Source organism: Phodopus roborovskii, unplaced genomic scaffold (assembly GCF_943737965.1).
Source record: "Phodopus roborovskii unplaced genomic scaffold, PHOROB, whole genome shotgun sequence".
NCBI lineage: Eukaryota > Metazoa > Chordata > Mammalia > Rodentia > Cricetidae > Phodopus > Phodopus roborovskii.
This window is the reverse complement of record NW_026125540.1, coordinates 5,019,701-5,163,879: the sequence shown is the minus strand read 5'-3', so window position 1 is coordinate 5,163,879 and position 144,179 is coordinate 5,019,701. Positions and strand designations below refer to the sequence as shown.

Below are 144,179 nucleotides of genomic sequence, written 5' to 3'. Positions count from 1 at the left end.
TATTCTTCAGCAAGACACTTTAATTTTCTGGCTCACCAACAAACACTGTAGTAAACCTCTGACGAGCGCTCTGGAAGTGAACAAATTGCTTTCCGGCTCCGAACCTCTGCACCCGTTGTTTTACAGACAGACCGGGACCTAGGAAACCTTGTCCTGAAGGTAGGACTCTGGCCCATTCGTGAATTCCGCTTCTGCTGCCAGGGGGCGCTGTGCTCCACGCCACCTGCCGGAGATGCGCGCGCAGGGAGGAGGAGGTGCCCGCCGGACAAGATGCTCACGTCGAGCAGGGGCGGAGTCTGTGGGGCAAGATGGCGCTGTCCTCTGTTCTGCGTCCGTTTTCGCGGCTCTTGGTCCCCGCCCGAATCCCGAGCTGCTGTGAGTGTCTCTTCAGGCCCATTCGGCCCTCGGCCTACTCCCACCCAGCAGGAACCATCCTGGAACCTCCGTAGGAGAAGGAGGCCGCGGCGCAGGTCCTGCAATGACCTTCAACCGGCCGCGGTGCGGGTTCTCCATTCCTCATCATCGGCCGACAGCCCTCCCCAAACTGCCACTTGGCCTCTGAGGTGGATCTGGGGTCTTTCTGTCCCCGGCGCTTCGAATATGCCCAGGAGACAGCAAACAGGGAGGTCCTTCCAGGGGCTGCCTCTCATCCTCCCACTCCGGCGACATCTTCACGAGGCTTTAAAGGCGCCCTGAGTCCCGAGGACGGCCCTGTGGCTCTGCTTGTGGCCCGGGATGAATTACTTCAGTTCTCTGAACTATGTTTCCTTGACTGTTTAGATTGGGGGGTGGGCAGATAGAGTATAAATGACAGTGTAAAGCCAGGGAAAGTGGGGCTCTCCTGGATTCCCAGCTCTGGGGAGGCAAAGACAGGCGATCAAAAATTCAAGACCAACATGGGCTGGGCTACAAGAAGCCTTATCTCAGAAGAGTGAATTTCATGCAATAGTATGTATACTAATAAATGTCAGTAAGATACATATTCTCTCTCCTTTTTCAGCTCCAACACGGTCAAAGTTCTATGTACGAGAGCCAGCCAATGCCAAACCTAACTGGCTGGAAGTTGGGCTGACCTTGGGCACCACAGTTTTCCTGTGGGTTTATGTGAGTATCCTACCCATTCCATCCCCTGGAGCTGGAATTACAAGTATAGTGTATCAGATGGTGGTTTCAAGAACATAGCTGTTCTCTGATTTCTAATTAGCACACAGAAAAGTGAGGGATGGGGTTGATCATTCACAGTGTCAGACTTATAAGATTGGAATATATATAACATACACAGTAGGATAAAATAGACCAATGTCCTCTATGTAAGCATGTACAGGCAAGCACACACACAGGTACACAAAAGTGTAGCAACCAACCTGGGACACATTTGACATAGAGTGACATGTTTCACAATTCTTCTGTCAAAGAATTGTATCATTCTCAAATTTAATGTTAGGTTGTGGTCAACAATGTACTCCACTAATGTCTCTGGAATTTCCTAGCCTCTTATTTCTAGTAAAATAGTAATTATTTTAACCTACCCTATTTCTCTTATGAAACATAAGGATCTTTACTTGGTTTCCTCCTCTTTAAGCTGCCAGGAAGATTACATTTCTGGTTTTACTATTCACTTGTAGCTCATCAAACATCATAATGAAGATGTTTTGGAGTATAAAAGAAGAAATGGATTGGAATAAACTTTGGAGATATTAATATAGTAAGTATGTTTATAGGGTATATAGATTATGGAAATTAATTTATCTGTTTGTTTGTGGCTGTGACAGGGTCTCACCTGTCACTGGGCATAGTAGCATATGCTTTTTTTTTAGTGCCAGCATTAGGGAGGCAGAGAGGTTGGCAGATTTCTATGAGAACAACCTGATCTTCACAGTGAGTTCCAGGACAGCTAGGGCTAAGTGAGAGACCTTGTCTCAAAAAAGAGAGAGAGATGGGGTATGTCCTTGAGTTCTCTGTATAGACCAGGATCCACTTGCCCCTATCTCTGCCTCTTAAGTGCTGGGATTTAAGGAGTAAGCCAGCACTCCTGGCCTGCAGAATAACTTCAGTACTGGAAGAGGTCATACCTACCTATAATACTAATGCTGCAGAGACTATGGCAAGGAGATGATTGCCCGAGGCTAGCTTGATCTGCACAGCAAGACCTGGTCCCAAACAATGAAAGAAGGAAAAATAACAGTAAAAACAAAATCACCTTAAATCGTATCTCCTTTTTCTAGTATTTTACACATAGTATTCATAGCACTTAGAATAATTTGTGTGTGTTTGCCATGTCTTATACTTAAGTGTGGATTCTGTAACAGCAGAACTCTCGTGTATTTAATTGTTTGGTTCTTAACACTGCACTCAATACCCACCCAGCCATTCTAGGAGTTTAATGTTTGTAGAACCAATGAATGTATAAAGGCAATGTATTCTGACGTTTTTTCTGCTTGACCATTTTATTATGATTGTCACTATAACTAGCATCCAGTTGAGGAGTTCTGGTAAAACCTAATATTAATGAGATATTTTATATTCTCTAACTTCCATAATCTATATACCCTAACAGAAAGAAGATGTGTGAGTATGTGTATGCATGTGTCACACACATACATGCATATAATATGTATATTACACAAATATATATAATATATATGCTTTATTTCTGAAAATTATTTGAAAGAAATCCGTTACCCTTAAAGTGAAAAATCCCTCATTAAAAAAACAAACAAACAAAAACCTTAGCTTATGGGATGAGGAAATAGCTCAGTAGTTAAAGCAGCTGCCACACAGCATGAGGGGCAGAGCTCAGGTCCCCCATAACCCTTTAAAGGCTGGTTTGGCAGCCACTTGTAATTCCAAAACTCTGAAGGTGAACAGAGGATCCCCAGAATAAGATGACTTATTAGCCACTGGTAAGCTCAGGAGTCAGTTGAGAAACCCTACCTTGATGAATAAGGTGGAAAGCCATTGACAAAAACTTAACATCAGCCTTGGGCACAGGACACACAAAATATCTCAGTTTCCATGGATTAAATCTGCTGGATAATAAATATAATAATCTTAAGTACTGATTATACTTAATAGATATATTTTCTATGTTTGTTTTTCTTTGTTTTTTTTCCTGATGCTCTAAGGTGAATTATTCAGAGAAGTCCGGTTTTGTTTTGTTTTTGGGTTTTTTAGTTTTTCAAGACAGGGTTTCCCTGTGTAGCTTTTGAGCCTGGCCTGGAACTAGCTCTTGTAGACCAGGTTGGTCTCAAACTCACAGAGATCCGCCTGCCTCTGCCTCCCAAGGGCTGGGATTAACCAGAGACTCCAGTTTCACCATTATTTGATTTTTTTTTTTTTTCCTTGTCTTTGTAGGTATGCTTCACATGATGATCATGGCCATGCCTCTGGATTCACCCATCTGTCAGTTGTGGATATGAGAAGAAAGTTACATGTGAATATGTATCAGTCAAGTTCACATGTGCATTTTACATTGTTAAACAAATAAAAATACTTAGTTCTTCACATGTAGAGATGGATTCAGTAATCACTGCTGATGGCTTCTTTTCAACCTTTAACTGTTTTATTTTTATGTATTTATTTATTTATTTTGTGTTTGCATATATGTATGTGTACCATGTACATGCAGTGCCCATAGAAGCCTAAGCTGGAGCTATGGGTGGTTGACAAGGATATTGGGAACCAAACTCTAGTCCTCCACAAAAGCACCAAGTGTTTCCAACTGCTGAATCCCTCTTGTCAACTTTCTTTCTTTTTGAGACAATGTCTCACTTGTAGCTCTGGCTGTTCTAGAACTCACTGTGTTGTCCAAATTGGCCTTGAACTCTCCTAGACCCACCTGCCTCCCTCCTGAGAGCACAACTGTGGCTAGCCCTCCTCAGCTCTTTTATCAAAACATTTAGATGCCTAAGAGACTTTATTATACAAAATACAAAAGAGCCCAAGTAATATCTTGTTGATAAAGAGGTGATAAGTCAGACAGTAAAGATAAACCCTATTATCAGAGTTGCCTCTGTCTCCATTTACTTGAATTTGAATCATTTTGTAGACATGACTGGGCGTTTGTCTGTGGGTGTCAGTGAGGAGTGCTTGCCTACGTGTGTGCACATCATGTGCAGTCTTGATGCCCTGGAAGGTCAGAAGAGGGCATCTGATTTACAGAGGTTACAGAGGTTTGTGAGCCTGCGTGTGGGTGCTAGGAACCAAACCCTAGTCCTCCACAAGAATAACTCCTAACTTCCAAAGCCATCTAGCCCCATAGTGACTTTCTGCTCACTTTTTTTTTTTTTTTAAGATTTATTTATTTATTCTGCATACATGTATCTCTGCAAGCCAGAAGAGGGCACCAGATCTCATTACAGATGGTTGTGAGCCACTGTGTGGTTGCTGGGATTTGAACTCAGGTCCTCTGGAAGAGCAGTCGGCGCTATTTACCTCTGAGCCATCTTGCCCTTTTATGGCCTCATGAAGTTTTCCATTGGCTTTCAGCCAAGTTACAGCAAACTATAGGTTTTTAAAGAAGGACACCAAGCTGGCAAGATTGTCAGTGGGGAAAGTGCTTGCTGGCCTGCCAACCAGAGTAGGATCTCTAGACTCCTCAAAAAGGTAGACAAGAATTGTCCACTGACCACAACACACACAGCAATAAACTAAAAATGAGTAAAGGTGGAGGCGCTGCATGGTGGCCTTGTAACTAGCCAGGACTATGTAGTAGTAACAAGGTCCTGTCTCAAAAAGCTGGAGACTAGCACAGTAATAAAGCCCTTGCCTAGTATTCTTGAAGCCCTGGGTTTAATCACGAGTATCATGAAAATGTTAAAAGGAGAGAATTAGATACAGTTTTAAATGATTTCTGCTGTGAAGTCTTTAATAGCTGGTATTGCATGTGTTTGGGGGCTGGAAAAAGCATGGCCTAGTGTCTTTTGGTGTCACGGACAAAAATTCAAAGTTATAGTATTTGAAAATAATTACACAGATGCCATGGAAAGTCAAAGTTAATAGTAACTTAGCTTGTGTCAGTTTGGATTCCTTGGAAGGGAAAACTTGGCAGATTGTAGACCAAGTTCATGCAAATGCAGTAACAGAGAAGAGTAATCTGTCAGGAAGGCAGTCCAACAAAGTCATGTCCTGCCTAGAACATTTGTAAATATTAGACTCCATGACAAAGAAGAGTCAAAACTGCTGCTGGAATTAGGATTGCCAGTAGGTCAACATTGAGATGAAATTATCTGGAGTTGGGCCCATCGCACAGGTCTTTACAAGTGGCCATATTAAATCAAACCCACTATTGCTAGGCTGTTTGCTATAGTGTATGAGTGACAAATCTAGGGCCTTGCACCTACCATACAAGCACCCCTTAACTCCATCTCCACCATTTTTGGGGTTGATGGTAGAAGGAGGTTAAGAGCTAAGGAATATCAAGAAAAAAATTGAATATAAGCTGGGTGAGACATACCCATAAAACTTCAAGTTAATAAGTGCATGGTGTTTCAGGTTGCTTGATTTGCTAGCACACCTATAGGAAACTGGTGCTATCACATAAAAATTGAGGCCAAAAAAGTCAGTTAACTCCAAATTAATAACACTTTTTACACACACACAAAGCACTTAAAAGCTCACATCTCTACAGAGTCCAGAAAACATAAGACACCAGCAATTTTGGAAGCAGAAAGTTTTAGTTGGAAATAGAGCATACTTTTTTTCTTAAGATTTATTTATTTTATATATACATTGGGGTTTTGCCCTCGTGTATGTGTGAGGGTATTGAATCTCCTGGAAATGGAGTTAAAAGCAGTTTGAGCTGCCATATGGGTGCTGGGAATTGAACCTGGTTTCTCTGGAAGAGCAGCAGTGCTCTTAACCACTAAGCCATTTCTCCAGCCCCCTAAAGCATACTTTTTTTTTTTTTCACAGTCTATGGAGCCTTTTTATGTATGTGTTTTACATCTCTATAAAAAGTTCCTCCACTATGTTTCCACCTTGCTTCTTCATGGTGCATGATGCCAGCTGAGGCTGTCAATACAATGAAGCCAAACTGACTAGATGGGAGCAGATTGTTCTGCTATTTTTCTAGGTCTTTGAGCTGCACATCAAATCTAGGGGTGATCACTCCACAGTTGTTCAACCTTCTTGTGAGGTTCACGACAATTTTCCTAGCTCTGTGGTCATCGATGATTTCAAACTCACCAATGTAACCATGCTTCATCATCACAGTTAGGAACCTAGTGATGGCTTTGGAGCAGGGCCTGATAAGGACCTGGCATTTGCCTCTCTTCTTCATTGTTGATGGCTTCAGAGCATCAGCCAGGACATACATGCGTACCATGGTGACAGCATGGAAAGATGGCAGAAAGAGCTAAAGCATACTTTTTAAAAACAGATTTATTTATTTATGGGTACGCTGTCTTCCTGTACATCTACATGATAGACGAGGCCATCAGATCCCATTATAGGTGATTGTGAGCCACCATGTGGGTGCTGGAAATTGAACTCAGGACCTCTGGAAGATCAGCCAATGCTCTTGACCACTGAGCCATGTTTTCAGACCAAGCATACTTTTAATAAATAGAGTCTGCCCATGTCAGGCTTTGATGATGCAGTTACTTTGTATGAACCTTTTTCTTGAGTGTATCCACTTCAACTTTTGGGGGAGAAGCCCTTCCTGATACCAGGCTGTTCTACTGTAACAGGAACATTCTGTAAGCCCAGTCCTTGACACACTGATACAAGAAGACTGTGAACTTGAAGCCAATGAGACCATGCCTCAGAAGGAAAAAAAAAAAAAATTAAAAAGAGACTCTTAGTATTAGCTATCCTATGTGTCTGCATCATTGCTCAATGCTACCCCTACCCCCACCCACACCCACATCGTAAGGAAAAGCAAATAGTCCAGGGTTCTCCCCTCAAATCAAGAACTGATGAATGGAAGGAGAATCAGTCTGATTCTAAATTTCCAAAAGAACTTAGATCAAAGGGTTTTTGTTTGTTTGTGTTTTATTGTTTGTTTGTTTGCTTGCTTGTTTTTCGGAGACGATTTCTCTGTAGCTTTGGAGCCTGTCCTGGAACTTGCTCAGTAGACCAGGCTGGCCTCGAACTTAGAGAGATCTGCCAGCCTCTGCCTCCCAAGTGCTGGGTTTAAAGGCATGAGTCACCACCCGGCTTCAAAGGATTTTTGTTTTTTTAAATTGGGGACAGAATCTTATTGTGTAGCTCTAATTCTGGCTGGCTTAAGACTCCTATATAAACCAGGCTAACCGTGCACTCACAGATCCACCTGTGATGATAATGGGCATCTGCAAGCCAAAGGTTACTGGGAGACAACAGAAACTAGAAAACCGGAGCATGGTTCGGCCCATACTGTGGTTTCAGACACCAGGTCTCAAAAAAAAAAAATCCTGTCCCTCCTTCCAAAAATCTTTTCAATTGTTTCTAGCTTCCCTCCCCCCCCCCCAGCATTTCATGTGTTTCTCTGTGTGTGTGTGTTCAGGAGTTAAAGAGGTTGTAAACAACCTGATGGGGTTCTGGGAACGACCATCCAGTCGTTGGATGGAAGAACAACAAGCACTCTTATCCACTAAGCCTTCTCTCCAACCCTTATCTAGCATTCTGTATTGTTTGAGAAATGATTTTTTTTTTAAGTACATTTATTTAGGGGTGGGGGAATGTGTTTGGGTGCACATGCCATAGTTGGGTGTGTGGAGATCAGAAGACAACCTCCAACAGTCAGTTCTTAGTTCTTTTATCCCACCAGGTGAGTCCTGGCTGTCAGTCTTTCAACAACAACAAAAAAATGTTTTCTTTTTTTTTTTTTTTTTTTTTCCTCTCAGTATGTAGCAGCTAGACCAGGCTGGCCTTGAGCTCACAGGAAAATGCCTTACCTCCTTCTCCCCAAGTGCTGGAATTGAAGTTATACAGCATCGCACAGGGAGCTGAAACACTTTAAAATTAACCCAGTACATAAGCCATGAAATCATAATTACTGTTGACACTGGACCCTTATAATGTTTTCAAAATTAGTATCTTTTACAACAAGCAAAGATTCACTGGAGGTCATCTGAGTTAAGCCCAGCATCTCTGACCCTAGATGTTTTCCAAAACAGACCAGAAAAATGTCAAGGCGTCTCTCAAGGGCAGTGAGGAAGCTAGGCCGCAGGGAAATGTCTGAACCTTCAGTCAGCCACAGCAAGAACTAATGTTAAAATGTGCTGGGGTTCCGGGGAAGCAGCTGGAAATTGAGCAAATTTGACAACCAAAGGGTATGGGGCTTTTGAATTTTTGTTCTGTTTTGTTTTGTTTGTTTTTTGAAATTAGCTCGTTAAAATATGAAAAGAACCGGCCAAATCTCACAAGATTTGAAGAGTAAGTAGAAACCTTCTTTGCCTTGAGACGTGAGCCTACTGTCTCTCCCAATTGGGATGGCCAGGAGAGGCAGATACAACCAATATTGTCATACACCGGACTGGAAGGGAGCGGAGGAGTCGTGAGCTTGAGGCCGGCACTGCCTCTTCATCAGGCCGAGCACATTTCACATCCACTGTGCTGCACAAGTCTCAGTTGCGTCGCTCAGTCCTGCAAGATTCACAGCTCTGACCCCGGTTGCAGCTCGCACTTTTCATTCCAGACAGAGGCAGGTGAATCTCCGAATTTGAGGCCAGCCTGGTCTACAGAACGAGTTCCAGGACAGGCCCCAAGGCTACACGGAGAAATCGTGTCTCGAAAAATTCGACTGCAGAGATGGCTTGGTGTTTAAAAGCGCTTGATACTGCGGAGTACCCTTTACCTAATTGTCCTGTTAGTGGTTTTGTTTGTTTGGTTTTTGTTTGTTTTTGTTTTCCACCTAATGCTCTTAGTGATTTTTTTCTTTTTTCCTTTTTTTTTTTTTTTTTCTTTTTTTTTCTTTTTGAGACGGGGGTCTCGTATAGCCCATGGCTCCCTTAAACTTGTTATGTTGACAAAGATCATGAACTCTCGGTCCTCCTTCCTCCCCGCCTCAGTGCAAGGATTATCTGCTTGCGCCAGCATGGCCGGTTTTACACGCTGCTGGTATATGGATCTCATGCTAGGTAAGCACTTTACCCTGTATTTAAGGTCTTGGAAACGGTGGCTAATTTAGAACTCAGCCATCGCCAGGGGGAAACCTTACGCTGCCTTTAGGCATAAGCCTGTCACCTGTAAAGTTTTCCGCTACCTTTTCCTAGAAAAACTAACGCAGCGGGTGGGATAAAGTGGCCTTCCAACTGGAGGACAAACCGTGTCTGCACATGAATCTTGAATCTGGTGTGATTCCCTAAATGTGTCCAGCGTGTGCTTGAGGAGATTTACTCCATGGAACAGAACGGGTCGTGCACGTAGCAGCCACTTCTAAATTCCCTCTCCCCCTACCGAGATGCAGCCCTTAAGCGGCTGCCCGGAGGCGGCTACCGGAGGCGCGGGAAAGCAGCACTACTAGAGCAGGATAAGGGGACCAAGATGCTGGCGACTACCTGAGACCCCCCACACACGTGCCCCGGGTCCAGGAGGCACGGGATCTAGAGCTCCACCCCCGGGCGGGGCGCTCCTGAGGCTCAACCCTCTGAGACTGGGTAGCTTGCTCGACTGCTGCATCCCTGTACGTCGGGAGATGTATCTCCGCAGGGCTGTGTCCAAGACTCTGGCGCTGCCCCTGAGGGCGCCCCCGGGCCCCGTGCCACTAGGGAAGGATGGTGAGTGCCCCGTACGTCTCTGTAGGTCCAGGCTAGAACCAGCGCCCGGAACCCGCCAGCACCCAGTCTCAGAAGTCTGGCTCAGGGTTGAAGGAAGAGTGAGGGAGGGTCTCAGGCAAGCGCTCCGATGTCTTTGGAAACTGAAAATAGGGAACTTTTTCCAGGGTGGCCTCTGAATCCAAATTAGACTTCCTAGGTCCCAACATTTATCTCCGTCAAGTAATATTTCTTCATTTTTTCCAAGGGAGCACCACAGTAGGTGTTAAGTTGTAAGTAATAGATGTGAAGTGAAAAATCACTTTAAAGAGGGTCTGGCTCACTGCTAGATTCCCACGTTGATTATTCAATGAATCTCTAGGCTCTCCAAAGAGGTAAAGAAACGTGTGTGTGTGTGTGTGTGTGGGTGGGTGGGTGGGTGGGTGGGTGGGTGTGTGTGTACGTGGGTGGGGGTCCACATGCTAGCAGGTGGGCTCCAGGCGTGGTTCCGGTGCAATGAACACAGGTGGTGCCGAACCCTGGAATCTCCCAGCCCTGAGCATCCCTCCGAAGTGGGTGGCCTCGCGTCATTGTTCTGACGTTGCTGAGAAGCTCACAGGTTCGTTAATTTTGGTTAGGGAATGCTCGTGGAAATTTTCTTAAAAGGAAAGCACCGAGTAACGCATCCTGGAACAGAGTAGGTGCTTAGCAGGGGTTGTACCCGTGGATCTGGACCGGTTGGCAGTTCCTCTCCAAGCTCAGTCCCCAGTCCTCAGCTCCCACTCCTACCCCTTGTCCATCACTCCCTGAGACACAGATCACCAACGCTAGAAAGTTAATCCTTGCAGTGCTTCACCCGACTCCCTGAGGCATCTGAGGCTGTGTCCAGAGAGAGACAGAGAGGGAGGGAGGAAGGGAGGAGAGAGAGAGAGAGAGAGAGAGAGAGAGAGAGAGAGAGAGAGAGAGAGAGAGAGAGAGAGAGAGAGAGAGAGAGAATACCTGCAGAAAATTCCATGAGCCACAAGGTTTTTGTTTTGTTTTGTATTGGTTTGGTTTGTTCACTCGTTTCTTCAGCTTTGATTGGTCCTGTGTTGATGGTGGAAGGTGAGAGGGAGATCTATCTATCTATCCACCTGTTCTTTAAATGCTATTTGAAAGAAGTCTCCCCACATGTATTAAGATGACTTCCCCTCTCTGTCTACCTCATAAGATAGCCATTTTCATCACTGATGAGGTAGGGAGAAGCCATTTAGTTTAAGCTAAAGATGATGGTGGCTGTTCTGATGTTCAGAGAAGGAGAAATATGAGTTCACTGACCACACACACACACACACACACACACCAGAGCCTGTTTGTGTTCAGAGGACAGCTTGCAAGAGTCAGTGGGTCCCAGGGACTGAACTAGGTCTTCAGGCTTGGCTATAGACTTTACCCTCTAGTCCTGTCATCTGCACCTTTTTTTACATCCCCTGACCCACACCCCACATCAAAATAAAGGTAATGTTAATATTCTAAACTTGCAGTTAGAAGTCCTGGGTGCTATGGTACTGATCTAAACTTCACTTAATTGCTTTCATTTTGTATGGTACTAAGGGTTGAACTTAAGGCATGCCATCACTTTACTAGGCAAACTTGTTTGTACTGAGTACTGACCTATAGCCACAGCCACAATTACTACTATAATTTGTCCATTTGTTTTTGTATTTATCTATCTATTTCTTTATTTTTAAGGCAAAGTTTCTCTGTGTAGCCCTACCTGCCCTGGAACTCACTCTGTAGATCAAGCTGGCCTCAAACTCAGATTGGGATTAAAGGTGTGCACAAGTCTGCCACTGACTGGAATCTTAAATGTGTCTTCCTTTGTGGGCATTGATTAATATTTTATTGGTATTTCCTACTTAGATAAAAAATAGATTTGTTTCAATATTTTGTTTTTTGAAAGACTTTTTTTTAACTATCATTAAGTTTTGTTCTGCTTTTTGCTGAACTTTTTGGGTTTTCAAAATATATAACTTTTTAATGAATCGTTTAGGCTTAGAATAGTTTGTTGGGAAAATGCCAGGAAGGCAAAAATATATATATATATATATATATGTATATATATATATCACTTCTAATTCTTCCATTCAATAAATATCATTGTTTATGGTTAATCTACTTAGTTTTAGAGGTTTTTGTTGTTTTTGCTTTATAGAAACAAGGTCTAGATACTCAGTATGGTATGAAACAGTCCCCCTGCCTTACCCTCCCAAGTACTGGCATTACAGTGTGAGCCAGCACATGCAACAACTGCTGGTTGTTTTCTTCCTCTTATCTGAGGTCTTCTGCCACAGGCTGTATTGCTAAGGGTTTTCACATGATGTACAGCAGAATTTTTTTGCAGTTTGGAGAGCTGTCTCAGCAGAGGATCTGGGTCAATTCCCAGTACCCACAAGATGGCTCAAAACAGTCTGAAACTCCAGTACCAGGGAACCTGACATCCACCCTGATCTTTGAAGCCTTCAGGTGCACATACATACATACTTGCAGGCAAAATACTCATGCACATAAAATGATAAATCAAAAAATAAAATTTTTTCTCACATAAGCAAATCCCAGTCTTTAATTGTATAAGTCTACTAAAATATATTTAATTTATTCCTATTGGAAAGTTCTCTTACTGCTATTTTAAATAACTCAGCTGAATAGTTTTTAAGTCTACTTGCATTGATGAAGTTTTTTTTTTTTTCTTTCCTTTTGTTTTGTTTTTTTCAAGACAGGGTTTCTGTGTAGCCCTGGATATCCTGGAATTCCCTGTGTAGACTAGACTGGCCTTGAACTCAGAGATCTGCCATCCAAATGCTGGGATTAAAGGCATGGACCACCATATCCCATTGCTGATAATGTTATTTTTCTCTATTTAATAAAATCTTTCTGGAGTACATGGGGTATAGCTTACCCAGCAGTTAGGAACTCCTGGGTTTGACTCCTAATTAAAAAAAAAAAAATCCTGGACCACATAAGAAACACAAGTATCAAAATGTTGTGAGGTGTTTTGGTTTGTTTTTATTTTATTTATTTATTTTTGGTCCTGGGGATGGAATTCAGGCCTCCTACATATTAGACACACATTCTACCATAGGTGGAGTGGGGTTTGTGGGGGAGAGTTGTTTGTTTTAGCAATGAGATTTGGGTCAGTGAGTTGCCTCAGAAGTACAGGTACTCATCATCCAACCTGATGACCCACACAGTAGAAGGAGAAAAGTAACTCCCAGGAGTTGCCCTCTGACCTCCACACACATGCTAAATTAAACTTAAGAAGAAGTGAGATTTCATTATGGGATAGAGGCGGATTCCAGACGTCTTCCTGCCACAGCCTTCTCAGCAGCTGGGCCTAGGACATGCACATCCAGATCACAGATTTGTTTTTAAGCCAATAAAAGTCTCACTGCAAACTAGCCATGTGACTGTGACCCCAGTGTTCAGGGGACTGAGTCAAGAGAATGGCCAAGAGTTTGACTGGCTTCAGCCTAGTGAGATCTTGTCTGGACAAGTATAGGGTCTAATGCATTCTAAGCACGAGCTCGACCCATCATTAAGTGCAAGTTTTATCTTTAGGAATAAGTGTGCTTAATTAATTTTTAAAGCAACCACATCTCTCTTTCTCAAGTGGACAGCTTAAAAAAAAAAAAAGAACAGAAAAAGGAAAAGTAATACTTCTGATCATATCTGTTTTGGATATATATGGAGGAAAATATTTCTTTTGCATCTCATTTGGCTATTAAGCTTGTTTAGTTTCTCTATGATTCTTCATGCACATCTGCCCTGCCTGATGTCTCACATCAAGATGGCAGGTCTCACGAGCACTCCTCACACACACAGGCGCCTCTAATGCTGTGTTCCCTGAAGTGAAAATCCACTGTGTTGATAGGCTCCAAGTTCACTGAGGGGGAAAAAATGCCTAAAAGATGTAATTACTGAAGATGCCTGTACTTACATGGTGAAGGTAACCATGTTTAAATTTATTTTCCTAGCATCTCTTCGTCGAGTGTCATCCAGCAAATTCCCTGGAACATCTGGGTCCAATATGATTTACTACCTGGTTGTCGGTGTGACAGTCAGCGCTGGTGGATATTATGTAAGTGCTTAAAGACCTATTAAAGAGTTCATGTGCCTGGCTTGCTAGCCCACAGCTTTAATCCCAGTGCTGTGAGTTCAAGGTCAGTCTGGTCTGCATTCCAAGTTCCAGACCAGCAAAGGACCCTTATGGAGACAGGTCTGTCTCCAAAAAGGGGGTTGGTTCAAGTGGCGGGCAGGCATTGATTTCTCTTCTGTGCTATACTGAAATAGTTCTTGAAACTTCTAATGGTGGTTGCATATGGAACTGAATATGATGAATCTTAGAGAGGGAGAAAGAAACCTAAGCACACATTTTCTTTCAGACTTACAAGGCTGTCACATCAAAGCAAGTCAGACATACAGAACATGCAAAGGATGTGAGAGAGCAAACAAAAGCAGAGTTACAGCCAATGCCAGGTAAAGCGAACTTCCTATTGTTTACTTATCAGAAATGGGTTTCATGAGCCCCAGGCAGGATGGCCCTGCGCTAGTGATGCTCCCACCTGCATATGTGGTGCTCCCGCCTGCACTTGTGCTGCTCCAGCCGCTGCTTCTTGAGCTGGGATTACAGACATGAACCACCACACTTGGTTCTTTCTGTCATTTCTTTAGTAACTCAATCAAGAATTGCTATGTGTAGGGATTCACTCAGGAAGGAAGGTCATGGTCCCCTGGAGTTACTAGCTTTGGATGAGTGCATTTGATAAATGAACGAGTTTCCCTGTGTACCGTTTGCTGTGAGGCCGTTCCCATTCTTCTGTATGGTAATATTATTTCTACTACTCAGACACCCATTCATGCAAGCATAATTTTAGCATCTGTCTCAGCAGTTTAACCTCTCACTTCTCCCATTATTGTTTTAAATTATAGTCTAATTTTTTTTTTTTTTTCGGTTTTGGCCAGCACCACCCATGTGTCTTTCTCAAAGTATACTTCACATGAGCTGAATCAGTCAGCATCCTGAGTGGCCTGGAAAACGGCCACTGTGGGAACAGAAACTTCACAGTTTCACCCTAACATCTATTTCTTGCCTCAAATAGCTTACTTTAAATTTTTAAAGATTCATTTTGTTTTATGTGTGTGTGTTACCTGCATAGAAATATGTATAGTACATATGGTATACCCAGCTGTCATAGTGTCCCTGTCCTGTCCCTTCTGCACTCCAGAACCAAATTATAGATGTTTGTGAGCCTCCATGTGGGTGCTGGGCAACAAACCCCAGTCCTCTGTAAGAGTAGCTCCCTCTCCCCCACAACCCCGAGCTCTTAACTGAGCCATCTCTCCAGTGCCAAGCTAATTACTTTAAATTATACTTTTTTTTTTCTTTCTAGACTATGATGCTATTACCAATTACTGTGGTCACTATTTAGGAACAGAGATGTTAGCAGCTCAGGAGCCAGGATTTGCTTTATGGTTTTATTTGTTTTGTTTTGGGGGAGAGGTTGTTTTGGTTTGATTTAAGGTCTTTTGTTGTGGTAGTTGGGAGTTTGGTTTGGTTTGGTTTGGTTCTCACTATATAGGTCAGGCTGGCCCTGAACTCACAGAAATCTACCTACCTCCACCTCTGGAGTGCTGGAACTAACAAGTGTGCACCACAAGGCAGGACATTCAGTTTTAATTTTTTGTTATGACATTAGGAAACAGAGTAGTAGAGCCAGAGAGATGGCTTGGGAGGATAAAGATAATCACAATACTTGAAAAATGGAGCAGGAGGCTCAGGAGTTCAAGGTTACATGGCAGATTAATGGCTAAGCTAGGCTGTTTTTAAATGTTGTCTCAAAAAATGTTCCCTTCCCCCGAATTAAAATAAAGTAAAATGATTGCATTATTCCACTCTATTCCGATGTTCTTCCAATTAATACTTTTGCTTAACGAACTAAATCTTAAAGGCGAAAAGGAGCATGTGGCAGGAGCGGGAGAAATTTCTGTAAAGGAAACTGAATTGGTATATGCTGAGGAAGTCCCAGAGGCGGCAGCTGAACCTCCAGAAGAGTCTCAGGTCTTAGCGGCCTCCAGCGAGGCTGCCCTAGTGGAGACATCCACTTTGAGAGAGGAGCCTGAGCTGAAGATCGCCGAGACTTCCCCGGGGGAGACCCCCGAGGGAGTCCCTGAACCCACTACTGAGGAGGAGAGCGCAGCTCCTGAACCCACTGCAGAGGTGGAGAGTGCAGCTCCTGAACCCACTGCGCAGGTGGAGAGCGCAGCTCCTGAACCCACTGCACAGGTGGAGAGTGCAGCTCCTGAACCCACTGTGCAGGTGGAGAACGCGGCTCCGGACCAGGGTGGTACCAGCACAGAGGGTGAGGGTACCGCTGGGAAGCAGAGCTGCGAAGAGAGTGCTGAACTAGAAGAAAGCCCTCCCTCCGAACCCTCTGCCCAGTGTGATTCACAAGAAGAAACCGAGGTCACAGCAGAAGCAGCCTCACCCCAAGGCTGATCTGTAAAATTCCACAGTTTAGCAACCTTAGACCTTCTTTCTAGAACTTAATATAACCTTAAAGAATTTTGCTTTTACTAATAGATGTTTGGGTTGGGGTTTGGTATTTTACATTTCCTAATAGTTTTCTACCCTCTAAGATCAGGCTGTGTAAAGAGCTTAAACAGTATTAACTTTGGATTTAAATGTTACGTTTTAGAAACTGAGTTCTCTGTGCAACCTATATCTCTTTGATTTCTGCTCTGCCTTTCTCTTTGTTATATGTAAGACTGTACTATTGAGTTTGACGTGAATTCATTTAAATAAAATTAGACTGCTTTAAGTATTTCTATTCTTTCTTATTGTTGGGGGAGGGGACTTGTGGTTAGGATAAGGATATCTACTGCCCAAGCTGACCTGGAGCTCACTACTTAGCCTGGGCTAGCAGCCTTGCTCGGTCTTGGGCTTATGGATGTGAGCCGAGATCACATCAGGGCCTGGGGTTTCTATTCTTACAATGTACATACAGAAGTACATGTATTACACATTAACCTCCATGCACACATCCTCACACAAAGACAGCAAGCTTTGTAATATTACTGCCCTTTCCCTGATTGTTATATAAGGGAGGGTGTAAGCTTTTCTGGTCCAGTTCAGTGTTTACTGAGGATTTACACTTCCTGCCAGGAATCGTTCATGCATGCATGCATGCAGCAAATATTCACAGAGTGCCTTCAGCCTACCAGCCACGGTTTTAAGTGATCCTATGTTTATACTTTAGAGTGGGACTAGATAACAAGACAAATAAAATTAGATATACTGATTAGGTAGAGTTTGCAAGTTTCAGTTGGGAGTGAAATTGTCATGTTAGATGACAGTAAAAGCAAATCTTATTTTATTCTATAAGACAGCCCTTGCGTCAAACTCACTATATAGCCCCAAGGCAAACCTTCAACTTCTCAGTGTCCCAAGTGCTAGCTTTTTTGTTTTGTTTTGTTTTGTTTTGTTTTAAACAGAAAGACTAAATCGTTTATTGATATCAGTTCAGCAGCCACTGACCCTGGCCTTCTCCCCATGTCCTTAAAATGGGTGTGCAAGCAGGCCTTTCCATTGCTTGCTCAGACCTAAGCGCTGGCTTTCAGAACAGCTTTGTACTTCCCTGTCACCTCATTGGTTAAAGGCACCAGGCCAGACAGTGAACCTGACCTTCCACTTCACACAGCACACACTCTCCCACAAGCAGTACTGTGGGGGCAAGTGGGAGGTGCAAAGCTAGCTGGATAAGCTTGCTGCTGCTTCCCCAGCTCCTCCTCTTTCTTGGGTCAAGGGGGCCTCCTCTTTCTTGACCCCAATTTTTTTTTTTTTAATGTGCTCCATGATCTCTTTTTGATTCGTGGTCTCCACATCTATCAGCACCTGCTCCCAACTCCCCTTGCCTGTTGTAGTTCACAGTCATGACCTTCATCGAGTCCTTGAACATCATGCCCTAGGGACTGCACCAGTCTGGTATAGGGAAGCGAAGCGGCTGTTCATCGGCATGGTGACCACAGTAGCTTCTTCCTAGTGCTACATTTACAGATGTGTGCCACCATAGCCAGCCAGAGCAAATCTTTTTACGAAGGTGTCTTTTAATGCAGTCTGATGACCCTAGAGGGGAAGTCGCGCCAGGTGAGGTAACAGAAAAGTGCAAATGATCTGCTGCCAAAGCATGCTGGGAAATTCCAGAAATTTGAGGTGGCCAGTATGGGTGAGGAGGAGTAAGAAAGAAAGAGAATAACTGGAGATGTTTCAGAAAAGAACGGGAGGGGTGAACTCAGGCACGATGATGGTACATTTTACCCCAGCACTCAGAGACTGGGGATGGCAGTTCATGAGTTCGAGGTCAGCTTTAGCTACATACATAGAAGAACCTTGCTTCAAAAGAGGAAGCAGGTGGGGAAGGGGGAGATGGCCTAGATAACACAGAGTTATGCAAGATCTGCAGCATCACTAGAGTTAAACATGGCTGCTGATGACATTCTGTTTTGATCCCCTTAACTGGGAACATTTGCTCCCAGCTGTTATGACTATTCTTTCCCCAGGCCCCTCCCTGGCTGGTCCTCATTCCAGGCAGCTTGTAACCAATGACTGACCATCATACCAGCATGGAAGGTGGGGCCAGCTCAAGTACAGTGCGCCAGAACTCTACCTGGCTCAGAACTCAAAATGGTCCCTGGCAGAGATTACATCCTGCTTAACATATTTTCCTGCTCTTTCCTTCATCCCTCCTTCCTTCCTCCATTCTTTCAGTAACAATGCCCAGGAAATTCTGCATCCAGAGAATTTTATCTCAGATGATTGGCAGTGGGTGTGTCTAGATTAGAAAGAAATAGATGGATGAAATTGACTGTCCAGCTAATGCCCCTGGGATCTGAGAGATAAAGACACAGAAACTACAGAGCTTAATCACAACTCTGAGGACAGACTGACACCTTGTATTTGCCTCTAATTTGTCTCAGTATCAATTCTCCATGAGATCCATAAATCTAAGACCTGTGGATGGATTAGAAGTGTCCATTCACTGAATCATCTGAGATGAAACAGAAGCACTCCTGGTCCACACACACACAGATACACTCATAGTGCTCTCTCTCTCTCTCTCTCACACACACACACACACTCCTTAGTGCACTCACACACACACACTTCTTAGTGCACACACACACATATTCCTTAGTGCACTCACACAGAGATACACTCATAGTGCACTCACACACACACATACACATTCCTTAGTGCACTCACACACACACACACAGATTCACACTCAGTGCACTCACACACAGATACACTCATAATGCATTCACACACAAACACACAGAAGCACTCCAGATATATTTTTGTTTTATTTTGTAATTAATAAATTAATTTTTATTATATTGTTTTTTGAGACAGCATTCATTGTGTAGCCTTGGTTGTCATGGAATTAACTCTGTAGGCTAGGCTGGCCTTGAATTCAAAATTAAAGGCATACACCACCACTGCCCAGGTATTTGTCACTATTTTAGTTGGGATAATTTCTGCTGCAAAGAAGAGACACTGGTTGACAATGATTCAGAGACTGTCATTATACAACAAGGCCTCCAGGGCTGTTTATCATCATGCTTTCAATCAAGAATAATTGACACCTGGCCTGGAGAGATGTTTCACTGGATAAGAGCATACTGTTCTTGCAGAGGACCTGAACTCTATTTCCAGTACCCACATCTGATAGTTCACACTGCCTGTAACTCCAGCTTCAGGGGCTCTGATACCCCTTTGTCCCCACTCATATGCAGACAGATACACATACATAAATAAAAATAATAAAATATAAAGCGGGGTGTTGATGGTACATGCCCTTAGTCCCAACATCTGGGAAGCAGAGGCAGGTGAATCTCTATGACTTGGAGAACAGCCCAATCTACAGAGTGTATTCCAGGACAGCCAAGGGTACAAAGCAAAATCCTGTCTTGAAAAAAAATAAAAAAAAAATAAAATATTTAAAAGGAATGTTTGCAAGCCAGGCATAGTGGTACACACCTTTAATCTCAGCACATGGGAGACAGAGGCTGTAGCATCTCTTTGATTTCAAGGCCAGCCTAGTCTACATAGTGAGCTACAGGCCAGCCAGTGCTATGTGCATAGCAGTTTTTCCTAATAGTCACAGGACACATCACCAAAGTGCTCCAGATCCTATTCACAAAAAGAAGTTATCTTGTCTTAGAAAGTAAACCTTAAATGCACACTTCTCTTTTCAATACTCTGTTGTAGAAAGTCCACTAACTTAAGAAGAGTGCGCTGGGCGTTGGTGACGCATGCCTTTAGTCCCAGTACTCGGGAGGCAGAGGCAGGTGGACCTCTGTGAGTTCGAGGCCAGCCTGAACTATAGGGCTTGTTCCAGGATGGGCTCCAAAGCAATACAGAGAAACCCTGTCTTGGGAAAAAAAAAAAAAGGAAAGAAAGAAAGAAAAAGAAACCAACTAGCATGACAACTTGCTTCCTGACTTCCCTAAAATGCCAGACTGTAATCTTAAACCTTGAGCCAAACAAACCCTTCTTTCCTCGTGTTGCATTTATTCCAGGACAGTTAGAGTTGTCCTAAAGTGTGGATTTGGTCATATATCTCCCAGCTAAAACTTCACTTCCCTTCCATACCATGTGATTGGAATGATAAAATTTTGACGTGTTGGGGCTCCATAACTATTTAATAGCACTGTAAATATTATATGAGCCAGCAAGATAACTGAGTAACTGTGCTTGCTGAGCAAGCCTGATGACCTAAGTTCAATACCAAGAAACCATGGAAAGGAGGAAAGAAATGACTTCATCTTCTGATCTCCACACATGCTCCCCTCCCCACTACCATGGCTTGAACCCCTATACAAATCACAAATTGATCTTAAATTGTATCAATAAATGGAAATCCATTCCAAAATAAAGTATCCATTTCTATTAATATAAGTGTTTCCACAAGGTCTTATCTTACCAGAGAGAGGGTTTGGACCTCTTCTCCCAAGTCTCTACCTCTTTAATCTCCTCCTACATCTCCCAGAATCCTCCTTGTCTCCTAGTCCCACCTATCTTGCCTTCCTATTTGCCAACAGTGCTTTATTCATTAACCAATAAGAGAAACATAGTTACAGAATGACATCTCCCATCACATCCCTCAGCAGTGTCACACTCACAAATAAGTAAATAAAACCTCTTGTTTTGGTTATTGTGTTGTCCTATAGTCTTCAACCATTTTCCTTCCCCACAATGCAGACATCCTAAATGATTTCATATTAGCTCCTGTAGCTGACACCCTGTTTTATGCCTCAGTTGTGCCTGTATGAGGGCTGGGAAGAAGATCCATGGTTTCTTGATTGCTTATTTGTGTGGGAGGGCCTGGGCCACTGTGGGTGGTGCCACTCCCAGTTGGTGGGCCTGGGGTATAAGAAAGCTTGCTGATGGTCTACAGAGTGAGTCCCAGGACAGCCAAGGCTACACAGGGAAACCCTGTCTCAACAAAACAAAACAAGCAAAAAGAAGAAAGCTTGCTGAAAGCCAGACTTGGTGGCGCTCGGGAGGCAGAGGCAGGCAGATCTCTGAGTTTGCAGTCAGCCTGGTCTACAGAATGAGATCCAGGACAGCCAGGGCTACACAGAAAAATCTTGTCTCTAAAAACCAAAAGGGAATATATATGTGTGAGTGTGTGTGTGTGTGTGTGTGTGTGTGTGTGTGTGTGTGTGTGTAGCAACAGCAGCCACCTAGAAACAGCCAGAAAGGGCTCCTGTGTGGTTCCTACCTCAGGTTCTGCCTCCAGGTTTTTGCCTTGAGTTCTGGAGCTAGCTTCCCTAGATGATGGACTATAATCTGCAGGCTAAATAAAAACTTTGCTCCCAGTTGCTTTTTGTTCAGAGTGTTTCATCACCACGACAGAAAGCAAAAAGCTAGCCACCCTCTGCTCTGCAAACCTTTTTTTCCTCGCAGCCCAATCAGCCACATCTCCCACAGTGTCATCTTACGCTCCACTCACCATTGCATTTATCATTCTGCTTTGCGCTCACACATTTTGGGATTCTTCATTAAAGTGGAAACTGCTCAAGAATAAAGACTATATTAAGGCCCTCAGAAACGATTGTTGAGGGCAAATACCCTGGCCCCCAGATTAAAGCCACTTGCTTCCAAGCCCAATGACCTGAGCTCTCTCCTTGGGACCCACATGATGGAAAAAGAGAACTGACTCCTGCAAGCCGTCCTCTGACGTCTACACATATATTATGTTATGATAGGGGATGACCCTCTGTATATGTTTCTCTTATTGGTTGATGAATTAAATACACACACACACACACACACACACACACACACACACACACACACAAAACACTGATTGGGCAGTAGCCAGTCAGGAAGTATAGGCGGGGCTACCAGATAAGGAGAAATCTGGGAAAAGGACTCTTAAGAGTGAACTGCCAGGGAGATGCCACATAGCTGAGGAAGGAGGACAGATCTGGGTGTTCTCTGATAAAATAAAACCAAGTGGAAATACTTAGATTAATAGAAATGGGTTAATAATTAAAAGAGAGCTAGCAAGTAAGAAGCCTGAGCCATCGACCAAATAGTTTATAATTAGTATAAGTCCGTGTGTGTTTATTTGGGGCTAAATAGCTGTGGGCCCAGGCAGAACAGGAAATTCCATCCACAATGGTATACCTGTAAGAACACATACACATAGACACTGAGACACAAATAAAAACATATGTCGAATTGGGGCATAATGGCCAATACTTGTAATCTCAGCCTAGGAAACCCAAGTTTGAGGCCAGCAGGGACTACATTGTGAGATTATGTCTCCAAACAAACAACAAAATTAACTTGAAAAACAAAACCTCAAGAAGAAAAAAAAGTTTGCTGGATGAAATTATAAGGCTTAATTTGGAATTCTGGTCTGCTATAGAAAACTGAATAATGTCATCATTGATTTCCTACAAAATCAGAAATTTCAGGACCCCTGGAAGTGGGTGTCAGTTGGGGGACCTAGGCAGTCTGTAGCGCTGCTGGCAGTGGAACCAGTATTTATCCCTAGTGTAGGAATGAGCTTTGAGAGCCCATTCCCTATGGAGGGATACTCTCTCAGGATTGGAGGGCCTTAGACCCGACCCAAATGGTGACAGACTTTGATGATCTCCCATGAGGTCTCACCCTCCCTGAGGAGTGGGGATGGGGAAATGGTGGGGGGGGGGGAATGGGAGGACAGAAGGGAGAGGGAAGCAGGGTTGATAAAAGAAAAATTTAAAAAAACAAAAACAAACAAACAAACAAAAAAAAAAACCAGAAATTTCATGGCATTAAACCTAAAGCTATTTGAAAAAGTTAAATTTTGAAAAAAAAAATAACTTCATTAAAATATTTATAACTGCTGGTTGTTGGTGGCACACACTTTAGTCCCAGCACTCAGGAGGCAGAGGCAGGTGGATCTCTGTGAGTTCAAGGCCAGCCTGGTCTAAAGAGCTAGTTCCAGGACAGACTCCAAAGAAATACAGATAAACTCTGTCTGGAAAAACCAAATTAATTGTTAATTAATTAATAATTATAACTTCCAGTATAAACTTTCCTCAGATTATACAGGTGCTCAACTAAAGAAATTCTCAAATATAAATACAAATGTTTTGCCTAAAGAAGCCTGGGACTGGAGAGATGGGTTAGTGGTAAAGTGCACTGGCTGCTCTTCCAGGGGACCTGGGTTCAGTTCCCAGCACCCATCGGTTCTAAGGACTCTAGCACACAGAAACAAATTTACATATGCAGGCAAAACACCAATGTACATAAAATCTTAAAAAATGAATCTTTAAGAAAAAGAGAGAGAGAGAGACTGAGCCTATATTTTCCTTCTCAGTAGAAAGGCTACTTGTTATTCCAAGTGGGATTTCCACTCATTTTCGAGAGGCATGATATTTATTGATGTATTATTATTTTGCTCTCTGTCTAGTCCACTGCCCTTGATGTGTCTTCACTAAACCAGAGAGGGCAAATGCAGGGCGTGGGTTCAGCAGAGCTCTGAACGGTCCACCAAGCAGCTCAACCTAATCAGCTTATGTAAGAGCTGCCGCTGCCTCAGGCCAGGCGCATCCCAGTGTGAATACATCTGCCGCTTCGAATTAGTTTAGCTTCACTGTCCCTCAAGAGATGTTCCCAGCTATTTTCAAAACTGACTCTTCATATCAGAGTGACTGGCTCTCCCCTACGCTGAATGTTGAACAAACACCCCGCGTCATAGTATATCTTAAAACTCATTCAAGAAAAATCAGTAAAATAAAGTTACTGTGAGAACTTACATAATTTCTTGCAAGGACATTGGTTTTTGTCCAATGGTAGGCATCTTCAAAAGAGGATTTCGTGAGGACAGTAACGAAGCCTGGTTTCTAAGGCTGACTGTTTTCGGCTACAGGGTGTTTCCTGCATTTCTCCAAAAGTTAATTTCCTGTTTCTTTATTGGGAGGAGAATTTCTCCTGTTCGTTTTCAGCACTCAAACTTGGCCATCATCATGTCTACATTTTTGCCCCCCTGTGGAAGAATTTTCTAGCTAAAAATACATGGGTGAAAAGAAGAGGGCAATGAGATGGCCCAGCAGAGGACACTTGCTGCCTCAATTAAGGACCTGAGTTTGATCCCTGGGACCCCATGTGCTGTGGCACATGCTCAGCCACACACACACACACACACACACACACACACACACACACACACACACACACACACACAAATGAGTGTAATTAGAATTTAAAAGCAAAATGAAAAAAACATATGCTTGTAGGCTTCAGCACCTTCTACCAGCTGGCCATCTTAATGGCTTCCATTAGCCATCCTGTATTTGTTGGCCCACAATCTATAATTCCAACAGGTGTTTTTGTTTCCTTTGAGGAAAGGAATGATGAAAGTTGAACCCAAGGCCTTGCACATGCTACATATATGTTCTACCATATATGTTGCACCTCCAGTCCACTCCCTTAGATTTTCCTTTTTTGAAACAGTTTCATGTAGCCCAGGCTAGCCTTTAGCTTCCTGTGCAGCTGATGATCCTGCCATCACTTCCCAAGTGCCACATTTGCAGACATGCATAGCCATAAGGGGTTAGTTTTTCTCCATAGTCCCCACTCCCTCCCATAGTCTGTCTCAATTCCCCTCCTCTTTTTTCCTCTTGGCTTTTTTCAGAGGATATTATGAATATTAGAAAATAAATTACTCCTCCTACTGTAACTTATTTCTGTTCTTTCATTATTAGCCCCCAAATAAATAAAATAAACTTGTATTATATAATTATCATATATTGCATTATGAATTTATGTATTGAATTTTTAAAGCATTTATTTGTTAGGTATGTGTGTATGTGAGTGAGCCAAAGCATAAGTGTGCAATAAGTATTGCCAAGGCATAAGTGTGCAATAAGTATAGAGGTCAGAAGGGCAACACATGGATATATATTTTCTCTCTCTCTCTTTCCTCTTTCTCTCTCCCCAGCTTTGGCTGCCTGGAATTTGCTATGTTCATTAGGCTGGCTCTGAACTCCAAGAGCTCAGCCCGCCTCTGCTTGCTGAGTGCTGGGATTAAAGGAAGGCATGTGCCACCCCCACTAACAACTCTCACAACATCCCATCCACCCTCATTCCCTGTTTCCACTATGTGGGTCCTGAGGAGTGAATGCAGGTCATCAGGCTTGGCAGCAAGGGCCTGACCTGCTGAGCCCTCTCATGACATGAATCATGTGTTTATTGACTGAATTGGTTTGTACATTCTGAGTTAAGATGCAGTTTTAATATCAAAGGTACTTGAAGGATGCTGAGATGGTTCCCAGGGTAGAACTTGCTACACAAGCCTGACAACCCAAGTTCAATGCCAGAAACCCAAGAAGGAGGAGAGAACAGCTGCTTGAATGTGTCCTATGTCTTCCACATGTGCACTGTGACACATGTGCAAACCCCCAAGGATAAATTAAATTTAAAAATAAAGGAACATGCATTTCTTTAACAAGTAAAGAACAAGCAGTGAGAAATCATTCAATCAAAATGAGAAGGAATAACAGCTACCATATTCTAAAATCATGGGATTTAGTAAAAGTTACAAAGGCAATTGGATGGGTAGTCCATGCTTTTTTTTAAATTTTGCTTTTGGTTTTGGTTTTTTGGGACAGGGTTTCTCTGTGTAGCCCTGGCCATCCTAGAATTGCTCTGTAGACCAGGCTGACCTCAAACTCACAGAAATCCACCTACTTCTACCTCCTAAGTAGATAAAGACATGCTCCACACCCAGACTGGTAGTCCACGTTTTTTTCTTTGTTTGTTTGTTTTGTTTTTTTGTTTACTTTTTAAAGATTTATTTATTATGTATACAGTGTTCTGCCTGCATGTATGCCTGCAGGCCAGAAGAGGGCACCAGATCTCATTACAGATGATCGTGAACCACTATGTGCTTGCTGGGAATTGAACTCAGGTCCTCTGAAAAACAGTCAGCTCTCTTAACCTTTGAGCCATCTCTACAGCCCTAGTCCACACCATTTTTAACTCCAGCTATTACAAGTAGTTTTTCCTGCCGCCAGACCCACCGTAGCGCCAGCCCCAATTAACCCACAGAGACTCTGTATTTGATATAATGCTGTTGGCCAGTTACTTGATTCTTATTAGCTCTGTCTTAAGTATTAACCCATTTCTACTAATGTAAGTATTTCCACGTGGTCTTATCTTACCGGAGAGTGGCCCCGGACCTCTGTTTTCCCCAGTCTCTCCATGTTGACCCTCCCTACCACTTCCTCGAATCCTCCTTGTTTCCTAGTCCCGCCTATCTTGCTTTTCTATTGGCCAACAGTGCTTTATTCATTAACCATTATGAGAAATATATTTACAGAATGACATCTCTCATCACTCCAGCATTCAGGAGACAGAGACAGGCAGACTCTCTCTCTCTTTCTCTCTCTCTTTTAATTTTTTGAGACAGGATTTCTCTGTGAAGCTTTGGAGCCTGTCCTGGAACTAGCTCTTGTAGATCAGGCTGGTTTTGAACTCACAGAGATCCACCTGCCTCTGTCTCCAGAGTGCTGGGACTAAAGGTGTATGCCACCATCCCCTGGTGAGCTCTCTAAATTTGAGGCCAAATTGGTATATATTCCAGGACACCCAAGAGCTGCACAGTGAGACCATCTTAAAAAGAAAAAAATCATAAAGAGAATCCTTTTCCGACTCAAAGAGAGAGATTTAGGTATTTCAACTCCTACCTGTACTCTCCACATCCAGGAAAGATTAAGGCAGTAAGGCTTGCCTCCAGTCAGCATGGATATTTGGAAGCAGAATATGGTAGCTAAAGTAGACTCCACAGACTGACCACAGAGAAACAAGATACTTTGGGCCTGATATTGCAGGCTTGCCAACCCAGTTACCCAGGAGACTGAGGCAAAAGGATTCTAAGTTCAAGGCTAACCTGGACAATTTAGTAAGACCCTGACCCAGACTAAAAAGCAAATGGAGAGTTGGGGCTATGATTCAGTAGTAGAGTACTTTCCCAGCAAGCACAAGTATAAGGTTCTAAATTCAGTCATGTCCTTCTTTCTCTAAAAAAAAAAAAAAAAAACCAAACAAAAGCAACTAAATAAAATAAAACCCACAGGAAGCCATCAGCTTTCCCTCTCATTGGTCTCCTGGATACAAGAGGTCAGAGGAAGGCCAGTTGTTTTCCCAGATACGCATAATAAATCGTTCTGCCAGGTGTCCAGACATGATGCATGGGTAGTTAAATAGTAACTATTTCATTTCCCCTCCTTATTTGGGTTTTTAAGAATTAGATATTACTTGATTCTATTCCCCCTCTGGCCAATTTTAATTAACTTTAAAAAATTCCATTCCTTTGAATGGTTTGAACATATTCTCTTTTATTCCAGGGATTTCCTTGAAGTAATTTCCTGTTTTATCATCAGGAATGTGAAATATGGGCTATAGGGATAAAGAAAGATCTGAATTTTGGACAAGTAATACTCTTGTGTCTTGGTTTCTGTTGTTGTGATAAAATATTCTGACTAGGGTACTGGAGAGATGACTCAGAGATTAAGAGCACTGACTGCTCTTCCAGAGGTTCTGAGTTCAATTCCCAGCAACCACATGGTGGCTCACAACCATCTGTAATGAAATCGGGTACCCTCTTTCGGCCTGTAGGCATACATGCAGACAGAATACTATATACATAATAAATAAATAAATAATTTTTAAAATATTCTGGCTAAAGCAGTGTAAGGGTTTTACTTTGGCATACAATTCCAGAGAGATACGGTCTATCACACCAGGCCAGCTTGCCACATTGTATCAACAGTCAGTGTGTAGAGCAAGGAACAGGAAGTAGATCTAGACTACAAGACCTCAAGGTCTGGCCCCAGTGATGTACTTCCTCTCCCAGGCTCAACTACAGTTTCCCAGCTACAAACAGACACCTACAGGCCAAAAAAAAGCAAATCAATAATTTTTAAAAATCGAGACAAAGGCCAGTCGTTGGTGGCTCACACTTTTAGTTCCAGCACTCAGGAGGCAGAGGCAGGCAGATCTCTGTGAGTTTGAGGCCAGCCTGGTCTACAGAGCTAGTTCCAGGACAGGCTCCAAAGCAATATAGAGAAACCCTGTCTCAAAAAACAAAAAACAAAACAAACAAACAACCCCCCCCACAAAAACACACCAACAAACAAAAAAATCAAGACAAAGGAGTAAGCCCTGTTTTACGGATCTGAGATCACTAACTTCCAGACCTCACTGCCCTGCCCTTTGGACCCCAGTGGCTTTCCCTTTCTTCAAAGCATCTGTGTGTCGCTTGTTGTCCCCATAGGCTCTTAGGCTCATGGGGTAGGACAGGGCAGTGGGGTCAGAGCCATCTCCTCAAGGTAAGAGAAAGGTCCTGGTGAAAAGGAATCGGTAACCTGAGCCCACAGTTGCCACAAGCCTTAACTCAGCTGGCATGAGGAGGTGATCGGAGTGTCCCATTTACAGGCCAGCATCAGAGAAGGAACCTTGCGGTACTCCATTTCAACTTTATTGGAGCTCATTTTACACTGCAGAGTCCACTGTGTCAGTTGCGCAATTCACTTACTTATTCCTTTATGATTATATTATCACACACGCAACCATCACTGTAAATCAGTTTTAGGACATTTTCATCCCGCAATAAGATTCCTCAAGAGTGTGTACTGTGCCAGGCAGTGGTGGCACATGCCTTTAAGCCCACAACTTGGGAGACAGAAGCAGGAGGATCTCTGTAAGTTCAAGGCAAGTCTGGTCTACAAAGCCAGTTCCAGGACAGCCAGGACTATTACACAGAGAAACCCTGTCTTGAAAAACCATTAAAAAAAAAAAGAAGAAGAAGAAGAAGAAGAAAAGAAAAGAACGTGTACTGAGCCTCTGGCCCTTCCAACTGCCAATCTACTTTATGCCTGTACAGTTTTATCATCTATGGATGTTTCATGTAAATAAAATCACACAATATATGATCCCTTATATCCACTTCTTTCACTCAGCATGATACATTATTTTTAGAGAAAAATGTGTGTGTGTGAATGGATTTTATTTTAAAATGATCTTTCATGATAAGAAATAGAACTTCTCTACTGTGCTACTATTACAGAAGAAGCTAACACCAGTTTGTTATAGGACACATTGCAAATCTCTGGAAGACATATGAAATTTTTGGCATTCCACTCTTCCCCCTAGTGGCCAGGACTAAATTGCTAAAATAGATTTTTATTTTTTTAATGTTCTCACTTTAAAAATAAAAGTAGGCAAGGTAAATAGCTTGATTGACACTTTCTACCATGTCATTATAGATAAAAATACACATTAGACCACATATGCAAACACAAATGTTATTTTCTGTTAAAAATACACAAATTATTTATTTGTTTTAGGGTTTTTTGTTTGTTTGTTTGTTTTTGGTTTGTTTCTTTGTTTTTGAGACAGAGCAAGTTCTAGGATAGTCAAGAGTACACTGATAAACTCTGTCTTAAAAAAATAATAAGTAAATGATGTATTTATGTGCATGTCTGGTGACCTTGGAGGTCAGAAGAGGTCAAATTCTCTAGAACTAGAATTAAGATGGTTATGGGTGCTGGGAAATGAGGTCAGGTCCTTACTGCATGAACAGTAAGGACTTTTAGCTGTTGAACTGCATCTCCAACTCCTAAGGGATTTGTTTTTCTTTTTTGGTTTTTCAAGACAGGGTTTCTTTATTTAGCCCTAGTTGTCTAGAACTCACTCTGTAGACCAGGCTGGCCTCAAACTCAGAGACCCACCTGCCTCTCCCTGGGATTAAATGTGTGCAGCATTATTGCCTGGCATATATAAATATTCTTAAATACAGGGGACTCTCTCTGTGACCTCTATAGCCAGCAATGTGATTATCCAAGGAAGGCAAGAATAAAGTTATGTTTAACAGGACTCAGCATCCAGTGTTGATTCAAACTTTGGAAGTCTGACCCCAAGTAGTTTATTTTAGGCCTATTTATGCATAGTACAATTTGGCAGAAATTTATTCTAGTGATGATTAGTTCCAGCCCAAGTTCAAAGAAAAGCATACATAAATCGCTTTGGAGAACAAAGCTAATTACAGAACAGACATGACTACACTGAAATCCTTTATAAAGTCCATAAAGATGGGTTCTATAAATTCTGGGAAAAACAAATTTGCAAAGAAGGATCTGGGGAAGATCTGGTGCTAGAAAAGTCTCCTGCCACTCAGGTAGAACAGAGGTCATCAGGCTAGAGAGCATGTCCACTCCCAGCCTTCTGGGCAGATAACATGTACTGCATTGCTCCCCTTGAAGGAACAACCCTGAGTGTTTAAGGTTCCCCTAGTGCTCATCAGTGAGCACTGAGGCCTCCATCATGACTCCTACACCTAGAAACAGTGAAAGATAAATGCATAATAGTATTTGTCTCAGCGTTCTTATGTAGGGGTGGGAGTTACAATGAGAATGATAGCCTGAAAAAACTGCTGTTAAAAAAAAAAAAAAAAAAAAAAAAAAAAAGCCAGGCAGTGGTGGCACGGGCCTTCAATCTCAGGATTTGGGAGGCAGAAGCAGGTGGATCTCTGTGAGCTCAAGGCCAGCCTGGCTTACAGAGTAAGTTCCAGGACAGCCAGAATGATACAGTGAGACTCTGTCTCAAACAAAGGAAAATGCTTTTAGGGCCTGGAGAGATGGTTCAGGATCTAAGACTTGTTTTCTTTCACCCACAGGATAGCTCACAAAGGTCTGTAACTCCAGTTCTAGGTGATTTAATGCCCCCTTGTGGCAACCACAGACACTGCATGCACTTGGTACACAGACAAAAGACTGGGGGAAGCCAATATAAAGACAGTGGAAGAAGGAAGGATGCAGGTGCCCTTCACCTGTTTGCCCTCGTCTTGTCAGTACATCCACTCAGCTGAGACACCCAGCCTTGTGGGACTAGAGCAGCTACCAGATTCTTAGACTTCCCATTGACAATAGCCTTTGTTGGACAGCAGCCTGTAAGTCATTCCAATAAATTCCCATGACTAATACACCCACCAACCTCATAGTTTGTCAACACAAACGTCATTGATCTTGATCTCATGCTGCCTGAGAGCTGTGAACTCTCAGCTCACTGTGAACTCGGCACGGTGAACATGCAGCATCACATATTCCTAGCCTGGTGCTCAGTTTGATGCTGAATGCCCCTAGGGCCCATGTAGTAAAGGCTTCGCCTCTAACTGGATGCTACTTAGAAGAGGTGGGAGTTAAGCGTTGGGGTCTTTTGGTTCATTTGTATACTTGAAGGGGATAAAGAAACCAGGCCCCCTCTCTCTTTTCCTTCCATCATGAAGAGGTTGACTCTGCCATGCTCTCCTTGCCATGATGTGCTGTCTTCCTGCAAGCACAAAGCAGCAAGTCCTATTCAGATATCAGCTGAAACCTCCAGAACTGTGGGCCAAAATGAAACTTCTTTCCATGTACATGTATGTAAAAGTATATGACTCATGTATAGTAGCAGAAAACCTAACAGGATTCACATTCACAACGCCTTGTCAGAAAGCTATCACACCTGGGGAAAAGATCAAAATTCGGAAGTGGCTTCTACTGAACGCATATTGCCTTTGTACCAGCAAACAGCTGAACAATTGTGAGCTATAAGTGAGGATAATACATATCGGTACCTGTACTAGTTGCTTTCTGTTGCTGTAACAAACACTCTGACCAAAAGAAACGAAGGGGAGAAAAGGGTTTGTTTCAGCTCACAGGTTGCAGTCCATCACTGAGAGAAGTTGAGCAGAACTGGAGCAGGGACTGGAAGGAAACACCATGGAAATTCTGACTGCTCACTCAGGCTTAGCTAGCTTTCTTCTATAATTCATGTCAACTGCTCAGGGGATGATGCTGTCCACAATGGACAGGGCCCTCCTGCATCATTTAACAATCAAGACAGTCCTTTATAGACATTCCCACAGACCAGTCTGGTCTGAGTAATCCCTCAGTTGATGCTCCCTTCGTGGGTGACTCTAAGCTGTGTAAAGCTGATAGTTAAAGGTAATTAAAACAGTAGCATCAAAAGTTGGCAACAAACAGAACTGGGTAAAGGGATTATAATACATATATTCAGAATTATGCTGTTAATCCTGTATAATGACCACGTTCCATCATATTTATTGACTTGGCATGATTCATGCTGTGCCTGATTACAGTAGGTCACAGAATGAAATCATGAATTTATTTATATAAAATCATTTTCATATATCTATAATTAGCACAGTGTCTTCGTAGTAAGAATCTAGATGACTTTTATTTTGGATTTTGTGTTTTTCCTGTATTCAAATTTGTTAAAATGGGCACATGTAATTCCATAAAGCTGTTATTTAGTATAAACGCTTAAATAAATTCCAAGCATCCCTTGTCGTTTCTGCTCTCCATGGGCTCGGTTAGTAAAGAAGTCTGAACAATGTCTGTAGCTATACATGCAGGAAACTGAGCGAACACTGAATCAAAGGCATGGCTGCTTCTTTTGTGAGTAGTTGGCCTCTATAGGATGTCATAGGACACTAGCACATGGAAAAATGACTCTTCTTTGGGCTGCAAAGGTGGCTCTGGAGCTAAGGGCACGTGCTGCTTTTCTAGAGGGTTTGAGTTCAGTTCCCAGCACTCATGTCTGCAGGTCCACAGCTACCTGTAACTCCAGCTCCAGTGGATCCGGTGCCCTTTTTCCATGGTAACACCTGCATTCTCACGAGCACACACACACATAACTTAAAACATACAAGTTAAGACTATGACTACTGGGACAAGGAGACACACATGCATGCCCTGGCAGCCTGCCCTGGGAGCAGAGGAGAAAGCATGGGCAACCGGTAACTATTGTGGTAAGCAAATGTTTGTGTGAAAGAAAGACAGAATGGCCAGTGTCCTGTGGAGAGAGGCATGTGTGAAGAGGCAAAAGCAGCAAGGAGGCTGAAGTGAGTGGCTTGTTCCATCCCCATGGTGATCATGGGGGAGGGACCGGACTGATGCTGGGGCCCACATCTTGGTCCATGGAGTTAAAGGTGTGTACCACCACTGCCTGGCCTCTGTGGCTGTGGCCCCTCAAGGAGTTTTCCAGGGGCAAAGGGTTACTCTGAATGTCTATTACTGACCTACATTCATTAGTTAATGCCTGCCTTTAACACACTTTCTGCATAATCCAGAGCAGAGGGAGGTTCAGTTTGTATTATGCCTAGAAAAAGCACTGTTTTTGGGAATGCCCTGTTTACAATCCCTTTTAAGGTGACTTGTTTGGCACAATTGAAACATATGACATTTCCATTTTTCTCCAAACCTCTGGAATTCACCTCTCCTATCCATGCATCATCATGGTCAAGAGGTTCAATATTGATTATATCTCAGATCCATTCCTCCAAGGGTGCTAACCTTGCTCTTAAAGGCCTAATTATCCTTTTACATTATGCATTAGCATTTTCAAAAGCCAGATTTTCAATTGTTATTTGTCTAGCTTCTGAGTCTGGTATCATTCCATTTACTGCTGATGCCAGTCTTTGTAAGAAATCCATGAAGGCTTTGTTTGGGCCCTGTATAACTTAGTAAATGGCTCAAGTTTTCTTTCCTATTTCTTTTGAAGAGAAATCTAGAGTAGATGAACTAAACAGATAACCTTCTCTTTCTTACCCTCTTTTATTTTATTTTTTTCCTTTTTTAAAAAATATTTATTTATTGTATGTATATGAGTGACCTGTCTTCATGTGCACCAGAAGAGGGAATCAGATTCCATTACAGATGGCTATGAGCCACCATGTGGTTGCTGGGAATTGAACTCAGGACCTCTGGAAGAAAAACCAGTGCTCTTAACCTCTAGGCCATTTCTCCAGCCCTCCTTTTTATTTTTATGTATATATGTGTGCCTGCTTGTGTCTATGTCTACCTAATAGGTCCAATTCTGGTGGAGGCCAGAAGGAGACACTGTACCCTCTGGAACTGGAGTCCCTATGCCTGGTGTGGTGTGGGTACTGGAAACCAAACCCAGGTTCCCTGCAAGAGCAATAGGCACTGTTAATTGCTGACCCATCTGTATAGCACCCCTATTACCTTACCTATTAATCATACCCTATCCTCAATGTGGAATATGATCTTTCACTATATAGTTAGTCTTTCAATGTCAAACTATGTACTATGTATCTGCAAAGAGTAGAAATCTAGTAAATCTAGAATAAATTATTATTTTAAATTTTAATTTTTATTTTTTTATCTATTTGGTTTTTCGAGACAGGGTTTCTCTGTGGCTTTGAAACCTGTCCTGGAACTAGCTCTGTAGACCAGGCTGTCCTTGAACTCACAGAGCTCTGCCTGCCTCTGCCTCCCAAGAACTGGGATTAAAGGCATGTGCCACCACTACCTGGCAGAGATTCTTAAGGAGCATGGGTTAGAGATTCTTCCTGGAGCATGGGAGAATTGTAGAGCATTGGTTGTGCAGCTACATTGGTGACAATTGATGAGAGTTCTGTCACTGGAGTTTCTGAGACAACTTTCTGTGTGTATGTAAGATTTATTAGTACTTTATCTGCATGTACACCTGCGTGCCATAAGGGGGCATCAGATCCCACTGTAGATAGTTGTGAGCCACCATGTGCTTGCTGGGAATTGAACTCTGGAAGAGGCCACTGAACCATCTCTCTTGCTTATAAGATCGTGGTAAGGGGTGGTTATCTTGTGAGTCTTGTAAGTTTCGTGAGAGTCCTGAGTTTTATGAGGCTTCCTCTACTTCCTGGAGGGGATGTTTAAGTTTGGAGGAAATGACACTCTACCCTTTCCTACTGCCTTCACATTCCTTCGGTCTCCTCATAGATGTTTCTCCTTGAGCGTTGGAGGGGATGAAACAACCATCTGATTATTTGCCTCTGTTTACATCTGAATACTGGATCACTGTACCACAGCAACAGTCACTTACTGCAAGCAGTTGACCAGTTATACACCTCCACAGCTCTCTTATTTCCAAAAAAGGTTCCCTCCACAACCAAGACTGACAGCAACAGTAATCTATGAGTGTAAACACAAATTAGAAGGCAATTTGACAGGCACATCACATCTACTTAATATGATAATAGCAGTAGCCACCCCTTGACTGGGGCCTGTGGCCTTCCTAGCCACAAGGTTTTGCCCTCACATACAGCACCAAGTTCCCTCCATTGGAGGGGCCTTAAATCAAATCAGAAAGCACTTGGTTGAGGCCACAATCAGTTATGGAACATTGATAGTTGTGCTATCCAGTTTCATGTCAGCTTGACCCAGGAAGAAAGACTCTCAATTGAGAAAATGTCTCCATAAGATCTGCCTATACACAAATCTTTAGGACATTTTCTTTCTCTTTTAAAATTTTATTTTATATGCATTGGTTTTTTTTTTTCCATGTATGTCCATGTGAGGGTGTCAGATCTTGGAGTTACAGATAGTTGTGAGCTGCCATGTGGGTGCTGGGAGTTGAACCTGGGTCTTCTTGAAGAGCAGTCAGTAGTGCTTTTAACTGCTGAGCCATCTCTCTAGCCCCCCCAAGGCATTTTCTTATTAGTGATTGCCTTGGGTAGGCCTAGTCTATTTTGGCTGGTGCCACCCTGGGCAGATGTGGAATGTATAAGAAACCAGGTCAAGCAATTCAGGAGGAGCGATCCAGTAAGCAGCACCCTCCATGGCCTCTGTATCAGCTCCTGCTTTGAGTCCCTGACTTCCCTGGATGATGGACAACAAGCTATAAGATGAAATAAACTCTTTCCTTCCCAGCTTGTTTTTGGTCATGATGTTTCATTATAGCACTAGAAATGCTAAGTAATACAATAGTGTAGCACACAATTTCCATTATTAAATTGGACTGTCAACAACCAATTTTAATCAGCAGCTTGTGTAGTGCCATCCAGAACCAGGAAAGCCAATCAGTGAAGAAGGTGCTTCCAGCTCAGTCTCAGCTTGATTTCTCCATGCTCTGCAACAAAAGCATATGCTGTCTTCTGCAATGGGAATTTAACCAATATCAATGGCAAAAGCCTTTACAGAATGTCGCGCCTCAGGGTCTGACAATCCATAGGGAAGTCCACTCTGACACTGGGATTTTTCATTCAATAACCTTATGTCTTCCGAGAGTGCCTTCTTTTAAAAACTACTTTGACTAGGGGGGTAGTGAGATGGTTCAACAGTTAAGAGTGCATAGTGGGCTGGGTAGTGGTGGTGGCAGCAATGGCAGCATCGGTACACACCTTTAATCCCAGCACTTGGGAAGCAGAGGCAGGTGTATCTCAATGAGCTGGAGGCCAGCTTGGTCTACAGAGTGAGTTCCAGACAACCAGGACTGTTGCACAGAGAGAAAACCTGTCTCAAAAAAAAAAAAAAAAAAAAAAAAAAAAAAAGAGTACATACTGACCTTACACACCTTTCATGCTAACCCTGGAGAGGAAAAGGCAGATCTCCAGTTCAAGGGAAACCTAGTCTATATAGTCAGTTCAAGGCCAGCCAGGGCTATTTAGTAAGACCCTACCCCTCCCCACAAAAAAGACATTAGGTGGGCATGGTGGGACTCCTGTCTTTAATCTCAGCCTCTAGGAAGCAGAGGCAGAGGGATCTTTGCAAGTTTGAAACCAGCCTGGTCTACAAAGCAAATTTCAACTAGCTAGGACTACATACTAAGATCTTGTCTCCAAATAAAATTGCATTTATCTGTGTAATTTTATGTTTGTGGGTGATGGTGGAAAGCAGATGACAACTTGTAAGAGTCAATTCTCTCCCTCCATAATATGGCTCCTGGGGCTCCTAAAGGGTCAAACTCAAGTCATCAGGCTTAGTGACAAGTGTTTTAAATGCTGAACCACCTCACCAACCCTGAGGAGTGACTTCCCTTTCCTGTGCAGGATACCTTTGTTCACACTCTAGTTGTTGCATTTTCTTTTTTAAGATTTATTTATTATGTATACAGTGTTTTACCTGCATGTATCCCTGTATGCCTGAAGAGGGCACCAGATCACACTATACCACATTGTGAGTCACCATGTGGTTTCAGGAAATTGAACTCAGGAACTCTGAAAGAGCAGCCAGTGTTCTTAACCACTGAGCCATCTCTCCAGCCCTAGTTGTTGGGTTTTTAAAAATATTTATCTATAGCTGAGTGATGGTGGTGCATGCCTTTAATCCCAGCAGAGGTAGACAGATCTCTGTGGGTTTGAAGCCCACAGAAAAGGTTCTGAACAGCCAGAGCTGTTACACAGAGAAATCCTATCCTGAAAAACCAAAATAAATAAATAAAATAAAAGTATTTATTTACCTATTTAATGTGTGTGTGCGCCTGAGTGTATGTATGTGTACCATGTGCATTCAGTGTCTGCATAGGCCAGAAGAAGGCATTGGACCCATGGAGCTGGAGTTAAAAGCAGCTGTGATCTATATAAGGTTGGTTTTATGAAATGACCCAGGCCCTCTGAAAGAGCAGCAAGTGCCCTCTACCACTGAGCCATCTGTTCCGCCCTGTTTAACTCCTGTTTCAATTACCCATTATTTATTTCAATCAATATAGCCTGTGTAAAGTTGTAAAACAAATGGAAGTACAATTAGTCCTGGCGTCCTTAAGTCAGTTCTTTGCACCGGTGATTGTGAAATGACTGCCTCTAATTGTTATTCATTTTCTGGGGGTGGGGGTGTCTGTGTGTAATGCTGATTTGAATACTACCCAATGTGCTTCACCCACTGACAGCTTGCACAACAAATAAGCAAGAAAGTTTTCAATGGGCTGTGGCAACGCCCTCGGGCGAGCACGTGTTTGCAGACTTACTGACATTTACAGCGCCCCCCATAGTCTCTCAATGTTATAATTTGGAACATGCCTCACATTTTTGGTTACCATGCAGACTATCAGAATATGTCATGGAAATGTTGGGAGCTTTAGCTACTTTCCAGCCTGTGTCCACTCCCTATGGCCAGACTTTAGACAAGCATGGTAAAGAGCCTCCAGTGATCTATGGGGGGAGATTGCATTTAGTTTGGTAAGTGTGTTTGCTTCCTGATTTCCAAAACACAATGAGCTATGGGCTGCCATCTGGAAGACTACTGATTCTGGTCGAATTTATGTACTGCAGTATATGCTGTCCCCATGGTGGTGGAACCAGCACCTGCCAGTTCTTTTCTCACTAGGCCATCCATAAAGTCAGACTCCCCCCATCCACCCAATAGAGCCAAAAACTGTCGATCTATCAATACAGATTATCCCCAGGTAAATCTCATGAATTGGTACTATCCACGCTGCTCTTATCTTAGCCCACTGGCTAAGCTTTCTTTCTCTCTCCAGCCACAGGGTGTCAGTGTTCATTTGCATTTCCACAGCTGCCCAGTCCTGCTACTGCCCTTACCTATGCCATCCATGTAGCAGGCATCCAAAAACAGATGGTGTTTCTCTTAGCACTTTATCTATCTTAGCTCTAGGGTCCAATACTGGGAGGAGGTTCAGCAGCTGGAAAGAACAGTGTTCCTAGTGCAGCCTGCGTGGTATTAGTGGCAGGACTTGTAAACACCACACTCACACTGCTGTAACCATGCATGCCACTTTTGGCAAGTTTGAGTCTCTGCCATTGGAGAAAGAGTTGTGGCCTTCAGTTGGATAAGCAGCCTTCACTGTTATTGCTGTGACAGGTCCCTCCTTTTGAAATGTTTCACATTCGTCACCAATTGCTGTTCTAGCATGGTGTACTCCCTCCTTCCCTTTCCATGACTGGGACCCAAACACAAACACTGGTAGAACTGTTTGCTCAGGTCATTTTTTCCATAGTCTCCTGAACTTCTGGTGATTTCTAACAAATAGTCTTGCAAGAATCTTAGCTTACTCAGTAGCCTCTTGAGCCATTTATGTATTTATTTTGGCACCAACCACACTCGGTACCTTTTAACTAAGTTGTTGGGTGTCATATGCATTTTACTGACTAGAGGGATTTGCTGCAAGTGTGATTGAGTTCAATCCCCAGACTAGAGGACAGAGCCAGTTCTTGAAAGTTGTCCACTGACTTTCACACATGTAAACATAGACACATGCATGCACACACACACATACATGTACACATGCCCGGGCCGGCATGAGATAGATAAATGTAATGGAAGAAAGAAAGGAAGGAAGGAAGGAAGGAAGGAAGGAAGAAAACTATTGGAGGAAGTAGTGCTTGACCAGCTCACTTGAACTCCTAGATTCAAAGTCTGATAACAACAAAACTAATAACCAAGGGCTTTCCCCATAATTTCCCCTATGAATACACCTAAATAAACTCTCTTGTGGGGCTCTCGAGTTCTGACATGCCACTTTTTCTATTCAGGCTTCAGGCTCCAGGCTCCCTTCATCAGCTCTGGTTCCCTGGGAGGACTACCTGAGTTCCATCCCCAGGGACGCACGTGGTGGAAACGGAAAACCCACTTCCACGAGGCGTTCCTTGGCCTCCTTAGTGTCATCACCCCCACCCTGCCCCCAATAAATAATAAAATAAAACATATTTTTAAAAAATTTTAAGCCAGGCGGTGGTGGTGTATATCTTTAATTCTAGCACTTGGGAGGCCGAGATACACGGATCTCGGTGAGTTTGAGGCCAGCCTGGTCTACAGTTGAGTCCCATTATAACCGGGACTCTTGTACTGAGAAACCAAGTCTTGAAAAACAAGCAAATAAACAAACATTACAACTCTGGCCTTCCGTGCCAAGTACTACTGCTTTTTAATTTGTCTTGTTTCAATTTCATGTTCTGGAACTCCTGTAGATCAGCCTGGCCTCAACTCTTAGAGATACTCCCATTTCTACCTTCCTATTGTGGGAATTAATGGAGTGAGCCACCACTACCTGGTAATACTTAGCTGGTTTCTATTAAGTACCACTGGGCGGCAGTTTTAGGTCTTTTAAAAAGGTTTGTCTAGTTTTCCCAGAGGTCAAGAGCCTGGTACAATTTATAGTTGTATGGAATATAAATATGGGCTCGTCCGGGATTTGAACCCGGGACCTCTCGCACCCTAAGCGAGAATCATACCCCTAGACCAACGAGCCACGTAAGCTGCTTCTTTGGTCCATTTTATGACCATTCAGAAGTCTTGGGGCGGGACCTGAAGGACAGAGCTGGAAGGAGAGTCGGATTTCAGACCCGCCCAGAAAGGGTGAATTCAGACTGTGATTGCAGAGGGACTCCATCGTTCTGGTCCCTCTCCATCACGCACAAAGTGAGGAGCCCTTAGTCCACCGGTGCGGCTTTACTTTGATCTTGGCCCGCGGATGCTACTTTGTGCTTGGCTGTCGGTTCTCGCTGCACACGTGGAAGCCCGCGCTCTAGAGGTCACAGTCACTACACAGGACAGACGATCCTCCCAAGATCCCGGTCACCACTCCTAGAACCCCAGAAAGGGCCACGGAGCTGGCGGCGAGTCACCCTGTGGTATAGCGAGAGTGCTGTACCCCGCTAGTGAGTCGTGCCTCGCCCACTAGCGAGGCCAAAACCTAGATGAGAGGCAGATGCTAAGAACCATCAGCCTGTGGGCTGGACAAGCCGCTCTGGGGCACCCGGGACTCTGTCCAGAGTTGGAAATCCCTCTCCAATGCAGACTTTGGAATATCCAGCAGATCTGGAACGACCGGTCTCTGGATTCTGTAGATCAAAGCCACCAGTTCCCTCCTATGTAGAAGTTCCTAGGGCACGGGTAGCGAGGAACTGAAACCTTCACCCAGCCAACTGTCATGGAAGGGGTATCCGCTCTTCTCTTGTCTTGCTGTTTTCTAGGGTTTTAACAGGAGGAACTTCACAACTACTTCTAGAAGATGGAGAGTAGAAAAGTAAAAGCTGGGCTCGTCCGGGATTTGAACCCGGGACCTCTCGCACCCAAAGCGAGAATCATACCCCTAGACCAACGAGCCACCAATTAAAAGGGTTTCCCCTCTCCAACCCACCCCACCCCACCTTTCAATAAATGCGATAAAGGGACTGCCATTCCAAGCCTCTGGCTATTTCAGTAGTTACTACAAATTCCACAATTCACATCGAATTTCCAGGGTTTATTAAGTTGGCTGCGTAAACGAATGAGCTGCTGAGCCCATCATTTTTCCAGTCTCATATGACCTACCGAGTGTACAGTACAGATGATCGGACATGTCAGGAAAGTGGCAGACTTTCCAGGCATGGTTATGTTAGAAAGCACAAAGGGAAGTGCAGAATTTACACGGTTTTCTTTTTCCTTCCTTCCTTCCTTTCTTCTTCCTCTTCCTTCCTTCCTTGAGGCTGACCTCAAACTCAGAGACCCACCTTCCTTTGTCTCACAAGTGCTGGGATTAAAGGCATGTGCCACCGCCGTCCAGCTAGAAACCTTTTAAAATAAAATATATGTGTGCTTTGCGATGGGCACGGTGGCACTTGGTCAAGGTCATCCTCTATCCCATAGCCAACCTGGAACACAGTAGCATGTATGGTAGTGTGGGGTGTCTGGAAGCTGGCATGAAGGGCAAGAGGCAGCCATGCCCATCAGGGAAACCAAGGAAGCAAGAGCAACCTGCTACTCACCTGTACCCTTGTCTCTCATTCATCCTGTTTTCACAGAAAGGAAGTCAAGAACAGAATCCAGCTCACCATGCTTGCCTGAATGTGAACTGCGTTCTTCAGGCTTCCCTGAACTGACAATATTCTCTCCCAAAACTTGAGGTGAGATGGCTCCGTAGAAGGAAAGTACTTGGCACCAATCCTGAATTAGACTCCTAGGACTCCCACTGAGAAAGAAGAGAGAGAAAAGATGCCAGCAATTACATAACTAAACAGGTGATAATTCTAATTAGAAAGCAAGCAAACCTGGTTGGTTTTTTTGTTTGTTTGCTTTGTTTTGTGTTTTGACCTATAAAAATGGTATTGAGGGCTACTGAGATGGCTCCACGGGTAAAGTCTTGGCTGTACAAACATAAACAAAAGGATGTACTGTCAGCCCCTAGAGTCTTCATAAAAGCCAGGAACAGCAGAACACACTACTGCAATCCTACTTCGGGTCGGGGGGTGGGGGAGTGAGGGGGGCGGAGACAGCAGATAATCCTCCAGGCTCCATGACCAGCCAAGCTAGCCAAACCAGCAAGTTTCAGGGTCAGGGATAGACCATGTCTGAGAACACAAGCTATAGAAACCTTATTGGAAGACACCTGATGCCAGCCTCTGGCCACCACAAGCCCTGCATGAAGAGGGCACCTGTGCATACCTCTCTCTGTCTTTCTTTGTGTGTCTCTGTCTGGCTCACACACATACCTCACAATGGCATTCCCTAATTCAGAAATATTGGGAATTTGAAAGCGATTAAGGTAATCCTAGTAGTCAGGAGGCTGACACAGGAGGGAAGCCAGCTGGCTTATGTAATGCTTCTTATTCAGTCGTTCACAAGTAAATGAGAGAGGTCCCGTTACTAACTTCTCCTCCTGCAGATGAGAACACTGAGACACCGGCAGGACAAGTAACACCAGCTCATATCTACCAAGTATCACTGCAGGCACAAAGTGTATAATATATGTATATATTAACTCCTTTAACTGTCACTCAAAATATAAAGGGTCTGTCTGGCAACGAACGCATGGTGTAGGCCTATGTACCTCAGCACTCAGGAGGCTCACTGAAAATCTGAGGTCAGCCTGAGTGGGCTATAGGCTGAGTTCCAGGCTACAGACAGGACTACAGAACAAAACGACCTCACTACCAACAGAAGACAACAGCCCAGTGAGGAGACTTACAGGGTAAGTACTATGCGTTTATGGATTAACTGACTTTATCCTTCAAACAAGAGTATTAACTTGGCGTTATTACTATTCCCTTTTTGTAGACATAAGTGAAGATGGAAGAAAACAAGTGATTAAGTACCTCAGCAAGGTTATGTAAGTCTTAGTAAGTGGTGGAGCCAGGAATCGAACAGCTTAGTTTATTGTTTATTGTCAGAGTTTGTATCTTAATCACTCTTAAATCTACTTTAGGTACTGTAAAATACCTTAGAATACATGGGTTCAATTGCATGCATCAGCAATCTTACCACATGTCTGAGATTAAGGTGTATTGGGCCCTGTGAAGATTTTCCAGTTAATATGTTAGGGCTCTTCCATACAGTCAGATCTTAAAGTTGTAATTTAATGTGTATATGTATATATATATATATATATATATATATATATATATAATTTATGGGTATGAGTGTTTTGTCTGTGCCTCATGTCTAAGGAGGTCAGAAGAGCATGTTAAATCCTCTGGAACTAGAGTTACAGGTAGTTGGGAGCCACCATGTGGGTGCAGGGAACCAGCCCAGATCTTCTACAAGAGCAGAAGTGGAAAGAGAAAACAGCTAGACTGTAACACTGCTCTGAAGAACTTAGGAGGAGACAGAGCCAGTGGAAGACATAAAGTCAAGAACCTCCCAGATCTTCACTGGGCTACCACCATCTGGCCAAAATTAAAAAAATAAAAAATAAAAAAATGGATGCTGCTACCTCTCTCTCTCTCTCTCTCTCTCTCTCTCTCTCTCTCTCTCTCTCTCTCCTTCCTTCTTTCCTGTCTGCAAGAGTAGTGGGTGCTTAAAGGCTAAATGGTCTCACCAGGCCCTGTAGCCAGACCTTTTCACATGGGCTGTGACAGTGTAGCCTTCAATCCTGCAGGAGACTGCAGGCCAGTAAATTGTTCTTTAAATTAGTACCTTCTTTAAAAACTTCCAATAATCATTTTGAACATCTCCCATCCCCTTGCCTTAGCCTGCTGACTTTGGAGACTGAGATTTAAGGTTACTGATTACAGCAATGATAAACTAAGGTAAAATACAGTGCTGGTGGATAAGCAAAGACCAAAAGCTGTGGCGAGTCCAAGGGAGATTGAGGGACATGTTGGGAAACCAGAAAGGCTTGGTGGATGTGATATTTGAGGTAGTTGGCCCTGAAAGACAAGCCCCTCTGACAGACGGGGCGAGGGAGGGAATTTTGCTTAGGAACACCTTCTGAAAGGGCAGCCAGATGGGAAGGTTCAAGGTATGACCAATGTGCCTATACCCCCTTAAGAAAAGTCATGAGGGATGGAGAGATGGTTCAGCTGGCTTCAGTTCCCAGCACCCACATGGTGGTGGCTCAGCACAGCCTGTAACTCCAGTTCCAGGGCTCTGACTGATACCTTCTCCTGGTGTCCTTGGGCACCAGGTACACTAACTAGTGGTAGCAGAGAAAACGCCCATACATATAATCAATAATATTAATAAAAGCTTTGGGACAGCATGTAGGTACACTATTTACTACCCAGACTATTGCCTTCCTATGCTGTACTCAATAAACTATTAACGAAAGAAAAGATAAGAAAAGGAAGGGCCTAGATAGAGGGCTCTAGGGGATGGGGAAGTACATTAGATTTGTCTCACTAAGATGATAGGACAGACTTAGTAGACTTCCTAGAGGAGCAGATAGGAGGTGGGGTGAGGGGGAAGAGGGGGTGGTGGGAGGAGAGGAGAGAGGGGGAACTGGGATTGGAATGTCAAAAATAAAAAAACAAGAAAAGAAAACAAAGGAAGGGCTGGGTGGTGGTGGCAAATGCCTTTAAATCCCAGCACTTGGGAGGAGGAAGCAGGTGGACCTCCGTGAGTTTGAGGCCAGCCTGGTCAACAGAGTGAGTTCCAGGACAGCCAGAGAAACTCTTGTCTCTGACAAAAAAAATAAATAAAAAGAAAGAAAGAATGGAAAGAAGGAAGGAAAGAGGAGAGGGACAGGGAGAGGGAGGTAGCAGCATCCACTTTTTATTTATTTATTTTTTTAAATTTTGGCCAGATGGTGGTAGCACACCCCTCTAATCCCAGCATTTGGGAGGCAGAGTCAGGAGGATCTTTGTGAGTTCGAGGCCAGCCTGGTTTACAGAGCTAGTTCCGGGACAGTTAGGGCTGTTACACAGAGAAACCCTGTTCAAACAACAACAAAAAAGTTTTTGTGCGTGTGAGCCTGCAACACGTGAATGCAGTACCCAGAGAGACCAGAAGAGGGTACTGGAGTCTCCGGAACTGGCGTTAAAATTGTAAGCAGCCCTGTGATACTGTGGTCTGATCCTCTTCAAGAGCTGTCTCTCCAATTTAGAAGCATCCGCTTTTAATCTAGTACTCACAAGGCAAGCCACAGGAAGACTCTGAGTTCAAGGTTAGCCAGTGATATGTAGTGAGACCCTCAAAAGAGAGGAAGGGAGGGAGGAAGAGAAGTTAAGAGAAGTCTTGGGAGGTCTGTTTGGAAGGCTAGGGCTGCCTTGGACTGTGTGTAGAGATCTTCAATGTCAGGGTCAGCTCAAACCAAGGTATCCTGCTATGATGTTTCTTGGAAAGCAGTTGTGTCTGCAAAGGCTGACTGATAAGAACTGCAGTAATATGGGGAGGTTAGAATGTTGCAGGTCCAGAAACTAACTACTATTTATCTTGTGCTATATTTAGGCTCCCTTACTTACCCACCTTTGTGTTAGTCCAAATATCCTGTGGTTAACAAATAAAAAAAACCTTTGGAATATGTTTGTTTAGCAGACACTAGCTTCTACCAAACTAAAACCTAAGAATATTCTCAGATAACCTCTGAAGGTTACAGCTGAGATTTCTCTGCTCTGTGTCTACTTAATGTTTCCATTAAGGTATTTGGGCCGGAATGATGGCTCAGCAGTTTAGAGAACTCACTGCTCTTGCAGAGGACCAGGGTTTGGTTTTAGCACCCATATGACAGTAAACAAAGGTCTCTACTGTGGTTTCAGGGGATTCAGTGCTCTATTCTGACCTCTGTGGGCACCTGCACTCCACTCATAATCTCACACAGGCACACATCCACATAAATAGGAAATACAAAGTCAGGCTGGAGAGGTGGTGCATCAGTTAAAAGCACTTGTTGCTCTTGAAGGGAAAGGAGCTAGATTTGATACTCAGTGCTGATAGTGGCTCACAACCACCTCAACCTCCAGTTAGGGCCGTCTTCTGACATCTGTAGGCACCAAGGATGAATGTGGTGCACATATATACACATAGGAAAACACTCAAACATAAAATGAGTAACTCTAATTTAGAGAACAAATTAAAAGGTTTTTGATTTTCATTTTGTTTGTTTTTAAGTGTCTTGATATCTAACTCTGTTTTGTTACCATAAAAAGTTCCTGAAACAGTTTCCATGTTGAAGCTCGGGATTTGGAGTAACTGAAATTCCAGGGCGTGGTCATTCATATTCAGTTCCAAAAACACATTACCTTTTATGCCCTTTGAGGTGAGAGTTGTGTTTTTGCATTCATGCAAAGAATAATAACATGTACAGTTGTACATCTGCATATAGGCACCACAGCAAGTTAGAGTAGGGACACTTGGTTAGAAAAAAAAATCCCCTGACTAAGGAGTCAGAGGCAGGCATGTCTTTGTGAATTTGAGGCCAGCCTGGTCTACAGAGCGAGTTCCAGGATGGGCTCCAAGGCTACAGGGAAACCCTGTCTTGGAAAAAAAAAGAAAGAAAGAAAGATAAGAAAAGAAATAAGTTTATTGAGAAACAGAACACTGAGAATGGGAGATGGCTAGTGAGCTAAAAGAAAACCTTAGGGACTAGAGAGATGATTCAGTGGTTAAGTGGTTAAGAGCACTGGCTGCTCTTCCAGAGGACCTGGGTTCAATTCCCAGCACTCATATGGCATCTGTTACTCTGGTTTCCAGGGACCCGACACCCTCACACAGATATACATGCAGACCAAACAATTCACATACAATGAATAAGAAAAAAGTAAAGCTTAGATATTAGTTGGCTATGAGACCCCCTCCCCCCCAGGGTTTTGTTGAACATCTCTCTATTCTATGCATGGGTGCAGAAGGCTTTCCAGTCTCTCTGTTCCCGTGTTGGAGGTTCTAATGCAGCAATCTGCAAACACTATCTAATACTGGTTAGAATGAGACACTTTGGGTTGTGAATATCTAAACTGAGGAAGTGACAGTATATTACGGGAAAATAATCTAGAGAGCCCTTGGGAGACAGACGAGCCTCAAATCAGAATGAACTTGAACATCAGGGCCTCTCAAACTGATGGCTTTAGGGAAGGAATATGGGTGGGCCCTTGAAATCTATTTACTCAAGTGTTTCCATAAACTGTGAAGTGAGACATTTTAACTACAGTGGATTTCAACCTCGATCTCTCTAGTTGCACATCCCTGAAGTCTACTGCAATACAGCCTTTTCTTGTGTGTATAACATGGGCACCACATTGACATTTCATTTACCTCATAATCTGAGCAATGAAATAATCACATCAGTGGAGACAGAGAGGCCTGTGACAATGCTATGGAGCTGTTGACATTCTTTAGTTAGGAGGGGAGAGGAATGTTCACAGGGTTGGAATCTGGAATTCCAAGCGTTACAGTGCTACCCCCTCCAGGCTACCCTTCTCCCAACTCCTGCAAACTGCAAGGGATCCTGGGAAACACTAGCATTTCTAAAGGAAAAGAAAGGTTAACTGAAAGGGTCCTTAGTGATGCAAGTTCCCAGAGATCACTGTTATGATGGAGTGACTCTTTGCTATTGAGGTTTAATAAGGATCAGGAGAAACAAATAGGCCAAATAGATGTTTATTCATGGAGAAATAACTTACAACATAGACTGATGAACACCAGCAGGTTCCTGGTCCCAAGGAGGCCTCCGGAGAGCATACAAAGTGAATATCTCACTACATTTTGCTGATGATAGAGTTGTTCTGGGGTCGCCCATGAGGCTCTAAGTAAACCCTTACTCATGTTTGTTAATTAAGCCCAACAAAGTAATTGGTTACCAAGCTGGACTTTGGTGGAATCATTACCTTGAGCTGTCCTTGGTTCCCTAACTGGTATCAACGAATATTTGTTGACTCCTTCCCAGGAAGAGTTATAATCACACACAGATTTTTTTTTTTTTTTTTAATCTTAGGAGGGAATTTGAAGTGAGAAATTTTGCTTTTACAAGGTTTGAGATTTTAGACTATTGCAGTATTTTGCACCAAAGTTGTGTAAACATTTCATCCTGCAGGGAAGCTCCTTAAGCAGGAAGATAAATAACTCAAAAGAGCTTCAAGAAGTCCCTGAAACTCATCAGATTCATTAGGACCCTCCCCACCAGAGTAAGAAGTAAGAGCTAAGAGTCCTTCTCAGAAGAGCAAAGTCATTTCTTCAGAGAAGACTCTGAGACCAGAGCTTCTTGGAAGAAGCAGGAAGGAGATGAATGGCTTGGAATATATTACACCAAATGAGGCACCTGGAAAGGACCCCCTCCAACCTGTTGAGCTGCCTGCAGGCTGTGCAGTGTGCTCCAGGTTCCCAGCTTTTGTGAGCTGTCACCCATGTTGGGGTAAGTTTATTGATGCATCAGTCTTTGAGTCATTTTTGCTTTTGTAAGTAATCCTCACCCATATTCCTAATACAACTCATTGGCTCACCAAGTTGGACTTTGGGTGGTGGTACACACCTTTAATTCCAGCACTTTGGAGGCTGAGGCAGGCAGGCAGATCTCTGAGTTCGAGGACGACTTGGTCTACAGAGCAAGTTCCAGGACAGCCAGGACTCCACAGAGAAACCCTGTCTTGAAAAACAAAACCAAAAATAATAACAGCAAAAAGATTTTAAAAATTGTGTGTGTGTGTGTCTGTGGGGGTATGTTGTATGCATACAGATGCCCTAAAGGTCAGATTATGGCATCAAGGTCCTTCAGGCTGGAGTTATAGATACTGGTGTGAGCCACCATTTGGCTTCTGGGAATCAGATCTCGATCCTCTTGAAGATCAGCCAGTGATCTTCATGAGATCCCAAAATACTTCTAGATAAAAGAAATGTGACAGAGGTTTCCTTAAATCAAAGACAAACCCAAGAGTTCATAAGACATTATAGATTACAAATTGTGAGGCTGATACAAGCTTTTCTAGACCAAAAATAACAAAAAACAAACAAAAAAAAATCTCCCCCCCAGATGGAGTTTCTCTGTGGTTTTGGAGGCTCTCCTGGAACTAGCTCTTGTAGACCAGGCTGGTCTTGAACTCACAGAGATCCGCCTGCCTCTGCCTCCTGAGTGCTGGGATTAAAGGCATGTGTCACCACCACCAAACTTTAATTAGCTATCCTTCTAGTCTGTCTACGAAACACTGCTGCAGAATCATCACACAGTGCGGCTTGAGAGATGGCGCTGCAGTTAAGACCCTTTGTTGGTTTGATAAAGGACCTGAGTTTCAGCCTGGTCTACAAGAACTAGTTCCAGGACAGCCTCCAAAACCACAGAGAAACCCTGTCTTGAAAAAAGAAAGAAGGAAAAGAAAAGAAAAAAGGGCCCGAGTTCAATTCCCAGCATCTACATGCTGGCTCACAACCACTTGAAGCTCCAATTCCAGAGAGCCTGACACTCTCTTCTTACTTCTGTAGGCACTAGGCACACACATACCTGCTTCTATCTATCTGTCTGTCTGTCTATCTATCTATTCATCTTTTTTTTTTTTTTTTTTTTTTTTTTTTTTTTTTTTGAGATGGAGTTTCTCTATGTAGCCTTAGCTGCCCTGGAACTTTCTCTGTAGATCTGTAGACCAGGCTGATCTCGGACTCACAGAAATCTGCCTGCCTCTGCCTCCAGAGTGCTGGGATTAAAGTTGTGCGCCCCCACTGCCCACTCATCTGTTTATTTTGGTTTATTTTGTGTTTTAGTAGGGGAGTTTATGACACAGTGCATGTATGAAGGTCAGAGAACAATTTGATTCTCTTCTTCCAACATGTGGGTCTCAGGTCTTCAGGTTTGGTGGCAAGGGCCTTTATCCGTGGAGCTACCTTACTGGCCCTCTCTATATTTTACAGCTCTCAAGTCTTCTTCCCATTTCTTCCAACTGTTTCTCGTTGAGATTCATGTTTAATCCCGGGCCTCCTGGGAGCACGGTTAACCTCTACATTGGCTGGCTTATCTTAACTCTCCCAGCCACTCCTCCCCTCCTCTCCTTAGTAACAGTTAGCCAGCAGTTACAGAAAAGAATGTGCTCAGACAGGAAGGGGCTCATGGAGAGCAGGATACAGAAGCCACAGGCTGAGGCAGAGGGATCTGTTGGCAAGGCATAGACTGTCTATGTCTGGAGCTTGGGATCCTGGCCTCTGCGATAGAGTTTGATTTATCAGGCAGAGCAGGCTGGCTGAGTAGGGTAACACCATTCATGAATTTGGGAGGATGGAATGTGATGCTGGTGTGAAGGCTGGAGCTGAGGACCATATCTGTTGCCCCCAGTGGTTAACATGAACAGATAAAATAAGCCTTTAATCCCAGGACTCCAGAGGGAGACTGAGATAGGGGTATTGCCAAGAGTTTGAGGCCAGCAACTCTGGGCTTCATTGTGAGTTCAGAACAGCCTAGGATGTACAGTAAAATTATGCCTCAAAAAACCAAAAGGGAGCTGAGCTATGGTGGTGCATGTCTTTAATCCCATCATTCTGGAGGCAGAGACAGGCAGATCTCTGAGAGTTTGAGTTTGAGGCCAGACTGATCTACTGAGGGAATTTCAGAACTGCCAGGGTGGTTGGTTACACGGAAAAAACCCTGTGTGTGTGTGTGTGTGTGCGTGCGTGTATTAACATAGTATATGATACATATACATTATATAACATACATATTATATATAATATTATATGATACATATACATTATATATTATATAGAAATGATATGTGATATATGATCTATATTGTGTATTATATTATACACTATGATATACACCTTATACAATGTATATATGTATCATACAATATATATGTGTATATATCATATAATATATATATATATAGTGTATATACATATGAAGAACACCAAGAACCAATTATGAAATTGCAGCCTGTTTTAGTAGAAGACATGTGGACATAATCCTGAGAACCTAACTTCTTTTATATGTCGAAAACTTTATACTTCCTGCTTATTTTATCTGATTGCATTTGGTGGTACAAATTTCATCCTCTAAGATTACTTACTTCATTGGGAGCTAGCTGTGGTGGTACATGTCTTTAATCCTAGCACTTAAGAGAGGTAGAGGCAGAAGAATCTCTATGAATTGGAAGAGAGCAGCCTGGTTTGCATAGGAATTCCAGGTTGGCCAAGAGTATGAACAAACTAACAAAAAATTGCTTCATTTAGGTTAGTGAGATGGTTCAGCAAGGGCATTTGCTGTCAAGTCTGATGATTTGAGTTCAATCCCAGATGGTGGTAGAAGAGAACTGAGTCTGTCAAGTTGTTCTCTGACCTCCTCAAGTGTGTCCCAGCTTCTGTTTACACACAACAGGAACACACAATAAATAAATGCAAAAAATATTATTTTCTCCTTGTACTCTAGAAATTTAACATGTCCTCTCAAAAGCAATTTGGTTTTGTCATTCTTTGAGACAGCTCCTTTTTTTTTTTTAATTTTATTTTTTCTTTTGAGACAAGGTTTCTCTATGTAGCCCTGTCTGTCCTGGAATTTCCTTCTGTAGACTAGGCTAGCCTAGAACTCAAAGACTCACCTGCTTCTGCCTCCTGAGCACAGAGATGGTGGCTTGTGCCACCACTGTCAGGGTGTGTTTTAATTTGATCACTACACAAGTGTTAAACGATTCTGCTCTATAAAAGACAAGGAGCTGGAGAGATGACTCTAGCAGTTAAGAGCACTGATTGCTCTTCCCCAGGAATTGGGTTCAATTCCCAGAACCCTCAGAGTAGCTCACAACTGTCTGTAACTCTAGTCTCAGGGGATCTGATGCATTCGTTGTAATGGCCTCCTTGAGCGACAGGCATGCAGGTGGTACACAGGCATACATGCAGGCAAAACACTCTGGGTTTTGGGTTTGTTTGGTTTTTTTTTCAAGACAGGTTTCTCTGAGTAGCTTTGGCTGTCCTGGAACTCATTCTGTAGACCAGTCTGGCTTCGAACCTACAGAGATCTTCCTGCCTCTACCTCCCTGAGTGCTAGGATTAAAGGGAGGTGCCACTCCCTCCTACCTTCTCCCCCGTTACAGTCAAAACACTCTAATACATTAAAAAAAAAAAAAAAAGCCAAACAATATCTAAATCAAAAAATGAGCTCAGAGACTAAATTCCTTTGTAGGCCCAGAGCAGAAGCATGAACTACCATCTCTGCAGAAGCTCAGAAAGGAGGGTGGGAAGGGTATTGATACCGGTCCACAGCCAGCAGGGTAGGCAAACACCAGAATTCAACTGGCTGGTGGCTCAGAACCACTTGTTTAAGGAGGGGCCAAAGAAGAGTTTTTCTTGCTTGATTTTATAAAATGTGTCACTGACATCCAGGATTAGCCCAGGCTGAGATGAAAGAGAGTAGAGTTGAAACACTGTTGTGAGCATGGTCCCTGATCACCCTCAGCTTTTGGTATTAATATCTTTGAGTAGTGGTCTCCCACACTGAAGTAGGGCACTAACTAACTAAATGCGTTAGAAGTGACAGTGTGTGAGTTCCCAGGCAAGGTCAGAGTAGCCTATACCTTGTTCTTGGACTGACTTTCAAGGTTATAAAAGAATATGGCTTTGTTTAATTAAGAATAACTCTGATCACCCAAAAGCAAATATCCTGCTTAGTAGAGGGAACTAGTTTATTGGCCAAGTCTGAGGATTTAGTTTCCTCTTGTATTTTCATGACAGTTGTCACTGCCACCCCCACAGAACCCTAACGAGTTCTTCTCGGATTTAACATACCGATATTAAAGCAGGAAAACCTCTTCTTTTGCTCAGCTTGTCCTACAGAAGACAGGCTAAAATTTAAAAAGACTTTCTGTGTAATTAAAGAGAACAGAGGGGAAATAAACACAGAGAAAAGATGTATAAAAACATTTCACCAGCACACGTTATATAATCCTGTGTATGTTTAACTTGCCTTTGCACATGCATATGTTTATATGTGCACATAAAACATCTGAAGCCAGAGCTGGAGAGATGGCTCAGCAGTTAAGAGCACTACCTGCTCTTGCCGAGGACTTGAGTAATGCTAAACTATTCTATGGGCATCTAAGAAAGAGGAGAGGTGTGGAATGGCTGGAAAAGTATGAAAGGCTAAGTATAGAGAAACTTGGATTCAACTTTGTGTGTGTGTGTGTGTGTGTGTGTGTGTGTGTGTGTGTGTGTGTGTGCTTGTGGAGCCAGCTAGAGGGGTTATCCTCAGGTGTTTGTCCTTAGGAGGCCTAGACCAGATCTTGACCTGTGCTGGAATTACAAATAACATTATCTGACTTTTATTTTGTTATGTTTGGTTGGTTTTGGCTTTTTGAGAGACAGGGTTTCTTTGTGTAACAGTCTTAGCTGTCCTGGAACTCAAGCTGTAGACCAGGCTGGCCTGGAACTCCTAGAGATCTAACTACCTCTGCCTCCAGAGAATGCTGGGATTAAAGGCACGTGCCACCACTACCAACCAGGCTTGCTTGTTTGTTTGAGGCAGGGTTTCACTATATAGCCTTGGCTGGCCTACAGTTCAATAAATATGTCGACAGGCTGGCCTTGAATTTACAGAGATCTTACTGCCTCAGCCTCCCAAGGACTGAGATTAAATGCATGTGCCACCATGCCTAGTTCATGACTGGCTTTTTTTTTTTTTTTTTTTTTTTTTTTTAAACTTAGATTCTCAGGGCTGGTGTGATGGTTTATCAGTAAAGAGCACTAACTGGTGTTCCAGAGGACCCAGGTTCAATTCCCAGCACCCACATGACAGCTCATATCCGTCTGTAACTCCAGTTCCAGGGCTTCTGACATACATGCAGGCAGAATACTAATGATTATAAAATTAAAAAACAAATACAAAAAAACCAACGTGTGTTCTGGGGCTCAAACCCCAGTGTTCTGGAGCTCAAACCCAGTCTCTCAGGCTTATGTGGCAAGTACTTTAACTGAAGTATCTCCTCAGACTTGGATTCCTTTTTCTTTTTTTCTTTTTTGGTTTCTTGAGACAGGGTCCTTATCTTGCTGCTGAGATTTCTGGCTTCATCAGACAACCTTTCCTCCTGACCCTGGTGTCTTTAAGACACTTGGTAGTAAAACTGGTTTCTTACTTTCTGGTTTCTTACTAGGCTTCTCTCTACAAGGGATGTGTCTTTTGAATGCCTGCTTCCAAAGAGCTCTCTCAGAGATTCTCATTCTTCACCATGTTGCCTAGTTCAAAGACAGCAGACCATTTCATCTGGGAAGCAAACATACTCAAAATGCATTGTATACTATATAGGTAGGTATGTTGTTGGGCATAACTATAATCTTAGGCCTTAGTGCTGAGGCAGGAGAATTGTGTGTTGGGGGCCATGCTAAGAAACACAGCTAGGAGGAAAAGCCTGGCAAGCAAGCAAACAAATTTTATTTATTTGTTTTTTGGAGACAGAGTTTCTCTGTGTTGCTCTAAAGCCTGTCCTGGAACTTGCTCTGCAGACCACGCTGGCCTCCAACTCACAGACATCCACTTGCCTCTGCCTCCTGAGACCTGAGATTAGAGGCGTGTGCCACCAACGCCTGGAAAACAAACAAAATCTTATATTCTACAATATTGTGTGACAAACCCTTCCTGGGGAGACTCAACACACTATTCACCCCAGTTAGAGAACCCACATGGACCATAGGTACCACTGAAGTCCAACCTGGTGAACCAATGAGTTTTATTGGGTTACTTAGAGGAGTGTGGGTGAGGGGTTCTTTACAAAAACAGAAATTACTCAAAGACAGCTGCATCAGCAAAGCCCACCCCAGCAGAGGTGACAGCTCACAAAGCTGGGAACTTGGAGCACACTACACAGCCTAAAGGCAGCTCAACAGGTTGGAGCATGCCCTTTCCAGGTGCCTAGGTTGGTCTACACCTCTTCCAGGCAGCTGCTCTGGTCTCAGGGTCTTCTCTGCAGCTTGGTTTTGCTCTTCTGAGAGGGACTCTCAGCTTTTATTGCTTACTCTGTCATGGAAGAGCCCAGTGAATCTGGTCAGTTTCAGGGACTTCCTGAAGCTCTTTTGAGTAGTTAACCTTCCTGTTTAAGGAGATTCTCTTCAGGATGGTATATTTCAAACTTGGAAGGAACTACTGCACAACATACAGGTTCTTGGCTATAAGCTAGGAATGGTTCCAGGCCCGTTTATTCCCTCTGCATGAGTGTGTGTGTGTGTGTGTGTGTGTGTGTGTGTGTGTGTGTGTGTGTGTGATATCTTTCTTGGACCCGCAGACTCCCCAGACATGTTCTTCAAATTGTGTAAGCCAGAAGTGCTAGGGAGGCGAGCAGAAACATGCAATACCTCTTGAGGCCAGGACCTTCAGAATCCTTACACTGTAACTTCTGTCCATGTTGCTTTGGCCTGAAGCAAATAAAATTTTCTGAATTCAACATCAACAGAGTGGAGGAATGTTCTAAATCTGAGTTAGGACAGAGCTAAATTTCCTTTTATAAAAGCATTGTTTTATTATTTTATGTGTGTCAGTGTTTTGACTACATGTATACATTTGCACCATGTGCATGCCTGGTATCCACAGAGGCTAGAGAAAAAATGGCATTGGATACCCTGGCACTGGAGTTACAGATGGTTGTAAGTCATCTGGGTGCCGGGACTCAAACTCAGGTCTTCTGGAAGATCACAAGTTCAGGCTGAGCCATCTCTTCAGCTCTCAGATCTACATTTCAAAAGTGTATGCATGCATGGAACAGTGAAAAAAACCAAAAGCAGGAAGTTTTTTTTTTTTTTTGCCTGGGACTTTCCAGCTTACTCTGGATGGGAAATGGGAGAAACATTTCTTCTGAAAGTAGCTAAGTAGCTACTAACAGTAATAGGATGTTCCTGCATGTGAGATTTATCTTTAACTAAAGAAAGCAAGTTCCTGCCATGTGAGAGATGCTGTATTCTTAAAGTACCAAAGTGGTCAATGTTTCTCATAAGTGATAATTTATTTTATAAGAAGCGGGAGAAACACTGTCCTCCAGAAAAGTATGCTGTGGGTGCAGTATCCTCTTATATTTTAACGTCTGAAAGTTATTGAGACTTCATATATGTAGTTCATAGGGGTGCCAAGCCTTTGAACTCAAGACTGGAAACTTCCCACGAGTTAAGAGGATCATCTATTAACCAACCACTCTGCGAATTCAAGTTTATACTGCAGTTCAGAGTGAGAATGTCTTGTTAAAAAGTTGCTTTTTAAGATGCGAAAGAATCGGCTCCAACTAGGCATTAACGGCTTTTTAAAATGAGGTTAAATTCGTATGTTCATAAGGGACTTAAAACACAGCAGCATCCGTTTGTCTCCAACATTTGAGCCCTATTCTAGGGTCATTTCCACGTTTCCCACGTTAATTTAAAAAGCTATCAAACCGCTCAGGATTTCGTTTCCGTAAAAACTGGTTGTAGAGCATCAAAAACAGTCCAGTTGGAGCCCAGAAATTATCCCGGTGGATGCTGTTCCAAGAGCAGAGTCTCCCGCAGGGAGGCTGCAAGAGTCTGAGCACAGCAAGATCAGCCCCAGCGCGCACCGGGACAGCCGCCGATGCTCTTTGTTAAAGAAACGAATACCAGCCTCGGCGGCGGGGAATGGTGGTGGTGGGGGAAGAGACCCTGGCGTTTGCATGCATAACTACGCCTCAGAAAGACCATTAGCGAGCCGCTGCAAACGCAGGACAGCCCGGGCACCGTGTCATTGGCTTTTGTGCCCTGGAAGGCGCGTGAGAGTGCCCTGCTCAGAGGCTCCCCTTTGTGTGAAAGTGTGCAAACCAGAAGCCTGCAGCTCCTGCTGGCTTCCTTTTTATCTTCCCAATTCGCGGACACTTGGAACAACATACTCTTCCTTCTCCACTCACATGCGCTCCTTCACCCTGGCCCCAGAGATCCCGGGACTTGAGTTACTTCTTGGCTGCGGACGGAGCGAAGAGCGACAAAGGCTGGGGTGGGCGGTCGCGGCTCCCCGGGACCCCCCCCCCCGAACGGGGGCCGCCCGCCGCGCTCCGCAGCTGCGCGCTGGGCCGCTCGCCCGCCCGCCGGCCACCGCGGGCACCAACCGCCGCGCAGCCCGGCCGTTGGGCGGCGGTAATTTCTGGGAACGGGGCGGGGTCCGCTGTGGACGAGCTGGAGGCGGAGCGGGCGGAGCCCCCGGTCGCCGAGCGGGCGGGGCGGGGCGCCACGTGCGTCAGTGGCCGGGGGTGAGGGGGGGGGTGGCGCTGCTGCCCGCCCGCGCCACCACCAGCCACCGATCCCGGAGACGCGCGGGGACTCTGAACACCTGGGCTGACAAGAGTTTTATTTTACGAACCCTCACTCCACTAACGCCTAGTCCTTGTGCGGAGCGGTCACTGGAAAACCTGGGAGGGGGACACCAAGTTGGGAGGGGATGAGGGGTGACAGCAGGGACCCGAAAGTGGCCCGGGGGGGGGTTGCGCGTGTCGTCCCGGCCCTGCTGCAGGTGCACGCACGGCCCTGCCGTCCCCACGCGCCCGTCCCGCGACCGCAGCGCAGCACGCGCGGCGTGGGGGTGTGTGGGAGCCCCGGGGACGCGGAGCGGGACGAGTGGCGAGCGTCTCCACCTGAGCAGGCGGGTTCGGGCGAAGTTGGGCGCGGAGGAGAGGGCGGGATTCGAGAGCGCAGGAGGCGGGCTGCGGGGGACCCGAGGGCGGCGGGGAGTATAAATAGCCGGCCCGGTTTGACAGGCGCTGCGGTGACTGGCGGTGTCGCCTCCCCGGCGGCGCGCGGGGAGGGAGGAGCGCGCGGAGCGGCCGGGTGGGGGAGGCGGACTCCAGTGTCCTGGTGGCGGCGGCAGGAGGCCGAGGGGGAGGAGTCGAGGCGGGTGCGGAGGGCGGGGGCCGGCCGCAGCTTCCCCGCGCCGGTCTGTGTCGCCTCCGTCGCCTCGGCGGTTGGGGGGGGGTCTGTGGGGCGGTGCGCGCGGTGGGGTTGGGGGGGCGCAGCGCGGGGCGGCGCAGCGCGGTTTTGTCTCGTCCTGTGGCGTGGAGCGGCTCGCGCGGTGGCCCGGGGAGGCCCCCTTGGCTTCCCGCAGGACGCCCGGCCAACGGCGGGCGGCTGCGGCGGCGCGGCCGGTCTGTGGCCCTTGGGGAAGGGCAAGGGACACGGCGACGTGGAGGGAGAGCAGGTAAGAGCGCGGGGACGGCCGAGGCCGGCGGGAGCGAGCGAGCGAGCGGGAGGGAGAGGGAGGGCGCGGCGACCCAGCCCGACCGTCCCGAGTGTCGCCTCCTCCCGGGCGCCCCCGCCCCGCGCCTGTGTTGTTTGCTCCGGCGGCCGCGGAGGGGCTTTCCGGAGGCTGGGGCGGTGACACCGGCGGAGCTGGGGGCAGGGCGGGAGCCCGCACCGGAGCGGCCCGGGGCAACGGTCGTGGCGCCGAGGGACCGCGGCGCGCGCTGTTTACCTCGCGGCGCCAGTCGTCGCACGGCGGCCGGGCTGCGGGGGAAGCGCGTCCCAGGCGGGCGACAGTTTCCGTCGCCGTCGGGCTTGACCCCCGCAGCCTGGGCGGGCACGACAGGTTGTACCCCGCTGTTCTTTTATTCTTACTCTCCGCGGGCCCTCTGCCGCCCTCGCCTCCTGGCCCCCCGGGGAGCGGGGCTGCGATCGCAATCTGTGTTTGCAACAAAACAACAACAACAAACCCCCGGAGCTCTTCGGAGCGCCCTGGTCCGGTGCCCGCCTCCCGGGTCACCTGCCCACGGAGCTGGCCCTTGGGGGACCTCGCCGCGAGTGTCGTGGTCGCTCCGCGCGCCTTGGTACCGACTCTGCCCCAGCGGCGCTAAGCGCGCGGCGGCCGGACCCACTCCGGGCTTCAGTGGGACGTTTTCACTCTGTCACCAAAGGACCCACGGTGGCGGGAGTCAGCCCCAGTGCAGTTTCCGATGCCCCTTGTGGGCCATCTTGCTGGGCTGTCCTCAGAGGAGCCACGTTCTCAACAGAATAGTCTTTCTTTAAGTTCTTAGTACTCTATCAAGTGAGAGAGTAAGAAGGGGCTGCGTCACTGTAACCCTGGGGCATCTGTCTCGTGTTGATGACATTACTCTGTGGTTTCTGTTTTAATCCGGCAGTAAGAAACTATAATAGAAAGCGCTCCTTTGATCTTAAGATTTTTGCTTTTCCCTTTCTCCGAGTCCGCGTTAAAGAGGCAAATTACGCACCTTCCCTAAGTGCCAGAATGGGAACAATGCCCATCCGGGCCTTACTGAGATAAGATTGTATTTTTGTGGGTTTCAGTTTCTTCAGAGGGTTGAATGACTTCATGTGAGACTGGGAATAAGGTTTATAGAAGGCAATGCAGTTTACAGAGTTCATTCATGTTGCTGCAGTTGATACATCCAGTAAATATAAGAAGTAGAAATTTGAAGTGTCTTCAACATTTAAAATTTCAGTATTTAATGTTACTTTTGTTTGGGGGTTTTGTTTTTCGAGGCAAGACAGGGTCTCTTTGTAGCTTTGGTTGCCCTGGAACTTGCATTGGAGACCAGGTTGGCCTCAAACTCACCGAGATCTGCCTGCCTCTGCCTCCCAAGCGCTGGGATTAAAGGCCTGCAATGTTATCCTTTTAAAAACTTGATTACATGGATTAATCATTGTACTTTGAAGGCATAAACAGTTACAAAATACCCAGAGTATATTTGGAAAGAATTTGAAACTTTTGAGTTTTTTCTATCCCAAGTCTCTCCATTGGTTGTAAAGGGCCTACCAAATCAGGGTTGATGGTTTTACCTGTTCACAGGTTGAAGCATTATTGAAATACCACATGTCATTTAGTTGATTATTAATGTTCAATGGAGTTCTTAGGGTATATTCAGAGTACTGCACTCAAATTTAAAGCATGTTCTTTTCCCCTAAAACAACCATGTGGGTCAACATTGTAGCCCCATGATATAGTGTTTGCTTTGCATGGGGGCCCTGAGTTCGATCCCCAGTGTGACGACCAGCTCTTATATCCATGAGCAGTCACTCCTTTCCTCCCCCACTCAAGCACGTTTAATCTCATGTATTTCATTTAAGTACAGAACTATAAAATGTAACCTTTTGTGACTGGCCTCTTTCACAGAGCACAAAGTTTTAAAGATGTGCATGCTGTAGCATGTGTGTAGCATGTGTCAGTGCCTTATTGTTACTGTTTTGCTGAGTAATGCTCCTTTACATTCTGTACATTTGCTGATACTTACCCACCATCAACTTATAGGTTCTTGAGCTTCCATTTCTTGGCTATTATGAGTAATATTTTTTCGTTACTCTTTGGAGTGGTATTTTTAAAGAAATCAACCTTTTGGCTCAGTATCAAAAATAATTCATCCATTTTGAGTGTATAATCCAGTATTTCTTAATAAATGTATAGGATTCAGAGTACCCCAGGCTTTCTTTAGAATTTCTGCAGCCTATTTGTTGTTAGTCTTCAAACCCCGAAGCCCCAGCCCTACCTAGGCTGACCCCAATTTGTACCTATGTTTGCTTCCTCTGGCCATTTTGCATAATGGAATCATGTATTTTTTAGATTTGACATCTTTCATTTAGCACACTTGTGAGATGTTTCTATATTGTAACATGTATCCGTACTTCATTCCTTTTTGTTGCTGATAAGTAATACATATTTTGTGGATATACCACATTTGCCAGTTGACCAGTTGATAGATATTTGGAGTGTTTCTAGTTTCAGACTGTTTAAAATGATATACCTTGAATGTTTGATTACAAGTCTTTATATGGATGTATGGTTTCCTTTTTATGAGTAAAAACATGGGAATAGAATTACTGTGTCTTGTTTAGCTCTCAGAGAAACTTCCAAAGTATTTCTCAAAGTGACAGTACCAAGTTGCATGCTCAGTCATACTGTCAACACTTATTTTTTTAAAATTTATATATTTTTATTATGTGCATTGGTATTTTGCCATTGGTGTCGGGTCCTCAGGAACTGGAGCTACAGACAGCTGTGAGGTGCCATATAGGTGCTGGGAATTGAACTCAGGTTCTTGGAAGAACACCTGGCCCTCTTGATTGCCGAACCATCTTTCCAGACCCCATTTTTATTTTTTTAAATTTATTTTTGTTTATTTGAGACAGGGTTTTTCTGTGTAGCCTCTGCTGTCCTGGAACTCGGTAGATCAGGCTGGCCTTGAACTCACAGAGATCTGCCTGCTTCTGCCTCCTGAGTGCTGGGATTAAAGGTGTAGGTCACCACAACCTGGCCCATTTTTATTTTTTCTATAAATAACTTCAGGGTTGGGCTGTCTGCGCAAAGATTTTAGAGAGATTTGAGGAAAATTCCCTTACCACATTGAACATGAGAATTTCATTTACTGATCTAAAGTATGCACTTAGAATTTTACATTCTTCAGTGAAATAGACTTCATACTTTAAAAGAGAACCTAGAAGCTGGGCAACTACCCTGTAATGAAAAGCCAAAAAACAAAAACAAGAACAACAACAACAAAAAACCCCCAAACCAACCAACCAACCAAAGAAAAAAACCCAAAAAGCAAAGCAGTATTTAAGTGTGTAACATAGTATTGTTTACTATAGACAAAATGTGGTATAGCAGATCTCAAGAATTCATTTTGTAAAACTGAACTTTATGTTCATTGATGGATAGCTAGACATTGCCCTCTTAAGCCGCCAGTTCCTGGTGACCCCTGTTCTGTGCTTCTCTTTGTTTGGCAATTTTAGATAACTCATGTGAGAGTATTTGCCTTTCTGGGTCTGCCTTATTTCACTTAGCATAATGGTCTCAAGGTTCACCCATGTTGCAAATAGCAGAGTTTCTTATTTTTAAAGGCTCAGTAGTATTCCATTATACGGATGTATCATATGTATACTTTTTCTCAGTTTATTTTCTGAGTATTTTATTCTTTTTGATGTCATTGTGAATGGAATTGTCCTAGTTTTTTTCCTCCAAGTTTGTGTTTAATGTGTGTGCATATGTTGTGATTTATAGTGTGTGGGGCCAGAGGACAACTTTTGGGAGTAAGTTCTCTCTTCTCCCCATGTGGGCCCTAGGGATAGAACTTAGGGAGTCAGGTTTGGCAGCAAGTGCCTTTACCCCTGAGCCATCTCATGGGTGCATGGATGTAAGAGTTGTCTTTTAAAATGTCGTGCCAGCTTTGTTGTTGGTGTATAGAAGCTGCATTGATTTTTTTTTTCTTTTTGCAAATTGGTCTTGTATAATTTTATCTCTCTGAAGTAATTATTCTTCCAATGTTTTGGGTAAACTCTGCAGTATTTTTTACATACATATAGCCTGTGAGTGAAGGTAGATTTGCATTGTCCTAATCAGAATACATTTCTCATTTTACCTCTTTTCTTTCCTTGAGTAGACCCACCAGGAAGTACAGGGCTGATTAGAAGTGGGCGAGAGCCTGCATGGCATTTGCCAGGTTCGTAGGAGGAAAGGGTTTAATAAGTCTTTATCATTAGATACAGTGCTGGCCCTGGCTGCTTTTGTAGATGGTGCTCATCTGTTGTGTTTTTTAAACATGCATGGGTATTAGACCAGTCACAGACTCTTTCCATGTCCATCACAATTACCAGCTGTGACAGTTTCTCTGGATTTGCCCTTGTTTAGCTCTAAAATTTTCATCTTGGGAATTCCTTCAGTCCTACATAAGTCAGTATGTCTGGTCACTGTAAGATAGTATGGTTCATCCTTTATTCCAGTAATGTGCTGTTATATCATTTGACATTTCTGGAATGAAGCAGGTTTCCAGGATAAATCTCCCTTGGTCAATGCAAACAATTATGTGTTGGTGGATTGTTATTTAGTGATATTCGACTTATTTTTAATGTCTGTTTATAAGGGATATTGGCTTATTTTTTTCTTGTTTGCTGTATTTTTAATTTTTTTCATTATACATAAATGTATATATATTGATTTACTCTTAATTTTGGCCAAGAGGAGAAGTGATGTCCCCTCTGGTTTAGTTCTAGAGAAACACTAACCTTGAGGGATGTGTTGAATATTTCTGCCTCTCATTTACTGTGAGGGTTTGTGAAGGATTGGAATTATTGTTTGAATACATTTGATAGAATTTACCGGTGAAGGCGTCTGGCCTGGGTTTTTCTCTTTGGGAATTAATTAATTTGAGGATTGGTCTTAACTCTGTCACAGTATTGTGGAGGAAAGCCAAGGAAGGCAGCAGCTTGAAGCAGAAGTCATAGAAAAACGCTGCTTACAGGCTTGTTCTGTGCAGAGCTGCCTCCTACCGTGTCATTTTTAAAGTATCATTATTATGTTTACTTTTAATTCTCTCTGTGTCTGTGTTGTTCTTCTTCCCCCTCCCCAGTGTGTACTCTGGTGCTGATGTAATCCACTTGACTTAGGTGCTGAGTGGGAACTCCCGTTCTCCACAAAGAGGATGCCCCCCTCCCCCCAGGTTTCTCAGTGTATCCCTGGCTGTCTTGGAACTCTTTCTGTCATTGAACTCATGGAGATTCACCTGCCTCTGTCTCCTGAGTGCTGGGATTAAGGATTAAAGGTGTGTGCCACCACTGCTGGCCAAGAACAGTTTTTACTCTTTTTTTTTTTTTTTCTTCAAGACAGAGATTCTCTGTGAAACTTTGGAGCGTACCCAGCTACACAGTTCTTACTCTTAACTGCCTGACTCTAGATAGCTTTTTATACACTGTCTAGAACTACCTGCTTGAGAAATCGTTCCACTCTTAGTGGAACTCTATAGTGGGCTGGTCTTCATATCAATTAGCAATTGAGTAATATTTACATTTGTGTATGTGTAGGGCACCTATGCTACAGAGCAAGTGATCAGGGGACAGCCTATTTTATACCCAACAGACTTCCCAGTGTGCTATTGGAATTCCCTTTCCTATGTTATTTGTGTTCTTTTTCTTTCTTTTTTTTCTTTCTTTCTTTCTTTCTTTTTTTTTTTTTAAAGAGAGTGTCTGGACTGACTTTATTGCTTACTGTGTAGCCCAGGCTGCCTTTGAATTCAGCACAATCCTCCTGCCTCAATGTGCTAAATGCTGGCACTTCAAGTATGTACCACCATATGCAGCAATATAGTTCTTAATTTATTATAATCTATTTTAGATTAAGAACAACTTTATTCTGACATAGAAACTTGGCGTCAGTCTGGATGCAGCCCTCCAGTCCTGTTCACAGTAGTTTAGTGTACAATAAACAGTACAACCTTCTGTGTTTATTTTCCCTTTGTTGTCTTGAGATGGGACTTTGGTGTGGGGCCTGTGTTAGGTCAGAACTGTTGCACATGACCCTCAAGTAAACCTCCTGTGCAGCTGAGCCTTCAGTCAGGTGCCACCAGCTCTGTCATTCTTTTCGGTACTTCTGCTGTTTGCTCTTTCAGTTGTATGTCTTGAAAAGAGCATTTTATATTTACTGTATGCTTATTTTTTGAATAGGTTTATATCTATTTGTATGCATTTTGTTGATTTGAGCTGTTTATTGTGAAGGAATTTTCTTTCCTTCCCTTCCTTCCTTCCTTCCTTCCTTTCTTTCTCTCTTTTTTTTGAGACAGTATTTCTCTGTGTAAAAGTTCTGGCTGTTCTGGAACTCTATAGACCAGGCTGATCTCAAAGTCACAGAGATTCGCCTGCCTCCGCCTTCTGAGTTCTGGGATTAAAGTCATGCACCACTATACCTGGCATGAATTTTTAATTTTAGTGTAATGCTTTCAACATTATAATCTTTATTTGGTTCATTTTTATAACTTCAGTGTCTTTATTGAGATTGTTTAGTTTAATGTATGTATAGCTGTTTTACTCTGCATTGATTATTTAAACATAGGTTTTATTAATTTGGAAATGAGACTGAATTTTATTTTCTTGTTTTGGAGACTGGTTTTCTTTATATCCATGACTGTCCCAGATGTAGCTCTGTAGACCAGGCTAACCTTGAACTCAGATCCGATTGCCTACTCATCCTCAGTGCTGGGATTAAAGGCATGTGCCATGATTGCCTGGCTCACATGATAGTTTTTAAAACAGTTTTCAACCTTTGTATAATTACTCATGGTTGTTGATAGATAGGAGCCGCATATATATTTAAAACATTGAAGTTTTAGTTACATTTATTTATTTATTTTGAATGGGTGTGCATTGATGTGGAGGCCAGAATGCAACTTGTAGGCATTGCTTCTTTCTTTCTACTGTGTGGTTTCTGGGGATAGAACTCAGGAAGTCAGACTTGACTGCAGGCACTTCTACCCACTGAGACATGTCCTTGGCCCTAAGAGTCAGTATAGATTTAAAAGATCTATCAGGGACCTGGAGAGATGGCTCAGCTGTTAAAAGCGTTTGTGGCTCTTGAAATGGACCCAGGTTTGGTTCTCAGCATCCACATGGTGACTTAAAATCATCCTTTAACTCTAGTTCCAAGGGATCCGATTCCCTCTTTTGACCTCTGTGGACACCAGGCAGTCATGCATGTAGTGCACAAACATAACTCAGGCAAAACAGGTGTGCACACAAAAATAAAGCATCTAAAGAAGAAGATAGGGCATTCTGCAATCTCATCCGTCTTTGAACTGGAAATAAAATATAGAAAGCTACTTGTTGGTCCCTACTGCCTGTATTGGTTAGTCCTCTGTGTAAGGTAGACTCAACAAACCAAAGGAATAATGAGGCTGAAGAAGCTGAAGAGTACAGTATGAGTGGGAATGGTTCTAAACTGTCAAAATCTTCCCAACCGTCCACCTGGAGAGCTGGCTCACACATTAAGAGCCCTTGTACTGCTCTTGTAGGGGACCCAGCACCCACGTGGGGGCGCATCACCTCTTTCTTACCTCCTGTGTAAGGTATCTGTGCTTGTGGACACATACCCATAATTAATTAAAAATAAAACAATCCTTGAACAAAATAGCATTTTAGGTTTTTTGGACATAGACGAAGTAAACTGTTATTTTACTGTTCTCATGGGTTTTATATATTTGGAAAAAGGAGACCGGCATTAAACAGTGAATGAATATAAAATATGATTTTAAATAAGGGACCATAAGAGGGCTGTGTACAAATGAAATGTAATTTGGAGGGAAGGGGTGTTGGGAGAAGGTGGAAAGTGAAAGAAATGTTGTCCATCCTGTTGACAATGTGGAAGAGGCTGCTAGGCTGGGGAGCAGAGCTCTAAGAACCCAGTGCTTATGGGGAATTGTGTGAGTGGTCTGTGCCTGGATCAGCCGGCCCAGGTAGGAGGGGAGTGTGAGGTCAGAGGTCAGCTGGCCTCGGGAGGAAGAGCTTTGAAGGAACATTTGTTTATTTCTTTTTCCCAAATGTGGAGAAAGCCACAGGAAAAGTAGTGTAGTGACTTTTCATTCCAGGATAGAGAATTAATTTACAGCAGGATCCTTTTTTTTTCTCTTTTTCTTTTTTAATAGAGGGGGTGAGTAAATGTTATATATAGGGTTTCACATAAATGGTGTTTGGTCTTATAAGGAATAGCGGGAAGAATAAGTTTTCTGTGGGAAATTTCTTCCTTAAAGTTTATCTAAAAATCAAATACCAATTATGTATACAACTTATTTTTCTGGGTGATGGTGGCCTTTAATCCCAGCACTTGGGAGGCAGAGGCAGGCAGATCTCTGAGTTCCAGGCCAGCATGGTGTACAGAGTGAAGTCCAGGACAGCTACCACTACAGAGAAACCCTGTCTTGAAAAAAAACCAAACCAAACAAATGAAAAACCAATTTTTAATGTGGTTACATTACCAGGCACCTTCTCCATGTATTTTTCTTGACTCTTGGCCTCTTTGCCCCAGAGTTTGAGCATATGTGAGAGGTTAGGAGGGTTAAAAGCTAGGCAACAGCTTCTTGAGCTCTGATGGTAAATACTGGCAGCCATGTCATGTTGATTTTGTCCTCTTGTCTCCATGCTCATTAATTCTTTAAAGTAACCACAGGATTGTCATTAGTAATAAAGAGATACTTCTGTAATTTTCCTGCATATCTTCTATGCAGCAGCATGTTGGACCCTCATTTTTTTGTGTCATTGTTTCCTTTTGCATGTAACTGATTTTTTTTAGTAGAATCTTTAAGCTTCTCATTTCCTATTATATATCCTGTAGTTATTTATTTATTTATTTTTTGTGTGTTTGCTATTAGAATTACATATACTAACCTAATCCTATTTGAACAGTAACTTGAATTTTGGCAGTGTGATTTTTACTAACATTAAAAACTACTAATCTGGGACTGGAGAGCTGGCCAGCTGTTAAGAGCATTGGCTGTTCTTCAAGAGGACTTGGGTTCATTTCTCAGCACCTACATGGCAGCTTACAACTGTCTGTAACACCAAGATCTGACACCCTCACTAAGATATCCATGCAGGCAAAATATCAATGCACATAGAATAAAAAAACCAACGCCCTCTGCTTCTGGGCTGGTGGTAGAGCTAGCTCAGTGGTAGACTTGCCTTGTGCACAGAACCCTGTGTTCAGTCTCCAGGAAAACAAAAACTCCTTTATGTTCCTCCATCTCTTTCAGTTTGATGCCACAGGACTTTTGCCTTCATGCATGTGTGCTCCAAAACAAACTAATTTTTAAAGTGAATTTTCTCGTTAAATAAAAAATAAAATCTGTAGTTGAATGGAATTTATATTAGTATGCTAATTTTTAGACAAAAAATGTTTTGAGTAAGTTTGTTAGTCTCTCAAAGCACACAGAAAACAAAAGTGAATAAAAGATTTGCAGCAGCCCTTCCTTGCAGTGCCGGCCCTGTGTTCTATGTCCTGGCCCTGACTTCCTCCCAGAGCCTTCAGGTCCAGGGTCCTCCTGCTCTATCTTGCTGGCTCGCTGGAGCAGTTCCTGAAGTGTGGCCCTGCTTACTAGTGATGAACTCTGCCAGACTTGCTGACGATGTTTTCGTACCTCTGCTTTTGAAGGACAATTCTGCAGCATGAAGGGTTCTTTGTTGACAATGTTTTTTCTTTGAGTTCTTTGAATATATTTGCCAATCTTGTGACCACAAATCTGATGACATATTTCCTGGTACTCTTTTTGAGGATCTGTCATGTGTGACAAATCATTTTTCTTGTTTCCAGGTTTTGTTGTCTTTATTTTTTATTTGTATTTTTGGTCTTTAATTTAGAGTTTTATTATTATTTGTTTTCATTTATTTATCTATTTATTTATTTTAGTTTTTGGAGAGAGGGTTTGTCTATGTAGCAGTCCTGGCTGTTCTGGAACTTGCTCTGTAGACCAGGCTATCTCGGTTTAATAAGGATCAGGATAAACAATTAGGCCGAACAGATGTTTATTCAGGGAGAAATAACTCACAACATAGACAGGTGAACACCAACAGGTTCCTGCTTCCAAGAATTCCTCTGGATGTCCTCCTGTCCCCGCGCAGCTGGCAAGAGCGCTCTCCCGCACCTCCTCCAACCTAGTTCCCCAGGAGGCAGAAGTAGGAAGTTCTCTGAGTTCTAGGCCAGCTTGGTCTAAAGAGCACATTTCAGGACAATCAGGGATGTACAGAGAAACCCTATCTTCCAAAATCAACCTCCACCCCTTTCCCCCCAAAAAAGAGACATGGGCCACCATACCCATCCTTTAAAATTTTTTCTGTCTGTCTGTCTGTCTGTCTGATCTATCTATGGAAGGGTTTGAGTTATGTAATCCTAGCTGGCCTGAAACTCATAAAGATCTGCCTGCCTCTGGCTCCTGGACTTTAGGATTAAAGGTGTGCATGAGCACACCCAGCCTTATTTATTTTATTTTTTTTAATGTGCATTGGCGTTTTGCCTGCATGCATGTCTGTATGAGAGTGTCAAGATCTTGGAGTTATAGACAGTCATTAGCTGCTATGTGGTACTGGGAATTGAACCCAGGTCCTCTGGAAGAGCTGTCAGTGCTCTTAACTGCTGAGCCATCTCTCCAGCTCCCTAGTTTTGTTTCTGCTGAAAGGGAGTGTCTTAGTTAAGGTTTCTGTTGTTGTGATGAAACATCACGATCAAAAAGCAAGTTGGAGAGGAAAGGATTGATTTGGCTTATACTTCCATATCACTATTGATCATTGAAGGAAGTCAGGAAAGGAGCTCAAACAGGGCAGGAACCTGGATGTAAACAGAGTTTCTGTCCCATCTGGTCCTGCTCCTGTTTAGCCCCAAATAAGCACACAGAGACTTATATTAATTATAAATTGTCCAATGGCTCAGGCTTATTTCCTAGCTCTGTCTTATTATTAACCTATTTCTATTAATCTGTATATCTCCATGTGGGTTTGGCTTACTGGAGAATGCTCTAGCATGTTACTCTTTTGGCATTACTACATGGCCTCTTACTGGTGGCCTCTCTCTGCGTTCTGCCCAGAATTCTCCTTGTCTGGTAGCCCCACTTATATGCTTGGCTATTGGTCAATTGGTGTTGTATTCATCAACAATAAGAGAAGCATATACAGAAGGACATCCCCCATCACCTGGAGTTAGGAGCTGATGCAGAGACATGGAGGGGTGCTGCTTACTGGCTTGCTTCTGCTGCCTTGCTCAGCCTGCCCAGGGGTACCCAAACCCACAATGGGCTAGGCCTTCCCACATCAGTCACTCATTAAGGAAATAATCTACAAGCCTGCCCAAATCTTATTGAGGCGTTTTCTCAGTTGAGGCTCCTCCCTGTCCAGTGACTAGCCCGTGTCAAGTTGACATAGAGCTAACTAGCCAGGACAAGAAGTCACAGTATCACCGCTCAGAGAACCTTTTGGTTGGGGCTTCAGAGATAGTTCAGCAGTTAAGAGCACTTCCCGGGGGGACCTGTGTTTGACTCATAGCACACACGGTCTCACAACCTTCTGTAACTCCAGTTTCAGGGGATGCTCTTTCCCCTCCCCTTTAAAAAATTAATTATAGATCCTTTTGGTTATTTGTAATATACTTCATAACATGGAACATAGACTGTATGTGTTGGATCTGACCTTGTCATTTAGTGGTAACTTAAAATTGCAGCGCTGATTTTTTTTTTTTTTTTTTTAAAGTTTCTGATTCCTTAGTCATCTAGAAGTAGTGATTTTATATTGTATAAATGTGTACCATCAGCTCTGGAGAGGATTTGTTTTATTAAGTATTTACTGTCTTGAGTCATACTTATTTAAGGCGTTTCTTTGTTTTGTTTTAAATAGAATTGTGTTAATGCTTTCTTTTTTTTCCTTCCCACTAGTAGTTCCAGAGAACTGCTGGTTTAGATTTTAGCTCTTGACGATTTGTGAAAACAATGAAGGATGCTTAGACTACTTAACATTCAAATTGTAAGTAAAGTTTATTTTGTTTTTATATATGTTTGGAGAACAGTTTTTAAGAAAAGAAACAGGGAGCTTTAATGTGATGGGATTGTGGATCTTCAATTTTCTTTTTCTTTAAGATTTATTTTTTATTATGTATACACTATTCTGCCTGCTGCATGTATGCCTGCATGAAGAAAAAAGCACCAGGTCTCATTATAGATGATTGTGAGCCACCATGTGGGTGCTGGGAATTGAACTCAAGCCTCTGAAGAGCAGCCAAGTGCTCTTAACGTCTGAGCCATCTCTCCAGACCCTTTAATACACTTCCTATTTAACTTTATGTCTAAGATGAAGAGAAGGTCCAGGAGAGTACTCGTTCTTTCAAAGGACCTGGGTTCAGTTCTTAACACACATATCAGGCAGCTGGCAACTGCCTGTATTCTAGTTCCAGGGGATCTGATGCCCTCTTCTGGCCTCTGCATGCATTTGCACAAATGTGATACTCATACATACAATCAGGTAGACATTAAATAAACAAAGTAAATATGTGTAAGATAAAGTTTCTACTTTTTTTCCCAGGTACTTCATTTTTGTATAAACATTTGCAGAAATTCCTTATTATTTATTCCTATTGGGTATGATGCAACATATATATTTGGGTTTTTGAGATAGAGTTTACCAGTAGCTATGGAGCCAGTCCTGGAACTTTCTCTGTGGACCACGCTGGCCTCAGACTCATAGAGATCCGTCTGCCTCTGCCTCCCCAGTGCTGGGATTAAAGGTGTTTGCCACCACTGTCTGGCAAACATATATATTTCTTTCAGTGTATTTATATTTTCTGCATCGTTAAAATTTGACATTTAAAAAAAATCCTGTCAGAAAGGGTTGTATTTTCTCTGTATGTAAAACGTAACACAAAAACAAATAAAAAGTAATGTAAGGATTAAATCTAGATAAGACACATTTTAATTTTCATCTTCATAAGAAGAGAGAGGGGCTGGACAAATGACTCAGAGGTTAAGAACATTGGCTATTCTCCCAGAGGATTTAGGTTAAATTCTCAGCACCTATATGGCAGGTCACAACTGTCTGTAACTCAAGTTCCAGGGATTCTGACATCTCATACAGACATACATGCAGGCTAAACACAAATGCCTATAAAATAAATACATTTTAAGAAAGAAGAAGGAAGAAAAGGATTTAAGAAGTTCCTCTAAGGGGATGTCTGTAAAAGCAGCAGCTGTGTAAGCCCTAAAAGCCAAGTTTAGCTCCAATGTGTACAGGGCTTAAAAGAGTTTAAACATTTCTTTTAAAAAAGTTTCATTTTGGGCTAGAGAGATGGCTCAGAGGTTAAGAACACTGTCCTCTCTTCCAGAGGTCTGGAGTTCAATTTCTTACAACTGTCTATCATGAGACCTGGTGCCCTCTGCTGGCCTGCAGGCACACATGCAGGCAGAACACTGCATACATAATAAATAAATCTTTACCAAAAAAGATTTTTAATTACATGTATGTGTGTGTGTGAGTATGTGTGTGGTTGTATCAAATACAGAGTCTCTGTGTGTTATTTGGGGCTGGCGTGGCGGCAGGACAAGACCAGGCGGCGGGCGGAAAAACCGTACTCCTTACAGAGAGGAGTGCTAACATTATGTGTATGGGTGTTTTGCCTGCATGTATGTCTGTGTACCACATGTGTGTCTGGTGTGGAGGCCAGAAGAGGGTGCTGGATCCCCTGGAACTGTAATTATAGATAGTAATGAGCTGCCATGTGGGTGCTGGTAATTGAAGCTGGTTCCTATGGAAGAGCCCAGCCAGTGTTCTTAACTGCTGAGAAATGTCTCCAGCCCAAGGAAGTTTTAGCATTATGTATAATATAGTATAATATAATATAATATAATATAATATAATATAATATAATATAATGCCCATATACAAAAGCTTGGTAAAATTATTTGATAAGGCAATGAATTTGAATATTAAGCTCTTAAGTAGCCTATATCCTTTTTAATTAAAGTGTTCAATATTAAATTGCTTTCTCTCTTTCCTATGTATCCTTAACAATTCTAATTCTTGCTCTTTTTAGACCCTCTGGTTAATCAACTTTAGAAGACTGGACTTCTGGATGTCTAACCTACTCCATCTCTATTGAATTAAACCATGAAAATGAAACCTATAACCCTGGCCATCATCTATGAGTCCTAATTACACTGATTCATAGCGTTTGAAACTTCCTCAGGGAATAAACAATGACGTCGGCAGTGGTTGACAGTGGAGGTTGTGTTCTGGAGCTTTCCAGCAATGGAGTAGAGAATCAAGAGGTTAGGCATTAAATATATTTCATCTCTGTTTTGTTAATAGAAATTAGCACATGAATTAATCTTGAAATGAATGACGGAAGCAGGTATTTGGGAGTAGAAATATACCATGCAGAATATTATATATGTATTTATTTTCCTGTAACTTAGTAAGGGTGAGAATTGTGCTCATCTGAGTGATGGAACATGTGTATGTTAGGATGATTTGGAGGAAGGAAAGACATGGAAAGAATGTTACATTCCTTTAGATAAAATTTAAGCTTCTGGCTGGGTGTTGATGACGCACGCCTTTAACCTCAGCACTCAGGAGGCAGAGGCAGGTGGATTTCTGTGAGTCTGAGGCCAGGCTGATCTACAGAAAAAGTTCCAGAATAGCCAGGGATACACAGAGAAGCCCTGACTGGAAAAAAGAAAAAGAAAAAAAAAATTAATACCCATTTTCTTAGATGATGGGGAGTGAGAAATACCTTGTATCTAATTACCTAAATTGCTGTCATCTTAAGTTAGAAGCTTATCTTTGCTTTTTGTATTATCTTTACTTCTTAGTTATTCTATTATGTCTAATTCTGATATATGCAATTGCTTATATAATAGAAAATGAAGGTAGGATTTTGAGTCTTTAGTGTTTTGTTTATTTTTTTGTCACAGAAAGAAAACTCGGAAGAATAAGAGTTGGGAACATGAAACAGATTTTCATTCTTGGTTTCTATTCCCACCGTTTGTTAGGGACTGAATGTGGATATCAAACAAAATTATAACAGTGCTGTCATGCAAATGTTAGCACCACCTTGGGAAAATGGACAGTTTTTAGTATCATGGAAGTTTCTTCTCTCTCTGTGAAAGATGCTGCTGTCTCTGGGGTTGGTGCCAGGATAATGGAACAGTGAAATGCCTGATGACAGTGCAGACACACTGGTGTGTGTTCTGTGGTCTGGATTATTTTTCTTGCTTGCTTGGTGTCTGTTCAGTCTGTAAGACTCAGATCTGCTGGGCATACTTACAGGATATACTTTTCTGCTGTCAATGGCTTGTTAATTCCTACATGATCCCTTTGTATTTAAAGACTGCTTCTAAAGTGTATGCAGAGTTCATTAAAAAAAGCCACTACAGTAGAACAGATTTCCAAGGTCAGGTTCTTCCTCTAAGATGTACTTTCTGTGCTGGGTGGTGGTGGTGTACACCTTTAATCCCACAATTCACATCCTGTATTTCACCTTCAGTATGAGTCACCAGGGATGAAGGCTGTCACTCATTTGATAGCACCCAGCAAATGCTCCTTCTCTTTCAAATTATTTTTCTGTCCTCTGTAGCTTTGTGGTGGTGGTGTTTTATTTTGTGAGGAGAGCTGCCACGAACAGTGCATTTACAGAGTAGTTTATATTTTATTGTTAAAAAAATATAGCAGTATATAAATACTGCAATTTTTCCTCCTTTACATGGTATCACAGGGATTCCTGGTTAGAACTTAGCACTGAGGAAAAAAGTACAAATTTCATCAGGTTATTACTGACTAATAATGATTTATGTGGTATAAGAGGGTAGTTATATTCTATGGAAGGAGGTCAGAAGAGGCCAGTGTACTTAAAGTGCTGTGGTACCAGAGTGGGAGCAACTTTATGTTTAATTCTCACATCTACTCATCTATCCTTTTAACAAATGTTAATCAACTACTTAATGTGGGTCAAATACTTTTTTTTTCCAAAACAGGTTTTTCTGTGTAACAGGTCTGACTATCCTTGAACTCACTTTGTAGACCATGCTGGCCTATAACTCACAGAGATCCTCCTGCCTCTGCCTCCCCAGTACTGGGATTAAGGGTGTGTACCACCACCACTGACTAGCCAGCATGTGATTTTAACTACTGATCAATTTCTTTGGCCCTGAGAGAAGATTCTTAGTGAAATGGGATTTTATAAAATTCCATCTACAGTTTTGATACGATCTCTTACTTTGTAGTTGTGATAGCTCCATAATCCTATTTAATAGTTAAGGATTGGGCATTTCCTTTAAAATTAAAGGTAGCATGCTATCTGCTGATAAGACTTTAAAAGTCAGATGTGTTAATGCACATCTGTAATCCCAGCACTTGTAAGGCTGAGACAGGAAGCTCATGAGTTGAAATCCAGAGACACTCAAGTAATGACACACTATCTCAAAAAACAAATGCACTCAGGAGGCAGAGGCAGGCAGATCTCTGAGTTCAAGGTCAACCTTGTCTACAGAGTGAATTCCAGGACAGCTAGGGCTACAGAGAAACCCTGTCTAGAAAAAACTCAAAACACAACAAAACCAATGTCTTGAATAAAGCAATATTGAGGCACTATCTCAACAACAGAAAAGCAAAACCCCAAACCTTTAACAAAGAAATACACTTTATACTTGGTTGGGACAGATGGGAGGATCTGTGCTGTGGAAAATGTCAGTTTACTCAGGTATTTATTATACACACAAAAACTGTTAACAGAAGTAAAATAGTTGTTTATTTCTGCTGATACCAAGTTTGTACAGAGCTAGTGAGAAGGCCCAGCTTGAAGGGCGTTTTTGCCCAGCCTCATGGCTGAATTTAATGTTCAGGATACACTTGGTAGAAGAGATTTGACATTTGACTAGCAGGTTGTCCTCTGACTTCCACATAGATAAACACCTCCCCACTTCCCCATAATTAATAAATGTAACTTAAAAATCTTTAAAGTTAAAGGTATAGTTTAGGCTGCAATTCATGTGAACACACCGGAATAAAATATATTAGTTTAATTCTTATTTTAGTTTTTTTGAGACAGGTTCCCATGTAGATCTGTCTGGCCTTGATCTCTATGTGTAGCCAGGATGATCTGAAGCTCCTGGTTCTTCTGCTTCTATTTCCCGAGTGCTGAGATAACAGGCAGGCACCACCACTCTTGTGGAGCCGGGTGTGAGCCCAGGGTTCACTACATACCTCACAACTGAGTCATAGCCTCAGCTCCAGCACCTGATGTTTTCCTATTTTATATGTGTGAATGTTTTGTCTGCGTGTGTGTTTGTGCACTGTGTAGAGACCAGAAGAGGGTATCTAATCCCCAGGGACTGGAGTTACAGGCAGCTGTGGGTGCTGGGATTTGAACCAGGGTCTTTTGCAAGAGTATACCATGCTCTTAACCATGGAGCCAACTCTTTAGCCCCTACATTTTGAAAATTTAAGTTAGAGCCTTTGTAAGGAATATGTGTGCAGTTGTCTGCTTTGCTGCTGGGATGACAGCCAGCAGCCATCTCCTCCCAGGTCTACAATCACTGATGCTGCACTCATTTGCAGTGCTCATGCTGAAAGTGTTTACATTTAGACAAGTTCTGCTTATGTGGTTAAGTCATATTTTAGAAACTTTGAATAGAATTTTCTAGATGACATATGCTTCTAGGGAAACAAATTGGAAGTAAAAAGGAAAGTGAAGTAGTTATCTCCTTGAACCAAGGCAACAAATCTTGGAGAGGTTCAAACGAACTCTTGTGAAGGATATGAAGAAGCACCCTTCCCAATGAAAGAGCTGTGTGTATTGCTGCACCACCCATTGACTGGCTGGAACATTCGGTGGTTTAGGCATAGTGAACTCCATGAGGCCAAGAGATACTGGCCAGAAAGGCATGACTTAATGCTGGCATTCCAGTCAGTCAGGCAGAAGAGTCCTTGTTGAAAACTCAGGGCATTCATTAAAAACCCTCATAAGGGTTGTGTCTTACATAGCAGGGCTAAGTTAGCTCTAGAATTAAAGATAGTTGAAGTCTACCATGAGAAGTTTTAAAAGTGGGCCTTAAAAATTGATTCAGGGATTTGGGGTATAGATGTTTAGTCAGTTCAAGACCACGCCAGGTCCCTGATACTGCTCACCTCCCTGAAAAAGTCATCAATCTATATATAACTATTCCCCATAATATTTATTTTCTGTTTTTGTTTTGTTTTTTTTTTTTTTCCTTTTTTTGAGACAGGGGTCTCACTATACAGCTCTGACTGTACTGGAATCAATTTGTAGACCAGGCTGGCCATGAACTCACAGATCACCTGCCTCTGCCTCCTGAGTGCTGAGATTAAAGGCAAGCACCACCACTGCCCTGCAGTGAGCAACCAGAGGTAAAGCTTAGTCAGTGCAAAATGAAGATGAGCATTGCAGAGGACAACAGTACCTTCAAAATCCTGCAGAGGACCTGGTACAGTTCTTAGCACCTATGTGGTGGCTCATAAGCATTCATAACTAAAGTCCCACAGGATTCAGCGCCCTCTTCTGGCATCCCAAGACACCAGGCACATCTGAAAACATACATTCAGGCAAAATCCACATATGCATAAAGTACAAATAAATCTTTAAAAAAATGCTGAGAGAAAAACTCTCAGTTTTTAGTTACACATCCAGTAAAGATAAATACCTGTGTTGGTGGGATGGCTCATTGGGTCACTAAGCCTGATGGCCTGGCTTCAATTCCTGGAACCCATGGGTTGGAAGGAGAGAAGCAACCTCTGCAGATTGTGCTATGACTTCTGCATCTGCACCGTGAGTGCATACGTGCTCACATAAATGTAATAATAATAAAAAACTTTAAAATGAGTTTTTTCCCCAAAGACTGAGAGACAATATGCTTGAACTGTGAAATATTACAAATAAATTTTTTAGGCAGAAAGTTAATTATTCTGTCTGGAAACTTGGTCCTGTACAAAGTGAAGAGGCCTGGAGAAATGATTACTGTGTGGTAAATAAAAGTACTCTTTTGAAAAGTAAAGCTCATTGTAAACAATATGTAATGTGTTTAGGTATATAAAATCTTTTTTTTTTTTTTTTCTTCAGACAAGGTCTCACTGCATATCCCTGGCTGGCCTTGAACTCACAGAGGTTCACCTGTCCCTGCCTCTGGAGTGCTGGGATTGAAGGTGTGTGTTATTATATCAAACACATAAAATCAGCAGAAATAAAAGTTACTGTGCAGTTTATAATATGAAGTAAATGCATGCCAGTAAATCCATCAGAGCAGAATAAAGGATGTCAGTAGAAATCTGAGTAATACTGTTATGAGATCTTTATATTAAACATAAAGCCATTTAATTAATATGTATTGATAAATTAAAATAAAGAAATCACTGAGAAATTTAAGTGAAAACATGTATCTAAGCTAGTAAAATTGGAATTGAAAATATTCAGGACAGCAAGCAAAGAACAATATGATACATTTAAACCTAAGTATATTGATATTAGATGTGGCAGCCAGGGCTACACAGAGAAACCCTGCCTTGAAAAAAAAATGAAAGGGATATGCAGTAAATGGATAGAAAAATATTTACATCACACATATTTTTCTCTTTTTATTTATCATCCATCTATTCTTCTACCCACTCACTCACTCACTCACTCACTCACTCACTCATTATTTGTTTCTTTGTGACAGAGTTTCTCTGTGTGTAGTTCTGGCTGTCCTGGAATTCGCTCTGTAGACCAGGCTAACTTTGAAGCCCAGATCCTCTTGTATTTTAATCCCAGTACTAGAATTAAAAGTGCACTACCACCGCCTACAAAGGCTTATTGTGTATAAAAGTGTGTCACACAGAACTACTTCACTCCTTTTCAAGAGCGGCACTCTTTTTTTCTTTTTAATGATTTTATTTATTATGTATATAGAGTTCTGTCTGCATGTCTGCTTGCAGGCCAGAAGAGGGTACCAGATCTCATTATAGATGATTGTGAGCCACTATGTGTATTTTGGGCATTGAACTCAGGACCTCTAGAAGAGCAGCCAGTGCTCTTAACTGCTGAGCTATCTCTCCAGCTCAAGAGTGGCATTCTTAATGATATGAAAACATTCCAGCAGACTCCACTGTCACTCAGTCCTAACCCTTGATGTTGCCACATTGAGGACTAAGCTTCCATTACTTGAATCTTTGAGGGTGCACTTAAACCTTTTTGAAGCCACAGACAACTTGAGAATATAGAAAACAGTAAGACAAAGGTGTCCCATTAGACTAGAAGAAGGGCTAAGAAGTGGGCTCAGTAGTTAAGAAGATTTGCAGGGACTGGTGCAGCTCCCGGCAGGGACCGGTGCAGCTCCCGGCACCCCCCTAACAAGTCTAGCACATATGCTGGTAACCCCAGCTCGCAGGAAGGTGGACACAGGAGGCTCACTGGGACGTGTTGACTTCTAGAGAAAGCTGAGAAAACATGAGCTCCAGGTTCGGGGAAAGACTCCTGTCTTTGAGTAATTGTATGAATGGCTAATAAACAAAGAACTGTTGAGCATTTTTGGCCATCAAAAAATGCAAATTAAAATGTCTAAGACTGCGGCACACTGGGATGGTGCTAATTGCATAGTGGTGCCACATATTGAAAGGGTGAGCATTTGGAATGCTCATACATTCCTAGTGGGAATGTCCTAAGAACCATTTTGGAAAATAATTTGACAGTCTTTTAAAATTAAGTGTAGATTGTCATCTTAATTGCCAGACTCCCACCTTGTATATTGGGGCATACTTGAGTGTAGAGTTTCCAGTTCAACTACCTTGTCCCCAGATGCCATCTGCCTCTTGAACCCTGGGTTTATAGGCATCCACCATGTGGATGCTGGGGATCCAAATTCAGATGCTCATGCTTGTGGGTAAAGACTGAGCCAGAACATGTGTAAACATCAGCACAACAAGATGCACACAAAACACAATCTGTTGACTCCTGTATACACTTTTAGAAAAGGTATAGACTAATAAGGTGGCTCAGCAGGTAAAGACGCTTTCTGACCTGAATCTCTGGGACCTCCATAGGAGGATGAGAACCAGCTCTCTCAAGTAGTCCTCTGACCTCCTTGTGCACAATGGTGCATATGCACAGATGTGGGCACACCTGTACACTACATGTACAATGAACTTTAGAAAAATTTAGGCACTTTAGAGAAGAGATGTAGGGCTGGAGATCCAGAGGTATAGGTTGATGGTTTCCTAGTTCTGTGTGTGAGTGGGGTAGATTTCTGATAAGGGTACTAAGGGAGATTTTGAGTATTCTGTTGACTGTTGTGGTTACAGAGATAACTATGTTTATAAGAATCCAAGGATTGCATACTTCAAGTGAGCATATTACTTGGGTGAAGTCCATTAAAAGCAATTAAATCTAAAAACAAGATTCTCATCCACTGTCAAGCTTGGTTTCGTACTCCATTACTCTCAGCACTGGGAGGCATGGGGAAGGTGGATCTCAGAGGTTTTGAGGGCACGGTTAGAACTTAGAGCACAGTTGTTTGGGGACAGCTATGTGGGTAAAGTGCTTGATGGACCTTGATGGTTAGCTCCAGGTTCAGTGAGGGACCCTGTCTCAGAAAGTAAGGAGTTGGGGGCTTCGGATGTGGGGCAGGGGTAAACATTGTAGCGTGCAAGCTTGAGGCCCTGAATCTGAATCCTCAGATTCCATATAGCCAGACAGAGAATGGTGTGTCGGTTATCTTGTTTCGGTGGTGAGATTGGGGTCAGACACAGAAGGCTCCCTGACAACAAAAGAGCAGGGACCAACACCTGAGTTTGTCCTCTGACCTCTGTGTGTGCATACACAGATACACAGACAAATCAGGTAAAGATGGATAAATACACCCAGTATGGACTTCTGTCCTCCCTCCACATGCATGTGAACATACATAAACCTGTGTATGTACTTGCAGCCCCCTCTACCATGCAGGAAAACCATTTAGGCCTGAATTTCAGATAAAGAACATTTTCCCCAATATGGGTTGTTCATATGTGTGTTTAACTGAATTTAGCCCTAATTAGGTTTCCCATGTTTTTCTTTACTAAATCTGGCAGCCCTAGCCAATAGAGAACTAGCTAGGTTGTATTAAGACCCACTGATTTTGGGGTTCATCTATTTTAATCACGTATACTCTGGTGTCTTAATTAAAGTAATCCTAAGGAGATAGTGGATGTGTTAATTATTACTCTGCCTTAACTTTCTCTAGTAAAAAATAATCTCTAAACAAATATTCTGCATATCTGCATATGGTAACTTTTTTCTCCATCATTTGGTAGCACAAAACTCATGAAGTTACTTGCTTGTCAGATAAAGGTGGAATCTATCATGTTGTGTCTCATGTTGAACTCATCAACAAGTGTGTATCTTCAAGTGTAACTTTTGCTATTTAATAATCTCACTGTCCAGTCAAGGATTTGGATATGTAAATATTTAATTGTAATAGAATGCCATAAATAGCATTAATGTTAGGCAAATAACTTGTGTCAGAAGGACTTTGAATAGAAAAATACCTGTTGGGGGCTTAAAAAAGACTCCCTAGAATGGGATGAAAAGTCTTTAGGAAAAGGATTTGGACAGAGTAGAAGTTATGGGAAGGTTTTCATATAGGAACTAAGTCACACATCTTGTGTGTAGCTATGTAGCAAAGAAGTTGGTAAACGTGGTAGGTTAGTCTGATTGGCACTGCTATCTAAAATATCCCATAAGGTGAGTGACACATAAAAAAATTCTCATAGTTCCAGAATCGAGAATTTTGAAATTACAGAATTAGCTGTGTTGTCATCTTCTGAGAGCTATGAGCATCTGCCTTATGCCCCAGAGTTTTGTATAGCTTCACCCTCTGCTTTGTGTCGGGGTAGCATTCTGTGTCTTCAGTGGTTTTTCCTCCACCTTCACCGGAGTGTCCAAGTTGTCCTTTTCTATAAAGACTAGTCAGCTTAGGCTAGGGCGTGTCCTACTGATCATACCTTAACTTGGACATCTGCAAAGACTCCTTCCCAAATAAGGTCACAGTCACAGGCAGTGGGGTGAACACAGACATCAATACATCAGGAGACATAATTTAACTCATAACAAGTGTGAAAATAGTTATGTTTTAACCTTTTAGACAAATACAGGACCATTACAGATATTTGTGCAAAGAAAAAAGTGACGGTTCCAATTGTGATATGACAGTGTGCCTCCAAAGACAGATATGAAGACTGTTACTGCTGTTGTAGAATGGCAGCCTGGGCCAGTAACTGCTTCTTCTGGTGATTCACTGTGCCAGGTGCTGTGTGAATACTTGACTTTCAAGAAACTAGTGATGTGGTATTATGACTTATTATTTAACTATAAAGAAACAGGTTTAGAACAAAAAATTGGGAGAAAAGGAAGCGATATTTATTTCAAGATGTTAGTGTTGTGTCTTAGGGTAAGTTGACAATAGCTAGGTTGAGAAGTTGAGCATATGGTTGAATGAAGGACAGGGACTTGATCACTCAGCAGCACAGAGGTCCTAGTGAAATGAAGGAAGTGGCTGGTCTTGCCTAAGCAGGGAGGGGGCAAAAGTGAAAATGCTCAGAAGACAGCTTTGAACGGGGCAGTGTGTATTCAGTGATAACGAAGGGGGAGGACTCAGGGTGAACTTGAGTAGTAAGGAAGTGGGGAAGGGAAGCGAGGAGATACTGATTGATGTTTAAGAGCACAGGCAGGGCTACATGTTAGTCTAGGTGCCCTGTTATATGGTGTGTGTGTGTGTGTGTGTGTGTGTGTGTGTGTGTGTGTGTGAGAAATCTATTCACACGCTTGTGAAGACAGATGACATTCAGATCCTGGAGCTGGATTGCAGGTGGTTATATACATTGGCTGTGGGTGCTAGGAACAGAACATGGGTCCCTTGCAAGAACATTATTCCTGTCAGCTGCTGATTCATCTCTCCAGCTCCCTTGACTACATTTCTTAACACAGCTCTGCCAAAGAGGGCCTTAAAAGTCTGTGTGCAAGGTAAAGTGACCCAATTCAGTGCAGTAGACATTTTCAAGCTTGTTGTCCGAGATTTGAAATTTCAGAATTGTAACCCAGATATACTGGGACATGTCTGTAATCCCATCACTTGAGACACTGAGGCAGAGGGCTTGCTGCAAAGTTGAGATTGCATGTGAGGGGCCCAGTAAAGAAATTGCGACATGACTGCTCCAATGGGGGAAGAGAAGAAAGAACATCCAGAAGCGACTGGATGAGTCTAGAGCAGAGAGAAAAGGAAGCAGACTGGACATGGCTAGGGCTAGGGAAATGGGAGAGCAGGAGACTGTATAGGTGGGGAGAATAGTGGAAATAGCAAGAGAGCAAAAGATAGCAAGAGAGGAAGAGAGAAAGATAGCGAGAGATGGAGAATAGAGCATAGCAAGACTGAGGGTGAGGGAAGAAAGAGACAGAATAGCGTATTATAAGGAGGATGCGTAAAGTAACTTCAGGGAGTGAAGAACCAGGAGGCTACTGTGGACTTTGAAAGTCATAAAAATGTTTGTGAGTAGGGACGGCAGGTGCCTGGAGGCTGGCTTGGGCTTTGATAAGTAAGCACAAGTAGCCATGTGTTCCTTCTGCTAGAGGTAAGGGGAATAATGATTCCTTTTGTAAGATAGGAACCAATTTCTCAAATTCTTGAAGGATGCCGGCTTTCATTTAACCACCAAAAGTCCTCCTATAGTCCATTTCCAGCTCATTTCTAGATAGATGGACATCCTGAGACCTAACAGGTCATCCTGGCCCACATAATTAGTTCAAGGCCAGCCTGCAGTAAACAGAGAAAGCCCTATCTCAGAAAGAGAACAGAAAACTGGCAAGAGATTTCGTCATAGCTGAGTTCATCTGTATTTACTGTAGAATGTACCATAGAGGTATTATGCTCTATTGAACCTCATTCTACAGATACTAGCTGTGAGTCTGTTTTATGAAGTATCAAAATAGTATATGAAATTACATAATAACTAACACTATAAAGCTGTTTTGGTGGACATGATCAATAAAACACACGAGAAAGAATAGGAAGTAAAGAAATTAAAGAATGTAACTACAAATTGTAGAGGCAGTGAATGGCTCAGGGACAAGTTGTGTGGAAGAGCATGGTCAGAGAAGACAGATAATTAAAATGAGATTTGAAGGAAAAAGTTGTTCAAAGGGTGGGGCAAGTTGATTTTTGTTGTCAGAGCAACATGTGTAAAAGCCTTGAGATAGGATATAATTTTGCTGAAAAGGCGTGGTGGTGCAGAGGGACAGTACAGAATGATGAAAACAAACAAAAATGTTCATTATTGATGTGTGTGTGTGTGTGTGTGTGTGTGTGTGTGTGTGTGTGTGTGTGTGTGTGTAGTCTATCTCATCATTTTGTTGAGGCAGAACCAAGGCAACTCCCCACTCCCTCATTACTGCTAATTTGAAGATAGTTTTGGTAAGGTTCTGCAATCCAGATGAGTCAGGGGTTTAAGAGTCTTTTGTTTTAGACAAGTCTCACTATATAACCCTGACTGTCCTGGAACTCACTATGTAGACCAGGCTGGTCTGGAGCTCTGAGAGACCTGCTGGTCTCTGCCATCTGGTGCTAAATTCGCTTCTAAAATACAGTGTAGTTGAGACCATTGGCATGTACTTATAGACCCAGCTATTTGGAGGAGGAGTGCTTAAATTCAGGAGTTTGAGACCAGCCTGAGCAACATAGTGAGACTGTTTTCTGAATGAAAAGAATATTGTAAGAATTCAGAGGAAGGAAGTAATTTATAGTTCCACTGTATAAATAACCCGTGTGTGGGTCAGAATCAGTTCAATGACACTTAGCATGTTGCTCTTTAGTTTGGGTAAATAGAGAACTCGGGTCTTCACTTGCCCCATGCTTCTCTGTAGCAGCTGCTTTACAGTCAGGGGATGTTGCTGTGACTGTGCAGCTGGAAGTGCTGAAGAAATAACTGCTGGCTTGCCCAGTGATAGAGCAGTAATTTTTCCTGCATACCCTCACACCTTGATGTTAAAAAGCTGGACTTACAATCTTATCTGAAATAGAGAAATTGTTAGCCAAAATTTTTTTTGCAGTGTATTTTGCAAATTAAAATTTTGGTGAAATATTTTATAGGCAATGAAGCACATATGAAGAACATACATATTTTAAGAACAACTAATAAAGCTGGTTGGTGGTGGCACACAACTTTAGTCCCAGCACTCAGGAGGCAGAGGCAGGTGGATTTCTGAGTTTGAGGCCAGCCTGGTCTACAGAGAGATTTCCAGGTCAGCCAGGGCTACATATAGAGAAACCCTGTTTTCAAAAACAAAACAAAACAAAACAAAAAATCATAAACCACATTACTTATCTCTCAGGTTGAGATGGAGTAATTGTTAGTATTTCATTTATTGATTCATTCATCCATTTGCTTTTGAGACAGGATCTCATGTAGTCCAGGGTGGTCTTGAATGTAATGAGTATAAAGACTGTACCCTCCTCTGTCTTTGTTTTCAGAGGTGCCATCCTCACATGTGTTGACATTTTTATACCTTTCTTTATGGTTTTATCATTTATGAAAATACTCTTAAGCAGTTTATTATTTGTTTTGTAAAATATGACTTAGTTTCAGGCTGAGTTATACCATCACAGAGCTTCTCAGAGAAGTAGCTGGATAACAGCTTCTCAGGTCATCGGGTCATCCTGAGCTCTTGCTGAGGTCATCCTGAGCTCTTGCTGAGGTTATCGGGTCATCCTGAGCTCTTGCTGAGGTCATCGGGTCATCCTGAGCTCTTGCTGAGGTCATTGGGTCATCCTGAGCTCTTGCTGAGGTCATCGGGTCATCTTGATCTCTTGGGGAAGTGCTTTAGCATGGATCTGTTGTCTGTTTGTTCAGCAGATTCTCTGTCAGATATCAGGTTCTGTTCTGTTGTTTCTGTACATAGGATAGTGGTGATTTTCTTAGCACTGAGAAGTTGATCACTCATCTCAGACATAAGGACAAGGTGGAAGGAGTATATTATCAAGGTGAGGCAAAAGTGGTAATAGTCTGGAATAGACTCCCTGGCATTGTGTTCTCAGGAAGAATGGTCACTGGTGTTAACAGCTCATTGTGTCACAGGAGATACTTCACATACAGCCTTTTACATTTTACATTGTGAACCTTTCCATTCATTGACAGTAGCATCCTGTGGGGGAGGTGGAATGTGATGGTGGTAAGGTATGACAGAGCTGAGCTGTTTGTTTCTTGGTGGCTAGGAAGCAGAGAAGTTTCAGATGGAGCCAGAACCAAGTGGTATTACTAGTCAGGGTATGCCTCCAGTGACACTATTCCTCTGCAGTGCCCTACCTCCAGTCCCTCTGCAGTCTGTTCACAGTGTGAATCCATCAAAGCATTAAGAATGTGTCAGAGCCCTCACCCTCACAGACAGCAGGCATGAACTTAATATTAATAGTCTTTTACACGTCTCCCAATTTAGTCAAGTTGACAGTCAAGATTAATCACATACATTGATGCAAAACGGACCCATTGACTTTTACAATGGTCTTCTGTCTTCCTGAAAATTCCTGTTGTCTTCCTTTTTTGTTAGGTTGCCACTGTCTTGTACCTCAAACTCTTCCTAAATTAATGTTTTTGGTGTTTGTTTTTTGGAGACAGGATTTCTCTGTCTAACAGCTCTGGCTGTCGTGGAACTTGCTGTGTAGAGTGGGCTGGCCTCAAACTCACAGAGATCCACCTGCCTCTTGTCTCCCAAGTTCTGGGACTAAAGGGATGTGCCACCACCACCCATCATGGGTTTGTTTTTTTAAAGGCTCAAGGCTATGAGTTTGATCCTGGCACTGCAATAAAACAGAATAATTTCTTGTCTGACACACACTTTATACTTTGATTGACTCAATGTGCTTTTTCCAGCTTCTGTGTATGCTCTTGTTTGAACAAGTGTCTGGTGTTGACTGTCCTTGCCACTGTGTTATGCTGCTCTTGGCTTAGTTGCTGTGAAGCTATGATTTGGTTCTATTGGGTGTCCATCTGATACCTGTTCATACACCTATCGTTTTCTCAGGGTGTGTTGCTCTTTTTGTTTGTTTCAGTGTCTTCCTTAATGTAAAATGTAGAACAAAGTGTGTTTGTTACCTTTGTTTCAGCGAGCTTTCACAAAAAAGTGAAGTACACAAGTTTTATATGAAAGCCCTTCTTCTCTTACTTCATCTTCTCTTAAGACTTGAAGATTATCACAGCCAGCCTTTCCATTTCCTTGTTTTTCTACATTCATGTATGTAACTCATGAAATACACGGTGTGGACTAAATGAGATTTTGTGAACCCAAATTCAGAACTCCAGAATTTTCCAACACAAAGCTTGATTGTTCTTTAAATTTGCTTTTGTAGGGAGGTGACAAGGTCCCTGAATATCCAGCTGTGATTGTGGAGCCAGTCCCCAGTGCAAGATTAGAGCAGGGCTACGCTGCCCAGGTTCTGGTGTATGACGATGAGACTTATATGATGCAGGATGTGGCCGAAGAGCAAGAAGTTGAGACCGAGAATTCGGAAACAGGTAGACATGGCGAAAAGTGTTTTTCATCTACAACTCTTATTTTAAAAAGTCATGTGTTTTATGTGTAAGGATGCTTTACCTGTGTGTATGTCTGTACCAAGTGTGTGCAGTGCCCATGTTGGCCAGAAGAGGCTGTTAGATACTCTGGAGCTGGAGTTACATACAGATGGTTGTGAACCGTCAAGCGGGTGCTGGGAAGCCAACCCCAGTCCTGGATGAACATCCAGTGCTCTTAATTACTGAGCCATTTCTCTAGCCATAGAACTCACTCTGTAAGCTTCAGTATTACTATTGGTGGGGAATCTTAGACTGAAGAACCCATTTTAAAATGTTGTTTATCATAGGCTGGAAACTGGTCTAAAATCTTTGTTTAAGAGAGTTTATATAATAGAGTCTTACAATATAGTTCTTTGGTATATGACTGACACAAAAGTTGTTTTTATGTATTTTTTTCTGGGACTACAAATACTCATTAGTTATTATTTAATTATAGAGATTAGTAGGTTAGTACACATGAGTGATATTTTCTAATAATAAAAAAAAAGGTCCCCCCCCCCCCCAGCCCTCTTGTAGGGTCAGCATTGCTGCAGCAGGGTCTTTATTCTCTTCAATCTGAAGCAACTTTGCCTGTCAGATTCTTCTGTCTTCTTCAATATCTTGGTGTTCCCATCAGTTTGTATTTCATCAGCTGTATGTGTATTTGGGGATCAGTGTGTGCAATTCTTAGAGAAATCTTTTTTTTTTTAATTGCTATGACCATGAAGAAAATATTTTCCTTATATCATTTTAGTGATTTACATAGCAATAAAATTATCATAATCTGTTAATGATTTTTTTAAAAAAACTATTATTGGTTTACAGTCTTAGTGAAATTTCGTGTGTGTGTGTGTGTGTGTGTGTGTGTGTGTGTGTGTGTGTGTGTGCAGGTCAGAGGACAATAATGGGAATCACTTCTCTCCACCATGTGGGTCCCAGGGAGGGAACCCAGAGGTCATTAGTGTTTTTACATTTTGAGCTATCTCACTGGCTGGAAATCTCTTAAATATTTAGGCATATTTTCTTGCAAACTCTGCCAACTATGTTTTGACTGTTTGTCTTTTAGTTCTGTGAGGCCTGGTGGTGTTTTCTAAGTACTGCTAACTTCTAGACTCACTTTGTTTTTCAGTTTCATATGTTTATTGAGCTTAGATATTAGAAGCTGCCTTGATTTTTCTGAGCAAGATTATGTGTCTGCAGAACTCAGGTGAAGTGTGCACTGTTTTATCTGACTTCAGGGCTGTAGTCTGGAGTGGTGCCTTGCTCTAGTAGGTAACAGTTGTTTCTTTTTTTGTTTGTTTTTCAAGTCAAGGTTTGTCTGTGTAACTATGGAGCCTGTTCTATCTAGAACTCATTTTGTAGACCAGGCTTGTCTCAAACTCACAGAAACCCACCTGCCTCTGCACAACACTTGTTTCTTCATGTAAGTTTTTCAGGCTGAAGGCAGAAGTTCAGGTTTGGTTTTCCTTTTTCTTATTTTTTAAATGTTATTATCACTATTAAAGTGTGTGTGTGTAGGGGTGTTTTGCCTGCGTGTGTGTTCGTGCACCACATGTGTCCCTGGTGCCTGCAGAGCTAGAAGTGGCCATCGGGTGCCTTGGGATTGATGGATGCCCACATTACAGACAGTTGTGAGCTGCTGTGTGAGTATTGGGACTTCAACCTGGATGTTTTGGAAGAGCAGGAAGCACACTGTCATCCCTCTAGACCTGAGTTTTCTTCTTGAGGTAAAAGAAGTAAAAGTACTACATACAATGACATTTTGGAGTAGATATTGTAATGATTCTATTATGTCATTATAACTAGATAAAGCAGTGATTGTACACTAAAAATACGATAGCTTAAGCTGAATACACAAAAGGAGAGCTTGTTTCAAATTCCTCGATAATTTTGGAGTAGGCATGGTGGTGCTGCACACCTTTAATCCTAGCATGTGCAGGGCAGAAGTTTTTGGACAGCCTGGTCTACATATCAAGTTCCAGGCCACCAAGAGCTACATAGAGAGATCCTATCTCAAAAGTCTAAACAACAAAATGAAAACAACAACAAATGATTGATTTGGCATCATGTTTAAAACTTTAAAAATGAAAACAAGAGTGCAGGATTTGCATAAGTAGATACATTAGGATATTTAGTGTATTTGAATGCCAGAGCAGGTTGACAAATGTTATTATGTAACTGATAATAAAGACTTCAATTAAAGTAATTAATATAGAACAGTTTTGAGTAAGAAATGAATGCAACCTGTTAATGGAATTGAGGGTGATTCCATTCACAGGACAGCTGTTAGTGAGTGAGATACTGAAAAGGAGGATTGGAGCTGACTGTGGTATGTGGGTGTCATCGGACTATTCCACAGGCCCGGGATTAGCCTCCAGAGGTTGTGGATTTAAGGCTAGCCTGGGCCTAGTAGGGCCCATGTGGAGAAAACCTGCTACTTTTGTAATGTAATGATTCCATTATACCACTGTAAGCAGACATTGTAATTGTTTTTGACAAGTGGGTTTTAAAATATTTAATACTATTTTATATTGAGGATCTCTCTGGGACCCTTGGCAGGCCTTGAACTGTGGCCTTCCTGCTTCTGCTCTACCAAACCCACTATCAGTACTATTTTTCAGATTGAAATTTTTTAAGCAGTAGAAGGAAGTTAGACAAATCACTTACATTATTCTAATATTGTAAAAAGTACCCCGGGACTTCATTTTACACGTAGTCCCATTTTTGATCATGAATTTAAAAAATGACTTGACAATAATTAAGTCATAGGTTAATTTTTGCTTTATGCACACTCCCCCAAATAATTATATTAGCAAATCTGAACTTGATTTTGTTTATTTTCTTTCCTTCTTTCTTTTTTTAAAAAACCACATGCTTTAAGTGGATTTACTTCTTATATTTAGAATATACAAATGAATAAGGGTTGCCATCACTTAGCTGATTCTCTGTTTGCATTCAGGGATGGCTTAGAATGGGAGGGTTCATCCCTTGTGATATTAAGTTTATAAATGAAATTCTAAATTTGTTTAAAAAGAAACTGGCTGAGGAGAAAAGGAAAGGAATAGAATGTCTCAGTTTTTATTTGGTGAACTGAGGGAGTTAAGAATAGAATAAACCGGGTGGTGGGGGCGCACGCCTTTAGTTCCAGCACTTGGGAGGCAGAGGCAGGTGGATCTCTGTGAGTTCCAGGCCAGCCTGATCTAGAGAGCGAGTGCCAGGACAGGCTCCAAAGCTACATTGAAAAACCCTGTCTTGAGAAAAAGACTAGGATAACGGTCTGGTGAGGTGGCTCAGTGGTTATTGGTGCTTGCTTGCAAGCCTGGCAACCTGCTTGATCCCCAGGACCTCTGCTGAGTTGGAAGGGATACTGGCCCCTTACAGTTGTTCTCTGATCTCCAGATATGCATGTACCCTGGCATGTGAATGCATGCACATATACACCATGAACACATACAATTAAAAATATGTGTAGAATAGGATTTCCTTGTAAAATTCTAGGGAGTATGTCCTAGACTTCTTTCAAACTATAGTGTGTGTGTGCCTGTCTGTCTGTCTGTCTGTCTTTTTGTTTGTTTTTGTTTTTTGAGACAGGGTATGTAGACCTCTTGGCCTTGAAGTCACAGCTCTCCACCTGCTTCTGCCTCCTGAGTGCTGTGATTAAAGTCATGCGTAACTACACCTGGTTTATAATTCATATTTTATCAGCCTAAAATAATAATTTAACTTGTTCTATAAGCTCTACTGGTCACATTGAGATTTTTCTTTTTTATTCCTCTGTACCCACACATATCCATGCCAGAAACACTGCTCTCATTGTTAAGTAGGCAGGAGTGCTACGGTCATTACCTTGTACGTCTGAGGAGTCTCATTTTGATAGTAATTATTGTCTGTGTCATTTATCTTTCTCTTAGAAGTCTACATTTTCCTCTCAGAGCTTAGGGGTGATACCAACATCCTCTTAGATGTTGTAGGAAAATGAAGTTCTGTGAAACCTCTAAAGAGGTATATTCATCTAACCTGCTGATACACTGTGGTGAGGATGCTTAAGAGCCTTTAAGAGCAGCAGTAAGCTGTGGAGGGTGAGCTTGTCTGTGGAGGCGTGAAATAACTCATAGGGCTGTGTACTTCCCCAGCACCAGGCCTGCTCACAAGCTGGATGTGACGGGAGCCAGGAGTTTATTGGATTCTCTACAGATATCTGACAATACAGTCTTTCATTACAATATAGTCATTTCACATTAAAATATATACATATGAAATAAATTTTATTGAATGTCAGGAGTTAGTAATTATGCAGATAAAGTGGTCAGAAGATTTAGAGGCTCTTATGGAGGAAGCAATACCACCAATAGAGGACAGATTCTGTATATTGGCTGGGATGCGGCCTAGTGGTAAAGTGCTTACCTTCTACACAAGGCTCTATGTTCAATCTGAAGTAACATATATAAATAAACAAATGCAACTTAAGTAGAAATTGTTGGGACTAGAGGCAGGAAGGGTGCTGTTGTGACTTAAAGGGTAACTTAGGAAATATTAGAGTAGTGGCCATAGGAACAGAGGGCTACATAAACACCATCCATTGTCCCTTCTGACCTGAAGACAAGGAGGGGCATACTCAAGAAAGCTGTCACCCACGTTATGGCAGTAAGAGACAGTGACATCTTGTAGAGGTTCATAAAAGGAAAGAACTGTCTTGAGAAACAGATGATTTTGTTAATAGTCACACTGAGTTTGAGTTTAAATAAAATATCTAAGAAGGAATATTTAGGTATTTACAGATGCATAAAGGAATAAACAATTCATCACAAAGGAAATGGCATGCTCAAATTAGGCTAATTTGTGGGAAGTTTTAGTAAAGGAAAGTAAGCACAGTGCAAAGGATTGGGGAGGAGGGCAGTGATCCAGCACTCTGTAACAGAGCTGTTTCTATTCTGGGCTCCAGTGCTCAGGGGAGGGACTCCTCAGCCACTCAGATGTGGAAGCAGTTGTCCTGGAAAAGGAATCACCTTGGGAAAACGTGGGATCTTGGTCAAAGGATGTACCTGGTTAGATGGCAGTGCCATATCTAGGGAGCCAGGGATTAAGTCCCCTAACCTTCCTCTCCTCCTTTGGTTCCCTGCCCAGCCCCTCCATTGAAAAGCTCAGTGTAAAGCTATGTGAGTCCTGTTGATGTAACTCTCTCCTAGGATGGAGAGTAGTGCTAGGGGGCAGATGGGAGCTGCTGAGTCACTGCAGCACAGTAATAGCAGGGTGGATAGAGACAGATGTGGGAATCATCCTTACTTGATTCTGTGAAAATAATCTAGACCTTCTAGGGAAAAGGTATTGGAGAATGTCTCTATGGGGCGGATACTTCAAGGGTGTACTTGTGTTGGGTAAGACAATGATTGAGAATTATAGTTAGTTTTAGAAATGTTTGTATTTTGAAAAATGTGAAGAATTGTAAAAGCAAATCTGAGAGAGCATCCTGGGTTACTGAATTTAACTTTTTCTTTTTACTCCCACCCCCCTTTTATTTTTTGTTTTGATTTTTGAGACAGGCTTTCTAAAACTGTGTAGTCCTGGTTTTCCTGGAACTCACTTAGCTAGCTCTGCCTTCAGTTTTTCTCCGCATCACTTACTTGGTGACATTTAAACTTTTCAAGAGTGTTTATTCAAGGCTGTAAGGACGTCATAAAAGATAACTTAAAGGACAGTTCTTGAACAAATTCCATTGATTTCATGAGCAGCTTTCTGTATGTCTTCAGGTTTGATAGGTCTGCAATGCACTCAGAACATTTAACTTTGTATTTTAATTTCATTTCCATGTTAAAAAGGAAAACAAAAAAAAAAAAAAAAAAAAAAAAAAACTAAAGCAAACACATACCTTCAGCAAGCATTTTTTCTTTCATTTTTCCTTACCTCACTGTGTTTGTCAGCCAGTCTATAGCTGACTGTGTCTGTCTGTCAGTCTGCAGCTCGCTGCACTTGTCAATCCATCTATAGTTTAAATTGCTAGATTTCAAAGGCCACTCTTCTGGCACGCTCAGTGGCCTTTGAGCAACCCAGAGTAGGTCCTTCATGATCTGGTGATACCTTTGGAAACTCTGCTCTCCCAGTTCTTTTCCTTCCTGCCTTTCACAAGGACTATTCAAAGTATACTGACTGAACTTCTACTCTGTTTCCTCATCTGTAATATCTAGACCCAGGTTCTAGACCCAGGTACCTGAGACTCTGTACAGCTATTATAACCAACATTAATCACTCTTCCGATCTTCCAAGATACTATCTGGGTTTAGTTGTTGTTCGTTCTTGCAGTGAGGATAAAAGCAACCTTGGAATTGTGTGAGTGTCTCTGTGTATGTTTCTTGTGTTGAACGTGTGACAGGTAGTGAGGAAATAAGAACCAGACCATTAGGTTCTGAAGTTGCTATTTTAGTCAAGAACCATTTTCTGTCTAGGTGTGGTGACATGTGCCTGCAGTCTCAGTACTGGGGAAACTTGAGGCAGGATGGTGAGTGAGTCCAACCTGGGCAATGTGGAGCCGGACCCAGTTTCAGACAAATGAAGGAAAGAAAGTGAGAAAGGAAAGATTGTCATTTATATGAAATCTTCAGTATTTATTTTTTGAATAACCTAATATTACTCAGAATTTTGAAAGTCATCCAAAAATACCTGAACATGCTCATATAGCATGCTGTCTTATATAGATGAGTTATATTTTATAGTCATTGTTGACTTTAATATTTCTTTAATTATGTAGTGTGTTCTGCCTGCATATATGCCTGCAGGTCAGAAGAGGGCACCAGATCTCATTATGGATGGTTGTGAGTCAACATGTGGTTGCTGGGAATTGAACTCCAGACCCCTGGAAGAGCAGCCAGTGCTCTGAAAGTCATCATTATCAGTGAGACATGATTGCTACTTTAAGAAATCCAAATAACACAAACTTTGACATGTTTTAGTCTTTTAATCATTAATATTATTTGGTGCAAATCTTACTATGTACTGCCCAGGTTGTCCCTAAACCATGGGCTCAGGCTGTCTTTCTTCCCCAGACTTCCAAGTAGCTGGAGCAACTGGCCTGTGCTACCACACTCATCTGAGCACTGCTTTTTGTAGCTGTCATTTTCTTTTGGTTGGACAAGTAGACATGTTGATCTTCAGTCTTTTTATGATTCCTACATCTCTTGAGTAGTCATGGCATGACTTTGCTTTGTATTCAGCCACCAAAGTATAAAAGGTTATTCTTGTATTTAATTATCAAGAAAACTTAAAAAAAAAAAAAGTAATCTGTTTTTTATGCACTGGCATGGTGGCTCAGTGGGTAAAGGTGCTTGCTACCACAAGCCTGGTGACCTGAGTTTCATCTTTTGGAGTGAGAGAAAAACTCTTGAAGGTTAGCCTCTGACTTCCATTCGCTTGTCCTGGCACACGAATGCCCACATACATACACACACTCACAAATGTACAATAAGTAAAAAAATGTAAAAAATACTCAACTGTTTTAGTGAACAACAAAAAATCGATTTAAAGGTTAGTTGAAAGTTAGAAGAATAAGAATTTTTATATAATTCAGTAAGAAAGCAAAGGTTACTTTTTAACAAATGAAAGTTGAGATTTATAAATACAGTTTGAAAGAATAAAGTCAGATTTCTTTATTGAAATATCAGAAACCAGATTTCTGTCTGAATGTCAGGACAAGTCTGAGTTCATGAGGAGCTGGGATGACTTCTGTATTTGTTATACCATCAGAAATCCTCCCTGTGGCACAAAAGGACTCTTTTAATTAGAAAATATTGTTGCCACAGGGAGGTAGAGCATCGGCTTGAGAAATGGGGACGGGAAAGGAACCCAGTCCTAGGATTCCCTGGAGGTGGTACAGATGAGCCAGGAGGAAGACAATGCGGGTAGGTTGGCTTTTAATTTATTAAGAATGTTTATGGTATTATATCTCATTACAGTTATCATCTTCCTATGCCATTTTTATTTTAAGAAGAGATAATAAAGTAGTATCTTCACCTATGCAGTTTGCTACCCACATTGTTCCCTTACCTTGCCCTGGGTAAAGTTCCGGGGTGGTCTGAATCTGTGATGCCTCGAAGCTGCACTCAAGACCTCTTGTCCCTTTCTTTGTGTTGTTTCCTCTTCCAATACAGATGTTTCCCCAAATCCTTTAAGATGTTTTCTTTTAGTTGTCTGTTTTCCTGGGGTTGGTCATAGAAACGGCAAAACATGAACCTCAAAGTTACTGAGTTTGCTTTTTGGAATGACTGAATTATAATTGTACTGTGACTAAAATGATCTAGAAAGCATTGTTGAAGAAAGTCTTTAATATTTTAATATCTTAAGTTTCATTTAGCCTGAGGCTATCTGTGGTTAAAAGCCATTACTTTATACAAGTGGAGGAGGAAGATGATTCGCAATAAGAGATAGTTGATGATAAGACACATTTCAGTTTCAGACATGTCGAATGTGAAAAACTGCATCTTAGAATTAGTGAAATATGTTATAATTATGACTCTTCCCCAAATCTCCAATTCCCATTAACTTGGAATTAGATATTAAAATGTCCAGTTTATGAAAAATGGGGGTCAGCTGTAGTGTGGAAGATGTTATGTGTGCTCATTTAGTTTTCAAACTTCTTCGCTGTCTTTTAAGACATGATACTAAAACACCCAGATTTGCCAAATGTGATGGCCATGCTTGTAATTCTAGCACTCATGAGCCTGAGGCAGGAGGGTCATTAGTTGAAGTGTGTTATTACACCATACCTTAGAAACAAAACAGATGGGCTGGAGAAATGCTCTGTGGTTAAGAGGGTTTGCAGCTCTTGCAAAGGACCTGAATTTGATTCTCATCACCTACATCCAGGTGCTTACATCTGCCTGTAACTTTATCTCCAGATAATCTAAAGCCCTAGTCTGGCTTCTGGGTACCCAAGTACAAGTGTGTATACACATACAGACATACAAAAAGGGGAAAAATGGCTCAAAGTAAATAATTGCCAATTGCTAAGCAGCAATGGAAATTATTTTAAGTACTATTTATATACATCTATTTTATAGAGAAAGAATGAAAGTATGTTAGAAAGTAGGTCACTTTAAAAGAATTTTTTTGTTTCAGAAATTATAACATACCTTTGTTTTCAAAAAAATTTTTTTAAGTTTAAAAAAAAAACATTAGTTAAGGAGGTTGGAGAGATGGTTCATGCAAAGAAAAACAGCAGAGATTCTGTCTCAAAAATAAGGAAGGTGAGGACCAACATCTGAAGTTGTCTCCTGAATTCCACACAGAGGTACACATGAACACACATGAATGTTTGCATTTGCATTTTAAAAATTATTGCCTATTTTTGTAGTTTACAACATGTTGCTATGAAATACACACACTGTAAGTAGGGATATGGTTACTATATTGGAACAGAATAACACAGCTGTCATCTCAGACTTGTCTTTCTGTTACAAGAAAAGCTAAAAGCTTTATCTCATGAAAACCCCAATACAAGTTAGTTTTATTAACTTTAGTCTTTAACGTTCATGCCGTGAACCCCGTCTTTCCCCTTCCATCTTCTATCTGGCCAGGTCAGAGCTGACTCTTCATGAGGCAGACAGGAGGCCAGGAGCCTTGCTCTCACTGGGCTTTCAGCTTTGTAGAAGGCATTAAATAAGTTAGTGTAGTTTATGGCAATATAAAATGTGGGAATTGCCAGGGAGGTCAGGGAATGACTCCCCAACAAGGTGATTTGCAAAGGGTATCTGGAAGAACATGGCTTCTCTGCGTTGTAGAAGGAGATTCAATGTGGGGAGAAGGAGAGTAAAGGGCTTTTAAAGCTTTGGATCCAAGTATGGATCCAAATATGGAACTTTACTAAAGGGAAATAGAGAACTGCCTTTAAGTTTTAAGCCAACTAAAACAATATACTTTTAGTTGTTTCCAATATATTGAGTACAATAAATAAAAAAAAAAAGTAAGACAAAGAAGCACTTTCGATAAGTTGTCTGCCTCTGCAGATTTGGGCTGCAGTTGTAGGTCAGTGAGTGTGGTAGCAGCTAAGACGATGGTTGGCTAGGTACCCTTCCCTGTGGAGTGAAGAAGGTGGGTGCTTCGTACAGGGCTGATGCAGGAGAGGAGGAACCACTGCCCTCATCTGTCCCTCCTGCACACTGTTTGAGTGTAGGTCTTACTGATTGAGTACCATTCTGTTTGTTGTATTGGTGGGATTTTGTAGAGCTGGTAGCCTTTATGTTATATAATAGGAACATTATTTTAATCATTTGGGCTATAAAGCCTAAGTTAATCTTTTGATTCTGCTACTTATAAATAAGTTACCTTGAGACTCTTTCTTATTTTTTGCACTTTATACAAATAATCATAATAATTTCACTGCTATGAAGAGTCCTTGTTTTGGCCCTTCTGTCATACTATATGCTATAAGCATAATTGTATATGGAAAGGCTATGCTTAAGGGCCTGCCTGTACAATAATTAATATATACATACATACATATATACATATATATGTTTGGAATTTAAAAATATGTAACATATAGCATTTAAAACATAGCAAGTGCCACTGACTTGCTATGGGAATTCATTAACCTGGGTGATTGTGGGTAAGCCCACCTATTCTGGTATACTCTGCCTGTCTACTCTTGTACTGTGGTCCTCATAGTAACCATGGTATAGAGTCTCTACATCACTGGTGTGGGATCTTATGTGACCATTTTAGTTGCCAAAAAGAAGCTTGCTTTTAGTTCAATAGCAATTTCTTAGAGATGGAAAAAACATGGTTTATCACAACAATCATGTATGCAGCAGCTTGAAGTAACTGATTAAATGTATGCTAAGCAACATAAGTGCATATTAAGAACAGTGCTTGCTAAAAAAATATAGGTGAGACATCTAGTATCATTTATTCAGGTAATATAAAAGTGGTACATTTATTGTATCACCTATTTTTAATAGGGACTTCGATAAATAACACAAATAGTAAAAACCCAGAGACAAATATTGGGGTTCAAACTGAAGATCAGAAAAGCTAAGCAGCAAGTCCAGTAACTCTTACCTCTACTAAACTGAAATGTCAATCCTGCCTCAGTGAATCCTCAGAGACAAATGCTTTCCCTGTCTGGAAACTAAATCTCACATGATACCCTTTGCTACTTCGTTTAATACCTCCCTAGTGCTGGTATTAAAGGCATGAGCTCTGTTACTCTTTTAGACTGATTCACTCTTGTGTAGCCCTGGGTGGCCTTGAACACACAGAGGTTCATCTGCCTGTCTCTAGAGTCCTGGGATTAAAGGTGTGTATCATCACTGCCTGGCTCTATGGCTGTGGCTAGCTTTGTATTTTGATCCCCAGCGGCTTTATTAAATCATAAACAATATATCACCACATAGGTATATGTGATAAAAATTAGAGCCTTTGAAGCAGGGCAGTACCAAAATGAACAGGAAATTGTGATAACTTGTGTAAGTATGAATAAACATGACTGAGTGCGTATTCATTCTTTCTCTCAACTAGATCACCGTTCAATGAAAGTGAAGGGTCAGTTATCCTAGTATTCAAGTTTAACTTCATGTTAGTTTTATTTCCTGGCATATGAAGTTGTAGGCATCTGCCTTACATATGTTTGTTTTTACTCATAACAGATACTGGGCTACAAATGTGGCATGTCATACTGTTTGGCAAGGGGGTTAGAACTTAAGTCTGTTCTCCGTTGATGGTTAGAAGCTTCATTTTATTTTGGGACCTGAAGAATTAGTTTTATTACTGATTTGAGGTAGCCTTTTCTTCCATTATTCCAGTGACATATTTGTCTGGCTATAAATTTTTGAAACTTAATATTTGTTTTCTTGTCTTGAAAGACACACAAACACACACACACACACACACACACACACACAGAGAGAGAGAGAGAGAGAGAGAGAGAGAGAGAGAAAATTTTCCTTAGTACTTGAAATGGCTGCTACATAAAATGCTTACTAGAAAAACAATACCAGTATTAGTAGTGGCAGATGTAGATCAGTGGTAGTGTGCTTGCCTATATGTGCAAGGCTCATTTTGGATACTTCCTGTGGTGGTTTGAAATGACTCCCATAGGCTTATATAATTGAATACTTGGAATACTTGGTACCCAGTTGGTGGAATTGTTTGGGAAGGATTAGGAGGTGTGGCCTTGTTGGGGATGGTGTGTTACTGGGGATGCTTTGAGGTTTCAAAAGACTGCCACTATTTGGAGTCTTGTTCTGCCTTGTTCTGTCTCAAAATCTGAGTGTTTAGCTATTGGTCTAATACCATTACTACCTGCCTGCCACTGTGATGGCCATGGACTTCAAGTCTCTGAAACCATACATCCCAAATAAATGTTTTTAGTAAGTTGCCTTGGTCATGGTGTCTTATTACAGAAAAGAAAAGTAATTAAGGCACTGTCCCTAAGTGCCGTTGGCTTTTACAGGGGTAACAGCACCCATGGCAGATGTTTCCGACTATGCTTTTCTCTGAATAAAGAAGAGTTGTTCTGATGCTCCCTTTTCCTTTCATTGCATGTTACTGAAACAGCTGCATGAGCATGAAACAACTGGAGCATAAGGCATGCCTACTTGTTTGGTCCTGTTATGTTTATTAAAGTGTTCAGATGGGTGACTATGACTATCCCATTCTTGTGTCTTTTGGGACCTTCCTTTAGCAAGCAGTTTTCATTTCTATGGCCTCTCACTGCCATAGGCATTCACACGTTTAGCAAAGCCAAGCTTTCTTCAGCGCAGGTTCCATTCCCCCTCTGTATTTGCTATACCTCTTCTCTCTCTCACCTTGCCCTGATGTTTTAGGGAGTGCTTATTAACCTTTAGAACTCCTTGAATTGTTTTATTTTTGTGTATATGTATGTTTGTATATCTCTATGTATGTAATTTTGAGTTAGGGTCTTGGCAACATCGCTCAGTCTGGCCTGGAACTCGTTATGTAGTTTATAGGCCTCAAACTACTTCATCAGTCTACTGAGTTGCTAGGGTTACAGACATCTGCCACAACACCTAGCTAAAACCTGAGATTTAAAAAGTATGTAGTAGGAGACAATTTCAGTGATAATGTGGTCTAACTCAAGGCTTGAGTTGAGTTAGCTTTTGAGAGGGTTAAAAAACTCTTAGTCTGTTTACTCCTGTGATAGACTCCTTCTGTTTGTTGTAGAATGTTACTTTGGGACCTGAGCATTTATTCTTTTTCAGTAGGTTCCTATAAAACATTTTAAAATTCAATGCCATTAAGCTGACATTATGTTGCCTGGCTCCATCTGAGGAGGCAAACACTGTGGAGGCAAGAGCATGTGATGTACAGGAAGCAGAGACAAGGGCAGGAACAAGAGAGCAAGATGCCACTCCAGTGACCTAGTTCCCCCATGTAGGTCCCACCTCCTAAAGTTTCCAAAATGAACTAAGATGATGATACATTTCTGTAATCCCACCAGTTGAGAAGTTTGAGGCCAGCTTGAGCTACATAGCTAGGTCCTGTTTGAAAAATCTAAACAGGTGTTTAGGTGGTGTTCAGGTATGTCTTTCATCTCAGCACTTGGGAGGCAGAGGCTGGTGGGTGTTATGAATTCCAGGCTAGCCGGGGCTACACAGTATGTCAACAAAACAAAGTAAGACATAAGAAAAGGAAAGGAAAGGGTTTCTAAAAAGAAAGAAAAAATTACTACCAAACTAAAGTTTCTAGAATTTTCCCAGAACAGTTCCACCTAGCACCTGGGGTCCAAGCATTCAGTCTAAGAATCTGTGTAGGACATTTGAGATCCAAACTGTAATGGTGTGCATTAACTTCCTAACATTCACAAATTTCTACATTTAAAATGCCCATTGTTCTGGAAAGGAGAGTAAGGAACTCAGAACTCTCCTAATTCTTGAAAGGGGTTTTATTGAAATCCTCTAAAATGTAAAACTTCAAAAATGGGTGGGTAAAAATGTTTCTTTCATTTATACTTGCCAACTAGCAGGTAATTATTAATATATTTAACTTCATGTTTTATTTTTAATATGACGCTTTTGAAACCCAAATATTTTGTAAGGTGGTCGGGATGCTAAGAGGTGGGGTGATTAGTGTTCTGTAAATATCTTTGTGCAAATGTTTGTTTAGGTTGGTAAAGGAGCACTTCAATGGGAAGAAGGCAAGCACACTGTTGACATTCTGCTTAACATCTGTGAGAGTTTTCAGTCTTCCTGTGTTGTGGAGCTTGTTTGCCACAGCGTGGAGCCTGTGAATCTTTTAGAATGTTTTAAAATATAAAGCAAAACACCTACCATTGCCAGGGAGTACACACGCTCAGGCGAGTTGTCAAACTGTCCATTGTGGTGTTAGAGCAGGTGCTTCTCAGCACATCAAGCCTGGGAAGGCCCGTTTTACAGCTGTCATTACAAAGTAATGCTGACTGTAACTTCTAGTTTGGGTATCAATAGCAAATGCAGCATAGTATGAAATATGCATTTATTATTGGCCAAGAAATCACAAATGCTATTAATACCATGGTTTATGCTTGGTTTTAAAAATTGACATGTAAACTTCATTTAGAAGCCAGTGAAGTATTATTGTTCCTGATTCTCATGCATGTATTTAATTATTTTTTTTTTTTTCCAAAACAGGGTTTCTCTGTATTGCTTTGGAGCCTGTCCTGGAACTAGCTCTGTAGACCAGGCTGGCCTTGAACTTACAGAGATACACCTGCCTCTGCCTCCTGAGTGCTGGGACTAAAGGTGTGTGACACCAATGCCCGGCGAATTTGTTTATTTCATTTATTTATTTTTGAATATGCTCAGAGGAGTCTTTTCTTACCATGTAAGTCTGGGCAGAGATCAAACTCAGGTTCTCAGGCTTTGTGTTAGGTGCCTTTATCTACTCATCCATCTTGCTGGCCCCATTTGTTATTTTAACTGTATGACAAAACATTTCTTATCGAAGTTGCTTTTCAAATCTGAGTACACAGTAGAATTATTAGAAAAGCTTGTAAAGATACAGATTGTTGGGATAGAGTTTATGTTTCATTTTGTTTTTCAAGATGAAATCTTGTTATGTTTGTTACTTAAGCTGTTTTCTAACTTTTGAGGTCAAATGAGCCTCTTGCCTCAGTCTTCCCAGTACAGAGGGCTACAGCGGCTCACACCATCACACCTGGTGGGCCATGCTTCTAATTTAGTGGGTCTGTGGTTTGACTTAGCATTTGCAGTCTATTGTCTTTAGGTGATACTAATGTTGTTGGTTGTAAGACATTCTTTGATAGCCTCTCTAGACTGCTGGGTATGATTATAGGAAAAGAGAGCTGCTGTTACTCAAAAAATCCAACCAATGATCACTGTAGTTTCTTACTATAGTAGTTACTGGGAGGGAGTGTTAACATTCTTTTATGTGCTTGAAATTTAATTAATTAATTAACCCTTAATTAATTCTTGAATAAGGGCTGTTGAAATAACTCAGTGACTAAAGGTGCTTTACTTCACGCCTGAAGATGTGAGTTTGAGAGCGTGGTTCTTAGAGCCTACGTGGTGGAAGGAAAGACATGTCCCTGAAAGTTGTCTTCTGATCTTCACACTCAGACTGGCATGGGCACCCTTCCAACATATGATAAATGCATGTAGAAATAATTAATACACATCCGCTGGTTACTTATTACATGCTAGGTACTCTTTAAGGCATGGGCTACAGTGACAGGCAAGGCAAGCGGTCTGCATTTTGGGACATGTGTGTTCATCATTCTTCAAAGTTTTGTCACAAGCCAGGTTATATAGGAACTGAAACAGAATGAAGAGGCCATTCCTCTCTAGCAGTGGAGAGGCACAGGTGCCACTTCCCATCCCCCTTACAGTTGAGATGCTGGCAATTTTAATGTAGGCCACATTTAAATTTCACCATCAAAGCCAGGCGTGGTGATGCACACCTTTAATCCCAGCATTTGGAAGACAGAGGCAGGTGGATATTTATGAGCTTGAGGCTAGCCTGGCCTACAAAAGGACATCTAGGGCATCTAGAGCTACATAAAAGAGATCAAAAAGAGAGGAAAAAGAAAGAAATGAATAAATTTCATCATTGAGAATGTGGTTGACAGTTAAGTGTTAGGGGCAGAGGAGCTAGCAAGCCACATGGAATAAGCATTCCTAAATGTCGTTATTTCTGTGCATGTGTATGCACTTGTCTGGTGCTAGTTTCCTTTTAAAAGTATTTATTTTTGTTTTATGTATATGAGTGTAAGCTTCATGTGTGCAGGTTCATTTGGAGGCCAGAAGAGGGGATGGGATCTCCTAGAGCTGTCAGTACCAATGGTTGTGAGCCACCTGATGTGTGTACTGGGAACCAAAGTGGAGATCTTTTGGAAAAGTTGCCCTTAATGGGAGAGCCATTTATTTCCTCAGTCTGACATATGCTGTTTACTTCCTGGAACAGATTGCCTTCCATTTTTTCAGTTTGTTTTGGCATTTTTTTAGCATGGGCTAGAACCTACAGCTTTGAGATAAACTAGGACAATAAATAAATGAGGCAGTAAATACTTTCCAACAATTCAAGCCACAAGAAATGAATGGACTTGGGTCAGTTGTGTAGAGGAATAAGATATGGGGAAGGTGAATGGGAGTGGAGAGTGAGGAATGTGTGGATGTTTTGGGTTCTACAAGTTGCTCTGTGTTAGCCAAATTGATTCAAAGTCTGGCTGTGGTTTGGTGCCATCTGGTGGTGCTTATGTGCTTTTATGGGTGTTCTTTGATGACAAGAATAGCAGATGGAAAACTGTTTTTCATTTTATTCTTTATGAGATAGGGTCTTATGTGACTTAGTCTGGCCTTTCACTTCTCAAGTGTGGGATCATAGGCATGTACCACCTTACCCAACTGTTTGTCGCATTGATTCTAGGACTCTGAATTTCAGCTTCTGTGGGCAAAGTGGAAGGATTGTGAGTTCAAGACCAGCCTGGGCTATATTTTAAGCTCTTGTCTTGAAATACAAACCTCACTGCCACTCATTTTCCTTCTACGACATAGCAATATTTCTGAATAACCTTCATACAATCTCTTGTGTATCTTACATCATGTCATTGTAATACCTAGTACAATATAGATGTTTGATAAATAGTTGTTATACAGGAAATGGACTGTTTGTGGCCAGTCAAGTGCAGCCCTACCTTTCAAATATTTTCAGGTAGGTGGTTGAATTCAAGGATGTGGAACTCATTGGATTCAAAGGGAACAGCTGACTAATAGGAATTCATGTATTCATGAAGTTTTATCCAGCTGTATTATGTTTGCATTTATTTGATTAAATTTGTATGACATGCTCCATAATGTCACAGTAGACTATTTTTTTAATGCTCAAGGAGGGAACCATCATGACCTAGAACAGAGCACTAAGAAATTTGTGGTTTAGAGTCTCAGTGCAGCTACTTCAGCTGCTGCAGTAGATGTGTTTAGAGAGAAGGCTAGAAGGGATTTAATCATACACTGTGAGCAAAACAGAAGGTATAGCTTTGACATGGAGTGGTAGCACATACCTAAGATTCTCTTCATCAGGAGGTTGAAGCAGTGTGGGCTACAACACCAGATCATGTCTCTAAACAAAACAAAACCAAGAAATATAGCTTATAAAATACTAAGTTGTGGGTTTGACAAGGGAATAAATTAAATTTCATCCAACCTAACAACTATGGAAAATGATGGATATTGAAATCATAAATCAGGATAACAGAAGTTCAAAACATGTCAAATTAATGACATGAATCAAACACATCTGCTATTTAGAGCAGACTCAACAAAAGTAGACCAAGTAGTAGAAACAGGAGACAAAGAACCGAAAAAAAAAAAAAAAAAAAAAAAAAACCAAACCAACAAAAACAAATAAAATTTATTAAATGGACAAACATTTCATCAGAAAAATAACTGAAGGAAATAGCATTAATAAAAAAAATTTTTTATCAGGGCCTGAAGAGATGGCTCTGTGGTTAAGAACACTGGCTGGTCTTCCAGAAGTCCTGAGTTCAATTCTCAGCAACCACCTGTAATGGCTCACAACCATCTGTAATGAGACCCGGTGCCCTCTTCTGGACTGCAGGGATACATGCAGACAGAGCACTGTATACATAATATATAAATAAATCTTCAAAAAAAATAAAAAGTTTTATGAACATCTTTAATTAGGACAAAGAGGACCTTAAACAGATGAGAGGTATAGTTCTGAAGTGTAATCATTAACTTACGTGCATCTGACACAGCTGTCTTCAAAGTAGAAGGAACAAAACCAAGTTGCTTTAATAGGATTTTGGGGGGTTGGAGAGATAATCCAGCGGGTTAGGAGCAGTTAGTGCTTTTTCTAGAGGACCCTTAGTTTAGTTTCCAGCATGATTCCACATCAGATGGCTCACAGCTATCTTTAAGGGTCTGACACCTTCTTCTGGCCTCGACAGAAACACTACTCATACAGCACACACTCCCACAGACACATGAATTTAAACAAGGAAATCTGCCAGGCAGTGGTGGCCACGCTGTTAATCCCATTACTTGGGACACAGAGGCAGGTAGATCTCTGGAGTTTGAGGCCAGCCTGGTCTACAGATCGAGTTCTAGAGACACACAGAGGGACCCTGTCTCAAAAAGACAGAGAAAGACAAAAAAGAAAAATCTTTAAAATTAAAAGAATTTGGTGCTGTTGAGATGGCCAGTGGTAAAAGTGCTTGTTACAAAATCTGGCAACCTGTGTGATCCCCAGGACCCACATGTTAGAAGGAAAGAACCCCTGCAAGTTGATACCCTCAAGTTGACCTCTGACCTCCACAAGTGGACCATGGCATGAGCATGGTCACATGAATACATACAAACCCAATAAAGAGAATATAATAATAATAAAAAAAGACAACCTAGTGGAAAATATGTAGCTATATAAATATTTTGTGGAGCTCAGGAGATGGTTCAGTACTTACAACACTTCTTGGTCTTCTGCAAGGACAAGTTTCAGTTCCCAGCTCCCAGACTGAGACTGACAACCATCCATAACTCCTGTTCTAGGGCATCTGATGCCCCCTTCTGACCTCAGGAGGACCCAGGCATGCAGTCGAAACACAGACACATAAAAATAAAACACCTAAATATTTTTGAAGATAAAAAAGATTCATATGAGTATATGATTACATGTAGATGCTAATAAAGGACTATAGAGTAAAGCAAAGTGAAGTGACCAGTGGGAACCAATTACAGGTTTGGTTTCTTTCTTGTTTTTCTTCTGTTCTCTGGGATGCAGTTATCATGTAGCTTAGGCTGGCCTCAAGCTTCCTGTGTGATGGAGGACCTTGAACTCCTGATCTTCCCTGCCTTCCACCTTTTTTAAAGTGCTGGGATTACAAGATAAAGGGTAAAATGTTTATATGTGAAACCTTCAAACTAAATAAAGATAAAATTAATGAAACAGAAAATAAACCAGAAAAATGGATGGAGTTCTACAAAATAATAAGGAAAAATAAGCAGTAGGAATAAAAGTATATGATGGAGAGTTAAAAAAATCATTCGTGCCCTTTTGGAGTAGGTCTGTGACTCTAATATTTCAAGGTCATTTCTTTCTCCTCTAGTAAACTTTTTCCTGTAACAAACATAAGTCAAAAGAACATTATGAACAGGCTACTGCCAAGGAATTTGAAAATTTATAAAATAGATAATGCTAAAACTATGGAATTGTGGGTACAAGAGGGAGGATTAATCATAAAAAGGTATAAGAAAGCTGTATGCAAACTACTATCTTATAACCTAATTATAATATTATTAAAGAAAAGACCGAAGATGTCCTCCATGGCTGATAGTGCTGCCCCTGCATGCTGCTTCGGGGGAGAAAAGGCACCAATAGTTAAAAAGACATGAATGCTATGAACTTCGAAACCAATCTGCTAGACAAGGTGTGTCCACTTGTCTCTTGTTGGTTTGAGCTGGTGACACAGGAGGGCACACATACACAGTACTTTAAACCCCATACTATACATGGTACTTTAAACCCCATAAAAGCATGGCTGGTGGAGGGAACTTACTACTCTTTTTTTAAATGCCTTATTAATGTCTAGGCTTATATCCATATAGACAAATGGATATAATGAGAGAAGCTTCTCTTTGCCAAGTATAGTGGTGAATGTAGAGACCCACAGCTGCTCCAGGTGCTGAGAATAAGTGTTCAGCCAACAAGACATTTCCATCACCACCTCTGAGGCTCAGGAAACACTTTGGAATTTGAGGCAGGAAGAATGTAAAAGCTGAAAGAAGGGCTGTGTGCAAAATGCCACTTTGGGTATGACACAGCCATTGATGTCTTAAACTCATAAAAGATGCAGTTACCTCCATTAGGAATTGCACAACTAGACTTATCAACAGGAAGTTGTGGATGGGAGATGGACTCATGGGTTCCTAACCTTTGGGTTGAATACTGGTTGCTGACATGTTCTAGGCATGGGGGGAATCATTGCTTTGAATTGTGTACCTGTTGGTGAGCCCACCAGGCTACAGTGTATAGTTCCACACCCATAGTCACACAGATGGGCCTGGTTTAATTCAGTGGTTCATAAAACAAAACAGAAAACACTGATGTGGGAAAAGAATTTCTAAGGAGAAGGGAAAGGGCTAACAGGAGTGAAAAGGGAGAGTAATTGGAATGTAGTCTATATGTGGATGAAATGTTGTTGACAAATAGGAAAATATGTTAGACGTTTTTGAAGTATAATTAGGGCTGTGAGATGGCTCAGCTCTTAAATCCCCCTCTGTCAAGCTTGGCAACCTGCCTTCACTCCTGGAGACCCACACAGTTGGAGGGGAGAGCTGAGTCCCACCAGTTGTTCTCTGACCTCTACATATGAGCTGTGACACCTGCCTGGCTCTTCCCACAATAAGTTTTTGTTGTTTGTTTTGTTTTGCTGTCCTGGAACTCACGCTGTAGACCAGTCTGGTCTCCAACTCAGAGATCCTCCTGGCTCTGCCTTGTGACTGCTCAGATTAAAGTTGTGTACCACCATCACCTGGTCACAATAACAATTTAAAAATGTAGTGAAAAGAAGCATAAACTTTCTGGGGACACTCTTCCTTGATCATAGGTTGAAGGAAAAATGCCCATGTAACCATTTCAGTGGACTTCAGCACTCATTTGTTAAAATTTGGTGTCCACTAAGGATAAAGACTTAATTGGAACCTCATAAAGGATATTATTAGAAACGTACAGTAAACTGGGTATGGTGGCTCACGAATGTAATCTGAGTACCCAGGAAAGCCAGTGTCAAGTTCAAGGCAGCTTGGGCTTAAGACTGTTTCAAAAAACCAACTTACAACAAATATAATATCACTTAGTGGAGAAAAAGCATGGCAGCTACCATCTTCACACACTAGCATTACTGCAGTAACATATGGATGGTGGCTTCGTTTGGGTTTCTGTTGCTATGGTACAATATCTTGACCATGACCAAAAGCAACTTGTGTAGGAAAGGGCTTAATTTAGCTTACACTGCTAGGTAACATACATCACTGCGGGAAGTGAGGGCAAGAACTCCGGCATCGCAGGATGTATTGTGGAGGCAGGAAGTGAAGCAGAGGCCATGGAAGAGCTCTGCTTGCTGGCTTGCTTCCTGTAATTTACTTAGCTTGTTTTCTTATATACCCCAGGACCACTTGCCCATCGTGGCACACCTGCAATGGTCTGGGCCCTCCCACATAAGTCACTAAGAAAATCCCAAAGGCCAGTCTGGTGGGGACATTTTCTCAATTGATATCTCTTCCTGAATGACTCTAGCCTGTGTTAACTTGATATAAAAACTATCCAGTAGAGGAGGAAGGTCTTAATGATGAGAATAAGTAGTGTTGAGGTGTGGCTCAGCTGTAAAGTGCTTGCCTCAAATGCACAAAGCCCTGAGTTCAATTCCCAGCACTACATAGATGATTAAAAGGTTTTGAGAAAAAAGCAAAACTGTCATTCTTTGCAATTAAAAACTGAAGGACTACTCATATGCTATTAAAGAAAAAAGACTTACCAGGGTTGCTGTAAACAACAGCAATCAGTAAGGAAATGAAACCTAATCTGACAGTAAAATCCAAACCAAATAAAACCTTTAGGTACCTAAGGAATGAATGTGACAGCACATGTGACCTGTTTACCTGTATACTCATTGTAAACCTAAGCGGATCAAAGTTTAATCTTTAATTAAAAAATATATGAGAAAGTGGAAGATGATAAATCTAGTCTTCCTTCTTCAGCTAATGCAAAACCCCTTTCCTTCTAGTCAGAATCCGTGCAGATGTGCTTTTGGCACAATTTGACATACTTTAAAATATGGATCTAAATAGAGTTCAGACCAGTGGTTCTCAACCTGTGGGTCTCGAATCCTCCTACAACCCTCTATCCCCCAAAATATTTACATTACAATTAACAATAGCAAAATTACAGTTATAAAATAGCAATGAAAACAGTTTTATGGTTGGAGGTCTCCACAGCATGAGGAACTGTATTAAAGGGCGGCAGCATTAGCAAGGGTGAGAACCACTGCTCTAGACATTCTGTAAAAGAACAAAGGAGCTGTGTACTTGTCCTCCTGGCCACAAGGGTGTGTGCTTAGTGTGTATAGGGCCCTGGGTTTAACCTTTAGAAGGAAAGGAATGGAGGGAGGAAAGCATCTGAAGCTGTAGGAAATATAAAGTACAGGCATGGCATGGGGTATACAGATTTGCATTCAGGCAAAACACTCATACAATTTAAAAATAAAGTAATTAAAACTATTTTTTTTTTTAAAAAGAAAATAAACCAGGGGGCTGGAGAGATGGCTCAGTGGTTAAGAGCACACTGGCTGTTCTTCCAGAGGTCCTGAGTTCAATTCCCAGCAACCACATGGTTGGTGGCTCACAACCATCTGCCCTCTTCTGTCATGCAGGCAGAACACTGTGTGCATAATAAATAAACCTTAAAAAACAAATAAAAAAAAAAAGAAGAAAAAAAGAAAATAAATCAGGCCTGGTGGTGGTGGGAGAGGTGGAGGCAGAGGCAGGTGGATTTTTTGAGTTCAGGCTAGTCTACAGAGTGAATTCTTGAAAAAACAAAAGATAAAACAAAAAATAAATCAGCTAACAGGACTTTGGTGATGAAGTGTTATTATCATAAAAAGATCCATAGGAAAAAGTAGAGAGCCTAGGAACACCACACAGATAGGTACAGTCAGGTTTAAAAAAAATGAGAGTCTGGTGTGGTGGTTTGTGCCCACTCTGGAGGCAGAGGCAGGTAGGTAGGTCTCTGAGTTCAAGGCCACCCTAGTCTACAGAAAGAGTTACAGGATAGCCAGGGCTACACAGAGAAACCCTGTCTCAAAACACAGAAACAGCTGGTAAGATGGCTCAGTGGTTAAGAGTGCTGGTTGCTCTTCCAGAGGACCCAGGTATGGTGACTCATAGCCACCTATAACTCTAGTTCCAGAGGATCTGATGGCCTCTGTGGCCATGCAGGCAAAACACCCATACACATACACATGCACATGCACATAAACAAAACAAAACAAAACAGAAAACCATAATTTTTGCCAGGTGTTGGTGGCATACACCTTTATTCCCAGCACTTGGGAGGGCAGCAGAGGCAGGTGGATCTCTGTGAGTTTGAGGCTCACCTGGTCTACAGAGCTAATTCCAGGAAGGCTCCAAAGTAATACAGAGAAACCCTGTCTCAAAAAACCAAAACCAACCAAACAAAACAAAACAAAATAAATCAAGTGAGAGGAAGAGAGAAGGTGGGAAAAAAAAAGCACTGAAGGGAAATAATAGTTAATAGGTAGATTGAAGGCCTGCAAAGAGAGTATGATGTATATCCTACTATTTAGTAGACATATATTTGGAAATAAGATGTAAAGCACACACACACACACACACACACAGACATTTATAGTGATAGACAAATGTAAAATAATTTGTTTTATACTTTAAGGTTATTTATTCCTTATTATCTTTTATGTATCAGTTCTTTGTGTCTAGCTCCCATGTGAGCATCCAGTTTAATTTGATTAGTATATTTTCTTATGTCTCAGTTTCCTATTTTTTTTAAGCAAGCACTGTTCTTAATGTGCATACATGTTGCTTAGCATACATCTAATATTTACTTCAAGCTGCTGTATATATGGTTGTTGTGATAAATCATGTTTATCTCCTTTATGAATATGGTCAAATGTTGACCTCATTGCCACCTGAGGATCAATGTCACTGTCATTGTTCTTTGTTCTTAGGGAGGTCTTTTAACTTTTGCATCTATCTTTTTTTGCATGTAACTTTTACATGAGCTTATTTATTTATTTGGTTTTTTGAGACAGGGTTTCTCTGTGGCTTTGGAGCCTGTCCTCGAACTAGTTCTTTAGACCGGGCTGGCCTCGAACTCACAGAGATATACCTGCCTCTGCCTCCCAAGTGCTGGGACTAAAGGTGTGCACCACCAATGCTGGGCCTTGATTTTATTTTTTCACATTGTCCTTTAGTACTTTTAGAATTAAGATTACACTTGGGTCAAAAATAATACAGGTAGCTTTCGGGTGATTTTATTTTTTCACATTGTCCTTTAGTACTTTTAGAATTAAGATTACACTTGGGTCAAAAATAATACAGGTAGCTTTCGGGTATTTTTCTCATTTTTGGTAACAAATTGCCTATTAATTAAAGTTGAGAATTTTTTAGTACCTAAAAATATATTCAAGTCTGGAATTTATTTGAGTAGAGATGATTTTAGATAACACTTTAAGTTCTTTACATTTATGTTTTTGAAATTTACCATTTCAGTTTTATGCATGTATATATTCAGATTTTATGACACATTTATTAACAAAGTTTCATAAAAACATGTTATTGTACTGGTGGATATCTATTCAGTATTCTCTACACACAAACACACGGTCAAAAAGTCAGTACATATTATGTTTTTTCTTTTATGATGATCCTTGCTGAATCTTTACAAAATCATCTTTTGGCTTTATGAATATTTCTTCTCTTTTTAAAAATTCTGTTCAAAGTTGAATTATTTCATTTTTTCTGTTATTTTCTTGTTTTTCTTTGATTTACTTTTCCCCCCTTCTTTCTGAATTGAATGCTTAGTCTTTATTAATGTTTTATTTTTTGTTTTGTTTTGTTTTTTGGCAGCGTCTCTCCTTATGTAGCTCTGGCTGTTCTGGAGCTCACTCTGTATACCAGACTGGCCTCAAACTCAGAGATCTGCCTGCCTTGGCGCTCTAGTGCTGGGGTTAACTGTACACACGGCACTACAGCATATTCATTTCTTTATTTTGAAGTCTATTTTCTGACAGCTTAGTACTGTTTTTTTTAGCTGTGTCACACATAGCTTGACATTTTGCATTTTTATAATTCATTTCTGAATTTTTAAATTGTGTGTGTGTGTGTGAGCGCATGCATGCACAACATATAGGCAAGGGTATGGACTCAGCTTTGCCTTTTATCAAATGAGCCATCTTTGCCAACCCCTAAATATTAAATTCTTCTGTAATTTATTTTTATCTGAAATATTACTTAGTATATCTTGTATGGGAAAATAGTATAATTTGACATCAAAAATTGAACTTCTATAGGCTGACTATTTGAGTTACATGTTAAACAGCAAGCTGACAGAAGGTATCTGAAACATATGTGTTGCAATCTAGAATATGTTAACATTTTACAGACAAGAAAAGACAGCATATCGTACCCAGCCAGCTCCAGGCCACTGACAGGACTTGTCTCCAAAGACAAAAGGGAGACTGGAGGAAAAAACACTCAAGCTGGCTTTCCCACCCCACACACTTAAGCCAGAAGGCGGCAGGGGCAGGAGAGTGGGAGTTCAAGGTCATCCTAAACTACAAAGCTAGTTTGTAGCTAGCCTGAATTACCCCCCCCCCCACACACACACACTCCCTCCTTTCCTGGCCTCAGAGCAGGGTATCTATAGCTGAGTGGCAGAGAGCTTTAGCATGTGTGGGTCTCTAGGTTCAGTCACTAACACTGCAAAACAAATGAAAACAAAACAAGATAAACCCTCTTTGAGGAAGGAAACTGGACTAGAGAGATGGCTCTACAGTTAAGAGCCTGCCTTGCTCTTCCCAGGTGTTACTAGTTCAATTCCTAGAAACTGTGTCAGGTGTTCACACCTATAACTCCATTTCCTGGGGAATCCAACTCCTCTGCCTGTTTGAGCACCTGCACTCATGTGCACATACTACACACAGACAGACATCTAATTTAAACAAGTAAGAAATCATTAAAAATTTTAAAGAGGTAAGTTTTGTCTAACAAATGAGAAATTTCATGAATACAGTTGGCTGAATTCATGCACTGAAATGCTTTGTAGAACTTACAAAGCATATGGCTAAATTTACTTACATTAGCAGGGATTGAATATAGCTCCTTCTTAAAAAAAAGTGTATGTAATGTAATAACATTTATCTAACCAAAGAGTATGAAACAATATGCCACTCAAATATGTTCACACAAACACATACTCAACAATACAAGGGTTTGATTTGAAGAATAACTGCTATATTTGAAGAATATACTGACTTTAACCCCCCCCCATTCCTTCTATTTTTAATCAATTAACAAACTACCCCCAATTTAGCATTTTACAATACCAAGTATCTACCATCCCACAGTTTTTGAGGTTGAAGATTAGGATGTGGCTTAGATGCATGGTCCTGGCTCAGGGTCTTCCATGAGGCTGCCTGTAGTTTTGTCAGTGGGTTAGTCATCTCAAGATTTGGTTAGGGCTGGAGAGTGTCTCCCAGAGAGCTCATTTTACAGCTGTTGGTAGGATGCCATTGTTCCTGCCCAGGCTTCACAGGCTTGCTGAGGTTATTTATGACAAGGTATTTGGCTTCCTTCTAGGGTTTGTGACCCAGACACTTCAGCTTTATTCTGTTTGTTAGCTGTAAGGAATTAAGTCCAGTGAAAGGAAGACTAGGGTACACCTCTTTAAGGGGAGCTATAAAAAAGAGATTATAATGAGAAAATTGCTGTAACAGACGAATAGGGATGTTACTTTCATTCCTGGTAAGTGGCGGAGAGTAAGGGCACTAGGTCCAAATTCTGACCCTTTCGTAACCAACTATAACTTTAAGCAAGGACTCTTAGATCCTTTATCAATTAAATGAACATAATAGTAATACCTGTTATATAGGGATGTGGACAGAATACATAAAAAGAAATAAGGTAAAGTATTTAGCATGCAGGGTTTTTATCTGGTTTTACCTTTTTACCTCTCTCTGCTGTAACATAAGTAACTTTTAGACAGTATTGTCTTTTTGTAGTTTTACTAGCAGAATTGAGTTTATTTTAAGGTAACAACCATCAAAGCCTATGTATTCATTCATACTTAGTTAAAACCCGCTTATAAATAACCATTCCATCTTGGACTCTTGAAAACTGCAGATAAATGTTTGTATATACACACAGATATACTTATTAGATGCTTGGTAAACACCATAATGACAGTTTGTGCCAGTATATATTCTACCAACAGCCTATTCTACTTATTCTTCTCAGTAAATTATTGGTGGTCTTTGAAAGCCTGTTTAAGGCAAGGCAGACTGCACTTAACTTGGGAATCCTGCTTTTATACATTCCAGATATAAAGGCATGTTGTGTTTTACAGTCTTTTTTTCATTAGTTTCTGTGTATGTATGTGTTAAGTGTATAAATTATGATAAAAGGGGATAAACAGTTTCTGTCCTCTTGGTGCTTAAAATGTAAGCCAGACATGGATGTATATAATTAGGGTGTACAACCAGCAAAGCACATACATGCTTACATACATACATACATACATAATACACACATTGCTTCAGATATATCTGAAATACAGTAAGTTAAAAGTGTGTCAGACTTCAAACTGATCCTATATTAAGAATACAGTTTTATTGTTTTTAAGCCATGTTGACTTGTCACCCCCCCATCCCCCACCCCCACCCACCCTTTGGTTCCCATTACTGTAATAAATAGAAAATACATGGAAAATGTGTTACTGGAGTAGAAATTCTGATTTGTTACCAGTTTCAATAAGCTGCCTAATTTGATGAAATTACCCTTTAGGATTTCATATCTTTCCTGATATAGAAACTGTTAAAGATGCCACCTATCAATGGGAGGTCCTTATTTCAATTGATAGCAATGAAAAATAAAAGGTATCTGGTAGCTGGTTCCTTTTGTTCCATGCATGGCAGTCTTAAGTAAACCCACACTGCAGTGGTGTTGGGTAAACTTATAAACCATATTGTATTATATTACTGTTGAAAATAACGATCTATAAACAGCTAACTCAGATAAAATTTGTAATCCTACCATTAAGATGATTATTAAATAAATAGTTATCGAACGCATAATCTACTTGAGTTATACTTTACATTAATTGTGCGTGGAAAACTTCAGGGTAACAATTTGTTTCAGTTTTTATGTTAAGAAATTCTGAAACAAGCAAGGCATTTTGGTTAGATCTTATTTGGCATTTTATTTGGTCTGATCTGCATTTCCACTAATTTATAGCCACTGATTAGTCGCATATTTCCCTTTCCTGTTGTAGTATGTATGTGTAAGGATTTTTTCTAAAGGATGACTTGAGACATTTTTAAGGCATGAACGAATACGTTCATTTGTCCACGGGAACCAAATAAAAGTGAGGGTACACGAATTTCATGACCAGCAAACTGAGCGACTTTAATCCAGTCTCCCCGAGGCTGGCCCGGTGCTCTGCTGTTTACTAATTACCTGTCTAGTGTACTCTGACTTCTGTAGAGAAGAGGACCAAGTTGTCTTTGGAGTAGTTGGAGATTCCTGACTTCCCTAGTGATGTTTTTAGAATATTTTCTAGGTACGAGTTTTCAAAGTGCAGTTCTTTCAACTGAACTGATTGTTATGTTGCATAAGCTCTGGGAGAGGCCAAAACAAGTTAAAAAGCCACCTTCATGTACAGCTGTGGGACTAGGTATTGGGTCTCTTCTAGGAAGAAAATTTTGATTCATGGCTTTTTTCCAGAGGGGACATTTGCAGACTTCGCTTCCGCAGAACGTGAAGCGCGCCTCTTCCTGCCGAGGCCCGCGTCCCCTAGGACGGGCGGCCTGTGGCTCCCCAGCCTCAGGTGTCCGTGCGGCCGCTAGCTGCCGGCGCCCGGGACTTCCTGTCTGGGCGCGGGGCGGAAGGATCGCGTTGCCAGCCAGGGCCGCCGCCGCCCCTGCCGTTAGGTGGTGGGGCTGCTCAGCCCGGCGGCGGGAGGCGGGCCGGTCGCCGCTTCCTGTCGGAGGACGCGCAAGGATCCGGGCGTCGGAGTGTGTGCGAGTGCGTGAGTGTGTGCTGCCCGCACGGCGTGTGTCTCCGGCCGCGGGTTCCGCCTTCTCCCCTGTCGCCGCTGCTCAGGGTGTAAGTCAATGTGAAGCAGCAGTTCCAGCCCCGGGATAAACATGGCGACGTCTCTGCATGAGGGACCCACGAACCAGCTGGATCTGCTCATCCGGGCCGGTAAGCGCAGGGGAACTTTTCTCCGATGCATCGGTGCAGCGGATGAGGGGGCGCCCGGCAGGCGAGGAGCGTCCCCTGGGGCGGTCAGCGCCCGAGTCCGGTGTCCGCCTCCGTGAGCCGGGCGGCCGCGGAGAGGGGGGAGTGAATGAAGTAATGGAGGCGGCAAATCAGGAAGTGATCACCTTGGAGAGTAACCTGCCTCGGATCCCGGCTGTCGCTCCGGGCAGCGCGGCAGCGGCGGGGTCCGGGCACGGAGCCGCGGCTAAGTTGGGGAGTCGGCGCGGGCGAGTTGCGCGCTTCACCCCAGTTGCCGGGGAACCAGGAAGTGAGCGGGGCTGTTGTCCCCGCCGCCTGCCACGCTGTCCGGCCGAGAGGCCGCCCCTGCCCGCGGCTGGGGGCGCTGGCTGCCCGCCGCCCTCGCCTCACACTTCACACAGCCACCACTTCCGCATGGACGCCGCGGCCCCGGCAGCTACCCGCCAAAACGCGCCCGGCCTCCTGTCTCAAGCCTCACAGAGCCGCGCCGGAGTAACGGTCTTGAGGCCACTTCCCGGTGCTGAGCGGGACGCCGAGCCGGCGCCTCCCTGCCCCGGCTAACGGCGGCGGTGCAGAAACTAGGCTGCTGCCCTTCCTTCCCTCGTGGGGCGGGTGTTTCAGGGGGGACGGGAAGGACACGGAGTGCATTCCGTGCAGCCGACCCGGGGCTTTGGGACAGCTAGGGGCAACGTTTATTTTTGTCAACAGTGGGTGAGAGCGAGATGCAGGGCGGGCGGGAGGGCGTCCTGGCCCCAGGGAAGTCTCGACTCGGAATTGCCCCCTTTCCCCTCCCCCCAAACCTCCCACCATAGCGGAAGCGCCTGGGAGAGGACAGAACGCGCGCGATTGACAGGCCCGCGGTTCCAATCTGCGCTCCGAGATGTTCCAAATAAGAACGTTGATTTCTGGGGGCGGGACCACGGGCCTGAGCCGGGCCAATGAAGATTGGGCGGGAGTGAAGCTGACAATGTACGCATGGAATTGGAGGGAAGAGGAGTGTAAACACGGAAGTGGCCGCGGGGGTGGGGGATGTGCTGCGCCACTGCTGCAGCGGAAGGGCACGGACTTAAGTTACATAGAAAAAGCAGCTTTACTTGCTAGCAGACAGCGCAGCGAGGGCCCCAGATCGATGTGGCACTGCGTGAACACTGTTGCTTACTGAAAGAATAAGCGCACGCGGTCCTCTTTTGGTTCTGTTTCATATCATCGATGTGGAAGATGAGAAATAGTCACCAAGCAGTACTGCTGTAAAAAGATCTAAACAGTCTTACCCATCTATTGTTTTTAGGTAGGGATCTTGAAATCGGTAGTTTGGCTAACAAAGCTGAGAAGAAAGATCAACATATGTTTACCCCAAAATTTAACAGAACTTTAAATTAAAATAAAGTGTGGACTAATAGAAGCATCTGTATTGTATAACGTAACGGTGAGCGTGTTTAGCGTATGGCATATTTTGCACATGTCAAAATTCCCTATGGAAATTCCAATTTACTGAGAGCAGTGTTTAAATACCTTTTTTTTTTTTTTTTTTTTGATAAGAACTATTATTGAATGAGAGGGAGAACACAATGAGAACTTGGGTCCTTGTTTTGTTCAGTCCGTTGAATCAGTACCTTTTCATGTCAGAGTAGTAGTGGTGCTGTGAATGTGGAGTATGTATAGTTCAAGAGATGCTACATCCGTTTCTGGGCTGGAGAAGTGCTCACTGGTTAAGACCACTTGTTGCTCTTGCACATGATCTGGGTTTGGTTCTCAGCACCCACATTCACAGTCATCTGGAACTCTAGTTCCAGGGGATACAACTGCCTCTTCTAAACCGTGGACACCAGGCACACATAGTGCATGTAAATATGGGCAAAAATTCAGTAAACCTACAGATGGTATTTTCAATACCATGGTTTGAGAGAACCACTGCAGTTTCTTCAGTCAGAACCTTGAGAAACACTGTAGAGGTAGAGCACTTAATTCTACAGGTGGAAGGTTTCTTTCCATGAGCTTTTGGAATTACCAGTAAAACTGAATGTGGCTTGTAGATTAGATGGCATTTTCCAGATCTACTTGATTTTTGAGTGCTGCTAACAAAATCTTATATCTAAAGGTTTTTAACTCACAGTGTGCTATGAGAGACTGTTTTATACATAATTATTTTATTTCTCCTCATGTTCATGTAATCTGAAAGTCTCTACAGGCTTTTAGAAGGAAACTTAAGAGGATCTGCTGGTATACTCAAGAGTTGAGTTAAAAGCTGGATACGAAATAAGAATTTTTAAAAATTATGATTTTATGGTTCTAATTTTTTATTGCTAACATTAAAAAAAGATTTACTTATTTGTTATCTACACAGTGTTCTGTCTTTATTTGCCTGCAATGCAGGCCAGAAGAGGGCACTAGAATGCTTTATAGATGATTGTGACCCACCATCTGGTGCTGGGAATTGAACTCCGGACCTCTGGAAGAGCAACCAATGCTCTTAACCTCTGAGCCATCTCTCCAGCTCCTATTGCTGACAGTTCTTAATGGCATTGGTAGAGTAATGCTTTCAACTTTTTTTGTTTTTGTTTTTGAGACAAGTCTCAAGTACCTCAGACTAACCTCCAGCTTTCCATATGGCTGAGTCTGGCCTTGGTCCCTTGCCTCTACCTCCTGGATGCTATATTACAGGCATGTGCTGGTAGACTCAGTGTCAATGTCTGCACATTTTATAAGTAAATGGATGCAATGATCTCTTTGTCTTGTTGAAAGAATTCATCAGATATAGGCAAGCAGATGAAATCTATAGAATGTACAAATGAAAAAGTAATAATGATTGAAGTAATTACCTGATGGTTATGTAAAATGAGTGATACTTAGGAAGAACTTAGACACTAAATTAAAAATGTTCTATAGTCAAGACAATATTTTTAATAAATTTGTGTTTGGGTGGGGCATGATGATGCCTTCCTTAATCCAGCACTGAGGAGGGAGAGGTAGACACACTAGCCAGAACTTCATATTGCTTAATGAACCATGATATAGAGGGTTGAGGTTCTCCATTTAGCTATTGATAAAACCATGTTTTGTTTAACCTTAATCCTAACCTCTGTAGGACTTCTAAAGCTCTAAAGTTGTGAGTTCTCCAACACATTTAATGTAAAGGTAAAGGTGTAAGGCTTGCTTTTAAAAGAGATTTTAGAAAATGTACCCTGTGAGTATGTCATAAAGGTTAATTTCTTTTAGCCAGCTTTTAAAAACTCACAAGAAGTATTTGATGTAGTTTAGTATTTGAGGCTCAGTTCTGGTGTGTGTGTGTAGATTAATAGGGAAAAACAAATGTCTGACATTACTTTCCTACTAATTTCTGTGAACATATACTGTATGCACCGTTGTTATTGGGAGAAGATTTTCCATTTAAAAGATTCTGCTTTCTTCCTAGGTGATGATGGTGGCACACACCTTTTAGTCCCAGCACTTGGGAGGGAGGGACAGGCAGATCTCTGTGAGTTCGAGACCAGCCTGGTCTACAAGAGCTAGTTCCAGGACAGGCTCCAAAGTTGCACAGAGAAACCCTGTCTCAAAAAACCAAACCAACACCCCTCCCCCAAAAAGATTCTGTTCTCTTTTCTGGAAGTGTGCAGTCATTGACTGCTCCTCCTCCTTGTCTTCCATCTTTCTCCCCACCTTTTTCTTTTTATCGTTTTCTTACTGTGTATCCAAGGCTGTCCTGGAACTCAGTATGCAGATAATAAGGCTGGCCTCAAACTTAACAGAGATACACCTTCCTTTGCCTCCTAAGTGCTGACATTAATTTCCCATTTCTTTTGAGAAGGGAGGCCATCAGAGTTTTCTTTGCAGTTCCTTTTTTCTTTTTTCTTTTTTTTTTTTCTTTTTGTCTTTCCCCAGACAGGGTTTCTCTGTGTAGTTCTGGATGTCATGGAACTTCACTTCGTAGATCAGGCTGGCCTTGAACACAGATATTTGACTGACTGCCTCCTGAGTGTTAGGATTAGGGGCATGTACCATAACCACTTTGCAGCAGTGAAGTTCTTAAGTGAAGAGGAAATTTTTCTATGGAAATACAAAATAGTCTGTCTGTGTGAATGCTTGTACATATGGAGGCCAGAGGTTGACAGTAAGCATCTTCCTCAATCATTCTGTCTTACGTTTTTGAGACAATTTCTCACTGAGCCTGCATATTTAGCTAGACTGACTGGCCAGGGAGTCCCTGAGATCCTCCTGTCTCTGTCTCCCAAGCTGGGATTACAGTTGCTTGGCACACAGGTACTGGGGACTGAGCACCCAGTTCTTCATTTGGGTGCTAGGTATCAAATTGATCTTCCTGCTGAGCCACCACATCAGCACTAGTCATCTCATTGGAAATCTCATTTCTCATTTCGCATGGAATCTCTAGTAAAGGTTGGTTATCTCTTATCCACAGTACTTGGGATAGAAGTGTTTCACTTAGCAAGTTCTGTAGATTTTGGAATATCAGCATATGCAAACTCCAAAGCATTTCAGAAGTTCAGATTTGAATGTTATTGTATCAGTCTTAAAAAATTCATTAAAAGTATCATGATATGACAAAGTAGGGTATATGGAAAAGTAGGGCCTGTTGTTGGTAGCCTTTGATTCAGGAGTCAGAGGCAGGCAGGATCTCTGTTAGTTTGAGACCAGCCTGGTCTACAGAACAAGTCCCAGGGCAGCCAGGGTTATGTAGAGAAACCCTTCTCAAAAAAAAAAAAAAAAAAGAAACAATGTTAGAGAAAGGCAGACAGTACACTGATCTAGAGAATTCGGGAGCCTTTCCAGGGGGGTCTAGAAAGTCAAAGTATTTTTCATAATATTGGGAGATTACTTGTCTTTCAGTTTTACAAGTGTACAGAAACAAAATAATTTAAAAAAGATACTCAGAATGTATAAAGCAGGCTGAACTTATTGGCACAGATCTGTAATCCGAGATACTCTGGAGACTAAGGCAGGGTTATTTCAAGCTCTTGGCTTATATAGGCTAGGGAGTGAAATCAAAGCTAGCCTGAGCAAACTAAATAACACCCAACCTGAAATAAAATTAAATGAAATAAATGAGGACTGAGGATATAGCTTAGTAGAAGACCACTTGCCTAGCATATGAGGCCCAGGGTCCAATCCCTCATGAACTCCTGCCTCTATTACAAACATACATACGTACATACATATATACTCAATACATTCATGTATGTATATATAACATATAGATACTTGTAACGCTAATGAAGATTATATTTCAGATATAATAACTATCTGTAGATAAGGTTTATTCTCAAAGTCTTTTTGAGATTCTCAGTAATTTGAATGCAGAAGTGTCTCCTGACCAAAGTTAAATTTAAGAATGGCTTTAGGCTGACACTTGGTATAATAGCCACTAGCCACCTGTAGGTATAGAGTACTTGAGATCTGGCTGGGAAGTTGAATTTTAAAAGTTCTTTATATTTATTACAGTTACATGTTGACATGGTTAAACAAAAGGTATTAATTTCAGGTTGTAGCTCAGTGGACGACCTTCCCCCCCCCCCCAAAAAAAAAAAAAAAAAAAAGGTATTAATACTACCTTTGTACTTTTAAAAATGTAGGTATGAGAAAATTTCAAGTTATGGCCCTGAATTTAATAGGCTAACTCTGGCTTAGAAAGTAATTTTAATTGTCTTTTTTATGCTTACAGAGCTATATTGATTGAAGGTCAAGGGAGACAGATGTTAAGGTGAAAGATCTCAGATTCTTCTGCATTGCAGTGGTTTGTGGCCTGCTCTGTCCCTACTAGAGCTCTGGGGCATTAGAGAGAGAATGTGGTTGGTCAGTGCAGAACTTGAGTAGTGACCTTGGAAATACTTGGAAATACTAGTTTATGGCACTGTGTTTAGGAGAAAACCACTAACACCTAATGAAGTATTTATTTTTCCATTGCTCTCAAACTCCATTGCTTGTAAAGTTTATTTCTGACTTGAGAACATTGTTATGAACTAGATCCATTGCCAGCATTCTCTTATGCAAAGCTGGGAGGTATGCCTCTTGTCAGACTTAATTACCAAGTTTGGTATTTTGTAACAGCTGTTGAGAGTCTGGAGCAGTGTACTACAAACACCAGCTGATTAGAGATGGAGATGGAGCTGGCATATTTACCCACAGTAAATGGCAGCACAAACCACGTTTATTGATGGCATTGTGATAGGAATTCAATCATTTTGAAATGTATTTGAGATATTACTTCAAGGAGGCTTGGCTAGGAGTTCAGCTGCTAGAAAATGAGACCTGTCCAGTTACTTACTAGTTTGTTTCTGTTTTTTAACTGAGTTGCTGATTTTCTACCATAAATTTCATGCATATCTGGAAAGTAGTAAGAAGGAATTTTATTTGCATATGTTGCTTTTAATTTGCTTACTTTGGTTGCAAGGCCCTGTTAAATTGATATATCTTTAGAAATATACAGTTTTGATTTCTTAAATTATTAAGCTGAATAAAATAGCATTGAAGTGTTCAACATTACAGAAATGGAGAGGTATTAAATTTCTGCTATCAGCTAGAGATGGCTCAGAGGTTAAGAGTACTGCCTGCTTTTCCAGAGGTTCTGAGTTCAATTCCCAGCAACCACATGGTGGCTTACAACCATCTGTAAATTTCTGCTATCAAAGATTGTTTTAGAAAATGACCTGTTAACTTAGGTCAACAAAGTATAGATGCTCCTCACTTTATAAATTGGGTAAAATATTCTGGAATTTCTCATTGGACACTGGGCTTTTAGATTTTTATTTGTTTAACATTGAGTTGCAGACGAACATGGTGAGCTCCTAAAATAAAAAGCACTGCTCTCCTTAGCAAGCTGGTAGATTACAGAATAATGTGATTGTTTTACATTTACATTTACATTTGGGTTTTGATGGCATTGTGTACGTGAAGTTTCAAGAGCCCTGTTCAACACAAAACTTGGTTCTGAAGCACAGCCCTGGGCATATGAGAAACATTCAACTGACATAGCCTGACTGTACTTAAAACACCAGATTTTCTATTTGACAGCTTATAAATTATGGATATTTAAAGTACTAGTAAACTATTTTTGGGCTATAATTTGTTAATTTGGGGGGAGGGGAAGAGAAATTTGAGGTCAGAAGTATGAGCTAGAAAATATACTTTAAAAACCTAATTGGAATTGGGTATGGTAGAACACTGTAATCTCAGCGCTTAGGGAACAGAGGCAGGAGGATTGGGTGGTCAAGATTTCTGCCACGTCTAGAGTTCCAGGCCAGCCTAAGAAGCTACATGAGACTTCACCTCTAGAACAAACAAGACTAGAATAGAATCAGGATTAATTTGTACTAACATGAACTTAACATGAAATAATGGTTTTGAAAATGCACCTTAAGCTATTTAAGAATTTAGGGCACATAATATGTAACTGTTAGGCAAGTATTTTTGTAGTTGTTATTTATAACTTAAATATTTTAAAATATGTAGTTTTATTGCCCTATGATTATTAAATACCTGAAACTATAATTGTAGTACCATACTGTTTTTAGAGTGTATCTTCATAATATTACATAAGGAATTAGCTTACCCAGGATAGTTTATTAATAGCACCTAAGACAACGCCAGTCCTGCTTTAAAGAGATGGCTCCTGGGTTGATGTTTAAAACCTGAGAATTTGCTTTCTGAGGGTTGTTAGTTTCTGTGAGTCTTCTAGGGCCCCGTGAAAACCATACTCAAGAATGGTGGTGTCTTCTATACTTACTACTAAGTTTTAAAGCTGGACTAGATGCAGGGTGAATCCTTTGCCTCACTGGAGTTGCAGATAAGAGTAAGCAGGGTCACCTAAAGATAGAATTACTTAGGGGTTTGGCTGCCTCTCCGGGTCCATTAGCTTTGAGCAGATTTCCATAAATGGAAAGAGCAGCTGGAGAGACCAGAGTACCTTGCTTGAGAGTGTGGACGGTGTGTAACAGGTGCTAAAACAGGCCTGAAGTTTTAAAACAAGTGCTCCCCAAATGACTTTGTTTTAGCATTTGGTGAATTTGGAGGTTCTAACAGATTCTCTTTTTACAGGAAAAGTTTTCTTGAGACAGGCTTTAGAAGATCATGTCTTCTTACTTGTGAATTTGACATGGCTTTATGAAACTGTGGACATTCACAAAAGCTCCTTAAGAGAACATCTTCAGAACAACAGTCAAATTAAAATCTGTTATTTATGTTTCAGAATCTCTAATCACATAAATTATTCAGTATACAAATAAGTCAGTGTGAAATAAATGTACAACTCAGATAATGAGTTCTTTGGCAATTCTTTTATAAGATTATGGGATTGTCTTTAATTTGCTACATAAAAGAGATGCAGGTACATACACTGTTTAGAAGTGGAGCACTTGCCTAGCAATGTGGGAGCTGCTGGGTTTGATCCTCAACATCACTAAAAAAACTAGTTGTGAATGCAAAGCTTACAATTTTACAGGAATGAGAATTCATCATACAGAATTCCCATTTCAAGCCAGGCACTGTATCTGTTTCCCACAGCTATTTGTAGAAATTATCCTGCTCTATAAAAGTGGAAACTGAGGCATTAGAGACTTAAGTGGATTGCCTTAGTGGCAGAGACTAAGAACCTAAGCTGTTAGACCTGAACTTCACTGTTTCAGAAGTCATTTGATAGCAAAGCATGAAAGACGTGTAAGAGAGATCAGATAGGAAGAGCAATTGAATCAGGAATGGCTTCTGGGTAAGATCATCCATCTGTCCATCCATCCACCCACATATGTATGTATATTTCTTATGGAAAAACCTAGAGAAGTCTGCTGAAATTCTGAAATGAACAAGGTTATTGTGAAACAAGTTGTATTGTGACAGTAAAATTAATGCCTTGCCTGGAGAGTGTCCACTCAGAGGACACTATATAAAAATTGAAGCAATTCATTAGGCTAGCTTAGAAAAAATGTTTCTAGCTGATTTCTAGCTGATTACCTCCAGTTTTGTGACAACATACCAGATTACATAATTAACCTACAGGGTTGTTTTCTCTCTGTTTCCCAACCCCTATGGGCGATTCTCTCAATTAATTTTGGACTAAAATGGATGTAAACTTCATATTTCAAGGTTCTTTGTTTTCTTTTGGTTAAAATCCAGGAACTTCTCACTAATTTTTAATTAGTGTTGTTGGGTTTTTGCCTTTGAGATAGGGTCTGCCTACATATAGCCCAGGGTATCCTCAAACTCCATTCCCTGCCCAGACCTTCCAAGTACTGGGATTTGGTTATTTTTAAAATCAACATACACTTTACAGAGCATAGACATTAGCTTTATCATTTATTACTTTAGTGAGTAGTTAATGAATTGGTAGTCATTGGTTTATATAGAATTGTTTACAATTTAGTAATACATTGTTAGTGTTTTCATTTTTAATGAAGAACTTCCTTTCTTTTCCACAGTGGAAGCATCAGTTCATAGTAGTAATGCACACTGTACGGATAAGACAATTGAAGCTGCTGAAGCCCTGCTTCATATGGAGTCTCCTACCTGCTTGAGGGAGTCAAGAAGTCCTGGTATGTGAGCTGTTCATTCCTATACTAAATGTCAATTATTTCCTACTAGAATGAAGATTTTAATGCAAAGGAGGTAATACTGGAGTTCTTAATGATCTATACATAAATACCTGATGTCAGTCACTGATAGTAAAAGTTCTAAAATCTTAAATGCTGTACTTAATATCCTAATAAATAATGTGGAAAATGCCCTCAAATTTTTATTAGACAGTTGTGTATATTATCATGTTTATTTGCTTGCTTATGGGTAAATTGTAAGGTAGTTGTAATCTTTAAGAGTTGCACAAGTTGGACCATTTGCTTCCTATAGCCCTTTCAACCTTTTTCTCATTCATTGATCAACAGCCAGTAACTACATGGACCTGGCACTAGTAGAGAGGCAAAGGAATTTGTTTCATATTCTTTTTGTGAAATAAAGTTTCCTTTTCCCTTTTAGATTGATTTTAATAGTGGTGTTGTACAATTTGATTTTATCCTAATTTTAATTCATTGTACAGGAACTTAGTTAGTTACTAACAGCAGCCATCTTTAAAAGACTGTTTTATGTGTATGGGTGTTTGCCTGCATGCGTGTTTGCACCATGTGCATGCCTGATGCCCATGGGTGCCAGAAGAGGGGGTCAGGTCCCCTGGAACTGGAGTTACAGAAGGCTGTGAGCTGCTATTGGATGCTGGGAATTGTATTCCAGTCCTGAAAGGGCAACCAGTGCTCTTAAACATTTTTTTCCAGCTCTGCAACCATCTTTTTAATTGGATTAAGGAATCCACTGCATTCTTCAAGGATATGAGAAGTAAGCAGTGGCTTTGTTGGGTAGTATATTAATGCATGTTAGGATACAGTATCTGTATCTCTTAATTTGATAGAAATGTGGTATCCTGGTTATTTGAGCATATGTGATGGAAGTTGAAGCAACTTTTTTGTATGTAATAGAATACCAAATAGTAATCTATATGACTGTTTTAGTGGCTACCTACCTACCAATCTGGTCTTTTGAGACAGAGTTTCTCTGTGAAATTGTCCTAGCTGTCCTGGAAGTCTGTAAACTGTTGTGGCCTCGAACTCAACAGAGACACATCTGTCTCTACCTCCTGAGTGCTGGAATTGAAGATGGGCACCACCATCGCCCAGCATTTATAAAATTTTCAATTTTGTATCTTCTTGTATTTCTCAGTTAATGACTAGTAGTAGATATGTAATTATTAAAGGACCTTTTCTTGATTTTTCTCTGTTAAAATAATGTAAAATGATGGTACAATTAAAAGTTGAAATGGAGTTGTAGAGAAGGCTCAGGGGTTAAGAGCACTGTGTACTCTTACAGAAGACCTAGGTTTGGTTTTCACACTCACATAGTAACTCCAAATCTAGAGGGTCTGATGCCCTCTTCTGGCTTTTGGAGGCAATAAACACTCAAGTACACAAACATGCCAGCAAAACATCCACACACATAAAATAAAAATCTTTAAAAAAGTATGTAAAGGTATGAAAAAGAGGTTGACTTCATTATTGCCAAGGTGATTGTTCTTTACTTGTGTATTTTAGATAGTTTTGGATATTCAGTGAATTGACTTCTTTAGGCAGACGTTCTCACTTTCCTTTGAATAATTCTTCAGTAAACCTTGCCTCTTAAATATTGAACTGTCCACATAGGAAACTATAATCGGGGTGGGGAATTTTAATTTTTTGACTTTTTTTTATAGTGGAAGTGTTTGTCCCTCCTTGTATATCAACTCCAGAGTTTATCCATGCTGCAATGAGGCCAGACGTCATTACAGAGACTGTAGTGGAGGTGTCAACAGAGGAGTCTGAACCGATGGACGCCTCACCTGTCCCTACTTCACCAGATAGCCACGAGCCGATGAAAAAGAAAAAAGGTTGCGTATACTTACCAAATATGAGAAACCTCCCATCTTACCTTTTTTGTTTCGTTTCGTTTTCAAGACAGGGTTTCTCTGTGTAGCCCTGGCTGTCATGGAACTCACTCTGTAGACCAGGCTGGTCTTGAGCTCACAGAGATCCACCTGCCTCTGTCCTGAGTACTGGGGTTAAAGGTGTGCACCACCTGTTATCTTAAGTAGACTCAAATATAGCAAATTGAGATGTGAAGATTGCACTCCAATGTTAATATTGTTCAGAGATATTTGTAGCCAAGCCTGGTTATACTGACCTAGAATCACCAGTAATTGGAGACTGAAGCAGAGGATCTAGTGTTCAAGGCCAGTGGACAACTGTCCTAAGATAAAAATATACACATACACACAAACATATATATGTCACAGCCATAGGGTACTTGCCTGGCATGTTCAGAACCCTGGGTCCCATCCCCTGTATGGCTTGCCACACATCCTCAAAAAGGTATTTGTAGTTAATTTGTAAGGGTGCAGGGGCTGGGTCCCCAAAAGAACCAAAGTCCTTCAAATTATCTCAGACTTGCCTTTTAGATTTTTTTTTTTTTTTTTTTTTTTTTTTTTGAGATAGGTCTTCTTTGGGTAACAGCCCTGGCTGTCCTGGAACTTATTCTGCAGACCAGGCTGGCCTTGAACTCACAGAGATCCACCTGCCTCTTTCTCCCAAGTGATGAGATTAAAGGCATGACTCACCACCTGGCACTTTTTAGATATTGAATTATTTTTTGGGACAAGGTCTTATTTATATCTAGCTCAAGTTGTCCTTGAATTTTGAATTCTCCTGCCTGGGTCTCCCCAGCATTGAGATGATTGCAAGTTTGTGTCATAGTAGACAGCCTGTTAATTAACACACACACACCAATACCAACTACCAAGTAACATATACAATCTTATGCTTTCTCCCTTTTGTGGACAGTGTTTTAAAAAACCAAGCCAACCATGGTGTGACATGCTAGTGGGCAATTAAAATTTTTTTCCATGTAATATATTTTGATTTTTTTTTCCCCTAACACCTCCCAGATCCTCCCTGTCTCCCTACCAACCCAGCTTCATTCTCTTTCTAAAAGAAAACAAAAAACAAAAAAACTAAAAGCTGATAATGAAAACAAACAAGAAATAACAAAGCAAAAAGCTCACAACAAACCCATGGATCTGTTTTGTGCTGGCCACCTCTCCTGAGCATGGCTGGGGCTGTCTGTCCTGGACTGTGGTTGATATAAGGTGGGCAGATTGTTGAAGGGCATGAAGTTGGACGCTCACAAGGACTATGGATCTTTTTCTTTTAAGCCAAAAATGTTCTCCTTTGTATTTCCTCTTCCTACCTCTCCTGGCTTTTCCCGTCCCTCCTTCCTGTGCTGCCACCTCTTCATACCATCCTCTTCTGCCTCCCCTGACTTCTCATAGAGAACCACCTGTTTCTACCCCCCCCCCCCCCAGTGTTGGGATTAAAGGTCTTATTTCCTTTCTTAAAAGACTAAGGGTGAGGACTGTATAGATGGCCCAGAAGTTAAAAATACTGTTTAGTTTTCTAGACTCTATTCCCAGCACTCACATGACAGCTCACAGCTTTCTGCAAATCTATCTCCAGGAGAGCTGATGTACAACTGCCTTTAACTAGTTTAATGGATTTTGATGACCTCTTCTGGGTAGCAGACATGAAAAGAGGTGTACAGACATACATTCAGGCAAAACATCTGTATATGTTAGATATGCAAGCATAAATATCTAAGAATCCCAGTATAAACCTAGTAGTAGGTAAAGCAGAAGGGGCCAGCACACCTGCCACAACACCAGGACGTGGGAATATAGTGCATTCTTTTTTTTACTATTCAAATTAAGGGTTAAATTTGATCCCCCCCCAACACACACACACACACACACACACACACACACACACACACACACACACAGAGACAGGGTTTCTGTATGTAACAGTCCTAGCTGTTCTGGAGCTAGCTCTGTAGACCAGGCTGGCCTCGAACTCACAGAGATCCAAGTGCTGGGTTTAAAGCAGAGATTAGACAGATTAAATATGTCTTAAAAATACAACATATTCTGTTATTCACTACCCACTAAAAAAACTTTGTCATAAAGAACGACAAACAATTAAACAACACAAAGACAGATAATCCACTCACTCACTGCTGGGCAGATGAACAGATATGGCTCAGAAGTACAAGTAGCCAGGGCATGCATGTGAAAAATTTCAACATCTTTAGCCATTAGGGAAATGCAGGTGAAGATAGATTTGCTGTTTCCTTTCATTATACGCATGGCCATCATCAAGAGAATGGAGTAGACATGGTCCTCGCCTGTGATCCTAGCACATAGGAGGCTGAGATGGGACTGCTGAAAGTTGAGTTGCCAGACCAGCCTGAGGTACAATGTAAGACTATTTTTAAACAGAGACAGACTGACAGACGGACGGACTGACTGACTTAATTAGGGTTCCTATTACTATGAACCCTAGGCTCATTTACCTCATCTGCATACTGTCCATTCTGCTTTCCTCCTTCTGTGTCTGGCTGGCTGGGTCCCCTTTTCTCTTTGCCCAGCAGCCCTGCCTCCCCTTCCTCTGCCTACCTATTGGCCATTCAGCATTTTATTAGACATAATCATTTGGAAGAGTATTTTCAACATTTGCACTTGACAAGGGGAAATTTTAACACTTCAGTTTAAAATTCTGGTGAACTTGCTGACTCACAATGTAAATGGGTGTTTAACACTTTGTTCATTTTAGCTCATAGAGAGGGAGACTATGAGCAAACTATACTTTCTATGCATGTATAGAGTTCTTCAATAATTAATAAAAACACTATATTAAATAACTTTGTAGCAGCTGGGTGTAGTGGTGCACCCCTTTGGTCCCTGTACTTGGAGGTAGGTAGAGGCAGTAGTATCTGAGCTTGAGGTCAGCGTGGTCTACATCATGAGCTCTAGGACAGCAGTTGGAAAATGTAGCAAATTGAGGCTTGTCTGACTATATAATAGAAGTTAGAGAAGTAACTGACTTTGTAAAGTCAGGTTTCTACCCAGAAGTATTTAATGCTCTTTCTACATGCAATTTTTACATGTATTGAGTTGTCTTGTGTGGAGGCAGTGCTGGCTAGGCAAGTGGTCCACTGCTAAGCTAGATGTCTAACAACACTGAGTAGGCTGGCCTTTAAAGTTACTCTGGCCCATGTTGATTTCAGAGTCTTCCTTCCTAGGTTTTCATAGGTGTGTGCCACACGTCCTTGGCAATGACTATTTTAATCTGCACATTAGTATCTAGAGTCTAGTATTTATATCTATTTTCAGTTAATGATTTTGTTGTCTTATTTTTTTCAGTTGGCCGTAAACCAAAGACCCAGCAGTCACCAGTTTCCAATGGGTCTCCTGAGTTAGGAATCAAGAAGAAAGCCAGAGAAGGAAAAGGTAATTTGTGGAAGGTCATTTTGGACATATTGATCCCAATTCTCTCTCCCTCCCATGCCCCCCACCTCCCAAATCCCATACCCCTCCATTCCACATGGAGGTTGATGCCTTCCAGGAGAGATCATCAATATCTGTCAAGTCATTTGGAGTAGGGACTAGGCTCTCCTTCTTGCCTCTAGGCTAAGGGAGTATCCCTCCATGGGGAATGTGCTCCCAAAGTCCTTTCCTGCACTAGGGATACATCCTGGTTCTTAGTCTGCCCAGGCCTTCTAACTGAGACCCACATTCAGGGGGTCTGAGTCAATATAATGCTAGCTATCAGTCTGGGGGTCCATGAGCTCCCCCTTATTCAGGTCAGCTGTCTCTGGGTTTCTGTAGCCTGGTCTTGATTCCTTTTCTTATCACTCCTCCCTCTCTGCAACTGGATTCCAGGAGTTTGGCTCAGTGTTTAGCTGTGGGTGCCTGCTTCTGTTTCCATCAGCTACTAGATGAGGGCTCTGTGATGGCCAGGAAATAAGACACTTTTGTGTTTGTGACACTTTTGCAGTTGTGAGAAGAATTATTTCTAATAGATACACATGTGGGAGTACCATCTCGGTATTTCTTAATCAGGGGTGGGTCAGCATTATGGGAAACTTTTATCAAAATACCAGCGTCTCCCCAGTGGTGTTGGCATACTCCTTTAATTCCAGCACTTGGGAAACAGAGACAGGTGGATCTCCATGAGTTCGAGGCAAAGCCTGGTCTACAGTGTGAGTTCCACAACAGGCTCCAAAACAATACAGAGAAACCATGTCTCAAGGAAAAACAAAACAAAATAAAAACAAAACCTGTGTCTTGAAGAGATGGGATAGTGATAATGTCTATAGTAGGACAGTGCAAACCATGTTGTTTTTAGGGTCCACTGTTAGGGGACGTTTGTTTAATAGCACTTTTCCTCATGTAGAGCCTTACTCATTTATTTGGGTGGGTGTGGAAGTCAGGTGACAATCAGAGCTAGCGGTGCTGTCTTGAATTCAGGTCATGAGTCAGCCCTGTCGTTTTAGTTACCTAGGGCCTTTGGGTACATACTTCTTTGTTTCAAGACAGGGTTTCTTTGTTGTAGCCCTAGATCCACCTGACTCTGCCTCCTGAGTGCTGCAATTAAGGGTGCCTCACCACACCCAACACTTTTTTTTTTTTTTTAAAGATCTCCTTGAATTGGAGTTACAAGCAGTTATGGGTGCTAGGAACTCAGTGAACACATGTCTTCTACAAAAGCAGTCAGAGCATTCAGCCATCTCTCCAGTCCTTCTGCTTTCTTACTTGGTGTGTTTGATGATCCCGTAAACAAAAATTATCATTGGTTAGTAAGTAAATGTTTATAGATTGATAGTCTTAGTGTTTTTATGTAAACGTAGTGAAAATTGTGTCTAATAAGTTCCACAGGGAAATTTGGTATTAGTTATTTCCAAGAGGAGAAAAGAATAAACTCAATTTTTTATTAACCCATCTCCCCCCCCCCCCCCTTAGGAATTTGGTTACACATTTGACTCAGTTTGGGACAGGTTTCAGACTTTCATTTCCTTGTCTACCCTTGGTGATCTTAATATTTCTAATGTGTTAGGGTTTTGACTTTCAGTGTATATTGAGAGGCTAAAGGACAGAGCGCAGCCAATATGAGTACTTGCCTAGTAGACAGATACCTAGAATACACATTCTCTAGCACTGAATAAAATCAGGCACAGTAGTGTGTGCCTGTAATCCCAGCAAGAACATCAAAGATTCAGGGTCATCCTCAGCTACCTAGAAAGTTTGAGGTCAGTTTGGGTTACCATGAGAACTTCCCCCCCAAAATATAATGCAAAGTTTAAAGTTACTCTGTAATAGTAAATAGAAAGCCAAACTCTCAATACACAAGTGTTTTCCAGTTTTGTTTGCTTTTGGTGGTGCTAGGAATGGAATTAAAGGCCTTGTACACACTAATCAGGCACTCTGTATCTGAGCTACATTCTCAGCTCCTAAATCACTTTCCCTTAACATTTAGTCTAAGCTTGAAGCAGATGTTCTAAAGTAACAAACAGTAAGGCTGTATTCAAACTCTAGCCATTGTTGTGCAAGCTCAAGATAAAAGTGTCTTATTAGGAGTAGGTTTTCCCTGCCGGTCTGTTCCCAAGCCTAGCCAGCCCCAATTAATACACAGAGACTCTATATTTGATATAATTCTGTTGGCCTGTTACTAGTTTCTTATTGGCTAGCTCTGTCTTAATTATTAACCCATTTCTATTAATGTTAAGTACTTCCACGTGATCTTATCTTACCGGAGAGAGGGGCTGGCGTTCTTCTCTCTCTGTGCTCCATCTTGGATCTCCTCCCTCCTTTAGGAATCCTCCTTGTCTCCTAGTCCCATCTATCTTCCTTTCCTATTGGCCAACAGTGCTTTATTCATTAACCAATAAGAGAAACATATTTACAGAATGACATCTCCCATCAGTGTCTGTCACAGGCAGGAGAGCCATGAAAGCTTCCATGTTTGAACTTTGCTTTCCTTAAAACAAAATTATTAAGTTGGGAATGAGAACTTGAACAGAGTAAAGATAACCCTACAAATGTTGACGAGTCTAATTAATTCAACAGACAGAATAATTTAAATTCTTGATGGGTAGTAAAAAATAAAATTCTTCATGAATAAAATCTATACAGTGTGGGAAGGCAGAGACAGCCAGATCTCTGAGTTCAAGACTAGTCTGGGCTATATAGCAAGTTCCAGGACAGTCAGGACTACAATAAATATATAAATGAGATAATTAAATCTATGCTTACTTTTCCTGGGTCTCATCACAGGCTCTCATAGCCCTGCTTGTAAAAGAGTGCCCCAGCTGCATATTTTGATGTGCAAGGGTCAAGAACTCTTAGGTATTGATGGGGGTGCATTGCTGCTTCGGAGATGATGAGGTGGTACTGAGTGGTTGGTCTTTTTTTGGCCAAGAGGTGCATACTGTGTTCAGCTGTGAGCTGTTAATGAGTCTGTTGGCTTTGAAGGGAGTTATGAATGGAAATGAAATGCCAGTGTTTGAGTTGAAGATGGGGCTGCAATGGGTTTGGTGTGAAAGCCTCTCCTGAAGCTTCGCTCTGCATTCAAATATCTATCAAGGGATTGTTAGCAGAGGTGTTTTGGACTGGGTGGGAGCGAATGTATTATTGCCTACTCAGGAGTCTTCATCAATATAAGGATCCCTGTTCCTAGTGTCTGCAGGGAGAAAAAGAAAACAGCTTGTAAAGTACTGGTTCTGGGCCTCCTTTCCAAGGGAAATGAATAATAAATATAATTTTCCTTTTGGGATTAAGTTATTTATTGTACTTGCCAAATTTTTCTTTGATGCATATGTCAGCTGTTTTCTAAGACACACCATTCCTGTTAAGTTTTCTCTGATTTTTTTTTTTTTTTTTTTTGAGACATAGTTTCACATTGCCCTGCGATACATCTTACATTGTTGTCTATCTTGCCATCTACTCCCATCCGCAAACTGTTAATTCCTTGAGGCAGAGATCAGATCTTCTCTAGCTTATCCTTTACTGCATTTAAGTGATAGATACATGTAGATGCTAGTTTTTTTAAAATTTATGTGTGCATATACCTGTAGGAATGTGCATGTTAGTGCAGGTACCTGTGGAGGCCAGAGGTGTCAGAGGCTCACAGAGCTAGAGCTTGTAGGTATTTTTTGCGCTGCCTGGTATGGGTGCTAGGGTCCAAACTGTGGTCCTCTGAGAAAGAGTATGAGCCTGTAACCACTGAGCCATCTCTCCAGCCTCAAGTGTAGACATTTTGTTTTACAGAAATATCTCAGTGTTCCATCATTTTTGATGTTGCTGGCAGCGATCCAGGATTAATGTTAGAGTTAGCTTGTACAAATATGTATCCAGTTCAGTGGTTCATCCTCTTACTCATTTCTAGGAACATGCCTCTTAGGACTGCAGTGTACACATAGAGCAGACTTCTTTATATAATGAAGTGATTCAATATGTTATATTCACTGCACTGGGTACACTATAGAAATATGAGACTTTTTTTTAAAAATCTGGTTAGAGTACAGTAAATTACATGGTGGTCCAATCTATATTTCTTACCAGTTCAGAGATCATATGAGTTCTTCAAGGATTGGGGCAGCGTATAGACAAGTACAGTACAGTTCAGGCCTGCTGGTTAATCATAGAAAAGTATTATGAAAAGATCCTTATGATGTGCCAAGCATTGTGGAGGCTGGAGGGTCAGTAGTCCAGGGCCAGCTGGGCTGAGACTGCCCTAGCACCAACAACAGCAAAGCTGGTTAGTGCCTTCTGATGAGTTTTAAGGGACTTGGGGGAGAATATCAAATATGTCCAGATTATTCAGAGTTCAGATCCTTCTAATAAATTTGATTCTGTGTAATCCAGGTGAGCAATGTATTACACTAAACATTATGCTGTTGCTTTTACTGAACCTGAAGCCTTGGATACAGACACACGACAGTATAGAATCTAGGGCCTCTATCACCTTCTTTGTGGAAAAGCAGAGATTTGTAAGAACATGCATGTTGTCTAGGCATAGTGCATGTCTTTAATCCTAGCATTTGGGAGGGAGGCACAGGCCTTGAATTTGAGAGTAGCTTTATCTATATATAAGTTTGAAGGGCTGCATAATGATATCTTGTCTCAAAAATAAACAGCAATGAAGTATATTTAGAATTTTTAATATAAACAAGGATATTTTACTTGTGATTAATCATTAATGGATTTTAAATTAATGCCTGTCATTGTTTTTGCTTTGTTTTAAAAGGAAACACAACCTATCTGTGGGAGTTTCTTTTAGATCTACTTCAAGATAAAAATACGTGTCCCAGGTATATTAAATGGACTCAGAGAGAAAAGGGCATATTCAAACTTGTGGATTCAAAGGCTGTCTCGAAGCTTTGGGGAAAGCATAAGAACAAACCCGATATGAACTATGAAACTATGGGGCGAGCTTTGAGGTAAGAACAAACATGGACTAGCTTTTACATGTCTATTTAGATTGTCTGTTAGTTGTTAAAGTTGGGTGAACAAACTAGAAGAATTTCTTAGGTTTGGAAATAGATGGGGCAAGAGAAGTTTGGTTTATAATATTGCATAAAATTGCAATATTGGAAAATCCATATTTATTGAAAATTGATTCTTCATGTAGGACTGTTGTGGAATAGAAATAGTTACATTGTAGGCCTTTTAAAACATTAAACCCAGACTGGATATAGTGGCATATGCCTTGCAGCCCTACTGCTTGGGAACTGAAGACAGGAGAATAAGAGGTTCAAAGTTGTGTGCCTTTACAGAGGAAGTTTGAAGCCATCCTGGGCTATGATGAGATCCTATAAGAAACACTATTAATGAAATACATTGTCCATCATTAATTTGCTTTTAGTTACTGCAAATGTTGTAAATTTTTGTTGTGTTTGGTCAGTATGAGAAATCCATTAACTCCCCAATGTATACATTATAGTTTTTATTTATTTGAGACAGCTACAGCCCAGGCTGGCCTGGAGCTTATATAGTCAACCTGGCTTGGAACTTGCATCATTTCTTCTACCTTAGTTTCTCAGTATTGGGATTTTAGGCACAAGCCACTCCTACATCATGTTTAATGTAACACTGTTTACATATTCCACAGTTTGCCTCTCTACTAAATGTGGGTGAGGTGGCTTTCCATATAAAGACAGATTGTTTTTGTAGTGTGAGTTCTTTGTGGTGTCAATAAAGTGTCCTGGGTTTAGGCTAAGCTTTTCTAAAGAGAGAACAAGGTGTACATGGCAGACATACTATGATCTCATCACTTGGGAAGTGGAGAAGAAAAGGATCAGTATAGAGGTGGAGGCTAGCCTGGTCTATCTAAATAGAGCTGGTGGGATGCTGGAGATAAAGCTGGGTGGTAGAGCCCTTTCCTCTTAGTAGTGAGTCTCTAGGTTCAGTCCTCAGTGCCACTTCATTGTACATATCAAGGTTAGAGATCTGCAGTAGCTACTTCTCATTGATGTAACAAAAGAACTCTAGGGAGGGTGGAGAATTCATAGTGCTAGGACTCACATCACCTTCAGCTAGACAACAGAGATGAATGCTGCTTCTTACCTTGCTTTCTCCTTTGAGTTTGGTCTGAGACTCTGGGTCCTGTGACAGTGCCACCCCACAATGGTGTTGGGTCTAACAAACTGAATCTAGCTAAACGAGCAAGTTAGCTCCTCAGTGCTTCTAGATCTTGTCAAATTGACAGCATTAACCACCACAGGCCTGTGTCATGACACACCAACTTCACTTCCACACTAAATCTATAATCTTATGAGTAGTTCAAGCAGAAGAGCTCATCTACAGGAATAAATCATTATCTTGTCTGTCAGTATTTGTGTGTGTGTGTTTTTTTTTTAATCAGGAAGGCGATTTGACATTTGACAATTTAAGTCATTTTTCCCCTCACAGATACTACTACCAAAGGGGGATTCTTGCAAAGGTTGAAGGACAGAGGCTTGTATATCAGTTCAAGGATATGCCCAAAAACATAGTGGTCATTGATGATGACAAAAGCGAACCCTGCAGTGAAGACTTGGCAGCGGCCGCTGATGAAAAGTCATTAGAACGAGTGTCATTGTCTGCAGAAAGCCTCCTCAAAGCAGCGACTTCTGTTCGTGGTGGAAAAAACTCATCTGTAAACTGCTCCAGAGCAGAGAAGGGTGTGGCTAGAGTTGTAAATCTCACTTCCCCTGCTCATGACGCTTCATCCAGGTCTCCTACCACCACGGCATCTGTGCCAGCCGCAGCAGCTCCAAGGTGAGGGAGGTGGTTAACTGGCATAGTGTTTTGTGTTTTAAATGTTCCTTGCAACAAATGAACTGTCCTTGTTTAATCAATATTAGCCAACATTGTATGTACACTTCAAAAATTCATCTTAGGGGTTGGAGAGGTGGTTCAGTGGCTAAGAGCATTGTCTATTCTTCCAGAGGACCTGGGTTCAGTTCCCAGCACCCACATGGTAGCTCATGACTGTAACTCCAGTTCCAGAGAATCCGACACCCTCACACAAGAGACACATGCAGGCAAAACACCAGTGCACATAAAATTTTTTTTTAAAAATTGTTTAAAATGCTAGATTTTTTTAAAAAAAAAATACACTTTTAGCTATACATCGTAGAACACATCTGTAGTCCTAAGTACTGTGGAGGCCGAGACAGGAGAATCAAGTTCAAGGCCTGCCTGTGCTACAAAGTGAGTTCTAAGCTAGCAGTGACCCTGCCTCAAAAAAACTGGGGATATAGTTCAGTGGTAGGACACTTGACTAGCATGTAGGACACACCAGATCCGATCCCCAGTAGGAGCAGGATATTTTTTTTTCTAAACTTCACTACAACTGTCAAAGTTGGGGGGCACTAGTTTTACTACACATTTGATTTGTATTTACTTTTTAAGATGAGACTTCATTTCTTACTTACTATTGAATATAACCGACTTCTTTGTTTTTATCTACCAGGACAGTTCGTGTGGCAATGCAAGTTCCTGTGGTAATGACATCACTGGGTCAGAAGATTTCAACTGTGGCAGTTCAGTCAGTCAATGCAGGTGCACCGTTAATAACCAGCACCAGTCCAACTACAGCCAGCTCGCCAAAAGTAGTCATTCAGACGATCCCGACTGTGGTGCCAGCCTCTGCTGAGAATGGAGACAAAATCACCATGCAGCCTGCCAAAATCATCACCATCCCTGCTACACAGCTTGCACAGTGTCAACTGCAGACAAAGTCAAATCTGACTGGATCAGGAAGCATTAACATTGTTGGAACCCCCCTGGCTGTGAGAGCACTTACCCCCGTTTCAATAGCCCACGGTACTCCTGTAATGAGACTATCTGTGCCTGCTCAACAGGCTTCTGGCCAGACTCCTCCTCGAGTTATCAGTGCGGTCATTAAAGGGCCAGAGGTTAAATCAGAAGCAGTGGCAAAAAAGCAGGAACACGATGTGAAAACTTTGCAGCTGGTAGAAGAAAAGGGAGCAGATGGAAATAAGACAGTAACCCATGTAGTGGTTGTCAGTGCGCCTTCTGCTATTGCCCTTCCTGTGACTATGAAAACTGAGGGACTAGTGACATGTGAGAAATAAATGAGCTCTGCCACGGACTTCAGACTGTTAGTGTTGTACTGACAAACATTTGCAAGGGAAGTCATCAAGACAAGCCAGAGGACTTTTAAACAGTTGTGCATATAAGAAAGCAATCAGACTTACTGGAAATAATTACCTATCCCATGTTTCAGTGGGAAGTGAACTACACATTGAGATGCTGACAGAAAACTGCCTCTTAGACTAGCAACGACTGAACCCTCAAGAAAATAGACTGAAAGGGACCAAGCAGCCCACTACAATATCAAGTTACACTAAGAGTTGGAACACTAACACCTGTAAGAGGTTACATAGTTTTCAGTGGGGCGGGATTGGGATGGGTGATCTCATTCATTGTTACATATAGCAATTTTTGATGCATTTTATATGCATACCAGCAATTATTACTGTGTTTGCACAGTACTCACTTAACTGGTGCTATGTGAAGACTCTGCTAATATAGGTATTCTAGAATGTGAACTGAGTGGATCCAAAAGCTCCAGAAGAGGATAGCAAAAAGATCTAGTGTGTTTTCTTGTTTTATTTTTTTGTTTTTGAATATATATATATATATATACATTTATGTATGTATATATCATATAGCTTAAGCTGTTTTAAAACAAAGGCCTTAGACTAATTTTCAGTTTTCTTTCTTGAAATAAGCTAATGGCTTGTTTGTGTAAAGCTTTTTTATTAAAGGAAAAAAATTTTAAAAATCTTGTACCTAGCACAGTATTGTTATAGAATTTACATGTAACATTTTATATGGTAGTTTAAGCCTGTTGGTTTCTTAATTGTGAAGAAATTAACTGTTGGCTCTGGCCCTTCACTGTAACATACCTATGTCGCTCAAGTCAGCCCTGGCGTCTTGCAGACTCATGAGTATCAGTTCTCCTGTCATTTTGATTCAGGCTCAGCATGAACTCGTCAGGTAGCTCTAATACCTGGTGTTTGTTTTCTTTTTCCTTCTTTCCTCCTTTTCTCTTTTTCTTTTTTAGTTGCCGTTTAAGAGGGAAAGTACCAGTGTTCAGATTTGAACTATAATAGTTTGTATATTCAACATTTGAAGTATATTCTATTTTGTTGTACTCTTGTTTCAAAGTGTATTCAAGTAGGTTTTCTGAAATATAGAAGTGAAATTTATCTTGTGGTTTGGTCTCTGGTGATATTTTTCAAAATACTCTAAAGCCAATATAGGATGTTGTTTTAGTTAAGAAATAGAAGAAGTCTGGTGTTTTCTTACTACATAAAGAAATGCTACTCTGGTTTTGTCCCATTATACTAATATTGGTAACTTCCTGCACATTTCCTTTATAACTATATTTCCTTTATAACTATAATTGCCTACTTAACAAATGGCGTGTTTTAGTTGGCCATACTTGATGGATTTACATACATGAAGCACTTTGGGCACTAGTGGTGGACTGCTTGCCTGGCATTTGCAGCTCCTGGGTTTGTCCTGGCACCTCACACATACACAGTCACTTTCAGTCACATGGTTTGCGTCTCCATCAGACCTTTTTATGGGTAGAAAGTAAATCTAGCCCTTACAGATGAAGGCTGAGGCACCAGACAATCACACACATCCTTTAGTGTTGTACATAATTAGGTCCTCTACATCTTGGTTTTTTCTTCCACAAATAAAGTTGTCTATCTTTTTAGATAATTAGATGAACTGTTTAATATTTTTTGGCCTTTGTATATTTAACACGATGCTACTTATATCAGCAAAGATTTTTTTTTTTATAAAGTTTCCTTTCTAACCTTTTTTTTTTTTTTTTTAAAAAAAAAAACTAAATTGATTAAAAAAATATTGTGTGTGGGTGTTTTGTCTGCATGTCTGGCTTTGTACACTAACACTGTACTGGTGCCCCAGGAGGCCAGAAGAGTGTGTCCAATCCACTGCGACTGGAATTCTAGATAGTTATGAACTGCCCTTTGGATTTTGAACCTGGTCCTCTGGAAGAGCAGCCAGCACTCTTAACCTGCTAATCCATCTCTCCTGGCCACATCTCTTTTCTAACCCACAAACTTGCCCAATGGTACTTTTAAAAGTAAGAGTCTAGATTGTTGATTCCTTATCCCATTGAGAGTTAACCTCATAATCTACGCTAAATATTTCATCTTTCAAATCAATACTGTACAGTTAACTTTTGGCTAGATTGTCCATAAAACTCAAAAGGCTGTGCATGACTAGATAGAGCATATCCAGAGTTTGGTTACTTTTGCTAAGAGTCTTAACAGCTCAATTGTAACATGCTTTCTGTGTTTTTAGTTTGAACTGTCTTCTAAAAGCAACAGAAAAAGTTTCAGGTAAACATCTAAAACCTAAACTTGCAAATGTAACTACAGCTTCTGAACTCCTTTCAGAGCAGTAAGTCAACATAATGAGGTTACAGTTGTGTCCAGCATTTTTGGAGAAAAGCCACAGAAACAATGGCTTGATTGCATTTCCCAGAGTCTCCAGCCTTTGTGCAGGACGAATAGCTTGTGTTTAGTCCTTAAATCACTTTCCAGTAGCAATTCAGCCTTCAGTCACTTCTCCAGATGATCTGGAAACCTACCTCTAGGCTGGATCCTTTGCTACAGAGATCTCACTTCAGCAAACATCCTTAACTGATCATTTTCCCCTCACATACTCTTGGTCCAGCTGGTCATTCAGTATTTCTCCATTTCTTTCAAAATTTACTTTTATGTATAGTGTTCTACCTGCAGGTCAGAAGAGGGCACCAGATCTCATTATAGATGGTTGTGAGCCACCATGTGGGCCTGGGACTTGAACTTAGGACCCCAGGAAGAACAGCCAGTGTTCCTAACCTCTAAGCTATCTCTCCAGCCCCTAGACCATTTGTTTTTAAATAGGGAGCCTGCAGTGCTCACTGAGGTTCACCAGTAGCCCAGTTTCCAAATCAGACATAGAAGTCACTCCTCCTACCATGAGTCCTCAGGATAGAACAAGTCATGAGGCTTAATCGTAAGCACCTTTACTTATTTATCAAGCCATCTCAACAGCCCTATTTTTTTATATATATATTTTTATGTTCCTGTATCTATGTATGTGTGCCACACACAGGCAGTGTCTGTGGAGACCAGAGGAGGGAGTAGGAATCCCTGGAACTGGATTACAGTTGTGAGTTGCCATGTAGGTTCTGGGAATGAAACCTGGGTCCTTGGGGGCTGGAGAGATGGCTCAGTGGTTAACAGCACTGGCTGCTTTTCCAGAGGTCTTGTGTTCAATTCCCAGCAACCACATGGTAGCTTACAACCACCTATGAGATCTGGTGCCCTCTTATGGCATGCACACATACATGGAGGCAGAATGTTGTACTCACAATAAACAAAAACTCAAATCCTGGGTCCTTTGCAGGAGCAGCAAATGCTCTCAGCCTGTGAGCCTTCTGTCCAGCCTCTTACTTCAACTTCCTCTTGCCCTATCTTGTGCCTGAGTTTGCTTCTCAAACTCAATTTGGCTTTCCATGATATGCTTGGCTTATTCCCAGCCTAAATGGCTCCTCTAATTTTTTTTTTTTTTTTCCCCTCTTTTGGTTTCCAGAGATTGGAAGAAGTTAATGTCTAATATACAAGCAAACACTATTGAATGTTTAAGGGGGTTTCATTATAACAGCTATTCTTCAGATAGCTGCCTTGTTTTTTTCTACCAAATTGTGGTCTAGATTTTGACTCTAAATCTTAGGTCACTTTAATTGCCACATCACAGTTCTTCCTGAGTGCTGGATTAAATTGTTCCCTTTAGTATTATTAATAGGCCATAGCTTTTACCAGGAGTCTGTATGCTGTCTCAGGGACCCCTTGTCACTCCATTCACATCTAGTTATCCTCCAGGTCTACTGAGGCTATGTTTTGTATGCCTTTCCTCTGATAAGGTCTATGTAGTTCAGGGTGTCAGAAAACTCATTATCCTCTTCCCCCAGCCTCTGGAATGCTGAGATTTCAGGAAGCTAGAGTTGAGGTCAGCTTGGGCTAAAGTGGGCCCAAAAAGCCAAAATAAAGGGACATGTGAATTTCATACACCATTGTGATTGCTTTATATTCAATGGCCTCTTACTTTCTTGGCTAGTGTCCCAACTATCCCAGGCACACATTTCCTCATTAAGCCATTCTATCCATGGCATCTCCTCCACCTATTTTCTTATAGGGCTGGAATTAAGACACATCAAAATAAAAATCCCCTGAAGTGGGCTTGGACATCTTACTTAGAAAAAGGTCTGCTTGAGTGAGGCCAAGACCTGAAAAGTTCTAAGGCCGGTTGCAAAGGGGAGCTAGAAAGAGCAAGTGTTCTTAGGAAGAGGAAGTAACTTCCTTGGGACAATGAGGTAGGAGCACTGCTATAAACTTGGGCTACAAGCATAGTTAGTACCAAGCTGGGCAACAAAGCAAGAGTGCCTTAAAAAAGGTGGAGTTAAGGAAAGGAGGGAAAAAAGCAAATAGGCCAAAGACAGTAAGTAAGGGGTAAGGCACAAGGACATTACTAGTGGTTGAGCCTCTGACAATGCAAATCTGTTGGAAACTACTTACTTTGGCTTTTGAAACAGGGTTTCTATATCCTTGGCTGGCCTTGAACTTGCTTTATAGTTGAGAATGACCATGAACAATTGATCCTTCTACCTCTACTTTCCTAGGGTACTACCATGTCCTTCTGGTTGGTTGCTTAAAGTGTCAAAATGTATATTGAGTGTGGAAACGATAGCATTTGAACCATATACCATTAAAAGATCCAAGACTCCCAATT

At 41.7% G+C, this 144,179-nt stretch overlaps 3 protein-coding genes and 2 non-coding genes across 11 annotated transcripts; 3 read left to right on the top strand and 2 right to left on the bottom strand.

The window, feature by feature from the left end:
* Positions 1-280: 280 nt before the first annotated feature.
* On the top strand, positions 281-3,504 carry Ndufc1 (NADH:ubiquinone oxidoreductase subunit C1). Its single transcript, XM_051176914.1, has 4 exons — positions 281-375; positions 1,001-1,104; positions 1,626-1,705; positions 3,355-3,504. Exons 1-3 carry the CDS (start codon positions 309-311, stop codon positions 1,683-1,685), a joined length of 231 nt encoding a protein of 76 aa, XP_051032871.1. The 5' UTR covers positions 281-308; the 3' UTR covers positions 1,686-1,705; positions 3,355-3,504.
* Positions 3,505-9,553: 6,049 nt separating this feature from the next.
* Positions 9,554-16,226, top strand: Mgarp (mitochondria localized glutamic acid rich protein). The gene is made up of 4 exons (XM_051176911.1): positions 9,554-9,701; positions 13,691-13,794; positions 14,099-14,192; positions 15,665-16,226. The coding sequence occupies exons 1-4, from the start codon at positions 9,620-9,622 to the stop codon at positions 16,210-16,212; spliced, it is 828 nt and encodes a 275-aa protein (XP_051032868.1). The 5' UTR covers positions 9,554-9,619; the 3' UTR covers positions 16,213-16,226.
* A 23,965-nt stretch (positions 16,227-40,191) lies between these two features.
* Trnap-agg (transfer RNA proline (anticodon AGG)) lies at positions 40,192-40,263 on the bottom strand. Its single transcript has one exon. It is a non-coding gene; the product is annotated as a tRNA-Pro (tRNA).
* Positions 40,264-41,049: 786 nt separating this feature from the next.
* On the bottom strand, positions 41,050-41,121 carry Trnap-ugg (transfer RNA proline (anticodon UGG)). The gene has a single exon. It is a non-coding gene; the product is annotated as a tRNA-Pro (tRNA).
* A 17,015-nt stretch (positions 41,122-58,136) lies between these two features.
* On the top strand, positions 58,137-140,572 carry Elf2 (E74 like ETS transcription factor 2). 7 transcript variants are annotated; one of them, XM_051176900.1, is made up of 10 exons: positions 58,137-58,284; positions 70,268-70,355; positions 72,415-72,649; positions 86,738-86,903; positions 125,869-125,982; positions 127,716-127,853; positions 131,217-131,303; positions 136,099-136,291; positions 137,763-138,110; positions 138,808-140,572. In XM_051176900.1, the coding sequence occupies exons 3-10, from the start codon at positions 72,578-72,580 to the stop codon at positions 139,430-139,432; spliced, it is 1,743 nt and encodes a 580-aa protein (XP_051032857.1). In that variant the 5' UTR covers positions 58,137-58,284; positions 70,268-70,355; positions 72,415-72,577; the 3' UTR covers positions 139,433-140,572. The 7 variants fall into 7 exon arrangements, with proteins under 7 accessions (XP_051032857.1, XP_051032855.1, XP_051032856.1 ...); XM_051176898.1 differs by having other exon boundaries at positions 127,680-127,853; XM_051176899.1 differs by having other exon boundaries at positions 58,147-58,284; positions 70,271-70,355; positions 127,680-127,853.
* The last annotated feature ends 3,607 nt before the right edge of the window (positions 140,573-144,179 follow it).

Coding starts and splice junctions, on each gene's coding strand:
- Ndufc1 (XM_051176914.1), top strand. CDS start 309: ATGGCGCTGTCCTCTGTTCTGCGTCCGTTTTCGCGGCTCTTGGTCCCC. Junction 376..1,000: donor CGCCCGAATCCCGAGCTGCT/GTGAGTGTCTCT, acceptor CTCCTTTTTCAG/CTCCAACACGGTCAAAGTTC. Junction 1,105..1,625: donor CAGTTTTCCTGTGGGTTTAT/GTGAGTATCCTA, acceptor ATTCACTTGTAG/CTCATCAAACATCATAATGA.
- Mgarp (XM_051176911.1), top strand. CDS start 9,620: ATGTATCTCCGCAGGGCTGTGTCCAAGACTCTGGCGCTGCCCCTGAGG. Junction 9,702..13,690: donor CGTGCCACTAGGGAAGGATG/GTGAGTGCCCCG, acceptor TTATTTTCCTAG/CATCTCTTCGTCGAGTGTCA. Junction 13,795..14,098: donor TCAGCGCTGGTGGATATTAT/GTAAGTGCTTAA, acceptor ATTTTCTTTCAG/ACTTACAAGGCTGTCACATC.
- Elf2 (XM_051176898.1), top strand. CDS start 72,578: ATGACGTCGGCAGTGGTTGACAGTGGAGGTTGTGTTCTGGAGCTTTCC. Junction 125,983..127,679: donor GAGGGAGTCAAGAAGTCCTG/GTATGTGAGCTG, acceptor TTTTTTTTATAG/TGGAAGTGTTTGTCCCTCCT. Junction 138,111..138,807: donor CCAGCCGCAGCAGCTCCAAG/GTGAGGGAGGTG, acceptor TTTATCTACCAG/GACAGTTCGTGTGGCAATGC.